Consider the following 144,179-nt stretch of genomic DNA (forward strand, 5'->3'; position numbering starts at 1 on the left):
TCCTGACCTCAACAACAACTTCGAAAAATAAATCGCCATTCCGTTCTTCAGGGGGGGCTCCTGACCTCAACAACAACTTCAAAAATAAATCGCCATTCCGTTCTTCTGGGGGGGCTCCTGACCTCAACAACAACTTTCGAAAATAAATCGTCATTCCTTTCTTCAGGCGGGCGAGACTTCAACAACAACTTTGAAAAATAAATCGCCATTCCGTTCTTTAAGGGGGGCTCCTGACCTCAACAACAACTTCGAAAAATAAATCGCCATTCCGTTCTTCAGGGGGGCTCCTGACCTCAATAACAGCTTCGAAAAATAAATCGCCAGTCCATTCTTCAGGCGAGGCTCCTGACCTCAACAACTTCAAAAAAATAAATCGACATTCCGTTCTTCAGGCGGGGCTCCTGACCTCAACAACAACTTCGAAAAATAAAATCGCCATTCCGTTTTTCAGGCGGGGCTCCTGACCTCAACAACAACTTCGAAAAATAAATCGCCATTCCGTTCTTCAGGCGGGGCTCCTGACCTCAACAACAACTTCGAAAATAAATCGCCATTGTTTCCCCTTACCTCCTGAACCATTTTTCCTCTAACTTGAATTATCTTTCTTCAAAAACACTTCCCCCAAAACTTGTACTGTCTTCTCTGCGGACTGCTGGGGATAACATTTTTTCAAAAATATGTTATCCTACTCCTTCAAAGACTACTTCCCTCAAGACTGATGTTTCATTCCTCTGCAAACCGTTTCCTTTTGCAAAATTAGTCCTCTTTTTCTCTTTTTTTTTTTCCGAAGACTACCTCCCTTAAAACTCATGTTATCTTCCTCCTGACATTGCTTTCCATAAAACTTGTTTTGCCTTCTCCCGAAGAAACTGTTGGGGATACCGCTTTTTACCAAATTTGTGTTAGACTTCTCAAAAATTTTCGAAATGAACAAAAATTTTCTGCCCCAGTTTAACAATCTTTCTTGTGGCGCATCTTTCTGTCATCAGTAACATTCCCGGTCCCTACTTTAAATCAAAGAAAATTTGGTCAGTTTAAAACGTGGTGGCTGGTTGTGATACTCCTGCTGGGGATGTTATCAATCATTTTCCCATCTGTGCGTTGTCTGACCATCTTGAAGCTTGGTTGATACCTTCTGACCTTCTTGACGATTCCTTATTCACAAACCTCTTAACCATTTTCCCAGTCTCCTTATCTGACCTCATGTATTTTCATGACAGCTGATTTTACTTGAAGATCTTGCATGTTCATTGATTAACCACTCCCTCCATCATCTGTGTTACTGAGATACCCTTTCCCGGTGCAGACCCAATATCTTCTTTTGCGGTACTGTCCGTGAACTTGGCATTTCCCCAACCTTTGAGTCTCCTGTGAATTTCCCAATTATGTCCATTACTTTCCGTGTTGTTCTTTCTTGATTTTCCGCTGGCCTTGGCCTTATAACCCTCGATTTCTGCTAGGGATATCTTTCTTGACGCTGGTCCATCCTTTTGTCAATCTCATCATCGAATATACCCTCGGTTCAATTCCCTTGGCCCTCTTTTTGTTGCACTGTCCCTAAATTAATATGGACAAATCTTGGGTATTTTGCGCGATCCTCAAAGCACGTTGACTATTACCATCTCATTGCGCTTGTTCTTTCCTGACTTATACCACTTTGATGTACTAGTCAGATCCCGTCTTGCATAATTGGAAAGCTGACGGCAAATTTTGAAACCATTTCTTGCTTGTTCTGACCAAAGAGACTAAAAAAGAGGAAATGACAAAGGTAAAAGGAACAGAGTAAAAGGCAAAAGAAAGAGATGACTCCTAACAAGAAAACTACGAAGTAAAACCTATCAGATGTGGATACCAACTCTATTAGCCATGACATGCACACGTGGCCTATCCTCTATCGTTAATCGCCTTTCACAATCTTCGTCCGGTGCTTTCCTGTATGATTCTCAATCTTTATTCGACTTGTAGTGCCCGAAGGGTTTTCATTATCAAGCCTCTCTCATTTTGATTTTTTCTCTCAACTTACAGCCGCCTCAAGGTGCCTGTGAAGGTTTCCACCGATAAGACTCTCTCTTTTTATTACTTTTCTGTCGGGGATCATAGCGTTATTCTCGACTTCCATTTGCATGATTTGGCATCTTTCGAAGACTGGTCAAAAGGTCTTTCTTTGGACCGTAACATGGGGTTTTGGATAGGGCTAGAAAGAAAGGGTATTAGCGGCTCAAAACGAATCAATTTGGGTTCAAAATTTACAACCTTCGAAACCAGATTTCTTTACATCAAACACAACTTCTGCCCCAGTTTCTTGCTTGGGGATTTTTTTTGTTACACTATGACCGAGCCGTGAAGCGCCTACGTATCCTCTTTGAGGAATCAGTTCAAACGTAGTTCCCAATTCCTCTTTTTGTTTTCCTTTTCACTTATTTATTATTTTCTTTTCTTTTCTTTCTCTTTCTCATTTCTCCTTTCTCCTTTATCTTTTGTTGTTTTGTTGTTTCTGTTGTTTTCTTTTCTTTTTCTTTTTCTTTTTCTTTATCTTTCATGCTTGTGTTTTCTAATCTTTGCTACTAATTCCAAGCGAGGGGTATGAAAGAAAACCAATAAGGCTCAAAGGGTTAACGAAGGATAAAGTGTTTAGATAGAAGAATAAAATGCTTTCGTCATTCCAATCTTCAAAACATGTCAAGCACAAACAACACAATTAAACATTCGCCACATCTTCTGATTGTGCCGGACTTGATAACCATATCCACACACTCGCCTTTTCATTTGTCATTTTTAAAGCACCATTGGGCAATACTCTTACTTTCGTTACCATGAACGACCCCCTTGTCAATATGGCTAACTTGCTTTTATGGTTTTTATTTTTGTTTTACTTGCCCCAGTTTCATGTGGCTCGGGCTTCAAAGGATCTCAAGTTGTTCCTATTTCCCTTAAGTGTCCCGATCATCCCCCAATGGCTTTATAATTAACTCTTAAGATTAGGACCAAACTGTGCGCGCATGTCGTGTCACTAGAATCGGCATTGAACAAGGACAAAATAAAAGGAGAAAAAGAACTAAACAAAGAAGATGACTGGATGTAACAAAAAGACCGGAATTTGCATTAGATAAGCGGTGAAACAGTTCGTATAACGAAACAAGCAAAACAGCTGGGGTACAACCTTGGAACAAACCTAAAACAATCCCAGACAACACTAAACAAACTACTAGGACAAAATGGAAGGATAAGAGGGTTTGACACAAGACAATGTCTGGATTACAACCCTGCAAATAACCCGGACAACAGAAATGATAACAAAATGAACCACCAAAACTCCTCCCTGACCAACCAAAAAGGAGCGTCTTTCCAATTGCCAAGCTCTGCATCTTAGCCACTGAATTCGGCATCAACATTTCTGGGACCTCCACCAACTTCAATCTCATTGTTCTTAACAAATTGCTTTTGGGTTCCCTTTGCGGGCTCGTTCTTAAGAGCAACCCCTGATAGCACCGAAAACTCTGCAATGCGCAGACCTCCGAGGATCTCAGAAGACTTCTCATATTCCTTTTCAAAACAAGTCATATTCGACATATGCATCTCATTACGAATAGGCGACGGACTTGGGCTAGCGTCTGTTGCATCTGGATTTTGCATGACAATGTCACCTGCATCAATAAGCTTCTGAATAGCTTTCTTCAGCTTCCAACACTTCTCTGTGTCATGCCTCGGGGCATCTGAGCAATATGTGCACCTTCGAGAAAAATCAAACTTCTTTGACAGAGGGTTTGGCATTTTTATATGAATCGGTTTCAGCATGTCCAATTGCTTCAACTTTTGGAACAAACTGGCATATGATCCTCCAACAGGGGTGAAAGCCTTTTCTTTCTTCAGCAACCTCTCATTCGTAAATGCTTGATTGGGCCGGAAACCTGATCCAGAGTGCTTTCGGTAGGCTTGTGAGGGTGGATAGGCATTTTGTGGAGCTGGGTACTGGGTTAGTGAAGCATGTTTTTGGGAGTCCCGTAGAGAGAAGTAGCGTTGGGGAGGGGAATAGCGTTGGAAGGATATAGTTGGATGACGAGTGATGGAGCTACTCGGGTGGCTGGGAAAGCTGTTATAAGTGGGTAGATATGGAGAGTATGGGGGATCATCCGTTATTGTGTTAGGTGCTTGGGTAAGGACAGAGTTTAAGAAGCTAGGCGGTGGCGGGGGTGGTGCTTTCCCAGTAATCCATGCCTAATACATGTCTGCCACATGTTGTCTCAACATTTTTACCTCTTCTACCAACCCGTAGTCCTGTTCAACCAACCGCTTTCGGGCATCGGTACCAACCCACTCAGTTATGTTGTTCTCTGCCATTGTCTTTTGCCTTTTGTGTTGCAGGGAAGCGTTACTTTCAGGACCATAACCAACCACCTTTCTAAAGATTGAAAAGGAACAAAAATGAGAGCAACCGGTTAGCGTTAGGGTTTTTAACAGATAGGAAAAACACACATTGAGGATGCAATGCAACTAGGCAGTTAACCCTTTCTATCATGCATTTGCTTCAGTCACGTGCGTCATTCCGGCTTCTTATAATTGTGCTCCTTTTGAACGCCTTACTTTTTTTTTCTTTGTTTTTCTCTTTTCTATATATTTTTCTTTTTTGATGGTGGTTGAATCTTATGTGAATTGCCTACATATCATGTCCCCGCATGAATCAGACCAGACGTAGTTCTGCCACATAAATGCGAAAGCAAATTTTGGGAATTTTCCATTTTCTTTATTGAAATATTATAATACAAACTAGACATTTTTTTTGGAAAGGAGAACAAACCCGAAGTAAAACCAATAATGGACTAAAAAACTACTGACACATTTTGATGCAAAAGAGAATATACAGACAGACAACAGACTCTAAAAACAAAACACTAACTCGAACTATGAATACATTAAAGCTCCAAAGGTTGGTGCCCGCGAGGCATCGTTCGGCCTTGCCGCGGGCTTTGGTGCAAGGCCCTTTTGCAGATCCTTCAAATCTTCCATGATCTGGTGGACATAAATCTTTATTGAAAACAAAAAGGTTCCTTTTGCATTGTGCTCATCCTGCACATTTATTATGGTGACTAAGCAAAAATAAAATTTATTTGACTCAACCAATTAGCTATTTTTTAAAAATATTTCCACAGATTAAAATAAAGATCCGGTTCCGAACACGGCCTTTTAGCACTTCGGGAATGAAGATTTTAAGGCTGTGAGGGTCAACCGACCAAAACTCTAAAGGATGATCAAAAGTGGCCGTTTATGCAAAGTCAGCCTTCCGGCGTCCCTTTCGGGAACATTCGGCTATTCTTGCAAAAAACGGCATCACCCGACTTATTTATGTTGACAATTAAAATTTGACATTTTTTGGCTATTTTTGCAAAAGGGGAGGTTGGACCCGATGAGGGCTGCCTACGTATCTCACATCCTGTGAGAATCAAACCGGCGTAGGTCGGGCCGATAAAATAAACTTCTTTTGAAAACAAAACTCCTTTTTATTGGCAAATAAAACTATTTTTCTCTTTTTGTCTTTTCTTTTCTCAAAAATTCGGCAGAGTTTCGACACTTATTTGGACATTTTTTTTCAAAACAGGCGATTAACTCTCTTTAACCCTCGTACCTCTATCTCTCTTTCCTCAAAATATTCAAAAGCCGGTCAACATGCAAGCCCGAAGCAAACAAATGCACAAGTAGCAAATAAGATGATCAGGATGGTCTTTTGTCATTTTTGGTACACCTGCCCTAGACAGACCCAACCCCTGTGTTGAGCCTCCAAAGTCAAATGCACGTGATGTAAACAAACGTTTCTACTAGAGATCCGGCATGAAGCTGAGTTATTCTAGGTTTATAACTGGGGTATTTGTTCTAGACTATGTACCCGAGCGGACAACTCGAATCGAGGAGGGGGCTACGTACCGGGAACCAAAAGGCCATCCGGCTTAGTAACTTGTCCGGCCTCTTTCTTATTTCAGGTATCGACACTAACAAAATAGGGAGCCTCGACCAGCAAGCTCATCCCCGGAGGTAAGAAGAGAAGGGTTGCGGCATAGTTTATATACAGTTCAGATAATATCAAAACGGTAGAAGCATCATTTAGCACATTAGGCCCAAACATGTAACAAGATCATATAAAGCCAAATATAACAATTTATCTAAGCTCGAATTTAGAATCCTGAACCAGAGATTCTGGGTTCGTTATCCCCAGCAGAGTCGCCAGAGCTGTCACACCTCATTTTTCCGCTACATCCCCGCTAAGGGACGTAAAGGGAGTTTTTCCAATTAAAGGACAATCGAAACGGGATTTTATTTAAAGATTCAGAGTCGCCACTTGGGAGATTTGTGGTGTCCCAAGTCACCGGTTGAATCCCGAATCGAGGAAAAGAATGACTCTGTTTAACAGTCTGCGCACCAGAAATCCGGATAAGGAATTCTGTTAACCCGGGAGAAGGTGTTAGGCATTCCCGAGTTCCGTGGTTCTAGCACGGTCGCTCAACTGTCATATTCGGCTTATTTATCTGATTTTTAATACATGTTGAATCTATGTGAAAATTTTAACTGTGTACCGCTTTTATTATTATTACTTTTACCGAGAATTGCAACATCGTGAAAATACATTTCGAACCACGTCACATCAATGCACCTGTGGTTATTGACACATTTCAACTCTGTTGAGATTTGGATTAGGTAAATGCGCACCCGAGTGTAAGAAGATAATATTATTAAATACGTGCCTAAAGCGACTAGCGTATCATTATTTTGGGTAGGGCCGTAAAATTTTGCTAAACGGTCCATCCCGAAGTCTAAGTAATTTTACTAACATGTATAGAGGGCCCCGCAGCTTGTGTACTTTTGTTTGTCGAGGCTCGTCTCATTCATTATTTTTAAAAGGAATTTGCAACATCGTGGAAATGCATTTCGAACCACGTCACAATTAATGTACCCGTGATTAGCGACACATTTCGACTTCGTTGAGATTTGGATTTGGGTCACATAAATGTGCACCCGAGTTTAATAGAGTAAATTATTTAAAGTATGCCGGAAGTGATTTGCGCGTTGTTATCTTTTGGGGAAGGCCGTGAAATTGGCTAAACGGCCCGTCCCTAAGTCTAAGAATTTTTAAAACAAATATTTATTGAGGGTCCCGCAATTTTGTATTTTTATTCGGCGAAGCTCATCTCATTTTTTTATTCAAGGATATCCTAAAGCGTATGATTTCCTATTTATTGGTCTCTAAGAATAAAGAAAAATCCTAATCAATTAGCATTAAAAGTTCGAGCTTCAAATTCAAATCCGGGTCCAAACAAAAAGAAACACCTTTTAGTTTGAACCCGCTACCTAACTTAAGATCCGCCATCTACCGTTGTAAATATTAACAAACCAGCTACCATTTCGATCCAGTTCAAATTCAGCTTTATTATATGAATTGGATTATTGGAGTTAATCTATGTGGAATACAAAGCCATTTTTTTGCTCTTTTTATGATTTGTTGAAAAATGCATCAATGCTTAAAACTGACATCAAGTTAACATTAATCACTAACATTCGAGAACTAACATTAGTTACTAACATTATTTACATTGCTATTTAAAATGATGTTATTTACTCAAGTGAACTCGTGATTTCAGAATTAGACCTATTAAACCAACATGTTGATTTCCATAAACTATTTGAATCTGTTTTGTGACATAAACTTTTTGAAACTGTTTCACAACTACTGAACAAAAGAACTAAATACAGTATATTCCATAACTAGTAATCACCAACTAAGATTAATTACAATTGATATTCACATGTTTGTAGAAATAGATTCAACAGTCCAGTTTATGCATTCCAAAGTCATTCTAATACATGCTATGCGATATCAAGTGAACTACTGCTTATACACTAAATTAAACACAAAGAAACAGGAGAAATTCAGAAATCCATTCCAACAACTCTTTGCTTCCTTTCCATTAAATTTGAGAGCTTTAGAACATGTACCTGGATAATGGAAATACAAGAAGATGAAGGGGCAGTCAGCAACAGTAGTAACACAGCAAAACAACAACAACCCAACAGCAGCAGTTCAAACCAAATTCGAGGCTCAGAAAAATTTGAAGAAAACCAAACAAGCTCGATAGAACAGCCCCAAAAGTTTGTAAAAGACTAAACAACAACAACCAATGAAAACAGTAGCCAATAACCAACAGCAAACTCAGGAAGAACCAATTGAAACCGCAACAGTACTAGTTCCTCAAATTACTGAACTTTTAAATGTTAAAAATCCAGCCTAGACTCTCTGAAAAGAACTGAAAGAGAACTCGTTTTTCTTTCTCCAAAAAAACCAGCCCCAAAAACTGAAAGAGAACCGATCTTTTTCTCTCCAAAAAGCCAGTCCCTTTTCTGTCTTGAAATGAATTTATTTATAACCCAAAACAGGTATGGACAACATATTTTAATCAATCCTTTTTTAATCTTTTCATACCATTATGTTTTGTTCCCCACTCTTGCATGCCTTGTTCCTCACTATATTAAACAAATGTATTAGTTCCCACTACCATATGTCTTGTCCCCCACTATATTAAACAATGCATTATTGCCCACTACCACATGTCTTGTCCCCCACCATGTGTTAAACAGTGTATTAATTCCCACCATCATATGTCTTGTTCCCCACTAGGTATTATTTTAATATTATTAATGCTTAGTGGACGGAGCACTCAAATTAATCATTTTTTAAGACTCAAAATCCCGAAAATGCCCCTGAAATTACTGAAATTACCATTCTACCCCATCAACTATATCCAATCCTCCTAAGTCAATTAACCAAACTTTAGCAGCTATAACCAATTCATCTAATCAATTTCCAACTAATAATCAAACTCTGCATAACAAACTCTCCAAACAAACTCTTAATCGACAACGTTCATGAATTAACAACAGAGTCAGATTCATATCCGAACAAACTTAACGGAACAAACGAGTAGATTTCAGTCACTAACTTGAGCATCAATCGAACTCAAAACAGTAGGAAAGTCGTCCAAAACGCACACACACACAATTTTAATGAATATGCAGTAGGAATATCATGCGACAAATGTTCAAAAATGAAACGACATATTAAAACGAAACCAAAGAAAAAGCAAAAAAAATTCGTGAACGAACTATGGCTGACCTTTATGCTAACGATCCGACGTCGAACAATGTTGAACTTCCGATGAAACACAACTTCGTTCGCAACACTGTTTCGATGCTTGACTAACAGACACGGACTCGAACGGAATCCTTGAATGGACGGTGAAGACCTCAAACCAACCTCAGCTTAAAACTGTTTTGCGTGTGTGCCAGTGGTTTCTGGTGGACTGGTTGGTGTTGCGACTGACTGGAGATGGAGTTGGGGTGAGCAGTTGTGGCTTGGAGATGGAGGGGTCGTTTAGGATGATGGGTGAGGCAGCAGAGGTGAAGCAGCAGCAACCATGACGTTCGTCGCTTGGTTGTTTTGACGAAGATGAAGGAAACAGCGGCAGGCGGACTGGCTGTACAGGTCATGACTGGAGGTGAACGACGACGAGGCTGGGCTTTTTTGAGGCAGAAGCAAGCAGTAGCTGATGCGTTTTTGTCGCATGACGTAGCTGTATTTTCGCTGCTTCTTTGAACTATTTTAGGAGCTAAACTCTAGCTATTTCATGGTTGATTTTGCCCTGTTTAGAGCTGAAGCTTGTTCGTTGGGGTTGCTGGATTTTTGGCGGTTTGGTGGTGAACAACGACGAGGCTGGTTGCTGCTGGACGTGAGGGACGATGGGGACGAAGAAGATGCAGAAGGGCAGCCATGGGAGCTGGAGATGGAAGGGTCGTTTAGGACGAGGGGTGAAGCAGCAGATGATCGTTTGGGACGATGGGGACAGGGCTCAGGCGTGGGCTTTCGCTGGTGAAGATGAAGGAGGAAAGGGCAGCCATGGGGGGGTCGTTGGAGCTGGAGGGGTAGGCAGCCATGGGAGGGTTTGTTTGGAGAAGGAGAAGAAGGGGGGTGGGTGTTTAGGGTTTTTTTAGGTTGGGGTTTAGAAAAAATGAAAAATGGAAGAAAAGGGGGGGGGGTTGTTTGGGGTTACGGGGAGGACCGGGTCGGGTCGATTATTGGGTTAGATAAGGGGTTATTTGGTTTGGGCATGGTTGGTTTAATTTAAAAGGTGGCCCAGTCCGATTTTCTTCTTATTTCCATTGCTTCTTTTCTTCTTTTATTTTTCTTTAATTAAAACTAAATTCTAAAAATCCTAAATTAGCCTATAAAACTAAATTAATTTATAAAAATGCTAATTAACTCTTAACAACAATTAACACACAATTAAATAAAAATTACGATAAAATCACACAATTTGGACATTAAATGCTAAAAATGCAACGTACATTATTTTTATGATTTTTTGTTCTTGTAAAACAAACTTAATTGATCCTAATTGTAGAATTAAATCCTAAAAATGCAAATGCGACATATTTTGTATTTTTTATTAATTTAATAAATAAACATGCACAGACAAATACCAATAATTATCCAAAAATGCCACGAAAATTCTCAAAATTGCACACAAAAGAAAATTATTTTATTTTGAATTTTTGGGAGTAATTCTCGTATAGGGAAAAAATCACGTGCTCACAGTCATCCCCGTAGATTATGGCTGATCGGCACAAAGTCATCCTCGTTTTCCATTTCTTCCATTTTCTTCAGAACAGCTACGAGGGCGTCGTTACATGCATCGACAACGGTGTGAGTGTTACCTGTTGGGGGAGGGGAGTGTTGCTCGTTGACAACTATTGGAGTGTCCACTCTTGCGGTGTTCCTACTCGCCCCTTGAGCGGGTTTGTCGAGTACGCTACTCAGAGTACTTGTCAGCCACGCCTCCAGTAACTTTTTTCACTGCGGGCGGGGCTTCTTATGTCATGGATGTGGAGGCTCCCTTCTCATGCGAAGCGGTTACACTACCATGAGGATGGGGTGAGTCACTTTGTCTTGGTGAGGCGCTCGGCGTCACATCTTCCTCGTCCTCTCTGCTCACCTCATTGATGGTGTCGAGGAGGTTAGTAGTCACACCCATCACTGCTTTCAGTCTTTCCTTTCCTTTTCCTGCCATGGTTAGCTTGTACAAACAAGGAAGGCAAAGTTTTTGTTGTTGCTTTTTCAAATCTAAAAGAAACTAAACTATTTAACTAGAACACTCCTAACAGACGACGGCTAATTGTTTGACCAAAAAGTGTTAAGCCCTTTTGTCACGACCCCAACCCCGGTCATGATGGCGCCCAACACACTGCTAGGCAAGCCCGACCATTCAACAACATTATCCCAAATTCTTATTCAGATTATAGATAAATATCACAGAGAATTTACTAAGTCATTTCATTCAAGTGTATAATTAATAATAAAATCTGCGGAAGTTCAATTAAAATACCACACCATAGCCCAACAGAATCCGGTGTCACGAATATGAGCCTCTAATACAGAATATCCACCTATTACAAGTCTGTCTAGGAAAAATACGGAATAAAAGATAGAGATAGATGGGAGAGATCAAGGCTGCGAACGCCATGCAGCTACCTCGATACTCCCGGATACTGCTGCTCAGCTAAACAAATCCTCACTCAGCCTGTAATGTACCTGGATCTGCACACAAGGTGCAGGTAGTAATGTGAGTACTCCGACCCAGTGAGTAATAAACATAAATAAAGGCTGAGAATAAGAAATCATGGAAAAATACAAAGTAAACTATAACTGGAAGTTTAGAACAACAAATAGTGAAGCAACAAGTCAATTAAGTCAGAGTACCAAATACTGAGACTGGTATAACAGATAAAAACAAATGCATGAGTGCAATGCAATGCATATGATGGTACACTCTAGTACCCACTACGACGTGCAGCTCGAGCCATCCATTTATTTATCGTCGACGGCGCTCACTAGGGGTGTGTGCAGACTCCGGAGGGGATCCTACAGCCCAAGCGCAATATCAAGCCATCTTGTGGCATCAAATCTAGGCCCCGGCCTCATATTAATCTCAGTATAATCACCCAGGCTCTTGGCCTCAATATCAATGTAATCAACCAGGCTCTCGGCCTCAATATCAATGTAATCAACCAGGCTCTCGGCCTCAATATCAATATAACACTGCTGCGGCGCGCAGCCCGATCCATGCTCAGTCCAGAAATCATCATAAGCCCCTTGGGCATTTGTAAAACAGTAGTTCTCAGCCCGAAATATCATTTAGAAATATCATTTAAGTTTTCAAATCTTAGAAAGATGGCTGAGTTTGCAAAACAGTATTTAAAACCTTGGACTGAGGTCAAATGATATGCAAAATATGCGAAAGCAGTGATATCAATCCCTGAAGGATTCAAATAATTGGCAAGAAGCCCAAATGTAACAATTAAATCCAAGTAAGGATGATTCTCAATTTAGTTCAAGTAGAAAACACGGTAAAAACATCTCTCGGGACGGACCAAGTCACAATCCCTAATGGTGCTCTACCCCACGCCCGTTATCCGGCGTGCAAGTCACCTCAATATAGCGTTACGATGTGAAATTACGGTGTTTCAAACCCTCAGGACATCATTTACATCAATTACTCACCTCGAACCGGCTACTTCTTTAGCTCGCGATGCCTTTGCCCCTCGAATTGGCCTCCACGTGCGTCGAATCTATCCACAATAATTCGATTCAATCAATAAAAATTATAGGAATTAATTCCATATGGAATTCTACACTTTCCATTAAAAAACCGAAATTGCACTCAAAATTCGCCCGTGGGGCCCGCATCTCGGAATCCGGCAAAACTTATAAAATCCGACAACCCATTCCGATATGAGTTCAACCATACCAAAATTATCAAATTCCGACAACAACTCGACCTCCAAATCTTAATTTTTCATTTTTGGAAGATTTTGCAAAAATCTTGATTTCTTCCATTTAAATCCGAATTAAACGATGAAAATAACCATGGATTTATGTAATATAAACACTTTTGAGTATAGGACACTTACTTGAGTTGAAATCGTGAAGAACACCTCAAAATCGCCCAAGAACCGAGATCCAAAAATCCCAAAACGAAAATGAAGAAATCAACATTTTTGGTCCTTAAGTTTCTGTCCGCCCGTCACTAAAAGTCCAGTTTCGTCACTAAAAGTCCACCAGAGAGCTTTACCAGCCATATTCAATCGATCATAACTTTCTGTACAAATGTCTGAATGACAAATGGTTTATATTTCTGGAAACTAGAATACAAGGGCTACAACTTTCATGTTTTATACATTTTCCGATTTCATATATATTACGAGATATAAGCTTCCAAATTATGCTCCTCGCATCAAAATTTTCGAACCTTGCTGTCAAAAATCCAGCAAGTTAAATTGGCCTAAAAAACCATTCTGAAACTCACCCGAGCCCCTCGGGACTCTAACCAAATATGACAACATGTCTTAAAACATCATTCAAACTTGCTCCAATCATCAAAACACCTCAACTAACACTAAAATCATCGAATTACATCGAATTCAAGCCTAAGTTCTTTTAAAACTTCCAAAACACGCATTAGATCAAAAACCTAACCAAACCACGTCCGAATGACCTGAAATTTTGCACACACATCAAAAATGACACAACAAAGCTACAACAACTCTCGGAATTCCATTCCGACCCTCAGATCAAAATCTCACCTATCAACCGGAATTTGCCAAAATACTAACTTCGCCAATTCAAGCCTAATTCTACACCGGACCTCCAAAATTACTTCCGATCACACTCCTAAGTCACAAATCATCCCCCTAAGCTAACCGAATCATAATGATTCAAATTCGAGCCCTCTAACACATAAGTCAATGTTCGGTTGATTTTTCCAAAACAAACCTTCCTTAAAGAGACTAAGTGTCTCATTTCCTACTAAAACCAATCCAAATCAACTCGTTCACACCCAACACTGATAATGAAGCATAAAGAAATAGGAAATGGGGAAAATGGGGCGGTAACTCACGATACGACGGGTCGGGTCGTCACATCCTCCCCAACTTAAAAAAATCTTGTCCTCGAGCGTACCCAGAGTTGTCCTAGAAGCCAACCAATAGCTGAACGACTTTACCAAGAATATACACGTGGGTGATCCCACACTACCCTATCTCGCATAGGTCTGATAACATAATATAGCTGAAATTTCACAATCCATCTAGTTCATAAACCATAGAACCACACTGCACCTTCCGAAATCATACACAAGATTAGAACTTCACATCCATACTCAGAATAAGCCCGAACCAGCTGTAATAACCCATACCTGCAACATCAGGTACAATTATCTGATATACCACATAACTCAGACACTCAGAACGATAATTTCTATTCACAGTAGCTGCACATAATAATCGAATATCAATAGGAAACCTCTTAACAACTAAAGCCTCATTCCAACACTTTCACATACTGCCAATGATAAAGGAAACACGCAATAAATCATAACCATTTCCTATGTCAACCATTCATGAAGTCATTTCTCTCCTGGTAATTACCATAGCAAATTTTGAACTGAACCTTAATATTTACCCATCACACATACTAAAATCGAATCCGTTTGCATTTATTAATGATTTCAACGATCTCTTCTGACCAAACACACTACTCAGGTGACATGACACATCAAAACATGCCTAAGCCACAACTTGCATAATACGTGCACCGATAAGAAATGGTCCGAACATACTCAATTCATGAAAATGACTCAATTGAGAGAGCTGTACCTCAAACTCACCAGTACTGCCACAACACAAGGCTGAGACCCTATCTCACATCATAGAAATAGGACACACAAATTTGACCCGCTATGTCATGTTTCCACACAGCTTTGCTCCAACGCACGTTCCTATCCAAATACTACTCCACAGGAAACACCTCAAGTCACTATGCTTGAAATCGACAACCATGCTCAATTGATGTCTGGAGCCAAAGCAAATCACTACACCCATGGTGAAACAAACAACACACACCACGCAAACCTGATAGAACATAACTGGTATGTTATTCACCGAGCAACACCCAATTACTCATCCCGCTCGACTTCCACTACTACAACTCCTATCGAAGCCAGATGATCTGGTGCTCGGCACCAAATTAATACCGAAATCAACAACCTCGCCCAGCGACATGCCTAGCCATATGAAACTCATTTGAAAAGTCCCCCAACACCGGAACTGAATTAATGATAGCAACCTTTGCACTGACATCCATCACGAATGCCCAATTAAGAAAGCAATCCTTCCCAACCATCCGCTGGTCCTTTGAAATATAAACCACTCTGTTAGAACATAATACAATGCACTTCATCAATCAACACGTGGCATTTTTGTATTGCCCGTAGCGCAATAGTTTAGAATCACTCAACACTAAGACAACCAGTCTGAATTCCGACATCACATCCAAAATCTGACATACCAGTAAACAAAGATCTACTCGAGCCTCTGAATCCCGATTGGCGCTAACCGGTGCCGAATACACACGATCCACCACCACAACCTAGCATGTACATGAGAACTCTCAGTCTCTAACTCCATATGGCACACAAATCATCATACCTGATTCCAGTTTCCATCGTGCGAATACATGCACACCTTTGATACCCAATCATTCCACGATAAATACTCTAAAATTTCCATGTGCCATACAAGCAACTCGAATATCAACAGTCGATCCAGCCTTAAAGTGTCGCAATACTATTGAAGTGCCATCAATTTAATCACATTGGCCTTTTTTTCTGAAACATATACCCTCTACAAATCACTATGATTAGAAATACAATTTCCTTAATCATATGAAGATCATTCACCCTAATCATCTGAAGCTCATCCATCTAATCACTTAAAGTTGCTCGTACTGCCTAAGAATGTTATGAATTTCCATTCAGAACTGAACCATAACCTTACACACGCAAATCTCAATCCTTCACAACATATCGCATATACCATATCATCCTAAGGTAACATGAGGACTTCACCTCCCTTCCGAACCATGAACGTTTACGTACTCAACTAGTCAAGAACTTCCATTGATCCCATCTAGAAGAAAAATCATTACACATCCCATGCTCTGCATGACATACATAGGTCTTGTTCAAATTCTTACAATACTGACACGACGGATGAGATCTGTATAAATTCATAACACCGCCGAATCAACAATTCATTGGGTCTATACTTCTGGCAAGAACTATCACCTCATTATGAACCAAACAATGGTCTTAGCCCCTTAATTTACTTCATATACTCAGATTGCACTGATCTCGAATTCAATGATCTCGTCTCACCCATTACGAACTGCTCAGGCAATAAGCCACCCCAGACATAATCAAAAGCCACATATGATGCCCTAATATGCCAATAGGCTACCAATTCGAACGCGATACAAAAAAGAAAATGAACTCTGGAAGGAATTACCAATCCCACGCACTAATACGGACTTTCCTTAGAAAACAGGAAACAAGGCATACAAAATAGCATATAGAAAACTATACTCAACATCACACTGTTGCAGCGTGCAACCCGATCCAGATAACATACCTATGGTGGCGTGCCACCCGATCCACACATAGATCTCACATAAGGAGATGTACATCGAGCCAAATTTTCTCATTACAACAAAATACCGAGTATCGGTTGTAAGCATGCTAAGTGCATAATAATATCTCTGAGGGACATATAGCGTTATAAGCTACAAAACTCAAGCACAACTGAGGTGCAATGTACAGTCTGAATTTCAAGAGCCAAGATGCTCATATAACGTCATTCCTACGCGGATTCTCAACACATAGCAATTTCTTTCTCAAGTCGTCTCACAACTCACACGGCGCAATGCATTACTACGCGAAATATCTGACAATGAAACATCAACCTAACTACTCCTCCATGAGGATCGCGTTACTAAAATGCACACATCTGGCCTGATATAGAGCCATTATTCACATTAAATCTATCCACCGACTGCAAGCTGATTCTGATCACACTGAACTAGTCTGATAACCTTTTAAAGGTCCATAATAACTCCCATTTTCTCATAACACACAAGAACAACCATCAAAATCGGAGTAATCCTCCCCAATTCATAACCCAATAAGCCAAGTGCCCTCCAGGCATGAATCTTCAATTTAACGACACCATCACAAACTTCATACTTGATTTACATATTTAATCAATCAAGTGATCACATGCCACACTTATATAATCTTCTCGTGGGACACACTCCCACAACCTACCACAATAATATCTGGAGCGTACCTCCAAACCACCGGTCGCACAAATGCTAAAGAGCGATCAAGAATTATTAACCGGACGCAAAACCCTTTTTACAAAACACCGATCTTAGGTGGCGCTGAAGACAATACCAACTTACCGTAAACATCAAAACTTATCTCCTGCTCATCCGAGCTTATGACATCTTGTCAAAAAAATTCCTTCACTCGTGCCATTCTCGGCCCAATTTCCACAACCAGAACTAATTCACCAGCATGCATTAAATCAGAACTAACATAGTACATAACCGCACAATCTGCTAACCAATAGCAAGCTCCCCAACTTGGCTCGAAGCCATAGATCACAACAGACTATACTCATAACGCATATAATCCATTGTTGCCTCAATACCTTAGTGAGGTTAAACTCAAATCCTCTGTAAGCTTGTGTAAACACATTTCATCTAGTACTTCAACTCTTTGGAAATCTCGCAACAGTTAAACTCACTCTCTTAAGTGAACCAAAAATTTCAAACTTCAACACTTACAATTCATTTGCACATGAGATCTTCTGTCATTCACATGAGGATCACACCGCCTTAGCATACTTCATGGGAGATAACCCAGCTGTTTCGCCTCAATATAACATTTTCGTATACCTTCCACCGCCATAAACATTACGCAGTCACTTGATCTTCCTGAGTCTGTACTCATACCACAACATGAAATTTACTTCACTCCCAACTAGGAGACATGAAAAGATTTTTCACACGCCCATAACTCAGGCTATAACTTGAATCACGATGGACTTCAAGAATCTATTAATTCTTCCATCATTCAGCAGACCCTTCTCGTCGCTTCCAAATCATATAGATATGCCTCGCAGTACTAACATACTCATCACATAGCCACAACCATCATTTCCTCTAACAGGGACACTACCGAACATATAAGTTCAAAAATACTTGTTCACACAATCAGCACCTCGGCGCCCCCGCCATAGGCAAAGATCCAACCTCAAGTCCTCCAGACTGGCCCACCATAAACTCACAGAGATAACACCTCGCCCCTCGATCGGGGAATCACAAGCCATCGAGGCACATCTGATACTGAGCGCCCATGCGCGCATACGAACGCGTGGAAGAAATTTCAAAAGTTTCTTTTCAAGATGAATCAAGGACGTACGATAAGAATTCAAGAATGTGAAGTTTTCCTAAAGGTTCTGCAGCCTCTCAAGGATAAATACAGACGTCTCCATACCGATCCGCGAGACTCTACTAAACCGGCTCATGACTCGCGAGACCAAGTAACCTAGGCTCTAATACCAACTTGTCACGACCCCAACCCCGGTCATGATGGCGCCCAACACACTGCTAGGCAAGCCCGACTATTCAACAATATTATCCCAAATTCTTATTCAGATTATAGATAAATATCACATAGAATTTACTAAGTCATTTCATTCAAGTGTATAATTAATAATAAAATCTACGGATGTTCAATTAAAATACTACACCATAGCCCAACAGAATCCGGTGTCACGAATATGAGCCTCTAATACAGAATATCCACCTATTACAAGTCTGTCTAGGAAAAATACGGAATAAAAGATAGAGATAGATGGGAGAGATCAAGGCTGCAAACGCCATGCAGCTACCTCGATACTCCCGGATACTGCTGCTCTGCTAAACAAATCCTCACTCAGCCTGTAGTGTACCTGGATCTGCACACAAGGTGCAGGTAGTAATGTGAGTACTCCGACCCAGTGAGTAATAAACATAAATAAAGGCTGAGAATAAGAAATCATGGAAAAATACAAAGTAAACTATAACTGGAAGTTTAGAACAACAAATAGTGAATCAACAAGTCAATTAAGTCAGAGTACCAAATACTGAGACAAGTATAACAGATAAAAACAAATACATGAGTGCAATGCAATGCATATGATGGTACACTCTAGTACCCACTGCGGCGTGCAGCCCGAGCTATCCATTTATTTATCGTCGACGGCGCTCACTGGGGGTGTGTGCAGACTCCGGGGGGCTCCTACAGCCCAAGCGCAATATCAAGCCATCTTTTGGCATCAAATCTAGGCCCCCGGCCTCATATCAATCTCAGTATAATCACTCAGGCTCTCGACCTCAATATCAATGTAATCAACCAGGCTCTCGGCCTCAATATCAATGTAATCAACCAGGCTCTCGGCCTCAATATCAATATAAGACTGTTGCGGCGCGCAGCCCGATCCATGCTCAGTACAGAAATCATCATAAGCCCCTTGGGCATTTGTAAAACAGTAGTTCTCAGCCCGAAATATCATTTAGAAATATCATTTAAGTTTTCAAATCTTAGAAAGATGGCTGAGTTTGCAAAACAGTATTTAAAACCTTGGACTGAGGTCAAATGATATGCAAAATATGCGAAAGCAGTGATATCAATCCCTGAAGGATTCAAATAATTGGCAAGAAGCCTACAATTGGAAACATGACTGAGGATATAAATTCTTTAACAAAATAAGTGAGGAAAACCAGTCAAAAATCCCCTAAGGGTTCTACAGGTCGGCACAAGGCCCCAAGCATGGCAACAAGCCCAATTCACAATAATAAAGTATACGTCTCAACCAAAAATTCTGGGGTTTCAAACCCTCATGACATCATTTACATCAATTACTCACCTCGAACCGGCTACTTCTTTAGCTCGCGACGCTTTTGCCCCTCGAATTGGCCTCCACGTGCGTCGAATCTATCCACAATAATTCGATTCAATCAATAAAAATTATAGGAATTAATTCCATATGGAATTCTACACTTTCCATTAAAAACCCGAAATTGCACTCAAAATTTGCCCGTGGGGCCCGCATCTCGGAATCTGGCGAAACTTATAAAATCCGACAACCCATTCCGATACGAGTTCAACCATACCAAAATTATCAAATTCCGACAACAACTCGACCTCCAAATCTTAATTTTTCATTTTTGGAAGATTTTGCAAAAATCTTGATTTCTTCCATTTAAATCCGAATTAAACGATGAAAATAACCATGGATTTATGTAATATAAACACTTTCGAGTATAAGACACTTACTTGAGTTGAAATCGTGAAGAACACCTCAAAATCGCCCAAGAACCGAGCTCCAAAAATCCCAAAACGAAAATGAAGAAATCAGCATTTTTGGTCCTTAAGTTTCTGTCCGCTCGTCACTAAAAGTCCTGTTTCGTCACTAAAAGTCCACCAGAGACAGCTTTACCAGCCATATTCAATCGATCATAACTTTCTGTACAAATGTCCGAATGACAAATGGTTTATATTTCTGGAAACTGGAATACAAGGGCTACAACTTTCATGTTTTATACATTTTTCGATTTCATATATATTACGAGATATAAGCTTCCAAATTATGCTCCTCGCATCAAAATTTTCGAACCTTGCTGTCAAAAATCCAGCAAGTTAAATTGGCCTAAAAATGGCCCGAAACCATTCCGAAACTCACCCGAGCCCCTCGGGACTCTAACCAAATATGTCAACATGTCTTAAAACATCATCCAAACTTGCTCCAATCATCAAAACACCTCAACTAACACTAAAATCATCGAATTACATCGAATTCAAGCCTAAGTTCTTTTAAAACTTCCAAAACACGCATTCGATCAAAAACCCAACTAAACCACGTCCGAATGACCTAAAATTTTGCACACACATTACAAATGACATAAGGAAGCTACAATAACTATCGGAATTCAATTCCGACCCTCAGATCAAAATCTCACCTATCAACCGAAATTCGCCAAAATACTAACTTCGCCAATTCAAGCCTAATTCTACACCGGACCTCCAAAATTACTTCCGATCACACTCCTAAGTCACAAATCATCCCCTGAAGCTAATCGAATCATCGTGATTCAAATTCGAGCCCTCTAACACATAAGTCAACATCCGGTTGACTTTTTTAAAACAAACCTTCTTTAAAGAGACTAAGTGTCTCATTTCCTACTAAAACCAATCCAAATCAACTCGTTCACACCCAACACTGATAATGAAGCATAAAGAAATAGGAAATGGGGAAAACTGGGCGGTAACTCACGAGACGACGGGTCGGGTCGTCACACCTTTTTAGTTAAATCAATTTAATGAATGGATAAGGGGTGAATCCAAGTTAAAAGTAATAAATCCTAGATCCGAAATCTAACAACTTAGATAATATGAATCGTGTTCTGATCAACAAATGTCGAGTTAATGGCCAATGAATAGATATAAATATGAGAATGAATGCATGCAATAAATGTGATAAATGGTATTTAATGTAATAAGAAGCAATAAGTCACTCAAATATTAGATGAGGTTGATGATTCCTTCTTCAGAGGCAACGTGTGACATCATGAAATAATAGTGAACAATGTGCCCTCGGATCTTGTGAACTAAATAAGAATGTTATATGATGGAATCAAACAAAAGAGAGAAGACAAGCTTTTTGTCTATTCTTGATAGTCAACTCTTTTACAAGATGTTCTTTTATAGAAGTTTCAAATCCCTTTTTGTTTCCTTTCTCTTCCTATTTATAAGGGATATCCTTAGAAAACTCTAAAAAAGTACAAAATGAGGGAATAGAATATTCGTGCTCGCAACCCTAGGAGCATCCTAACTGCTGTGTTCGTTTGCTCTCTACTAGACCTCGGCACTGGTCTCTCCCTATGGGCGACTCCTCGACACTGAACCATATTCGATTTCGACCTCGGCCTCATCCCGTCCGTCTGCATTCGCTAAACTAGATCTAATTTTGACCCATACAGTAATAAACAATAATAAATGATATTTAAGTAAATAAAAGGAATGATTCACCCAAGAAAAGATGGAATAAATGGATGTTCCTTCTGACAATGAAGAATGATAGGCTATCCACTTGAATATTTTAGTTATTCTTGGATCTTGTGGAAAAGTATAGACAAAAATTTTAGTGAAAATGTGATGTTTGTATCTTAGCAAGTGAGATTTGATTCTCTTTCTCAAGTCAAGTGTGTATTTTTGCAAATGAATGTCACATGTCCCCCTATCATTGTCTCTTTTTCTATTTATATGGGACATGCTACTAAGAAATCCTAATAGTATAAGTGAAGAGAATATTCTCTTTAGTATTCTATCTTGAAAACTAGCCATTACGGTTCTGTCAATGGAGCTTGACCTCGGCCTCAACTCTTGTTGACACCTCGACTACGACCCCGTTGACTCTTCGACCACTGACTTCGTTGTTCCTTTGGCCATTTCGACTAACGACGATTTGGCAACTCCTCTTCTAATACTATTTTGACCAAAATATTCTGAAGACATATTTTGACCTATACAGAAACACATCTAAATTTTTTTTATTTTCAATATTTGACCCACCATTGTGTTTTCAACTAATAAAGTCAAATCACTGATTGCTTTCTAGAAATGAGTTGACTTTCTTTGTCTTTCCTGGTTGAAAGTCCTTGTAGTTTTTTAATTTATGTCTCATAGTGAAAATGACTGGACCAAGCGTGTGGACCAACTTAGCCTAATAATAACTTATGTCATTATCTAAAACCCATTGTTTTAGTGCGAAAAATATGTAGTTTGGCCATGTCATAAATTAGTAGAAAATTAGAGCACCTCATATTACATGTTCACTTAAAGACTTTGCTAAGGAACTGTTTAATTTTCAGCTGAGAGTAATGGAAACTTCTGTTGGGCAGCAAATTTTTTCCGGGAAAAAGATGACAAAACAGTTAACAGGAAAAAGAGGAGACACTGAATTTCATTCAGTAGTGAGAGGTGGGAATCTTGAATTGGCTTTGGAGATAATCAATGGCTGTGTAGAAGGAGAATTGGTAGAATTATTGTCAAAGCAGAATCAGTCTGCTGAAACTGCTCTTTATGTTGCTGCTGAATATGGTCATTTGGATTTAGTGAAAGAGATGATTAAGTATTATGATATTGGAACAGCTAGTATCAAGGCAAGAAATGGTTATGATGCATTTCACGTTGCTGCTAAACAGGGTGATTTTGGTAATTTTTTATTTTAAGTGGTTTTTCATTATCTTGTTTATCTATGAACTTATAGAATTTCACATAATAAGCACAAATTGGCCTAACGGTCAATAGGTGAAAAGTGTGAGAAATTAGGTTCAAATCCAATAGAAATAAAAAATAAACTAGGCGTTTTCTTTCTATTTGCCTAAACTTTGGTGGCCAGAGTCAAATATCAGATTTTAGAGGTACATAACATTTATTGAACACGCTTTATCAGGAATTTTTTTTAACTTTTTTCAAGTTTGAGCCTTGGCGTAACTAGTAAAGTTGCTGCCATGTGATTAGGAGGTCACAGGTTCGAGCCGTGGAAATAGCCTCTTGCAGAAATGCAGTCTAATACTGCGTACGATAGACCCTTATGGTCCGGCCCTTCCCCGGACCCCATGCATAGCGGGAGCTTAGTGCACCGGGCTGCCCTTTTTTTCAAGTTTGAACCCTCTCTTGGAAATATCTGGCTTCGCCACTGCCGATACCTATATTGATGGAGCTAGAAGGTAGCAGTGGAATAATCGAGGTGCATGCAAGTTGGCCGAACACCATCTTTAATTTTAAAAAAGTAATCTTTTAATGAATGAAAAAACAAATGATGGAAGTTCCCTCAATGTTAAGTCTTATAAATTTGATTTTCCTCTTATCCGTAGTAGTAATTACAACTAGTAATGAAGTTTTGATCATAGATACTAAAAGATTGGATTTTGTTGCAGAAACGGTGAAGGTACTATTTGAGGTTTTTCCACAGCTATCAGTTACATTTGATCAGTCAAATTCCACTGCACTTCACACTGCAGCATCACAAGGCCATATTAATGTAGTCAATTTCCTCTTGGACACTAATAGCAGTTTAGCTACAATACCAAAGAACAATGGGAAAACAGCACTTCATTCTTCAGCAAGAAATGGACATGTTGCAGTTGTGAAAGCACTTTTAAGCAAAGAAGAAGGGATCTTAAATTGGAGAGATAAAAAGGGCCAAACTGCTCTTCATATGGCAGTTAAAGGACAAAGTGTTGATGTTGTTAATGAGCTTATTCAATCAGATCCTTCTTTGGCTACAATTATTGATGGAAAGGGTAATACTGCTTTGCATATTGCAACACGAAAAGGCCGCGTAGAGGTAATTTTTCATATGTATGTTATACCTGTATTTCATTTTATTTGGCAGTGTTGGACTGAACACGGATTTTAAAACAAAAGGCAGCTGGTGCACTAAGCTCCCGCTATGCGCGGGGTTCGGGGAAGGGTCGGACCACAGGGGTCTATTGTACGCAGCCTTACCCTGTATTTCTGCAAGAGGTTATTTTCACGGCTCGAACTTGTGACCTCCTGGTCACAACAACTTTACCAGTTAAGCCAAGGCTCCCCTTCGGACTGAACACAGATTTAAGAAAGAAAAAGAGTTCTTGACACAAAATCTGGACACTTTGTTCTGTTACTGAAAGTGTGACAATCCTATCCGATTGCAGATTATAGTTGAAATATTTACCACATGTATGTTATGTAGTTCCATATGTTATATAATTGCGCCAGAGTCAAATATTTTACATGTTCTTTTATGTTCATATGAATACACAGAAAAATCTTCTTTTCAAAAGCTCAACATAAATGTTATAAGCTGCACGGCCGTCTTAGTCCGTGTTATAATATTTGGACTCTTACCATATATTGGTAAGGGAAAGTGTTTCAAATTGTCGATTAACTATCATATCTCATGCAGATTGTTCAAGCGTTAGTAAAGGACAAACGGATGAAGTGGGACGCCATCAATAAATCTGGTGAGACTGCTCTTGACATTGCTGAGAAAGTAAGGCAGTCAGAGATAGAAACAATTCTAAAGGAACATGGTATCCTGAGTGCAAAGAACATGAAGCTAGTATTACCAACGCGTTCAGCCAAAGAACTGAAACAAACCGTTAGTGACATAAAACATGATGTTCACAATCAGCTTGAGCACACTTTTCAAACACAAAAGAGAGTGAAAAACATAGCGAAACGTCTGAACAAAATGCACTCGGAAGGGCTCAACAATGCAATAAATTCCACCACAGTCGTTGCAGTTCTTATTGCCACTGTTGCTTTTGCTGCTATATTTAATCTACCAGGCCAATATGTTGATAACCGTAAGCATATTCCTCCTGGATACTCATTAGGAGAAGGAAATATTGCTCCTCAACTCCCTTTTGCAATTTTCTTCATATTTGACTCTCTTGCACTCTTCATATCATTAGCTGTTGTGGTGGTTCAAACATCAATCGTGGTTGTTGAAAGAAGAGCCAAGAAGCAAATGATGTCGATTATCAACAAGCTAATGTGGTTGGCTTGTGCATTTGTGTCTGTAGCCTTTCTTGCACTGTCTTATGTTGTTGTAGGTAAAGAAGAGAGATGGATGGCAACTGCAGTAACTTTTATGGGAACTTTTATCATGGTCACGACTCTAGGGACACTGTGTTATTGGGTAGTTATGCACCGGATTGAGTCTTCAAATTTGAGAAGTTTGCGCAAGTCAGCTCGGAGTAGCAAGTCCTTGTCACGGTCCATATCGATCATGTCAGAATCAGAGATCCCGGATGATGAGTATAAGAAACTATATGCTATTTAGTTCTTCTACACCTTGTATTTAGCTATTAGCCTGTATATTCTTGTGTAATAATATTTGATGCTTACACTTCAAGCATCAATATAGTAAAAAAGGGCAGCCAGGTCAGGAAGCATCCTGCGTTCATGTAGGGTTCGGGGCAGGGCCGCATCCCAAGAAGGTGTGATTTAGGCAGACTACCCTGACGCAAGCATCAGTAGTTGCTTCTAGGGCTCGAATTCATGACATATAGGTCATAAGAAGACAATTTTACCGTCCTCCAAGACTCCTCTTCAAGCTTCAATGTAGTACCTTCAAGCTTCAATGTAGTAGCCGCTAGTTTTTCTGTAGTATATGAGCAACATAATTGAAAGTGCAGGATCTTATGCCATTCTTAGAATTATGAACATTTTACTACTGGTAGCTGCTAGCTTTGCCCAAGTGAAAAACAACTAGTATATGAGCAAGATAAGTGAAGTGTAGAATTTTATGCCCTTGTTGCAAGATGCCTCATGAGCTGTTATTTGATTATGCTGATGTAGCAGCTGAGTTGGCGATGACGTAGCTGCTGATATGTTTTTTTAAATTGCAGAAGATACTTAGATATTTTCTGTTCCCGGGCTTAAGATTTTTAGTTGTGAATTTCCTAGTCTTTAGGCATGTAGCTATTGGTTGATTATTAGGAAGTTTCTGTTTCAGTTTTTACTGCAATTCTGTTGGGGATCTCTTTGTATTTAAACAGCTCTTCATTCAGCTTAATAAAACATCTCTCATTTTCTTCTTTATGTCATTTGTGCTTTCTCTGATAAACACCAACAGCCCTTCTAGATAGAATTTTGAGCATCTTACTTCTGTGCACAGATCATTGGTTTCCAACTTTGTATCTCTGTTATATGCTTCAGTTCTTCTTGTTCATTCATTCACTTGACATATAGTAGGCCATTTAAGAAAGCCAAACTGTATCTAAACTATCTACTAATAGTTATTGATTCACCAAGATTTAAAGTGGGACATATAGTTTGATCTCATGAATGCTACATAGTTAAAGGGGATTCTTGCTGTCAACATGAAACTTTAAATCCTCTTTCTAATTTAACAGTCATTGGTTTGTGTCACTTGACAATTGTAGACACAGTGTGTTAAAAGTGCAATCTTTTAGAATCTTTGGCATCAATAATCATTGCCATAATTTGGCATGAGAATTAGAGTTTTGACAGCAAATGACTCAACCTTTAGTGTTCATGGAAACATTATCTCTACTTCAGTGTGCAAATGTTTTCATCTTTTTAGGTGTAGGCCTAAAGCAATACATCCCTTGTACACCCATGTCCTTACCCTTCTGACTTGTATATTACAACTTTTATATTTAGGCATAGTTTGAATAGCAAAGGGTAATCCAGAAGAAGATCAGGACTTAGAGCAAATGGCCAGAGTTCTCCTAAGATCTATCTTTGGTTAAAGTGTGCAAAAGGACAGCCTGGTGCACAAAGTATCTCGTATTCATGCAGGGTCCAGGAAATGCCCGCTCCTAAAAAGTGTGATGTAGACAGCCTAACCTAATGCAAGCATTAGTAGTTGCTTCCGCGGCTTGAACCTGTGACTTACCTCAAGCGAAGAAGAGCATGAAAGATAGATAATAATTGAATTGTTCTAAACTCAAGTCATGTACTAGTTGAATTGTTGAACAACTGAACCCTTGGGAGCTACATATCTCGTGACATGCTTCGCGTGTCGTTTGCTGTATAAAGTCTGTATAACTTTAAAAGAATCATAATACATATGGTACAATCGCGGACCACCTATTAATGACATACTAAAACTGTTATAGCTTCATAGTATTGCTACCATTTGTTTGAAAAAAGGAAAACAAATGTTCTGCACTCCTACTATATTCTAATTTGATTCGAGTTTGTTCAGGGAACATGAATTTCTTGATGCTAAGATTCAGACCTTCCTTAAATGCACTCAACCACATTTTCTTTATCTTTATTTTAGTGAAAATTTGATTTTTGGTGGGCAGAGGAAATTGAAATGATGATGAACTGAAAGAGCCAAAAGCTCCCAAACAAATTCCAAAAGCTATTGCCACATGGTTTGCAATCAATCACAACCAATCTCTATATATTGTCCCATATACTAACTTTTTTGCCCTTGTCTCAAGTTTTGGTTTCCATTGCTTGAGCTAAGTAGCATGAGATAGAATATTGACATGATATAAAATTTGTGATTGGCATTTTTCCACATCAAACTTCTTATAGTTTCCAAGATTGGTAACTATTTGACTTGAGTACATAACCTAATTATATCATCCTTGAGTTGCAATAGTAACATGTTGTTTGGTTTGAAGACAAGTTATGTTGGGATTAGTTATACTGGTATTATACTTTATTGACTGTTTGGTATGTTGTATTAATTATGAGATTGTTAATTTTACTGCTTTATCCTGAGATTACTATTCAACCCTCTGGCAGGTATAAATTATCCTAGTACTACTTTTAGTCTTACAATAACTTATACCTGGATTAGTAATCAAACAAGGGATAAAGACAGAAATTGTTATCTCATAATTATTTTTGCTTATTCATCATGCCAAACGACTCCTAATAGATTAAATTGCATGATTCAATATATGGCTTTTAGATAATGTTAGTGCAGATATATTATCCTCAAAAAACATTTCTTGCTTTTTATCTCCCAAAATCTAGACATTACACCACATACTACACTATTGAACTGGTCCTATTAAAGCTGCTGATATCCCTTCTAAGTTTAGATACATGCACATATATTTTATCTTCTTTTTTTTCTACAAGAAATGTCACTGTCCAGGATCATAATTCAACTGTTCTTCCAGCACTAAAGGAGTTCAAAACTTTTGAAAGAGAATGAACATTAACAATAAACCACAGAACAAAGGGTCCAACTTATTCTCAATTAATGTTCACTATTTCTTCTTTGAGAATTAATGACCAACAGAATATGATTGTTTTGTTGGGATAAAACGGCCTAAAAATACTCTTAATATAGTGTAATATTGTCCGTTTTGGGTCACACATGCACGCTTTTACCCAAAAGGCCTCACACCATTAAGCGTATCAAACTCCCTATAAATAGATATTTTTCTTTTCTACTTTCCACGTGGGATTTTGTTCACACACCCAACAATTATTTTATACTTTACGGTATCAGATTTTAAGAACAATAGCCATGTAGTTAATACAAGCCTACCAAGTAGTAAATTAATGCGATGATGCTGTTTTCCAATCTATTAAAACTCCAAGAATGGATAAAAATTGGAATGACTCTTTGTTAAAAGGAAGTTGTCTAAAAACCCAGAATCTCTTAAAATTCATGCAGATTATATATATACGGGTGATGCAAATTAATTGAGATTACTTTAGGTTCAATTTTCACTAAGAGTCTTTTAGTTTTATCATATACTTAATTATATACCACTAGAAAACATAAAAAACTTCCAGAGTTAGAGAAACTTAAATTTTACAATATTAGATGAAGCAAGTTTAAATGAAACCACATGAAAAATGATGATTCAAATAACCAGTCCTAATTTGCTTGGAATTGAGAACCTAACCAGTTATATAACTATATTTTCTAATACAAAAATCACAAGACTTTTCACGTACTCACACAAAAGTTACAATTGCTGGAAAACTCAACTTACCGATGCAATACGTTTTTACTCCATATTTTCTATTTTTAAGTTTTAGCTTAATAAACCCCGGCCCGATCTGCAGGTCCACTAACGTAAAGCGATAAGTTGAGCCTGAACTGACGAACCGAAGTTACTTTCGAAATCATACTTCCTACAGCTAATATGTGTCCAATCCAGCGGGAACGCGTTATATGTTCCGTCTTGTAATTTCTTGTTTGTAAGCTCCGATCCCAAAGGAGTTTATTCGACCCATTCCCCAGACTCCCGCGTTGCTCAAGTAAGTGTGCGATTAATCTGACCGGACCCGACCCAAAACCCATATGCATAATTAAAATATACTAAAATAACACAAGTGAGCCCTTATCCCCAAAATATTTGATATCTATCACCTTATCCATATTTTTTAGAGAAATTTTCATAAAGCACTATCTTTTAATAGTAATTAGTCATCTATAGATACCATTTACTATATTACGGTTTATAGATACCTTTTATGTGGTTATAAGATGTATTCGATGTATTTAAGCTAATGTATTCATGAATACAGTAGCAAAAATAGGCGTGAATCAAGGAAGTCCAGCTAATCAGTTGTTGTACTCGAGTGTATTCGACTGTATTCATGGAGTGAAACATGAGATTACAGCTGGACAGATTATTGTATTCGATCGTATTCGACTGTATTCACGGCATGAAATAGGGGATTACACTATTTTGAAAACGGAAAGTGAATCAATTAACATAATAGACTCCTAATATAACTCAACAAACTCAATTACAACACACAAATTTTGTATTTTCAGTTATAAAACGATTCCCAACCAAAAAATACCCCCAAAACATAGCAATCTTTAGAGAAATTATATAATACATCTGAATACATAAATTATATTAATTAAAAAATATATATGAATACATTCATGGCATATAGCGAGACAGTGAATACAATGAAATACATAGAATACATCGGGATACATTGAAATACAATGAAAAAAAGACAGTGGATACAATGAAATACGTGGAATACAACGAGATACATTGAATTACAGTGAAAAAAAAGACAATGAATACAATGAAATACAACGTTATACATTGAAATATATTAACAGAAAATTCAAGTTGCTCAGCTCAAACTCCGTTGTCTTTGTTAAAAAACAAACCCTAATTTCTGACGAATCTGCCGCCGTTCAAAAATAGAGATAATATTCTAAGATTCAGGTCCTTCTCTTTACTAATATTAAGATAAAAGAAAGAAAAAAAGAAAGTAGCTAGGGACCAACAGAGATGGACAAAAGCTGGGAACGAAGACAAATATTTCAGTTCAAAATGTTGATTTGACTTGCGTGATAATAAACAAATGCAAACTGGTATATGGAAGACAAACAATGCTTTTCGGCCCGATTCATGCGTCTCCGCCGGCGGGAGCAATTTTCTGTTTGGTTCCGAGAAGAAAAGAAAATAGTGTGAGTGAGAGGAATTTTGAGATTGAGCAATGTGTTTTCAAGGAATGAGGGAAGAGAATGAGATGTATCAATGTAGAGAGAGAAAGAAAATAGTGTAACTGAATAGCGTATTTAGTGGTTTAGGACTAGGATGTAACCAAAATTAGATATTTTGCTATAAACCTTAAAAGGTATCTATAGAATATAATTTATTTAAATGGTATTTATTTAAAATAAATAAGGTGTTAACCTTTGCTATAGGAGGTAAAAATTCTTATTTTTTATTTTCCCTTTCAAACTTTTCATGCTGCAGAGTAAGCAAACACACACACACACACACACACACATATATATATATATATATATATATATATATATATATATATATATTGAACCAGAGTGTTCTAGAGATAATAATCACTATTAATTTGGATGAAAATTTTGAAAGGAAAATAAAAAGTATGGATAAGGAGATAGATATGTATATTTTGGGGAAAGGATTCGCTTATATTTATTTAATATATTTCAATTTATGCAAATGAAATTTGGGTGGGTTGGGTCGGTCCTCTTTTAACTGGAAAAATATTTATTAGCTTGAAATAAAAGATATGGATTAAAATAATATTTCATCGGTAAGTTAAATTTTCCAGCAATTGTGACTTTTGCGTGCGTAAGTTAAAGTTTTGTGATTTTTGTATTAGAAAACATAGTTATATGACTTCAACGAAAAAAAGTCATAGTTATATGATCATTTATGAAATTTATCCTCATTTGATCAGGGGCGAACTCAGGATTCTTAGAGGATGTGTTCACCACTAATTTGATAGTATAAAAAGATAGAATAGATGAGCTCAACAAGGATCAATCCCTGATCCCTAGGGAACAAGTACAACTACTTAACCAGTGAACCAACACAACAAATCTAACCATGGGTTCACAAAGGTAGTATTTAAATAAATTATATAAATTATACATATAATATACACCATTTTTGTTAAAGACCACGGGTTCACGTGAACCATTTGGTAACTGTAAATCCGCCTTTGTGTTTGATTAGGAGTCACAAGTTCAAACCGTGAAAATAACTTCTTGCAGAAAAATGAGATAAAAATGCAATTAAGACACAATATAATCACTTTTTTTCGGTCTCACTCATAGTAAGAATTTAGTGCACCGACTTGTTTTTTTCTCTAGTACTAATTCTCATTTGAATGGAACTAGCTTAAGCTAGTGTTTGTTGGGGATGCTCACATATGAAATGATGATGCCCAAAGGTAATTGTCTAGGACATATAATAAAGAGGGTAGTGAAAAAGGCTGTGTAATGATGGTCATCTTAAAATGTGCATATCTCAAGTATGTTTTGTGCCTATCAAATAGCCTTGCTAGATAATCAACCTTAATTTGAAGTGTCACAGATAGTCAAGTCAGTGGAGACTTAAGCATGAAATAATGAAGATCTTTAGGATTATCTTTGTCATTATCAAGTGGTCCCTGCATGTTTGTTGACGTACTACATTTTTTTTTATTTTTTTTATTTATAAGACGGTATTTAATTTTTAAAGAAGAAAAAAAGGACTTCTGATACATAACAAAAATATTTTTAGAACTTATAATTTTAAATATGTTATGATATTATTATTATTTTTAATATAAAATTCTTTACTTGTGTTAGGTGTTTGCCATAATTTTCTTATCATATTTGATTTTCCTATTTGTTGAAGGAAAAAGCAACATGTTTACCTTAATTGAGTTTTCCTTCTTGTAGAAGGAAATTATAAATCTCTCATATTTGGCTAGTCTTTTTTCTGGTAGGAAAAGGTTTGGACTTCTATAAACTGAGGATCCTTCCTTCTCATTCAATAACATCCACAATGTAGCCATAGAGGCTTGAGAGTAGTGTTTAGGGGGAGAACTTTACGGGACAAGTATTAGTGTGTCACTTGTGATTGCCTCTTTGTGAGGTTGTTCTCTCGATATTTTGTACTCTCTTTTTATATAGTGGATTGCTCATCTCCGTTGTGGACGTAGGTCAATTGACCGAACCACGTTAAATGTTTGTGTCTCTTTTGGTATATTTCTCTTTTGTTGTTTGACTTATCGTCGTTCAAGGTTTGCTTTGCTAGCTTCCGCATGACACCTGATTTTTTCGGTCCTAACAAGTGGTATCAGAGCAAGGTTCAAGATAGGTTCATCTTCGCGGGTTCAGTTCTAGCCGCAACATATTTGACGATAATCGTGATTTTTGTCTGAGAAATTTGACCAGTGTGCTACGCACGTTGAGACAATCTTTGTGGTGGAGATTTGGAGATGCGACCTGTTGAAGGCTATGTGAAGAAAGTGAATCAAGTTTATTTTGCCAGAAAATTCAGGCCAAGAGGGAGAATTGTTAGGTGTTTGCCGTAATTTTCTTACCATATTTGATTTTCCTATTTGTTGAAGGAAAGGGCAACATGTTTACCTTAATTGGGTTTTCCTTCTTGTAGAAGGAAATTATAAATCTCTCATATTTGGCTAGTTCTTTTTCTGGTAGGAAAATGTTTGGACTTCTATGAATTGAGGATCCTTCCTTCTCATTCAGTAGCATCCACAATGTAGCCATAGGGGCTTGAGAGTAGTGTTTAGGGGGAAAACTTTACGGGACAAGTGTTAGTGTGTCACTTGTGTTTGCCTCTTCGTGAGGTTGTTCTCTCGATATTTTGTACTCTCTTTTTAGATAATGGATTGCTCATCTCCGCCATGGACATAGGTCAGTTGACCGAACCACATTAAATGTTTGTGTCTCTTTTGGTATATTTCTCTTTTATTGTATGACTTATCATCGTTCAAGGTTTGCTTTGCTATCTTCCGCATGACACCTGATTTTTTCGGTCCTAACAACTTGGAATAAACTAAAAGGGAAAGAATGCATATAAAATAAAAAATAAGGAGTATGTTGTATTTAACATATCATAGCATCATCTCGATAAACACTTCCTCCACAAGCATTACTTGCAGCAAATTATATTAATTTATTATAATGTTTTAAAAGGCGGGGCGTGAGACGAGGCATTTTACTTCTGACGAGGCGAAGCGTAAGCCCCGAGACATGAGACGTAAGTTCTGCGGATCTTTAAATTTTATTAATTTCAAGAATTTTAAGATAGTATAAAATAAAAAAATAATTATAAAAATTACATTAAAATCACAAAATTATAACAAATAATCTATTTAAAATATTTATAAATTATAATTCAACTATGAATAATACGAAAAGTATGACATATATCATAATATGCAAATTAGCTGCAACGTCGTTACAACTCAAACATCAAAAGTAATGTATTCGATATGAAATCTTATATGTATCTCTTAAGGAGTAACGAATCTTGAAAGAATTTCGATATTATAATTTGATATTTTTTAACTCCTTTTATTTAATATGCTTTCTATTTGAAAGAGAATTTATATAAAAAAATAATTTACAATTTAAATATGATTCTCTAACATCATTTATTTTTAAGTTTCAACAAGTTAATAAAGTGACTCATAATTCACCATACAATACCATGATAACTAATACTGAGTTATTAAAATAATAAGTAGTGTATCTCGTAAACGTGAAAAAAATATAGATTTAGGAAAATAATTATAAAACAATTATGGACTATTATATAATAAAGACATAACAAAAGTTAATAAATATTTATAAGTTAATAAATAAATACTTTTTAAATGAAAGATTTATTTAAAATTTACTATATAGCAGTCTTAGTAGATATCATGCAATAATTTTTATTTTAATTATGACATAAAATGTTCTTAACTTAATGATTTATGATTAAGAAAAAAGTAATTTTGAATAGTCAATGATTTATTAAGAAAATTTAAGGATTACTAGGTTAGTTACAGGGCATTTGCATCTATACCCGCTTTTTGTGTCACGTTTTAACTTGTGCCCGCTTTGTAAAAAAATTTACAAGCGTACCCGTTTTTTCGCATAACTTCAGCATACGGGGCTGAAGTAGCAAAGGCAACCACGCAAAACTTTAGCATTCTAGTAGCCGGGCCTGAAGTTCAGCTCTAGAGCTGAAGTTTTTATTTTGTAACTAGCGAACTTCAGCTTTAGAGCTAAAGTTTTTATTTTTGTAACTGGTGAAGTTCAGCTCTAGAACTGAAGTTTTTGTTTTGTAACTAGCGAACTTCAGCTTTAGAGCTGAAGTTTTTGTTTTTGTAACTGGCGAACTTCAGCTCTAGAGCTGAAGTTTTTGTCTTTGTAACTGTGGAACTTCAGCTCTAAAGCTGAAGTTTTTGTTCTATATTTGATTAACTTCAGCATGTTTTATGCTCTCATGTTTTATGCATGGTAAATTGCACAAATATTGCTTCTCTGTGCTAATTTGCTTTCTTAAATTCGACAGTTTGACTCTAGGTGGGTTGTTCCCTCCTGCAGCATTTGGACCTATCAGTCCGACATCTCAGAGTTCAATGATTCGAGCATCTGTTATCGTGTATACATTGACTGTATTTTCTGCTTTGTTGATGTTTGATGTGAATGTGTATTTTGTTTAACAGCCTCTTTAGGAAGTCAGTTCTTTGCCTTTTTGATTCCCTTGTATTTTGCAGGAAAATTGAACCATTTCAGTAGTCAGTTTAGGTGATTTTTAATGTTATAATAATCCAAGTGGAAGTCCTCAATATATTTGCTTTAGCTTCATGAATCAAAGAGAGCAATGTTGAAGTCATCGTTGTAGAAGAAGAAAGAAGAAACCGAAGGAGGAGAAAGGGGGTTGAAGTTGTTTAAAAAGTGAGTACAAGTTAAAAGTTTAAAAAAAAATTGGTATAAGTTAAATGGGAGCGACCAAATAGGGCGCCCCGTGCAATTTTTACGTTAGTTACACACAATTGCATAAAATTCTATTAGGCGAGCCCAGTACGCTGGGTGTTGGGCTTGTCCGGGGCGTAAGCTCCGACGGCCGAAGCGTAAGTCTCACGGAATTGAGCCCCAACATAAGCCCGGGGGCGTTTTACGAGTGCTCCGCCCAAGGGCGAGTCCCAATTCTGCCTTTTAAAATAGAGATTTATTACTGTTAAGTAATAATTATACTGCAGATATATTAACTAATATGACATAGTGATAACATCAATCTATGCAAAATATACGCAATATATTTATTTGATTGGTATAAACTTCAGATGTGAGTAAAATATTTTAAGAAAATACAATGCTAGCTGATCTAAATTCAACTCTAAATAATGAAAGAGAATAAATGTACAGTATGTTGCCAATTTCCAAAGCATAACCAACAAGATTAATTTCACATTAGCCCATGAAATGAACCTAATGCACTATTTGAAGTTAAGCTGGAAAATTATTTTCATAACCCTTTTAGTTATTTTTTTGGGACCTATTTTAATATACATAGAGAGACAGGAAGAGAGAATGGAAGAGGGAATTACAATCATTAATACTTGCATTGCAATACTTTTTTGGATTCTGTGTGAATACGAGATATCTTGTGCACTGAAGTGTATTTTTTTTTAGTAGAAGACCACACAACACTGTCTCTCTTAGCTTTTTTCCTTTGCACGTTGGGGGTGGGGGGTCATAATCCTTTAATACTTTTTTTCACTCAGTCTTTTATAAATTTTTATGTAAAGGACTTGAATACTTTTTGCTAATACTCTGAACAAAGCTTTTATATTGTAAAAAGAAAAATAACAGCTTTCACTTTACCTTTAGTAAAAGTTGAGAGATTCCTCACTTCTATATATTGTACAATAATAGTACAATATAAATTGGCAGAGTCCATAGCACTTGAATGATTAATAAACCGTGAGAAAAAGTGGAGCAGAATCCAGTTGAGGAAAAAGTCTGTTTGTAAAAAGCCCACTGTCTACTAAAAAGATGTAGTTTCTATAGTACCCTTTTCTACTATAAAGTTTATCACTTCCTGTAAAAAGTTTTTTTTTTCTTTTTAAAATTTTTCACATGATATTCGGTATCCGCATAATAGTCCGATTAAATTTAAATTTACGAAGTCCCATATTAGGGGTAAAACATTTACAAAAATAACTTCAAAACAGGGCTCAAATCCAAAATTTCTAGTTAAGAATGAAAGAACACTTACTACTCAGCCAGAACACCTCAGTTGTCTTTATTAAAGGGTTGCCATCATCTAAATTAGTGCAAAGGTTCATTTCCTCCTTTTCTTCTTGTCTAAAATTCTCATTCATCCTTAAAGTATGAATGTATATGAACAACTAACAACAAAATTGAATGTAACTATCTAAAACTTGTTAAAAACATAATTGAAAAACAGCAGCATCGTGCATAAAGTATCTCGCGTTCATGCAGAGTTCAGGAAAAGTTCGCCCCTAAGGGGATGATGTAGGCAACTTACTCGGATACAAGCATCAGTTAGAGGATTCCACGATTCGAACCTGTAACCTAAAGGTCACACGAAGACAACTTTACGATTGCTTCAAAGCTTCCTTTTGTTGAAAATATAATTAAGGCAAAAAAAGTGTGTTTTCTCTCTTAATTAAGACGATTATACAAATTAATATAATATCAGCGAAGGGCATGTTAAAGATATAATTAATAAAGTAAATAAAAATATTTACTTAAACCGTTTAATCTTTTAGATGATGCAGTCACACAATTCAATAAAATTCAGGATTAGGGAGACCAAAAAAAAGGAAAAATTACATTAACTCATGGAATTATATACAATAAAAAACAATGAATTAATTACATATAATCTGCAAACTCAAGCAAGAAACCAGTTTTACAGATGGAAAACTTTCCTTTTTCTTTTTGAGGAATTTTATAGTATCCTTTAAAAGTAACAAAAAAGAAAAAGAAGAAAAGAAAAAAGAAAAGAAAACTTATTCAAATTCTGCAAAGATCTGGTCTTTCTTGAATCTCACTTGCTGCAATCTTGGAAATTGACATTGAATTAATTCCAGCTTCAATCAATCTCCTCTTTGGATTACAAAGCTCTTGAGATTTCTTACAATGAGCAATTGCAGCCTCAATTGAACCCTCAATCTCAGTATTTGCACTACAACTTCTCTTAAGTAAATTCAACTCATAAAAACCATTAGAATTCAATGAAAAAGATGATGAAGATGAAGAAGAAGAACCATTAGATGAAGAAGAAGACAAACATTTAGTTGGAGAATGTCTTTTAATTACTGCTGAAAATGATTTTCTATGACTATTTACATTATCTTCAACCCCTTCCTTTTCAATATTTCTTATCATATTAGCTAATGTTGGTTGTGTACATTTTCCAATATGACCAAATGGGGTTTTCTTAGATACTTTAATATACTTATTTTCACAATCTTTTGTACTAAAAACTTGTTGATCAGTCTCATCTGAACAAGCTGACTTGTTAAACAAAGATTTAAGATTAAGATATGCTTTTGAAGCCTTAATCTTTTGACTAATTAAAGATTGTTTAACTAACTTAAGTTTCTTGGACCAAGTTTTCTTTGGATGTTCATTAATAAAAGTACCGAATTCAGTTGACCATTCAAAAAAATACTCATCTGGATTGAGTTCACAACTTACTCTACAAGATTCTGAGGGGGAAATATTGCATGACTCAAATGGGGTACTAGTATTAGTACAAGGTGCAGTAGAACTAGTAGTCCGGTCCACTAAGCTCCTGCTATACGTGAGATCCAGAGAAAGGTCGGACTCACAACTCACTCTACAAGATTCTGAGGGAGAAATACTGTATGACTCAAATGGGGTACTAGTATTAGTACAAGGTGCATTAGAACTAGTAGTTCGATGCACTAAACTTCTGCTATTCGTGGGGTTCGAGGAAAGGTCGGACCAGGAAGGTATATTATACGCATTAATCGAATTCTTTGAATTAATGCTAAATCTTTCTTCTTCTTGAAAAGTTTCTAAATTTGAGGTATGAAGAAGTTTTTGGACCATTTCTAACCTTGGAGGGAGATGAAGAGGGAGGAGTTTGCCTCTATAGAAAAGTTCATCAGCTGGTGAAGTAGTGGTAATTTCTTTGTCAATGGAAATAGAAGACATTTGAAACTCAAAATCTCTACTTTGTGGAGAAGAACTTGTACAAGAACTAACTTCCATATCAATGTAGTCTTCTTCATCTACATTCTTGATTTTAGATGATGAAAATTGAGGAGGATTTGTGGCCATTTAATGTAACCAAAAGACAGGAGTCTCAGTCTCTTATTTTTTTCCACTGTTTTCTGAGTGTGTGTGTGAAGATGCTTATGGGGAGCTGAGCAAAATGTTAGAGGGAAGAGCAGAGGTTCTTTAAAGTGGAGATGATGCCAAGACATAAAAGCTTATAAAAATATAGAAAATGTCAGAAACTTTTCTATCTATTTTTTTTCTATTAACAGCAATGTTCAAGCCATGTAATAAGCCACGGTCAAGTTGTCCCCGTGTGACTTATAGGTAGATTCGAGCCGTGGAATTGGCCCTTGATGCTTGCATCAGGTCTTACATCACACCTCCTTAGGGTACGATCCTTCTCCGAATCCTGCATGAACACCGAATACTTTGTGCACCGGACTGTCCTTTTTTTCTTTCCTAACAATGTTCAAATCAGCTTGTGTAGCTCGACTATTTTATGGATATCTGTTGCTCTCTCCGTTTCAATTTAGATGAGGTAGTTTGACTCAAACGGAGTTTAAGATTTTTTTTTTGAATCTTGTGGTCTTAAAAGCTCAGGGATAAAAGCTTTGTGGGACTATGATATTTATGTGGTTATAAAAGCTTCTCATTAAGGGTAAAATAAAAAGTTTAGAATTGAATTATTTTCAAATTTAAAAATGTGTCATTTATTTTAGAACAGTCTAAAAAGGAAAGTATCTCGTCTAATTTGAAACAAATGGAGTATAACATAGGTATAGAATAATTCTGCTCACCAAAGCTTAGGCCAAAATATCTGAATTGTTATTTTCCTTGAAATTAGAGGGGAAAAAAGACTTTTGAATGCCTCTGAATCTGATAATAAATCCAAGTAAAACAATGCCCCACTCCCTTTCCCAAAGAAAAAGGTAAAAAAGTTTATTTGAGTTCTTTTATTTATTTGGTTAATTTTTCTATATATGTTCCATACTATTACTGTTGGTTCACTTCATCGGTCAAATTGCTACTTATTCACAAGTGACAAGTACTACTAGTATTTTTTTGCTTTTCACTATCAGTGACCAAAGGTTAAAATACACGCTACTACTTAAGTTTCTGTTTGGTCATAAAATATGGGAGCTTTTTTTCAAATGCATTTTCAAATATTTATTGTTTATAGATTTTAGCTATTTTTGGCAGATTTTGAAAACAAAATCTTCAAATTCCAAAAAATAGGTCTAGAGTAATGTTTGAAATTTTCTACTCACAAAACTTCAAATTCTTTTCAAGTAAAATGCATGTTTTCATGTCATCTTCAAAAACTTTATTTTTTCAAATTTCAACAAAATCTCTGTCCAAACGCTAGCTAAATTTGATGCATTAAATATGAAATGTATGTTAAAGAGTCTTTAAAGGCCTCAAAAGTAGTCAAACTAAAAATGCTAGGCAAGAATACATATATGGAAAATACTTACACCAAAAAGGAAAAATAAAATATAAGTCAAATAAAAAGCAAAAATTTGCCCAATGCATGAAATTAGTGAGCCCTTAAATCGTTTTAATAGTGCTAACACTAGTCTAATTGTGAGTATTTGCAAATACTGAATTTCAGTATTTGAACTTGAAATGAAATACAGAAAAATTGGTTTGAAGGTGTATTTCAAATTAAATACTCCAACAAATCTTTAACTTTTACATATTTAAATATGAATGAAGCTCATGTTTAAAATAACTTCAACAATTTTATTTTTTGAACGTTTCAATTATTCCTTTTTCCTAATTCTAACTCGAATGGTATAAACCATACACATGGTTACTAAGCATACATTCTGGGATTAACCAATAATTTAAAAAATGAATAATCAATTAACAATCCAGCCGTCTTAGCTCAGCTGGTAGAGCGCATGGCTTTTAACCATGTGGTCGTGGGTTCGATTCCCACAGACGGCGTTTTTAACTAACTTTGTTGTTTTTAAGCCCTGCAGTTCCTCCTTTATTTGTGCAGGAGAAAAATATGTATTAGGAAAATAAAAAGGTAATACAACGGAAAACAGAAAAAATAGATGATAATATCATATGTTTTATTGTTATTTAGCACAATGTAAATTCTAATTCCACAAGCTAGAACTTTAGCTAGATCAAATTAGTACATTTACTTTAGGTCAAATATATCCAAGGAGTTCTTTAATCTTGTTGGAACTTTATTAGTAGTAGAAAATATAGAAAATTTTAGTGCTAGAAAAACTAATTTTTATAAATTAGATAAATAGCCTGTTTGGCCAAGATTCTAAAATAAGCTCATTTTGAAAAATATTTTTCTCAGAGGTGTTTGTGAGAAACAATTTTTGTTTGGTTAATTAATTTGAAAAACATTTTTGAGTAGCAATTAATGTTTGGTCAAGCTTTTAAAAAGTACTTTTAAACGTATTTTTTTCTCAAAAATACATTTGAAAAAACGGCTTTTGCTTCTAAAAGTTTGGCCAAACACTTTGAATTTGAAAAAAAAAATCACTTTTAGCCCCAAAAAAATTACTGTTGGCCAAAAGAAGATTGGCCAAATAAACTACTATAAGATAGACTTAGTGGAAGTTTGGACATAAGAATTGTAAAATTTCAAAAAAAATGATTTTTTTTTTCAAGTGAAAATGGTATTTGAAAATTTAAGTTGTGTTTGGACATGAATATAATTTTGGGTTGTTTCTTAAATTTTGTGAGTGATCAGAGCGAAAATTTTGGAAAATAGCTTTTTGAAAATTTTCAAACTTTCAAAAAATTTCAAAATTCATCTTCAAGTGAAAATTGAAAATGTTATGACCAAACTCTGATTTCGGAAAAAAGTAAAAATAACTCGAAAAAAAGTGAAAAAATTCTTATGTCCAAACGGGTTCTTAAATTGAATGATATAGACAGTGAAAATTCATATAGCTAATTCAACTTGCTTAGAATTGAAGAGTAATATTTATTATTCTATTCTCAATTTCAAAATGGGACAATTTATCCAAAAGTTATAGACTGAGCTGCATGAACAAAGGGTCTTATATTGGATTTGTGGTTTACACTTGTGTCCAAAAAAACATAGCTTTAATAATCAGAGAGCAAACAATTAAATAATAATGGCCTGTGTCTGCAAAACCCACAACCCCAATGCAGCAAACTTTGATTAAACAAACAATTATATTGTAGTGGATATAAAAGAAACAGCCCATTCCTCAACACTTGGTTTTTAGCACCTTCAAAAAATTTAACAAATTCTGTTATGGATCTCTTCTTTTCTGCTCCTATTTTTCATTGTCTCATTGACTTGGTCAAAGCAGTGATGGGGGTATCTTTTTTTTTTTTTTTTTTTTTTTTTTTACTGTTTTTGAGATGTCAACTTTTGACACTACTAACCCCTACTCATAACTACCATAGCCTATAGAGTACAATGTCTTGCCTTTCCAATTTTTGGAAATGTTGAATTCAAACATATAAAAATAGTATAGCTTCCAATGCTCGAGGTCTTTGTTTTTACTCCCTTTTAACTCCTCTCTCTTATCATTTTGTGTGTGTGGTAGGTTGATATGTGAGACTAAATTTTTTTTAGGTAATACTGTTAAAAAGTGATAAGACAATAGCCAAGAGGTCATGAATTTGAACGAGCACAAGTTTAACGGTTTAGGTTTCTTTATTGACAACAACAACAATAATTCCAGTATAGTCTCATAAGTGGGGTTTGGGAGGGTAGTGTGTATATAGACCTTATCGCTATCTAGAAAATAGAGAGGTTATTTCCGATAGACTGAGTTTCTTTATTAACAGTTGTATAATATAGTTGAAACATTTAGTACTCGGTTTGTTTGGAGAGATAGAAAGAAGAAATAGATAAGAGAAGGGAATCACATCTTTTTCATTAAGTAGAGATGATTCTAGCCCATGGATTTAAGTCGAACAGTAAGAGTACGACAAATGATGTGTACATTAGACGCATGCTACGGGTTTGAACCGTGATACAAATAAAAATCTGATATTTAAATGAAGAAGAATAGAGTGATGAGCCCATTATCCATAGAGTTTTGAAACATATCCTACTAACCTTTTGAAATTTTTCAGTTATCAAAAAGAAAATAGAGTTTTACTCATTATTTATATCTTATTCATTTCCTTTCATTCTAACATTCCTAACCTTAAAATTACTTGTTCTTTCAATGGTTAAGATCTTGGATATTGTATTCGAAAGTTCACAAGTTGTGCCATTTCAAGCGTTTAAACTATTGCCTTAAAAAGGGTAGCCCAATGCACAAAGTATCATGCATTCACGTAGGGTTCGAGGAATGACCGCACCTACCAAACATCGACAAAACTACACTTCGATAACGCCCTATTGGTATGACTGAAAATGAAATGAAACAAATAGGAAACTGCCCATATAGAGAGGATAATAGGGAGAACAAAACATGGAGTGAGCATACATTTAGTTTGTTGATTGATATAGACAGAACGAAATACTTGACAGAGCCAAGAGATTTGCAAATAATTTGGATTGATTTCATTATAGACTTATTGTTGCACAGGTAGAAACCACCCATGCCCCTGCTTCTGCTCTGGACTTTGTCTGTTACTGCTGCTGCTACTAGAGACAGAGTTAGGATTCTAAGTTTATGGATTCTGAATTTGTCATTTAATTCTTAGCTCGTTTCAGTTACTAGGTTCGAAATAAATATTTATATCCTCGAAAAATACAGAATCTAAGGAAAACTTACTGGGTTTATCCGAACCGTAGCTAATATTGTAGCTCTGCCCCTGGCTGCTACTACTCCACATCAGATTCCTCACATGACTTTATCTGACAAAGTTCAAAACTAGACACGCTCCGAACTGACAAACTTCCTCAACTGGCCCAACTACCAGTCTCCATTTCCCTCTTCCTATTAACGCTACTTCAGCTTTTGCATTCCAAAAGAATCTGTATAGCTTCTTATTAGCAGACACCAAAAGTAAAATTTCTTTCACTTGAAGAACATTTTCTAATTTTTTCTAAACACATACAGTATCCAAAACTGAAATAATCTAGATTCACACCTAGCGGACCTACTAGGAAGTAAAGTTTCCCCTACCAGGAATTTCTCTATCTTTAAAGCCCGAATATGCTTCTGGTTAAAGTGGAGCGATCCCAATTATCTCACCACACGCTTCGGTGTTTCTCACATGAAGAACTACTCCTTCCAAATCCACAGCTTCAACATTTTAAGTCCAGTCTAATAAATTTATAGAAAGGACAGTATATGGAAAGAATCCATGTTAAACTTAAATTTCAGGCTGGACACCTTAAAATCAACTCATTTTATGTACAAAAGATTCATCTAACACCATAAAAACTAAGTGTAACAATATAAAATGAATCAGAGTTATCCCCAAGGTCCAGTGTTGAGAGAAAAAGGAGCTACAATAATATATTTTGTATCGAATTGCCACATTTTTGCTCAAGAAATTAGCCAAAGAGTACACATTTAAAGCCGTGGACAGTTGTTGGAAAGTTCATTTAAAATGTTGTCGTTCTTTATCAATCACATCAGATTCCCAGTCATCAATCTCCTCAGCAGGGTGTATTCTACTATCATTCTCAAGTTCTAACTCGAGCTTCAACTTAGACAGTTCAGCAGCCGGATCCAAGGACTTCCCTTTCCGAAGTTTTGGTGACTTGAAACTGGACTCCAGTGTCCCTGTTGTCTGATTGATAGCTAATGAAAGACTTCTTCCGACGTTCTCTCTCATCCATCGCCTTGGTGTTAGTACCACAGTTTCTGAAGTGGACGTAGAGTCAGCCCTTGGCGTCTGGATTCGTGGGAGAGCATCCAAAAAGCATGCAGAGTCATCGCTTATTGGCAGCTTAGGAGATGAAGAAGGAGTACTTTCAAGTGTCCCTTTTGATTTTGCCTCAGTCTTCCTTGCTAGGGTCTCAAGTTCCAGCGTTGGTCTATTAATGGATTCAAATTCTTCTTCGAGCTTTTGAAGAGTATCAAATAACTCTTTCAGTTTCTGATCACCTTTCCTGGTTAAAAGCCGTGTTATTAATCTTGGGGTCATTACAGAATGCAACCAACATTAGTTCATATATAAAACAAGTAAACAATAACACTTCATCACCTAGAAATCACGCCTTCTTGCCCATGAAATTGTCTTTTTATGCCGTCCACTACACTGAACACCGTAACTAACTGCAAATTAATTTTAGGAAAAAGACAAAATAGAACATCAACTAACGATAAATAGAGAGGGAAAGAGAGAGAGAATGAAGAATGAATTGAACAGAAAAAACACATAACAAGTTAGAGATAAAATATATATTCTTCCGGTGGAGAATGATCATGCTCTTGAGACTAGTGAACAGATCAGAGTACGTCAGAGAAATAAATATCCATGTACCTTAGCCTCTGCATTCAGGTATTCTTCCTCTAGCCTTCTATTTACTTCAACTGTTTCCATCTTCTCATTGTTCGTATTCTCTGACCTGGCAATCCAAATTTAGAAACACGATTCCCCTTAGAAGGATACTTAAATAATGTGAATTATGATACCGTTTCAAGTTTTCTGCAAGCTCCCTAATGTTTGAAATAGAAGGGCCCAGCTCATCCTGTTAAGTGCAAAGGAAAAAGGTTCTCATAACACTCAGTTTCACTATTATATCACAATCGAAAGCATTAATCTTAGACACCCCACATGGAAATAGCCATACCTTGTACATGGATAAGACAAGGATTGACAAGTTCACCAAATAATCTTCACATTTGTCCAACTCATCACTTGACATTTGAAAAGCACATCATTAAGTAAACATTCTCCATAAATCCTACTATTCAAGGATACATTAAATGCATGTCGAAATAATGGTTCAACTATTTTACTTTCACTCTTATTGCTACTCAGAAATTTAGCAAGCCAGAACAGTCAAACTAACACGATAACACCTTTTTTCCATATAAAAAAGAAAAAAAGAACCCAAAGACACATTCAGAAAAGCTCCATACTTGACCTGCTTCTGCTTTTGTTGGATGTGAGAGGACTCAAAAGTCCAGGAGTCTTCTAAAAAACTAATAAATGCATCACAAACATCTGCTTCTGCCCGATATAAGGTCATTGATCTAGATAGCTCATCTTCCTGAATTTAGGATTGAAGATATTAGATCTTATTATAAGATGGTCATCCTGCAGACTACAAAATTATGCATTAACTTCATTATAACATAAATTCCTTAACCATAATGCTTCATCGTCGACCTACCTTCACCTTGAAGTGTTGAAGAATTTGATTATTAGCTTCATCAAACTGCTCTCTTTCTTCCCTAGCATTGTGAAGACGAGCATTTGCAGAAACCAATGCAACTTTGACCTACACAAGTATTCATTGACACAATATGATCAGTGATAAGAGTGATGATCAGATGCTAACAAAGGCGTCTCAATAAAAGTTGTGGCCTAAAGCCAAATTTTAATAAGGGGCCTTATTATTTTTTTTGCCTATAGTATAGTTATCTTGCAAAATATAGTATTAATATTATATTGGTTTCTTTCTTTCTTTTTGTCTATAGAGGAATTATCTTATAAAATATAATATTACTATTCACATTGGTAAGGAAATTCAAGTTAATAAGATGTAGCCACGTATTTACAATTTGATACCTTGGATCTTATTATAATAAACGTTATTTATCAATATGAAGACGTGGGTATCTTAATTCAAAGTTCTAAAATATTTTTATTATTAAAAATAATCTTCCTTTCCTTTTTTATACGTATTTTGTGTTTGTTTTTTATTTTTCTATAAACTTCAATATTGTCTAAGCGAAAATAAGATAGTAAATCCACAACTAAAAATATTTTTGGGCCCCCAAAATTTAGGAGGTCTAAAGCAAAGACCTTACTAGCCTCCCCCTCGAGTCACCCCTGGATGCTAATAGTATAGCATTGTGTAGTTCATAGTCAACCTTCCACAAAAAATTCAGATTCTCAATGACCTAGGTCACAAGAGTAATTTCTGGAACACTCGTGCTTGAATGTTGAATATCATAGACTATTTTCTTCCTGCTCCTCAATTCAGGTGACCATTTTTTAGGAATACTTTCAATAAACTATTTGTAGCTCAGGCAACTCGAACTTCATTGAAGCTGAGTCATTTTATTTCCTTTTCATATTTTATTTCAGATGTCCCTTTTCTTGGAGTGAAAAGACTTGTTTCCATAATAAAATCTGATCATCCAATTTAAAACCTTTGGGCAATGGATTGAGTGATCCAGAACATTATAAACCCCTTTTGGGAACTCTTACGTAACCGATGAGGGGCAAATGTAGCATTTTTGAACACCCTCTCACATAGGGCTGGCAAGTGGGCCAGTCCAGGACCGGGACCGGCCCAGGACCGCGGACCATATGGGTCATGGGCCTTAAACGGCCCAGACCGTTTAAGACCGAGATCGGGGGAGGTGGGCTGGGAATTGGGCCGGTCTTGTGCTTGAGGCCCGCGAGACCAGGATTGGTTGGGACGAGGACCGGTTCAAGCGGTCCTAAACGAACCCAACGGCTCTAATTTAAAAAAAAAATCTGCTCGTTAGGGCATTTAAAAAGTAGCCATTTGGGCTGCCAAAATAGTCGTTGGCTCTTTACAAAATAGCCATTTAAGCCCCAACTTTGTTTTAACCCCAAACTTTTTATAATTACACTATTTTCAACTATAAATACCCCCTTATTCTTTCACTTTTCTCACAAAATCATCAATCTCTCTCTAATTTTCTTCTATAATTGCTATTGTTACAATTTGTGAAAAATTGTGAAGTTGGTGAATTGAAATCTTCAAGTCTTCAACGATAATCAATTTTCAACAAGTTGTTTGTCATTTCAGTAAACTCGTTCCAATTCATAATTTTTAATATTATAGTTTTGTTTATTTTATTTATTTTCTATTATTTGATTAATTATGATGGCTTCCTTAAAAAACTTTTTGGTAAAAATAAGAGAAAATCCAAGAGTGGCGAATCTAGTGGCCAATCCATTCCTCCTTCACTTCCCTCGGCTCCCTGACCCAAACCCTATACCCGTCCTACACCTCATGCTATTTTTGATAGTGATAATACTTTATTACAATTTACTGAGAGTCAATTTTTGCATAATGTTGGCGCTGGTGAACAATTAAACCATGAATATATGAATGCTCTTTATGGTAATCCAACTATTGATGAAAATGATGATGAAGAAATAGATTTTGATGAAACGGAACCGGATGACGATACACCCACTAGTCCTGCTCCTGAAGTTAACTCAACTAATGATAATCCAAATGATCCCTCGTCTGATCCTCATGTTACTACCCCTACTTTTTCTAGTCAACGTCCCAAACGGTCAGAAACATCTATTGTTTGGCCTTTTTTACTCAACTAATTTCACAAAATAAGGCTAAAGTGTAAAACTTGTGGCAAAGAGTTAGCTTTTAAATATTTTGACGGTCGGAGGGGAACGGGAACTTTGAAAAGAGACATATTGATACACCCTCAAGATAAAGCCAAATATCTTCGTATGAAAGCCTTGGCCGAGGGGTCAAGTTTACCTACTCCTAGTCAGGTTGACCCTAGTACCGGGTCTAATCAATTTCAACCGGGAGTTAACACTGTTACCGGTGGTATTTTATATTATGATCCAAAAAGAGATCGGGAAGAATTGGCAAAAATGATTACTGTTATGTGCTTACCCTATAATTTTCCTTCTAACCGAGCGTCAATGATGAGCTTTCCATCTCTCACCAACGTCATGATCTTCTCCTTTAAGACGAAACATCTTGCTGTACGGTGACTGACGATGCGGTGATATTTGCAATACTTGGGATCATCCACCTCACTTTGTGCATTGTATTAGAAAAATTTAGAATCCTACTTATAAAGGTTTTCCTCACAGAACCGTAAAGAGCGATATTTATAAATATAAAAATGAATATGAACAATATTTGCGCTATTTATTTATTCATATAAATTGTCGTGTTGCTATTACAACTGATATTGATAGAAGTAGCAATGACTGTGATTGCCTTAATGTTACCAGTCATTGGATTAATGAGGAGTGGATAATGCAAAAGCGCATTATTTCTTATAGAATAATAATTTCACGTCACACAGGGCAATTTATTGCTGACATAGTTACAGATATTTGTAGATATTTTTGCATTATTGATAAAATCATGTCAGTTTCAATAGATAATGCTACTAGTAACACAAATGTTGTAGCCTTGCTTACCACTACACTAAGTCCTGCATTTAGTAACATTTTTCATGTTAGATGTATTTGTCATATTTACCATTTAATTGTGGGTGATGGTATGAAAATTTTAAATATTAAAATTGAAAAGGTTAAAATGGCTCTTAATTGTCTTTTTTATTCAAACATAGAAGTAGACTTAGAGAATATTTTAAAAGATGCGATGAATTTGGCCTAAAAGAAAGAAAGGTTCCTAAAACTTGTCCAACTAGATGAAATTACATGTATGAAAGTTTAGTTGTTGCATATGAATACAGAAACCCCATAAACTCAACGTTTAATGCTCATGTAAGTGATGATGATGAGCACTTTACAAATGCGGATTGGGCTAATATTAAAATGCTTGTAGATTTTTTAGAAAAATTTCATATTGCTACAAATGAATTTTCTGGGCAATATTATCCTACTATTTCTAATTGATTAGTTTATATTGCAGAACTTGCAAATTTGTTTGCTCATTTTTTAGAGGGTGGGAAAATTTATGAACAAGCTATTGATTCTATGAGAAAAAAGTTTAAAAAATATTTTTTCCTTATTCCCCCTATTTATGGTGTGTTGCCTTGTTAAATCCTACTATGAAATTAGGAGGTCCTCAATTTTGGTATGAAACTGTTTATAATGGTTTAGCACTTGAAGAATAGGAGTTGTCTAAACTTCCGGAAGCAATAGCCTCAATTAAAATAAATGCTCAAACTATTTATAATGCTTATCAAGTTGCATTAAATCAGGCTAGACCAAATGTTCCAACTTCTTCTTCTGATTCTCAATCATCTAAAAAAAACAGCGGGAGTAAGACCACTTAGTGTTTGGGCCGGGTTTAGGAGTTCTCAAGGTTCTAGTACTAGTGATTTTTTACAACTAAATGAGCTTGAAGTTTATTTGTCACAGGGAATTGAGGAAGTGAATCCCGACAGCTCCTTTAATATTTTGGAATGGTGGAAGGACAAAGAAAAACACTTTCCGATTCTTTCAAGGATGGCCTGAGACATTTTAACTATTCAAGCTTCAACAGTGGCATCGGAGAGCGCTTTCAGTCAAGCAAGACTTCAACTCGGTGATTATAGAGCGTCTATGAGGGAGATCTTGGAAAAATCAATACTTTCTAGAGATTGGATCCGTTCGGAAAGAAGAAATTTTGGACTTGCTGAATCACAACCAGAGGTAGACGAAGCTTACGAAGAAATGCTAGCTGAACTTACAGAGGATTCTGCTTCGCCCGGAAGCGGTGATGACCAAGCTTCTTTTCCGCCACCACCAATGAAAATTCCTCCGGACCTTAATGGATTTATGAAGTTTGTAAGAGATGCCATGTAAATTAATATGTAACTTGTATTTTGGCACATCTTGATTAGTTTCTTTTTCTTCTCAATGGTGGTATTAACACCTTGTTGTGCTAATTCCATAAAGGGAGGAAGACTAAGAAAGATATTATCATGTTTTGTTAATGCTATAAAAAAATTATAATGCATTGCCTTAGATATTTTTATTACCATCTTTTTGTTCTAACTTCTACAAGAAAAATTAAAAAAATAGAAAGTTTATCCGTTTGGCCCGGGACGGGCCCACTTAGCCCGGGACTATTAGTTCGTGGTCCCGGGATGGTCCTACAAAAAGCCCGTGAAGACCGGGACCACTTAGGACCGGCCCACTTAGGCCCGTTTAGGACTGGGCCGGGCCCACTTGCCAGCGCTACTCTCACATGTGTAACCCGGTTCTAGGGTTTACACATGGATTTGATTTTTTTTTCCTTTTTTCCTTCTTTTTGATTCACTTTCCCTGGAGTAAAGAAAGAAGGCTCAACAGGAGCGGGCCTAGAGTTGAGAAATAGAGATTAGGCTCAACAGGCTATAAGTAGACTTGGAGGAGTGTTAGTTGACTCGATGGGCTGAATTTTGAGAAAGAGAAGCCAAGAGCAGCTCCAAGGCGCAGTTGAGAGAGAGAAAGAGAGAGAAGCCCAGAGCGATAGAACATTAGGAGGGAACGAGATTGTGAAAACGAGCTCACCTAAGTTAGACTATGATACCATGTGAAAGAAAACTTCGGCACAAGTCAACCTCAAAATCTAGCTTATGAGATGTGGATTGTCCAAACCATACAATGAGACAAAAACTCATTCTTTCAACCAATGCATGACACTTAACCCCTCCGCTCCATCCCCCACAGGTCCATAAATGGACATCTAGTGCATCGACAATATAACATGGGGCCCAACATTGGTAAATAAAGAATAAGGATGCGCCTGGCTCTTATACCATGTGAAAGAATCTGAGCATCCCACCTCAACCCTAAGGCAATGAGTGGAGTAGCCTAGGATATTATAAACCCTTTTGAAAACCCTTACGTAACCAATGAAGGGTAAGGCCCATTTTCTTTCATAGTTTCGGAAAAGTATCTCCAAAATGGACACACAAGTCCTGATTGGTTTGGCTAGTGAAGTTCAAGAGAAAGCTTATAGAATACTAACAGGGGTCTCGCAAGTGTCCATCTAGAGAAGTCTCTCATGGGTACTTAGCTACGTTTATCAGGCAATTGCTTGCTCCTGCTAAAGAAGTGTATACAAGTGATGCCATTCAGAAAATCTATAAGTAGGAAGGACTTCATTTAAGAAAAACTGAGCATAGTTATTACACACTGCACAATTTTACTAATATTAAGGATTAGTAGGCAAGGATCCTTCCACTATGAATGTCATTGCTGAATCTGAGGTATACAAGACACTAAGGAGGCTCTGCTCCCCATTTTCAAGCGACTAGTACCTCTGGATCTTTCAATGAGAAGGTCGGACCACACTCCTCAGGAGATTACTGTGCCTATTACAGTAAGCCCAAATTCCCACAGTTTCTCTGCAGTAAGTGAAGGGCGTCTAGATTTTCTAACTTTTGAACTGCTCTTTATCATTCTAGAAACAAAAATACAGTTCAATGATGGTGTCTCCTTGCAGAGGAAAAATATATCTCGAGTCATTAACATAATGCAGTATACTTCTCCATCTACTCGATTTAGACTCAAGAGTACTCCACTATCCCATCGCTATGTATATGAAGTGAGACCCAAACTTTTTTTTATAAACGTGGTGTCCGGGCCAGCTTGCACGTGCCTAGACTAATTCTACGGGGTACCTTCTACCTTCCACCAGCACATGTACCAGGTAACTATGTCCACCAAGGCTTGGAATGAGAAGAAATCACCTACAACTGGGGACCTAAACTTGCATAATTGACGAGCTACAATCAAGTGGTAGATGCAGATGAAGTGGCTCTACAGCCCAAGTAATGCAATAAAATCAAAATACAAGATTAATAAAATGTATTTCACTACGACATACACACTTTTGGTAAATAAAAGAATGCATTAGCTACCTTTTTGAGCTCTGCTTCAAGTTCATCTCTCTGATTCTCGAGTGCCTTAATTTCATCCTCAAGTTCCTAGAAAAGAAAATCAACTTCAACTGGTGAGTACAATCTCATCATCAAGAAAATTAGCAACAAAGTGAATTTTTTTTAATCCCATCCCAAGAATTAGAGGACACTGAGACACGAAAACATGTGGGAAATAGTTAGCATCGGTTGGCTCTTTCCAGTAATTGTGAGTCTAACTCACAAGGAAATAAAAAATGAAAGAACAGATGAACTAATGAACAGAATCATCTGAGCACCCATTCTTTTTGTTACATGAAGATTCAGAAACAGTAAGAAGTAAGGAAATAAATGTTAGTGTGCCAGGAAATTAAGATTCAGACAAGGAGATATATGCTATGTTATGGAGCTTATAGTTAAAGGATCATATATACTCGGGCTCCCTTTGGATTTATTGGTTAATCCATGCATCAGTATAAATTAACTCTGTTTTGCCTTATTTAAATGTATAAAGTAATCATGTTAACGCCTTCACTGACATATTAAAGATTTAAAATCTTTTCTCTAACAAACTTGCAATTTGACCCAGTAGTAGGAAAGATCAACCTGTGATGATAGTAGAAAGAAATTAGGAGAACACCAGTCGAAGCAGAGAATTTGAAATACATCAAAGGTGGACAATACTAGCTTAGGAAAAGAGACTTTGCAAGAATCCATATCCAGCTACGCCATCAAACCATTTCCCAGACATGAACATTAATTGGCTACAAGCAGTTAATAGAGTGTCCAATAGGAGCACGTCCAGGAAACCTTACCATTTCAAGCTGGGAGATCTCGCCAGTTTTTACTATACGGAACTTAAGAGCTCCTTCCTTTTGGATTCTGCAGGGAAGAAATGGATGAAATCTGAGAATGTTTTGAAACAAGTACTGAATAATCCCACTAAAAGAAAAAAAAGATGGCTCCTTCCATAGGAAATCCAAAATTTTCCATTAGGAATAGTGTCTTTAATAAAAAGGTATGAGCATATTTCTATGAAATGCTTGTAAGTTTACAGTGTTACAAGTATCTGAGCCATTACAGGAAAACTTAAATATAAGGCTACCCTTGGACTAGAAACTTCAGTAAACAGTAAGTTCCTTTTTGAGAAACATAAGTATGATTGAACAAAATTTGCACTGGTCGCCCATGATGTTTGCAATCACTCTAATGTACTAGTTAGCCTTTGCAAGATTGCTCTGAAATAGAGATCTGATTTGAATTACCAGGTATATGACATTTGACACATAAGAAGCATATGTTAAGTTTCCTTGCACTTTCGCTTTTCAGTAAACCTCCACCTAAGATGTCTTAGTTAATAGTTATAGATCAGAACTGAAGCATTTGCAAAATTAAAAAAAAAAATCAGTAAATTTTTTTCCATTGAGAGAGAGAAGGTAAAGATCACAGTGATTGCAAGTAAATATCATTTAGAAGTTCATTTTCAAAGAGAGAGAGAGAGAGAGTGGAAATGACAAAAGAGAGAAGCTCGAACCTGTTCTCTGAAATGCGCTCTTCAGTTTTTGAAGCAGAGCTTGAAAGAGACTCCGATAAAACCTTCAGCTTAAACACCTATTTATATAGCAAAGAGAAGACAGTTCAAACACGCAAAACAGATCCAAATATACCTTATGTAGAAGAGAACCTCCATAGGATTAATTGCCTTTTCCGGACTTCTTACTTGTTTTTTATTAGGAGAAGTCAACAATCATCATCCTCATTTTCTTCTACGCTAGGATTGCTCCACATTCACTCCTCTATCTTTAGTACTCTAGCACGTGCATAATTGGTTTTGATGTTTAGCTGATGATTATTTGTAATAGATTTTTTACTATAAAAGGAAATGAGTTTTGGATGTATCAACGTTATTTATTTTTCAAATTTACTTCTTTGATCACTATGATTAGTGGTTGTGATACAGAAGGAGATAAGAAACTTGTCAAATGGATACAGATTTGTGTTTTTTGATTCTGATAGATTATATATTTATATATTAAAACAAGGTGATGAGACCTAAGATAGTGAAAGAAATAACAATTGACACTTCAGCAGATCAGGTATAATTACCCCCTCTATCAAATATTATTGTTCTTGTGGAGATTGAACCAGGTCATTTTTTGTGGTGCAAAGGTAGTAATTCATAGAATACTACTAGTGAGGGATCCCGTATTGAAAGATAAGCTAAGTGGATGTTATGTGGTTGTAGAGACGCCTCAATAAAAGCAAATGGCTCTTACAAGAAAGCAAGCTCCATAAGAAGTATCATCTCCGGTAAAAGGTGATTTGTGTGGATTTTTTAGGCAGGTCTCGTGTCCAGGGTATAGGGCTGTGAGCAGAACCTCAGCCAATCTTATTTTTATGCATATATGGCACTTAAGATCAGGAGAATTCAACATCATCATTTAGAAAGCATACCCTTTTGGACTGACTTTCAGGAATATCCCTGTTGAGCAAAGCCTTCTTCTGTAATAAAAGTGCTTCCAACTTGGACAAGAATTGTAGCTGAGAGAGTGCTTCTTTCAATGCCTGCCACAGAAAACGCATCCAGTCTCAACAAAATTTGAAAAAGTTCCCATCAATTAAAATGAATCTAAGCTTATCCTGGAGACATTATGTTTCACTTTGAAGAGGTAACTTTTGTTTTCTTTTATATGCCTAAAGGATATGCCATAGTGGAAAACTGTAGATCAACATATGCTGCCAGGACTATTATAGCTGATCCATCCAAGGGCTGAATATTTTGTTTTGGAAAAACAATAGCATAGATTTATTTCGGTGCACAGAGTGTTCAGAAAATTTTGACAATAACAACAACTACATACAAAGATGCAGCGTCTTTAAAAAACATTAGCAACTACTTAAGGACTTTAAATTGAAGTGTCTTACAAGTGTTTCGCTACATAATATGTACCAACATAGAATGACTTCCAACTATCTGGAAAACCCTCCAGTTATATAACTTTATCTCAACGATTGCCTGTTCTTTATTTTGAGGAGTACGTACAGTTTAAAATTATGATCTATTTACAGCTACCCAAAGCCAACACTAAATTTAGTTATAGACGACATCTAGGAAATGGGATTGCTACACTATTTAACATTCTTCTTGAATAAGTTTTCTGGGTTTTCCGCGTCTCACATAGAAGTGATGATGGTCTAAAATCAGAAAATTATTGAAAAAGATAGATTACTGTTAGCAAAGGAAGTAAAATCAGATTCTGGACTGAAGTATGGGTGGGGGATGAGAGCTTAAGTAATAGATTTCCAAATCTATATAATTGCTCTCGTAGCAAAGATGGACATCTTGCTGAGTTCTGCTCTACAAATGGCTGGCAATTGAACTCCAGAAGTGGTTTTAATGACTGGGAGGTGGAAGAAATGGGACAAATACTCCAATTGTTGAGCACAACAGTGATAGAGGAAGACAAGGAGGATCGTTTGGTTTGGCCAGCAAGTAATGATGTGCAATACTCTGTCAAAAGCTGTTATAACCTTCTCCAGAAACAATCTGATTGTTCTGATTCTAATTGGCCTTGGAAAATGTTATGGAGAATCAAAGCACCTACCTAAGTGGTGTGTTTTCCGTGGGCAGCCAACTTTCATCAGAGAAGCTTGCCTAATGCAACTGGTTTTGATAGGGAATTTGTAACTGGAGTTTTGCTGTTGTAGGTGCTTGGCTGCTTTTAATGCAGCCTTTTGTACCATCTTGGTATCTTTATTAATAAAATGTTTACCTTATAAAAAAATATGGATTCTAATGAATAATTTAACTGTACACCCAGTTTGGGTCTCATAAGATAAAGACAAAACAAGCACAGAATCACCCTCTATTCAAGAGACAACAACAACTACAACGCCTCAGTCTCAAACAAGTTGGATCGACTATATGAATCCCCACTTCTTACTTTAAGCTCAACTCATATTCAAGAGACCATTAAATAAAAAACAAAGAAAAATATAAAATCATTTGACTCGAACTTATCACACCCAAGTAATTCATCTACCTTCCAAGCAAAAGTACAAGAATGAGAAGAGGATCGTGCCTGCTATTTTATCATTGAATTATGTTGCTAGAAAATTGTCTTTTAACTGTTAGACAGGAAATTTTCATTTATTTAATGATGTCCTTCCCATAAATACGGCAGTTGCACCATATAAATTATAAGTGCCTTATAAGACTACTCTAATGCGGTCACAGCAATACATTTGTAAGTTCATCATTTAGGAATCTCTTTTTGCTTAACCCTTTACTCTTTACTACTACCACAGACCAATTTATCTGTAAAGTCTGCATATATATGGAAAGGAATCATGTTGTCAAGTTTCGGATACCTGATCTTTTATTTGATGCATCAAAGATACAGCTCTATGTTTTTTCGAATATTATTCAGCTATCCCTCACTCCATTTTAATTGCTTTTTCTGACCTATCCCATTAACGGCACCATATTAATGGAAAGTTAAACAACATTTTCTTCATAAACAACCTTTTGTCCATTGAGTATGGAGTATTTATTCTTCAAAACACTACTCGCCCATCCCTCTTTATATCACAAGTATTTATGGGAAGTTGAGAATCTCTTCTGCCATGATGTGTTAATATTTTCTTAGCAATTTAATTTCTAAATGCATGATACATTACTTCCCATAAGATCTCTTGAACATACAAATTTTACGATGAAAAATCAAATGAACCAATTCCAAGTCAACAAAGATCTTAAGCTCATTAAGTATAATAATCAGAAAAGAGATAGCTATTTATTAGACAAGAGGAGACAAGTCAAAGTTCAGAAAGAAAACTCATATTTTATGGCTAAGATAATAAGTCTCGAGACTTTTGTTCCTCCACCAAGAAAATTTTCTGGTTTCTCAACTATGTTCTCTTGAAAATACATTATCAGATAGAATAATTTGGTAAGAATAAAAAGTGGGAAATGGGATCCAACTTGCCTCTGATGTTGCATTAGTTGAAACACTAGACGAGTCCTTATCATCTTTGCTTGAAGGCAGTTGTAATATCATCTTGTCTAGTTTTTGATGTATGTTTGAGACTTCAGAATCTATTCTGGTCGCAGATCACATAAGAAGAGAAATTATATATTGCAGTTTGTGCAGGCAAATAGCAAAAGAAATGCATGACTATCAACAACAACATAACACTATGCTACACAATAGCTTAACTATTTAGCTGTGAGTCATAAGAGAATAATGTAAATGTTACTACTATTGCTTCAGTACTAAATATTGTGGAAGCATGAGTTATTGCAGAAGGTCTCGTTACTGTAAGAAGCTTCTTTTCTTAACTTATATCACCTGGTCTCTCTGTAGAGAGCAGATAGGTTATGTTTTAAAGATGATAAGGTAATCTTCTTCACTACTCTCTAGGGAAAGCAAGCACTTGTTATAGCTAGCTATTCATGGGTCAAGACCAGTGACGGAGCCAGAATTTTCGTTAATGGGTGTCAAAATATATAAAAATAAACATACCAAGAAATTAAGGGGAGTCAATACATAGTATGTATATATATATATAATTTAATATTTTACCTACCTATACAATGTATTTTTCCCACGAAGGGGTGTCATTTGACACCCCTTCCTATAAGGTGGCTCCGCCACTGGTCAAGACCCTAACAAGACCAGAATTTAGGTCTTTGAGATCAGTCTTCTTATCAATGCAATCAGGAAATACTGCAAAATCTGGATTTACTTCCAACGTTCCAAACATAGATTGACTTTACACCATCATTAAAATATGGGTTGAAAAAGCGAACTGCTTAGTATTTGTTGGGGGAACATGAGGGACTTAGAATTAGCTTGTCAATTTTTGGAAAATATCTTTTTTTTTTTTTTTAAATTGGAGAACAGAAAAAAGAATTATAAGAATTTTACTGAGATTGGTAAAAGTGGATCCGGTGTCACTTTTGGTTCACTATAACATGTTTGGGGAAAAAACCTCTTTCCTGGAATGTGGACAATCTGCATCTGAATGACAAGAAAAGTGGACTTCTATTGGGATGCAGGGAGTCATATCTAAACATCCTGACAGGTCGTGGAGCTCGTAACACTTAAGGTTTCCAGTCCAAGTTCGGGAAAGGCTTCTCTAGTACAGCAACTCTCCTACACAATGGCAGACAAGTTCTTCACCCGTAACGACATGCACCCAGCAAATTTTCATACGAAGCTTTAACTAAGATATATAGAAATAGTGAAAGCGAAATTCCTACATTTATCAGGAGTCAGAAAATTAGCACGAACTCTTGCCTCATAAAGCTGGTCTTAGTACTAAAAACGATTTCTATGAAATATTAAGTTTATTGATCACACCATTATAAATATTTATAGAAAGTCCTTATCAAAAAAAAAATATATTTATAGAAAGTCACAAATCTACATCTACTGGCATAGGTTAAAAGAAGTGAACCAAAAAAAGAGAATAAGCTATGGCAGTAATCCCAATAGCTTACAAGAATTAGCCTATGGTGATAACACTTGAGGTGGAAGGTTCAGACTGACATAGATATACAACAGAAGTGGTGTGTATACACAATTATCAATGAACCAAAAACTGGTATTGGACATGTGAAAAGAAAAGGAGTATAAACTTTTTGCGTCAAAAGAATGAACTTGCATATAAACATGGAGAAAAATTCCGTCATGATAGAAGGATAAAAAATCTTCACACCTCACTATATCTGCATTTATTTTCAGCCCAGCAATTGCACCTTGTGCATGGAGAAGCAGCTCTTCCTTCTTTGCCTGGGATGAAATATGTGAAGATGGATGGACTTACACTTTTGTTTTGTTGATAACATACCAACCATAACTCTTTAGATCCTAAGAGCAACATCACTACTGGACATGCATAAGGAGTTTGTTCCCTTACCAGCACTTCTTCTTTATAGCTTGAGAAAGTTTTTGCCAAAATTTTTATGCTGCTCATGGTTGCCTCACGGACTTCTTTCCCGCCCATAAGACATAGCCTAAAGAGAGTATAAAATAGATCAGAAACCAAAAAAAAAAAAAAAAAAAAACTGGTATTACTTCTGTTTATCATTTTCCCTTGAGTTCAGCACACATTTCTGAAGTGACTCAACCATTCAGATAACTGATTGGTCCGAGTCCATCCAAGTAGGAGCCCAAAAGAAACTTGAAGGATCAATATTGGAAAAATCACCCGAATATCTCCATAAGTAAAGATATTTCTTCTGTGTCAGGTGCTTCAAGAATCTGTGTAAAATAGAAAAGTTAAGACCAGTTTATCCCTATCAGCAGAAAGCATTGCTACTGAAAGATGAAGCAAAACAGTCAAGATGATATAGCAGTCTCTATAGTTGACATTATGCTTCTATCACGAAAGTGGAACTACACATGCAAGAGTGAAAACGCCATAAGCTCCCCAGTGAGGGACACCTTTTGCATTTCTTCTTCGATGAAAAGCCATAGTCAAAAAAAGGAAACAGTAAACACTCAACAGCGGACAACAGTAACATTTTACTAACTTCCCATTATCCAATCACGTTAACAAGATTTGTGTTAAAAATCAAATAAAGTGATATATATATAAGATGCAATTTCAGTGAATTGTCATTTACTGATCTCATCTTCTACGGAATCGATCCTCTTTGACTGTACAAGAATATGTGGAGCTCAACATGTCTGGAAGCACAGGAGAATGTTCGTTTGCTGATATTATTATCAGAATTCGATACTGGGTCATTCATAACATTACTATACATATCGCCTGCGTACACTTCTGTTTCTTGTTTACTCGTACCTTGTGCAGGTAGAGAGGCTATTTTCCATAGACCTCCGGCTCAGTCCAACACAGTCACAACATTGAAGCGACAGATATATAGTAATGAAAAGAGTCATAGAAAAGCAACAACAACAAAAAAATAGTAATAAAAACCAAAGCAGAAGCAACATATGATATTGATAGACATCCAGGAATACAACAAAATAAGTGGATTACTAAAACTACTAATAAGGACCGGAAGAAAGCTCTACTACCTACTAACCTAATTCTCGACCTCCACAATTTCCTATCAAGGGTCTTGTCCTCAGTAAGCTGAAGAAGTGTCATGTCCTGCCTAATCACCTTTTCTCATTGGGGCGTCAGTGCATCTCCTCATCACATGCCCGAACAATCTCAGCCTCACTTCTCGCATCTTATCTTCCACAGCGGCCACCCCCATCTTTTCACGAATATCTATGTTCCGGACCCTATCTCTCCTAGTATGCTTACACATCCACCCTCCACTAATACGGTGTGACATCCTCGTTAATCTCTCTGTTACTTTGGATTACTGAGCCCAGGTACTTGAAACTACCCCTTGGGGATGACTTGTCTATCAAACCTCACTTCCACCTCAGCTTCCCAAGTTACATAAGTGAACTTGCACTCCATGTATTTGGATTTAGTCCTGCTCAACTTTAAGCCTTTGGACTCCACGGTATGTCGCTAAACCTCCAACCTTGTGTTGACTCCGCCTCGCGTCTCGTCAATCAGCACTATGTCATTTGCAAATAACATGCACCATGGCACCTTCCCTTGAATGTGACACGTCAATACATCCATCGTCAAGGCACATAAGAATGGGCTAAGAGCTGATCTCTAGTGCAACCCCATCACGATTGGGAAATGTCCCGAATCTCATCTCATTGTCCTAACCCAAGTCTTAGCACTATCATACACATGGTTGGACCCACCTTATAGGAAGGGGGTTCAATTGAACCCGTTTTTTGAAAAAATTAATTATTTTCACCGGTGAATTTCATCGGAAAAACATGAAATGCTTAAATGTGATGGTACCTGAACCTGCTTAACACAAGCTGGCCTGCAAAGCAGCGGTCAAGGGGGTTCAAAATGCAGCTGAGGTCACAAGTTCAAATCTCTACTAAAGCAGCAAAGTCATGTTACACGTGTTCTCTCTTTTAGCAATTCCTTGTTTACTATTTTGTCTTTTTCTCCTACTTCTCTTGATGATTTCTTTTCTTTGCTTATATCCAACAAAAGCCATTCTTATTAAACTCTATTTTAATTCAATAAAATTAAACCTTGGTTCTCTTTCATAATTTTCGCTAAAACACGAGAGTGCTTTGTTGAAATTACTTGTAATTTGCCAATGTTTTAGTTTAGTTGATGTTGAAATTATTAATTGGTGCTATATTAAAAATTAGTTTGGTGTATAATCTCTTTTACTTTAAACATTTGTATTAATTAATTTTAGTCTATAACTCTTTTTTAGTGTCTTTTGTTTGTAAATACTTTACTATGTTAAATTTCTTGGAGTTATCACATTTTTAAGTTGGTTAAATATCCTTTTAGTAAAATTAATAAATTTTTTGAATTTGTTGAAGAGAATTTAGTTAATTTATATAGATAAGAAACGTAAAAATAGAAGTAAATTTCTTTTACAAGAAATTCCCTACTTTGTTGAAAAAAAGAGTGTAAATGGCTTCATTTTGAGGTCACATGATGAACAAAAAAGAGTAGTGAGCAAATTCTATTTATCGGTGCCGCTCATACGATTGGCTACCATAGTCTTTGATTGAACCCGCTTGTATAAAATCTTGGGTCTGCAACTGATCATGCATATCCTTAATCGCCCTAGTGTACGCCACAAGAACACCTCTAGCCTCAAAGCACCTCCATAGATTTTCACTAGGGACTTTGTCGTACGCTTTTTCAAAATTAATGAATACCATATGCAAGTCCCTCTTCCTCTCCCTGTAATACTCCACCAATCTCCTTATAAGATGAATGGCTTGAGTAGTCGATCGCCCCGGCATAAAGCCGAACTGGTTCTCGAAGATAGACATACTACTCCTCACCCTCATCTCCACCACCCTCTTTCAAATTTTCATAGCATGGCTTAACATCTTGATAATTTGGGAGATGATAGTGGAGATGAGGGTAAGGAGGAGTGTGTCTATCTCTGAGAACCGCACAAAGGCTCATTTAAGGCACACTTAAGCCCTGAAGCTCAGAAAAGCTCAAGTACGGCGCTTTGCCTCGCTTAAGTTGCTTCAGTGTAATGCAAGGCACTAAGGCCCGCGTCTCATTTCCCACGAGTTCTCTGTTAAATCAAGCGGTACTAAACAACAAATATAATCGAAAATAAGTGTATCGGCTGCTAAGCGAAACACTATGAATGAACTTGTTACTTTTCTCTTGAATTGCATATATATTTTTATTCTTTTCCTTCATTGCGCCTTTTTTACTGAAGCCCACACTTTAAGTGTGCTTTGCGCCTAAAGCCCCAATAGACCTAGAGCGCTTTTTAGAGCCTTTCGCCTTTGACAACACTAATGCCGGGGCAATTGATTATTGAAGCCATCCATCTTATAAGGAGATTGGTGGAGTAATATAGCGAGAGGAACTTGCATATGGTGTTCATTTATCTAGGAAAAGCGTACAACGAAGTCCCAAGGAAGTTCTATAGAGGTACTTGGAGGCTAGAGGTGTTCCTGTGGCATGCACTAGTGCCATTAAGGATATGGATGATGATGCTAAGACTCGGGTTAAGACAGTGGAGGAGATTCGGAACATTTCCCAGTCATGATAGGGTTGCACCAGAGATCAGCTCTTAGCCCGTTCTTATTCGCCTTGGCGATGGATGTATTGATGCGTCACATTCAGGGTGAGGTGCCATGGTGCATATTATTTGCAGATGACATAGTGCTGATTGACGAGACGCGAGGCAAAGTCAACGCAAGGTTGGAGGTTTGGAGACAGACCTTGGAGTCCAGTAATATATATATCTCATCTACATTACAACAATTTACAAGTGCAAGAGTTTCTCTAAAATAGATATCGATTGATCAGAGCACTTCTATTGAGTCTAATTTTAGGAGATATAGAAGTGTAAGGATATGATTAATAACATGATTACTAGTTATAGGAGATGTAATGCTTATGGTGAGTTTAGAACTTTATTCTGTCAGTATGATATAACTTAAAAAAGAAAAAAATAAGAAGACTTGATTAAAATTATAGCAAAGATGAAACTCCTCTTTCCAATAGAGCATTTCACAGTTAAGATTGGAACAAAGAACCTACAGTTGCAGAATTGACATAGATCAATAACTCAGAGGATCCATACAAACAGGAAATGCTCAAGAAAGGACCATAGGAACATCTTTTACTAACTTCCCAATATCCAATCAAGTTAACAAGACCCCTTGATAAGAAAATTAATATGACGTGAAATTACCTACTTCACAATAATCCGCAAATGGAAGATCAAGTTTTTTTAAGATAGATGTCTAGTGATGAGAGCATCTGTGTCGAGTCTAATTTAGGAGATGAAAGACTAAATAATTGGGAGGAACCACACAACAAACTCATGAAGGGTTGCTTCAGGTTAGTCAAAACCCTAGCTCAAAAGAAGGAACAACGACGTCAGCTTTGAGGTTAAACTATACCATGTAGAGGAGCAATTTCAAGTCATCAAAAAGGTATGGAACACCAGTTAGCTGAGCTGTTTTTTAGCTTACCATTGAAAGTATCATGCCTTCAAGAGCTTGACTGCTAAGAAACACATCTCTAAAATTCAATGGTTCTCCACCGAGATCAGGATCATAATATAAAACCTGTCAATGGTAATTTAAGCAAATAAATGAGCAACCTAAACTACATGATGCAAGAATGCTAAACTCAAATACAAATCAAAATCATCAAGAAGTTGATATATGATCACAAATATAGTTTATAAGAAGAATCCATTTGGAATTGGAAAATAGAAAATATATATCTCGCCATTGAGGATACTCAAAGGCCCAACTGCTACAGTTTTACGTCTAAGAAATGATGTGCGGGAGAGAATTACAATGCTCTCATGATACAATAAGGTACGGAGAGATAGTAATGACAAGTATATGGCTAGGTGGCTTGCCATATCCTGGGTTGAAGAGAATCAGATAACTAAGAGCTAAATTTTGGAATTGTTACTATGTATATTTTACATGAATTCAACCTAATTTTCCAAGCTTTTCGCTATCAAAGGTAAAGTACGAATTCCCAAAGCTAATACAATGGAGGCATCTGAAGTAGAGCTGAAATCAGGTAAATATTGGCCTCATTATGTTGTAGGTATCCTGAAGATGAGTCATAAATGGAATATTAATATCCCCCATAAAGCTGGACAAGACCATACAAAATGGACAGCTTTATGACTTACTCACCAAAGTCGGCTCGCGAGGAGAATTCTTGCTATCATCGGTGGTATAAATAGAATCAATGCTCTTTGGGGAAGAAACAGGTTCACTAACAGGCAGTGCTAGTCTCTCAATCTCTTTCAGAGCAACTAACCATCTTCGTAGTAGCTGAACTCTCTCCACACCTCTACATGAAACAGAAAGTTCTTCTAATCTTTTTGCTGCTTGCTTAAAATTCTGATAACTCCGAGACACCTAAACCACAAGAAAGTACCAAGCACTTAGTTAAAGAAGGTAATAGGAAATCCTTGCTAATTCAATCAATCAACTATGAGTCAATCCCGATTCATTTTTTATATGAATCATCTGCATCCATTCCGCTTTCAGTCAGGACATCCTTGATAATTAGTTGGGGAAATTTAATTCTTTTTCTGAAGAAAAGCTATTAGAACAGAGAAGTGAACATGAAGAACATAACTGTGGCACTTGAAAGTTGACCAAATCAGACATATCGTGTGGCAAGAGTTGCAGACAGTATCTCCTCTCTTAGGGATTTCCAACAATTTCAAAAGCTTCGTATTCACTCGTATGTAATTGCATATACTTAAATTAATCAGAATCCAATAGTCTCCATAAATTGCTGTCAATATTCAATAAGAACTGTTGAAGGTAGACATTGTATGCCGCTTTCCACATCAATTTTAGAATAAAAGGTGGTAATTTCTAGCATTAGTAAAATCCAACAAAAAGCAAACTTTTACTAGTAGCTAGCTCATGAGGTGCAAATATGATTACTGTTATCCAAAGCGGTATGCTGCATATTAAGACAACAAAGAAATGTGATAGCTACAACAGTATCCGGTTTCATCCAAAAAAGACGAATACTACTCAAAAGCAAATCCAGAATCTAAAGTCCTAATAAACCAATTAATTTATATACAAATATACAGTCCAAATTCCAAGACTTATATGTAGGATCATACACAGATTTTTCCTAAACATTTCTTTAAGTTTTTCAATGTACACATATTCATAATAGACACACACACACATACCATATGTGTAATATCTATATTTATATCTATATTAATTATAAAAGCACGAATGTTAGGAAGCTAAATGTTAAGAGACGAAAATATTCCCGAAAAATTGATCGGCCTTTTGCCCGTTAAAGTTAATATTTCCTTTATGTAGCAATTTAATAATGGGTATAAATATAATTTTGGGTTAGGACTAAGTAACCTTTTTCTGTTGGGACTCAATACATTCTAAAATATACAATTTTCCTTCAAAGAAACAACTTCATAATTGATTAAAATTATAATATTTAGAATTATAATAATTACTATGAGAAAAGTTGGCAAAGAAAAATTCTACAAGCACATAAAAGACTTGTCATATTATATATACAAGCACTGCCCTAATTACACAGAAGTTTACATGTAGAATTGTAGAAGTTTTAGAACTTTATTTCTTGTCCCAATAGTTATGCTTCTTATTTGATAAGATTATAAATTCAACTAAACATTATTTACCAAAAACTAAAACTAATAGACGAACTTCTTTAAAGTTAAGTTAGTCAAGGACTCCTTCATACTCATTTTAATTGGACAATTTGATTTGGCTTAATCATCTATACAATGCCGTATTTATTTTTCTTTATAAAATTTGACATGATAATATTTCACTTCAATAAAACTTAATTATAAAAATTAAGATCAAAACACCACAGGAATATAACTACGTTTAATTTAATCTTTTGGCGGTATTGTTCATTTATTACGGTTAGTCTTTCCTTCAATCTTCTTATTTTGTAGCAATCATGATGGATATATGTGCTTCCAAGCATGTGTTTATCCCCAAAATTCAACTTTCACCACAAAATGAAGGATATCCTCTTAAATTCGTCCAGAAATAATTGCACGTATGCTTGTGTATTGCAAGGACGATAAATAAAAAACCTAGCCAAATAAGTTCAAATGTTGGACTATATATGTGCAAGATATTTTATTACATTGACTATTATATATTGCATTTTCAAGAGGGATATTAATGTCGACAACAAGAGTTCTAATAACAAAGCATCTAAAATATCATAAGGGAACAAACACCAAAAACATCATATATAAAGAAGTATTAGGTAAGATACGGTTACATTTTTTATTTTTATATTATAAGTATATATATCATTCACATGTTCAGACGATGATGTCAAATCATTTTAAATTCAAGTATTATGTAAGTGTAATCACATTTGAAGATTGTTACAGTTACTTCCACATCAACTATTGCGGTCATACAGATAATATTCTAAGTAAATTTAATATTTGGTTCCTTACTTTATATAAAAATTGATTGAGAATCTACATGAAATGTATGAATATCAAAAAATTTAGTGATCGAACATCAACGTGCAATTATTATCGTGCAACGCACATTCGTAGAAACTAGTAGACGTGTGTGTGTGTTGAATTAGCCTCTTATGAAATTTCATAAAATATTCAATATACATGTATCTAAGCCCTAGACCATACGCTGGATTGTACATTTGCTTAAATTTTCAATATACACAAACATATATGATTTGGACATACATATATACATACATACATGTAGATATGTGTGCGCACGCGCCTGTGTAGTCCGATTCTAAGGATTATATGTTGAATTAGCCTCTGCTCGAAATTTCTTAAAATTTTCTGTATACGTATATTCAGTCTGGGTCTAGACATATATGCTGGATCACATATACATATTTTTTAAAAAATTTAAATGGTAAAAATACATACTAGCTAGTACTTATTAGTTTGAGACTTATATGCTAAATTCTCAGATATGAATTATGTGTATGTATAGAAAGGAAAAATGGGGCATACAGAGCGATCGAGGAATAACTTGGCGCCGCCGGAAACGGCATTAGAGGCTTGTTGGACGACGGAATCGGCGTAGTAACGAAGGTTGCGAGAGAGGTTTCGGTTGCCAGCGCCGCCAACTTCTACTGCTTTGTTCACCGCCGATCTCAGCCATGACATTGCCGATCAATTTGCGTTTCTGGTTCGAATTCGTTGAAGAAGAAGAAGAACAGAAGGAATGAGACATTGGGAATTTTGGAATTGGTTTTGTGTGTAACGAAAATGCGGAAGAGGTACTGAATGTTCGGTAGTTCGGGTCTCTTGCCTCTCCTTTCGCGCCTTCTCTTTCCTTCCTTTTTGTGGTTTTTTTTTTCTTTCTTTTTTTCGTGTATGGATATTGCTAAATCTATATTCTATTTCTATCCATATCTATATTATTATAAAAACATGAATAAAATATTGGATTACAAAAATAACCTTTTAATATTAAGCATAATAATTCATAATAAAAGGATATAATCGGAATTCTAGACATTAGCCTTGTAATCCAACCGAGAGGTTGTGAGTTCGAGTCTCCCCAAGAGCAAGGTGGGAAGTTCTTGGAGGGAAGGATGTCAGGGGTCTATTTGGAAACAGTCTCTCTACCCTAGGGTAGGGGTAAGGTCTGCGTACACACTACCCTCCCCAGACCCCACTAAGTGGGATTATACTGGATTGTTGTTGTTATTGTTGTTGTAGCCTTGTAATCCTATTACTTTTAGGATATACTTCTTAAAAATTTCCTATTACTAATTTAATTTTTAAAAATATATATTATATTGTCCAAATCTATTTAAAAACAGAAGAGCTCATATATGATTATAAAAGCACAAATATAATATTGATAAATCAAAATATCAAAAATATTAAACAGAGAACTCATAAGGAAATGACATAGTTGTAATAACTTATTTTTTGGACTACAATAACTTCTCTGTTAATTTTTTTAATATATAAAATTTTAAAATTAATACAATCTTGTCTATTGAACTCTTATTAAAAATATGTAGGAAGGATTAATAAAATTAATTTCATAAGAATTCTCCATATTGGTAATACATTACCACTCGATAATATTCAATACCAAAAAAAATTAATGCTAAACGGACTGCATAAAGTATTGAAATTGAGAAAATATTCCCGCGATAATATATTATTATATTATATCTGAACTGCTTTCCTACTCAAATAATATTTTTTTATTATTAATTTTTGTTTAGTATAGAAAAATATACCCAATTATTAAAGAACAACTAAATTTTTTTTTGAGAATATAAATGTGTGAGAAAAAAAAGAAAAACGTTGGTAAGAGCCAATACCATTAATAATTTTGCAAACATAAATATCGAAAAGTGGAATGTTATCGATCTTTTTACTCTTTAAAAATAAAATTTATGGTAGATAAAATTATAATCACGGTTAAATATTCAGAAAATGAGATGAACTAATATTAAGAATCTAAATCAACAGAAAATAAATTATATTTTATGTTAAAACCAAATAATCAAATATTTCCATTAATTATTTAGCAAGAGAATCCAATTAAATTATTTTTTAAATTCATCATATGAGTAAAATTATTTTTCAATTAAAAAAGATCTTAGGGTACATAAATTTATTCCATAAATAGAGTGTTAGAGATTTTAAAAAAATAGATCGCAAAGTAAAAAAGATTAGTATAATATTAAGAAGGTCGTACAAGTGTTTGAAAAAGAACAATCAAAGCAAAATCCTGAACAAGAATAAGCTTTCAAGACTATATTATAAAAAAATCGACTCTGGTATAGCGGGATTATCCTTTGTATATGCCTCCGGCGGAATCAAAAAATATTTCTATGTCATGCATTACTTGCAAATATCCGATCAAGGGACATGATATTGTTAGCAATAAGAACAAGTGGTGTACCAACAGTGATTTTATTATGAGGTCGTACAACCCATTTTAAATTTGATATACTTCTTCAAATAACTGAAATAACCATCATAAATATATCAAATCAGAACAATAGTGCTAAATTTATAAGGAAAGCAAAAGTGATATTATGGGATGAATCGCTTTTGGCTAAGCATCAAACGATCGAAACAATCACCTAGAGTTTTAGAGATATGTTGGATATCGATGAACCGTTTGGTGGAAAAGTAATAGTTTGGGAGGTGATTTCTGTCAAGTACGATTAGTAGTTCCAAAATTGACCAAAGCAGAAACTGTAAAATCTAGCTTGCCAAAATTATACTTATGACCTCAAATGAAAAATATTCAAATGACAAGAAATACTATAAAAGTAAGAACAGATCCAACTTCAGTGACTTCTTGCTTCGTGTCGGAAACGAATAAGAGCATCGAGTAAAAGATGATTTGGTTCTTCTAGAATACTTGGTTATCAACCCTAATGGGTAATAGTAGTGCATTTAATAAGGAAAATATATGTCACGACCCGGATTTCCCACCTTCAGGAGTCGTGATGGTGCCTACTAATGAGAGTTAGACAAGCCAACTCTTAACTACTTTTATCTTTTATAAATTATTTCTTTGATCAAATATTAGTAATAGCATAAAAGATGACTGAATTAAATAAATATGCGGAAGACTTAATATAAAGTGACTGAATGTTAATGCGGAATCCAACATAAATCTCTACCCAAGAACTGATGTCACATTACTCACGAGTGTCACACCTCCTTTTTCCGCACCCGCGAGGGTGCAAGGGAGTTTTTCCAATTAAAGGAAAATCGAGACGGGATTGGTTTATTTATTTCAGAGTCGCCACTTGGGAGATTTAGGGTGTCCCAAGTCACCAATTTTAATCCCGAATCGAGGAAAAGAATGACTCCATATTACAGTCTGCGTACCAGAAATCCGGATAAGGAATTCTGTTAACCCGGGAGAAGGTGTTAGGCATTCCCGAGTTCCGTGGTTCTAGCACGGTCGCTCAACTGTTATATTCGGCTTGATTATCTGATTTTATACAAATATGAACTTATGTGCAAATTTTATCTTTTAACCGCTTTATTATTATTGTTTTTAAAAGAAATGTGAACATCGCTTAAAACACGTCTTTGGACTGCGTCACATGAAATGCACCCACAATCCGGAACACGTTTTATTTGATGTTTTGGGATTTGGATTCGGGTCGCATGAAATGCACACCCAGGCTTAAGAAAGTAAAATATTAAACACGCGCCTAAAGAGATTATCGCGTTATTATTTTGGGGAAGACCGTGAAATTCGCTAAACGGTCCTTCCGAATTCTAATTAAACCATACATTTTGTGAGGGCCCCGCAATCTATACGTTTTATTTGGCGAGGCTCGTCTCATTTTTATTTTTAAAGGATAAACCTACAATGACTATATTTTCTATTAAGTTCGTCTCTAAAATAAAAGAAAATCTCTTAATTATTTACATGCTGAAAAACGTAACTTATTAGTTATTAGTTTACGGCTAATGCGAATGGAAAATTGCGATCGAGTTTGTACAAAAAAAACTGCTTTCATTTTATATTCTGTTATTCAATAATACTAGAACATGAGATTGACCATAATATCAAAACAGATTAATTATTCTCCGATTAATTTAAACTAACATTATTAGATGAAGAAAGTATACATATGCAACCTCATTATTCATTAATCATTCAACTACATCTTTATACGAAGAAAGAAAAATTATATTCAACCACAAATCTAAACAGGAGGAATTCAACAGGAACAAAGCCTGATTAATATTTCATTTTTTGCTTCAAGCCGAGATTGTACAAATGTGTACCTGGAAACAGCAGTACAAGAACAAAAGAAGGAGAAGTCAACAGCAGTAATAACACAGCAACAGCAGATTCAGCAACACCGCAAACCAGTACAGTAGGAATAGCAGAAAACCCAGGAGACTATAAACGACTCCAAGTATAGAGAAGAAGTAAAAGGCAGGAAGGTTCTGACTATTTCAGATCTTAAGCGAGGCAATGAAGCAGTAACTATTCTTTTTCAACTTCAAAACTCTCCAAAATGAATTCTGCCCCTGTATATTCAGTGTATCCAGAATGTATATCGGGTGTATACTTCTCATTCCGCCCCCTCTTTTTTTCTTCTCTCTATCTAGTTTTTCCTCTTTTTTTTTCCACCCCTTCTTCCTAAATTTTCTCTTCTATTTATAGCAAAATTTTCGAAATTTTCAGATTTGTTTTTTTATTATTTTATTATTTTTTAATTAAAAGAAATCCCACTTACAAATTGCTTTTATTTTTTTAGAAAAAGAAATCCCACCTTTATTTACTTTTATTTTTAAAATTCCAACTTTAATTACTTTATCTTATTTAAAATCCCACTTTTTATTTTTTTTAAAAGAGAATCTCACTTTATTTAACTTTTCTTTAAAAAACAAACCACTATCTTTTCTTTTTCTTTTAAAAATGCTACTTTCAATTACTTTAAATTTTTTAAATTTTCAGATACCTTTATATTTATTTTTTAATTCCAACCTTATTTTACTTTTAAATTTTTTAAAACTTTTTACTTTTTTTAAATTTTCTACATTCTTTTACTTTTTTTTATTTTTTTATTTTTTATTTTTTTAAAATCATTTCCGAAATTACTATATATATATATTTTTTAAAATAAAAATAATAAATAAAATTATTTTCGGATTTTTTTTATATATAAAAAAACAAAAAATAAAACTATTAATAGTGATAATTCACTTTTTATTTTTTATTTTTTTGGTTTTGTTTTGTGTTGGACAAAAATGAAGAAGGGGTGTTGGGTTAATGGAGCGGACCGGATCGACCCGGTTTGAAACGGACCGGGTCATGGGGAAAGTTGGGCAATTATTTGGGCCTGTGGTTTGAAATTGAAGAAGTGGCCCAATCCGATTTTTCTTTGTATTTTTGTTCTCTTTTCTTCTTTTATTTTTCTAAAACTAAATTATAAAAGTACTTAAATTATTATTAAGAACTAAATTAAGTTATAAAAGCGCAAATTAACTTCCAATAACAATTAACGCACAATTAAGTAATAATTAAGCATAAAATTGTTCATTTGGACATTAAATGCTAAAAATGCAAAAGATGCCTATTTTTGTATTTTTTATTAATTTAACAAATAAACATGCATAGACAAACATACAAATAGTTACACAAAATATCACAAAAATTGCACACCAAGAAAAATTATTTTATTTTTTTGAATTTTTTGGGAGTAATTCTCATATAGGGCAAAAATCACGTGCTTACAGCTGCCCTCTTTGCCCGAAGACACGAAGGGTTTTCGTGCAAAGATAAAGCGAGCGATTTTTGCGCATCCGAGTACTCCGTGTGAAGCATTTTTTTGAAAAAGATTTAACCGAACCTTTGCTTCAAAGGTTTCCTACATATCCCTGGCTAAAGGGAATCAGGTTAATGTAGTTCGGGAAGTTTTGGTAGTTGGGACTACCGTGGGACTGCGATGTTACTGCTGTTGCATGATGTTATCACTGCTTACCAATCTCCTTGTTACACCGTGTTTAAAAGAAAACAAGAAGCTAGGCTAGACTGAAATTTGTTCTTGTTGCCTTGCTTTCTTGTTGGCTTGTGCTTCCTCCGATGCTTTTCTTCCTTGAACTTGGGAATGATACTGACCCTTTGCTTTTCTGAATACCAGTTTTCATCATTTTGCTTGGTCCGCTAGGGACATGGCTTTCTTCATCAAGCTTTTCGGTGGTTCCTCTGGTGGGTACGGCTCTCTTCATCAGACTTGTAATGCTGGGCATGATTTAATGTTCACCAGCTGCTTCTTTCAAGACGCGTCCTTTCTTCCTTTTGACTCATGCGCCTGAATTTGTGCTGGGACCTCTTGTTGCAACCTTCTGCTTCCCGGTGCTGGGGATTTTATTGTTTACTGCTGGGGATTCCTGTTGTAACCTTCCGCCTTCTGGTGGGGTTACTGATTCCAAAATCTGTAGTACAAGACTAAAAAGTTGCTTAAATGCAAAATTATGAAATGTATGCCCGCATTATACTGGTGGGCGACCTAGAGCTGAAAGTATTCCCGCATTTTACTGGTGGGCGACCTAGAACATGAATGTATTCCCGCATTTTACTGGTGGGCGACCTAGAACTGAAATGTATTCCCGCATTTTACTGGTGGGTGACCTAGAACATGAATGTATTCCCGCATTTTACTGGTGGGCGACCTAGAACTGAAAGTATTCCCGCATTTTACTGGTGGGCGACCTAGAACTGAAATGTATTCCCGCATTTTACTGGTGGGCGACCTAGAACTGAATGTATTCCCGCATTTTACTGGTGGGCGACCTAGAACTGAAAGTATTCCCGCATTTTACTGGTGGACGACCTAGAACATAATGTGAAAGGACAGAAATGTATGCCTCTGTTATATGGGCGGGCTCCCAACTTCAATACTAACCTAGGAGGAAATGTCTCTCCTATGGGAAAAACTAAACTTAGGAGAAAATGCATCTCTTATGGGTAAAACAAACTTAGGAGGAAATGCATCTCCTATGGGTGAAACTAAAACAAACTTAGGAGGAAATGCATCTCCTATGGGAAAAATAAACTTTAGGAAAGTATTCCACTCGTTATTCAGGTGGGCGCCTGGTTTCAAAAACAACTTTTAAAATAAACGCCATTCCTCTCTTCAGGCGGGCTCCTGATTTCAACAACTTTGAAAATAAAATGCCATTCCTTTCTTTAGGTTGGCGAGGTTTAAACAACTTTAAAAATAAACGCCACTCCTCTCTTCAGGCGGGCTCCTGATTTCAACAACTTTTAACAGTAAACGCCATTCCTCTCTTCAGGCGGACTCCTGATTTTAACAACAACTTTTTAAAGTAAACGCATTCCTTTCTTCAGGCGGGCTCCTGATTTTAACAACAACTTTAAAAATAAACGTCATTCCTCTCTTCAGGCGGGCTCCTGATTTTAACTACAACTTTAAAAATAAACGCCATTCCTCTCTTCAGGCGGGCTCCTGATTTTAACAACAACTTAGGATGAAATGCCTCTCCTATGGGTAAAACTAAAACAAACTTAGGAGGAAATGCATCTCCTATGGGTAGAACTCTAAAATTAACTTAGGAGGAAATGCATCTCCTATGGGTAAAAACTAACTTAGGAGGAAATGTGTCTCCTATGGATAAAACTAAACTTAGGAGGAAATGCGTCTCCTATGGGTGAAACTAAACTTTTAGGAGGAAATGCATCTCCTATGGGTAAAACTTAGGAAGTGCGTCTCCTATTGGTAAAACTTGACCTAGGAAGTGCGTCTCCTATTGGTAAAGGCATGGAATGTATCCCCTTGTTATACAGGTGGGCACCTAAAATATGCAATGGACAGACAAGAAAAGTATTCCTCTCGTTATTCAGGTGGGTGCCTGGTTTCAACAACAACTTTGAAAATAAAATCCTATTCGAGGGCGGATGAACCCAAAATATCCTATTCGAGGGCGGATGAACCCAAAATATCCTATTCGAGGGCGGACGAACCCAAAATATCCTATTCGAGGGCGGACGAACCCAAAAGATCCTATTCGAGGGCGGACGAACCCAAAAGATCCTATTCGAGGGCGGACGAACCCAAAAGATCCTATTCGAGGGCGGATGAACCCAAAAGATCCTATTCGAGGGCGGATGAACCCAAAATATCCTATTCGAGGGCGGATGAACCCAAAATATCCTATTCGAGGGCGGATGAACCCAAAAGATCCTATTCGAGGGCGGATGAACCCAAAAGATCCTATTCGAGGGCGGATGAACCATCCTATTCGAGGGCGGATGAACCCAAAATATCCTATTCGAGGGCGGATGAACCCAAAATATCCTATTCGAGGGCGGATGAACCCAAAATATCCTATTCGAGGGCGGAGGAACCCAAAATATCCTATTCGAGGGCGGACGAACCCAAAATATCCTATTCGAGGGCGGACGAACCCAAAATATCCTATTCGAGGGCGGACGAACCCAAAATATCCTATTCGAGGGCGGACGAACCCAAAATATCCTATTCGAGGGCGGACGAACCCAAAATATCCTATTCGAGGGCGGACGAACCCAAAATATCCTATTCGAGGGCGGACGAACCCAAAATATCCTATTCGAGGGCGGACGAACCCAAAATATCCTATTCGAGGGCGGACGAACCCAAAATATCCTATTCGAGGGCGGACGAACCCAAAATATCCTATTCGAGGGCGGACGAACCCAAAAGATCCTATTCGAGGGCGGACGAACCCAAAAGATCCTATTCGAGGGCGGACGAACCCAAAAGATCCTATTCGAGGGCGGACGAACCCAAAAGATCCTATTCGAGGGCGGACGAACCCAAAAGATCCTATTCGAGGGCGGACGAACCCAAAAGATCCTATTCGAGGGCGGACGAACCCAAAAGATCCTATTCGAGGGCGGACGAACCCAAAAGATCCTATTCGAGGGCGGACGAACCCAAAATATCCTATTCGAGGGCGGACGAACCCAAAATATCCTATTCGAGGGCGGACGAACCCAAAATATCCTATTCGAGGGCGGACGAACCCAAAATATCCTATTCGAGGGCGGACGAACCCAAAATATCCTATTCGAGGGCGGACGAACCCAAAATATCCTATTCGAGGGCGGACGAACCCAAAATATCCTATTCGAGGGCGGACGAACCCAAAATATCCTATTCGAGGGCGGACGAACCCAAAATATCCTATTCGAGGGCGGACGAACCCAAAAGATCCTATTCGAGGGCGGATGAACCCAAAATATCCTATTCGAGGGCGGATGAACCCAAAATATCCTTAAGACTTGAAAATATCTTATCTCGAATACTTGCTGGGGATTATTTTGCTTGGGATGAATTTTCCCTTTCTACCTTCCCCAATTTTTTTTTTTAATTTTTTTTTATTATTAGCTTCTTTCTTTGAAGACTAACTCCCTTGAGACTCGTTTTGCCTTTCCCCGAAAGGAACCGCTGAGGATACCGATTTTCACCAAACTCGTGTTGGACTCCTCGAAACTGCTAGGGATAACACTGTTGGGGAATTATTTACTTACCTGTTGGGGGTAAAATATTATCAGCTGGGGATAACGCTGTCGTGGATAACACTGCTGGGGGATTCTGATTCCTTTGCTGGGGAACAACTTCCTCCATTGAAACTTATTATGTTGGGGCAACACTGGTTCTAAGACCACTTCCCTTGAGACTGGTGTTATATTTATTTTTCCCCGCATGGGTACCTGACTTACAGAAAATTTTCTAAATGGAAGGAAAATTTTCTGCCCCAGTTTGGCAATATACCTTGTGGCATGCATTTCTGGCGTCAATGCCCATTCCTTTACCTGTTTCAAATCAAACAAAATTTGTTAGTTTAAAACATGGTGGTTGGTTGTGATACTCCTACTGGGATGGTTTTCCCTTTCTCCTTCCTTGCTTTGCGCTCCACAACTTGTTGGGGATGATATTATTTGTTGGGGATAATTCCTTTCTGGGGATATCCCTCTTCTTTTGTGGCATAGCTCGGAAACTGACATTTCCCCGACCTTTTAGTCTAGTATGAATTTCCCAAATCATGCTCATTGCTCTCCTTGATTTGCCCACGGGCTTTGGCCTTGAGGTTTATAACCTTTGATAAAGGCAATGGTATCCCTCTTGACACTTGTCAGTCCTTCTGTCAATTCCCTTCTGTTGGGGATATCTTTTGACACTGGCCTCGCGTTTGTTCCCTGCTGACTATACCACTTGGATGTACTAGTCAGATCTCATTTTGGAAAGCTGATGGCCTATTTTGAAGTCAGTTCACACTTGTTCTGACCAAACAGACTCTATTGGGGATTTTTCTATGAAAGGAAAAAGATAAAAGGGAACAGAATAAAGACAAAAGAAAAGATGACTCTTTAACAAAAGAAACTATAAATGAAAATCTATCAAATGGAGATACCAGCTCTAATGGTCATGACATGCACATGTGGCCTATCCTCTACCGTCAATCATCTTTCAAGATCTTCAATTGGCGATTCCCCATCTGATTCTCAATCTTATTCGACTTGTAGTGCCCGAAGGGTTTTCACTATCAAGTCTCTCTCATTTTTGGTTTTCTCTCAGCTTTCATCGCCTTATGGTGCCTGTGAAGGTTTTCACCGATAAGACTCTCTCATTTGTATCACTTTCCAGCTGGGGATTTGGAGTGTCGCCGGTATGACTCTTTCTGCTGGGGATTAGAGTCCTTTCTGCTGTGGAACAGAATGTTATGCTCACCGGGGAGACTCTCATTTGTCTGACTTGGCATCTTTTGAAGACTGATCAGAAGGTCTTTCTTTGGACCGTAATGTGGGTTTTGGATAGGGCTAGAAAAAAAGGTATTAAAGGCTCAAAAAATGCATTAATTTTGGGTTATTAGTTACAACCTTCGGAATTAGATTTATTTACAACAAACGCAACCTTTGCCCCAGTTTCTTGCTTGGGGATATTTTAATTGATTTTTCTTTATATTTTTTTTTCAAAACTATGACCGAGCCGTGAAGCGCCTACGTATCCTCTTTTGAGGAATCAGGTCAAACGTAGTTCCCAATTCCTCTTTTTCATTTGACTTTCTTTTGTTTTTTTTTGTTTTTTTGTTATCATTTTTCTTTTTTCTTTTTTTTTCTTTTCCCCCCCTTTTTTTTGTTGTGTTGTTTTCTTTTCTTTCTCCTTTTTTTTCTTTTGTTTACCTGCCGCGCTTGCGTTTTCTATTCATTGCTACTAATTCCGAACGAGGGGTATGAAGGAAAATAAATAAGGCTCAAAAGGGGTAACGAAGGGTAAAGTGTTTAGGTAGCAGAACAAAATGCCTTCGTCATTCCAGTCTTCAAAACATGCCAAGTGCAAACAACACAATAAAGATTTATAGTCTCTTCCGATGATGCTGGACTTGACAATTATATTCACACGTTTGCTTTTTCATTTGCCATTTCTAAAGCACCGTTGGGCGACACTCTCACTTCTCATTATCATGAAGACCCTTATGTCAATTTGGCGAATCTTGCCTTTAACGGTTTTCTTTATGTTTTACTTGCCCCAGTTCCACATGACTCGAGCTCCGAATAATCTCAAATCGTTCTTATTTCCTTTAAATGTTCTGATCACCTTTTCAGGGTTTTATGATTAACTTTAAAGATTAGGCCCAAACTGTGTGCGCATGTCATATCACTAGAATCGGCGCTGAACAAAATGATAAAAAGACTAAACAAAAAGATGAATGGAAATAATAAAAGACTGGATTTTGTGCTAGACTACCGGTGAAATGGTTTGAATAACAAAACAAACGAAATAAAATCCTAAACAACCTGGACAAAACTTAAACAAACCGCTATGACAAAACGGAAAGATAAGCGGAAAGATATTGACACAAAACAAAATCCGAATTACAATCCTAATAATCCGAACAAACAGAAATGACAACAAAATAAGCCACCAACTGCTTCTTTCTTGTTAACCAAGGAACGGAGCGTCCTCCCACTTAGCGAAACTGGCATCTTAGCCATTTTGCTTTGCATCAGTATTGCCAGACCGTTGCCAACTTCAATATCATCACCCGTCAACAAGTTCCCAATAGGATTCTTCGCGATGTTCTGGGTGTCATTGTCCGGCTTACCACAAACCAACCACCTTAACTTTGTGATTCAAAACAAAACAGGTTAGAATGGACTCAGTCGGTCCTCATTATTGACAACATCTTTTTTTCTTCAAATTTTTTCATTTTTCATTTTTTTCTATTTTTCATTTTTCATTTTTTCATTTTTTTTTTCGTTTTTTTTTCATTCTCTTTTTTCAGTCTTTTTTTTTCATTTTTTTTTGTTGTGGTCAAATCTTATGGAGATTGCCTACATATCATGACCCCGCATGAATCAGACCTTGCGTAGTTCGGACAAAATGAAAGGTAAAAGCAATGAAACATTTTTTCTTTATCAATTTTCATAATAAAACAAATTGGGTTTCGAAGGTTTAAAGATGACCTACAAACTTGAAAATCAAACAACCCGCATATTCTAATCAAAAGATTTACAAAAACAACGGCCAGCTTCCTTTCCCCGTTTGTCAAATGCAACCAAACGGTTATTTTTGCAAATGTGGCCCCTGTCAAACTTCACATGAATTTTGAGGTCGGGGAGGATTATTTTGACACTTTACCAACTTGTCCATTCTTTTACGAAAACAACCTTTCGACAACTGAAAGATACTCTAAGGCTATTTCGGCAAGAACGGTTTAAGACGCGGCCGAAGCTGGCTCGACTTATTATGACAAAATTCAAACGGTATTCACCTGACCGCCGACTCTTTGTTTTTTTTTCAAATTATAATAAAAACCTGATGTTGCAAACACGACCCTTCAGCACCTCGGGGACGAAGATTTTTAAGGCTGTGTGGGTCCATATCTCAAAATGACCCAAAGGTGGCTGTTTATGCCAGGTCAGCCTTCCGGCGTCCCTTTCGGGAACATTCGGCTATTTATGACAAAACAACATCACCTAACTTATTTATAACTCTTTTTATCGTTTTTCAAATTAGAAAAGTCAATATTGCAAACACGGCCTTTCAACGTCTCGGGGACGAAGATTTTTAGGCTGTGGGGGTCAACTGGACCAAGTCTTAAAAAATGACCCAAAGGTGGCTGTTTATGCAAAGTCAGCCTTCCGGCGTCCCATTCGGGAACATTCGGCTATTTATGACAAAACAACATCACCAAAATTAAAATTTTGCATATATTTTTTGTTATTTTATTTATTTTTGGCTTTTTTAGCAAAAGGTGGGGTTGGACCCGATGAGGGTTGCCTACGTATCTCACATCCGGTGAGAATCAAACCCGCGTAGTTCGGGCAATCAAGAATAAGTAGATGAACTAACTTCCTTTTTTGAATTTGTGAAAGAACTACTTTAAAAGGAGAAAGGAAATATTTTTGATTGATTTTCTTTTTAAAAGAAAGACTTCTAAGATATATAATTTTTTTTTAATTTCCATTTTTTTTTCTTATTCTAAAGGAAGAAGAAAATATTTTTCGGAATTTTACCTTTAATAAAAGAAATGCTTCTAAAAATTTTGTTTTTTTGGATTTTGATTTTTCTTTTCAATTTTGAAAAATGAAAAATATTTTCGGATTTTTTTCTATCTTATTATACATTTTTTTTAAAAAAAAATAGTTAAAAGACTTTCTAAAGAAGTTAATAATGGAAAATATTTTTGGATTTTTTTTTTGTTTTTGAAAATTGGGGGTCTAAAAACCTTTCTAGACTTTTTGGCAAGACAAATATTTTTGCAACAAATAAAGACATATATATATTTTTTGGAAATAAAAACTTTTGGATATATATATATATATATATATATACATGTATATATTTGTGACAAATAATGAAAGACTCTTTTTTTTATTATTATTATTATTATTTTTTGAATTTTCATAAAAAACCCATTTTAAAAAAGTAAGACTCTTTTTAATTTTTATTTTTATGACAAGACAAACTATATATTTCTATATATTTTTTTTTGAAAAACAAAACAGAACAACGATTTTTTTTTCTATTTTTCCTTTGCTTTTAATAAAACAAACTAATAAGACGTTTTTTTTCTTTCCAAAATTTCGGCAGAGTTTTGACAGTATTTGGGTATTGGGTTTTTTCAAAAATAAACAATCAATTCCCTAACCGCTATTTCCTTTTTTTCAATTTCACAATATTCATAATATTCAAACACCGGTCAGCATGCGGGCACGAGACAAATAAATGCACGGAAAACAAATAGGATGCATCAGGATGGCCTTTTCATATCAGGTTGCTAGTCCTAGACGGACCCAACCCCTGTGTTGAGTCCCCTAAGTCAAATGCAACGTGATGCAAATAAGCGTTCCTACTAGGGATCCGGCATGAAGTCACGTTATTCTATGTTCAAAACCTGGGTCGGTGTTCTAGACAGTGTACCCGAGCGGACCACTCGAGTTGAGGAAGGAGCTCCTGTCCGGGAACCAAAAGGCCAGCCGGCTTAGAAACTTTCCGAGCCTCTTTTATTTAGGGTATGACACTAACAGAATAGGGAGTCTTAACCAGTAAGCACATCCCCGGAGGTAAGAAGAGTAGGTTTCGGCACAGTTTATATACAGTTCAGATAATATCAAAGCGGTAAAGGCAACATTTAGCACATTAGGCTCAAAACATGTAAAAATCAGATAAAGCCAAACATAACAATTTATCTAAGCTCGAATTTCTAACCCTGAACCAGTGGTTCTGGGTCAATGAGAGTCTCCCCAGCGGAGTCGCCAGAGCTGTCACACCTCCTTTTTCCGCACCCGCGAGGGTGCAAGGGAGTTTTTCCAATTAAAGGACAATCGAGACGGGATTGGTTTATTTATTTCAGAGTCGCCACTTGGGAGATTTAGGGTGTCCCAAGTCACCAATTTTAATCCCGAATCGAGGAAAAGAATGACTCCATATTACAGTCTGCGTACCAGAAATCCGGATAAGGAATTCTGTTAACCCGGGAGAAGGTGTTAGGCATTCCCGAGTTCCGTGGTTCTAGCACGGTCGCTCAACTGTTATATTCGGCTTGATTATCTGATTTTATACAAATATGAACTTATGTGCAAATTTTATCTTTTAACCGCTTTATTATTATTGTTTTTAAAAGAAATGTGAACATCGCTTAAAACACGTCTTTGGACTGCGTCACATGAAATGCACCCACAATCCGGAACACGTTTTATTTGATGTTTTGGGATTTGGATTCGGGTCGCATGAAATGCACACCCAGGCTTAAGAAAGTAAAATATTAAACACGCGCCTAAAGAGATTATCGCGTTATTATTTTGGGGAAGACCGTAAAATTCGCTAAACGGTCCTTCCGAATTCTAATTAAACCATACATTTTGTGAGGGCCCCGCAATCTATACGTTTTATTTGGCGAGACTCGTCTCATTTTTATTTTTAAAGGATAAACCTACAATGACTATATTTTCTATTAAGTTCGTCTCTAAAATAAAAGAAAATCTCTTAATTATTTACATGCTGAAAAACGTAACTTATTAGTTATTAGTTTACGGCTAATGCGAATGGAAAATTGCGATCGAGTTTGTACAAAAAAACTGCTTTCATTTTATATTCTGTTATTCAATAATACTAGAACATGAGATTGACCATAATATCAAAACAGATTAATTATTCTCCGATTAATTTAAACTAACATTATTAGATGAAGAAAGTATACATATGCAACCTCATTATTCATTAATCATTCAACTACATCTTTATACGAAGAAAGAAAAATTATATTCAACCACAAATCTAAACAGGAGGAATTCAACAGGAACAAAGCCTGATTAATATTTCATTTTTTGCTTCAAGCCGAGATTGTACAAATGTGTACCTGGAAACAGCAGTACAAGAACAAAAGAAGGAGAAGTCAGCAGCAGTAATAACACAGCAACAGCAGATTCAGCAACATCGCAAACCAGTACAGTAGGAATAGCAGAAAACCCAGGAGACTATAAACGACTCCAAGTATAGTGAAGAAGTAAAAGGTAGGAAGGTTCTGACTATTTCAGATCTTAAGCGAGGCAATGAAGCAGTAACTATTCTTTTTCAACTTCAAAACTCTCCAAAATGAATTCTGCCCCTGTATATTCAGTGTATCCAGAATGTATATCGGGTGTATACTTCTCACTCCGCCCCCTCTTTTTTTCTTCTCTCTATCTAGTTTTTCCTCTCTTTTTTTCCACCCTTCTTCCTAAATTTTCTCTTCTATTTATAGCAAAATTTTCGAAATTTTCAGATTTGTTTTTTATATTATTTTTTTATTTTTTAATTAAAAGAAATCCCACTTACAAATTGCTTTTATTTTTTTAGAAAAAGAAATCCCACCTTTATTTACTTTTATTTTTAAAATTCCAACTTTAATTACTTTATCTTATTTAAAATCCCACTTTTTATTTTTTTTAAAAGAGAATCTCACTTTATTTAACTTTTCTTTAAAAAACAAACCACTATCTTTTCTTTTTCTTTTAAAAATGCTACTTTCAATTACTTTAAATTTTTTAAATTTTCAGATACCTTTATATTTATTTTTTAATTCCAACCTTATTTTACTTTTAAATTTTTTAAAACTTTTTACTTTTTTTAAATTTTCTACATTCTTTTACTTTTTTTTATTTTTTTATTTTTTATTTTTTTAAAATCATTTCCGAAATTACTATATATATATATTTTTTAAAATAAAAATAATAAATAAAATAAAATATTTTCGGATTTTTTTTATATATAAAAAAACAAAAAATAAAACTATTAATAGTGATAATTCACTTTTTATTTTTTATTTTTTTGGTTTTGTTTTGTGTTGGACAAAAATGAAGAAGGGGTGTTGGGTTAATGGAGCGGACCGGATCGACCCGGTTTGAAACGGACCGGGTCATGGGGAAAGTTGGGCAATTATTTGGGCCTGTGGTTTGAAATTGAAGAAGTGGCCCAATCCGATTTTTCTTTGTATTTTTGTTCTCTTTTCTTCTTTTATTTTTCTAAAACTAAATTATAAAAGTACTTAAATTATTATTAAGAACTAAATTAAGTTATAAAAGCGCAAATTAACTTCCAATAACAATTAACGCACAATTAAGTAATAATTAAGCATAAAATTGTTCATTTGGACATTAAATGCTAAAAATGCAAAAGATGCCTATTTTTGTATTTTTTATTAATTTAACAAATAAACATGCATAGACAAACATACAAATAGTTACACAAAATATCACAAAAATTGCACACCAAGAAAAATTATTTTATTTTTTTGAATTTTTTGGGAGTAATTCTCATATAGGGCAAAATACACGTGCTTACAACGAGCTTCTAAGAATACTGAATACAATATTCTGAAAGAAAATAATAAACTGTTTGTCTCGAATACAATGAGATAACAGACTAAAATAATAGATAGAGGAGACGTCGGGCCTGCGGACGCCTGCAAGGCTACCTCGGTGTCTTACTAGTCTGACTGCTCACACCCACGCTACTGCTGCTGCTGTCCAAAACCTATATCTATGCAAAAGAGCACAGAGTGTAGTATCAGCACAACCGACCCCATGTGCTGGTAAGTGCCTAGCCTAACCCCGGCGAAGTAGTGACGAGGCTAGGACCAGACAATCAAATAAACCTGTGCAGTTCAAGTATATATATAGACAACAAAGGAAGTACTGGACACAACCAATCAATGTGGGAGGGGAAACATGTTGTGGAGAGGTAACAGTTTCAAATAGAAATATTCAATAAAAGAAGGAGACAACAAAGTCATAATATGTGACGACCCGGCCAGTCGTCTCATGGGTTACCGCTATGTTTTTTTCCAATTTTCAGCTTCTTTATGCTTCATTGTCCGTATCTTGTGTAATATAGTTGAGTTGGAGTGGTTTTGATAAGAAATGAGACACTTAGTCTCTTTTAAGAAGGCTTAAGTTGGAAAAGTCAACCAGACGTTGACTTATGAGTTAGAGGGCTCGAATGTGAATTCCGATAGTTCGGTTAGCTCCGAGAGATGATTTGAGACTTAGGAGCATGATCGGAATTTATTTTGGAGGCCCGGTGTAGAATTAGGCTTGAATTGGCGAAGTTAGTAGTTTGACGATTTCCGATTGATAGGTGAGATTTTGATCCGAGAGTCGGAATGGAATTCCGAGAGTTGCTGTAGCTTCATTATGTGATTTAGGATATGCGTGCAAAAATTCAGGTTATTCGGACGTGGTTTAGTTGGTCTTTTGATCAAAAGCGTGTTTCAGAAGTTTTAGAAGAACTTAGGCTTGAATTTGAGGTAATTCAATGGTTTTGGTGTTGTTGAGGTGTTTTGATGATTGGAACAAGGTTGAATAATATTTTAGTATGCGTTGGCGTTTTTGGTTGAGGTCCCGGGGGCCTCGAGTATGTTTCGGGTGAGTTTTGAGCGAGTACGGACATCCCGAAACTTAGAAAATGGATGGGGAAGTCATTTGTGCGGGGGGCGCGGTGGCCTAGCGTGGGGCACGGTCAAGTGACGCGGCCCGCGGTCATGAAGACATGCAGGTCGTCGGTCCAACTTCGGAAGCTCATATCTTATGATCTACAAGGAATTTTGAGGTGATTCAAAAATGAAAGTTGTTGCCCTTCGTGTCTAGTTTCCGGAAAGGTAAATATCGCAATTTGGACATCTGTAGCAAAAGTTATGGCCAAAATACTAAAGCCTGTCACTACAGAGGAAGGCTTGTGCGGCCGCGGTTGTGCTTGCACGGACTGCACTGGCTTGCGCGGACCGTGGTCGTTTTGGTGCGGCCCGCGGTAGCTGAAACCTGAGGGGTACCTATAAATACGAGGTTTTGGGTTTTATTTAATATTTTGACCTAGAGAGCTTGGATTTTGGCGATTTTTTGAAGGTTTTTCAAGAAATTCATCGGGGTAAGTGATTTTAACTCAGATTTGGCTAGAACACATGAATCTATCACTGAACTCATCATTTAATTCGTGATTTGGGATGGAATTTGGGGAAAAAGTTGTGAAACCTTTCAAAAATGTAAAATGATGATTTGAAGGACCAAATAGTATCGGAATTGGATAATTTTGGTATGGTTAGACTCGTGAGGGTATGAGGATTCTGAAAATGTAAATTTTACCCGATTTCGAGACGTGAGCCCGGGGCTCGGGTTTTGCTAATTTCGAGATTTTTGATATTTTTCGAATGTTTTCGCTTGAGCTATGTTCCCTTAGCATATTGTGACCTATTCGTTCTGATTTTGGATAGATTCGACGTGCGTGGAGGCCAATTTGAGGGGCAAAGGTGTCGCGAGCTAGAGAATTAGCCAGTTCGAGGTGAGTAATGGTTGTAAATGATGTCTTGAGGGTTCGAAACCCCGGATTGCACATCGTAGTGCTATATTGAGGCAAGATACGCGCTGGATGATGAACGTGAGGTCTTTCACTACTGGGGATTGTGACTTGGTCCATCCCGATTGATGATTTTACCGAATATTTGACTGTAATTCATTTGTTATCATCATGATTTGGGCTGATTGCCATATTTGGGCTGATTGCCAACTATTTGAACCTTTCGGGGATTTTTATCACTGTTTCCTCACTACTTGACTTATTATTTGAACTTAGTCCTGTTGATATCTACTGTTTTACAAACTCAGCCACTTTTACTCAGATTTGAAACTTAAATGATATTTCTACATTATGTTTTGGGCTGAGAACTACTGTTTACTAATGCCCAAGTGGCTTATGATGATTTTCGGACTGAGTGAGGCCGATGGCCATATGTGAGGATATGCTGAGTGATATGAGGCCGAGGGCCTGAGTTACTATTTATGCCACGCGGTGGCTTGAGTGATGTGAGGCCGAGTGATATGAGGTCGATGGCCTGAGATACTTTATATGCCACGTGGTGGCTTGAGTGATGTGAGGATATGCTGAGTGATGATGCCACGCGGTGGCTTGATATAGCGTTTGGGCCGTAAGGGGCCCCTCCGAAGTTTGCACACCCACAGTGAGCGTGGGTACCCATTGTTCTAAGTGATTGATGCTATGCCCGAGGGGCTGATATGAGTGTGAGGTAGCCCGAGGGGCTGATACTATTCTGAGAGTGAGCCCGAGGGGCTGATACTGTTCTGAGTGATTGATACAGAGCCCGAGGGGCTGATACTGTACTGAGAGTGAGCCCGAGGGCTGATACTATGCTGAGCGATTGATATTGTGCCCGAGGGGCGGATTTCTACTTGTTATTTACCTGTTAAATTACCGGTTTTACTTGTTTTAAAAGGAATATCATTTGATTTCTTCACTGATTTATTACTTTAAGTGATTTTTACTGCTTGATATTGGATTGCTTTGTGCCTTTACGTGTTTTCATACTTTCAGCCATTATTTATAGTTATTACTCACCGAGTCGGAGTACTCACATTACTCCCTGCACCGTGTGTGCAGATTCAGGCATAGCAGAGTCCGCACCCGAGCGCTGATTCTGTCCAAGCTAGGCGGTGATTTGGAGTTCTGAGGTAGCTGTTGACGTCTGCAGCCCCTTGACTCCCTCATCCTCTATCATTTATGTTTTATTCAGACTGTTGTATCGGATTCCGTACTTTGTAGACCTATAGCAGATTCTATAGTAGCTCATGACTTGTAACACCCCGGTTTGGGCTGTGTCGGGATGGTTCCTACTGTTGTTAACATTAAAATTTTGCAATTTATGAGTATTATATTATATGTTATTACCGTTTATGATGAATAACTGTTTAAAAGAGGTGTTCCGTTTTGGTCTGGCTGGCCTTGTCTTCACGAGAGGCGCCATCACGATCGGGTTCAGGTATTGGGTCGTGACAAGTTGGTATCAGAGCCTAGGTTACATAAGTCTCACGAGTCATGATCAGGTTTAGTAGAGTCTCGTGGATCGGTACGGAGACGTCTGTATTTATCCTCGAGAGGCTGCATAACCTTTAAGAAAACTTCATATTCTTGAAACTCCTATCGTGCGAACTTGTTGATCCGAATGCTAAACTTCTGATATTCGATTCTCTCGCAGATGGCGAGGACTCGCGCTACCGGACGAGGTGGACGACCACCAGTGCCACCCATTGAGGCCACCAGAGGCCGTGGACGTGGTCGTGGACCTGGCAGAGGTAGAGCAGCGAGGGTAGCACCTGTTGATGCACCAGCTGCCCCGGCTCTAGATCAGGCTCCAGCTATGGATGCTCCAGCAACACCAGTTCAGGCACCAGCTGTGCCTATCGTGGTTCCAGGTCTTCAGAAGGCCTTGGCACAGATCTTATCAGTTTGCACTAGCCTGGATCAGGCAGTTTCAGCCACTACAGTAGCAGCTACTTCACAGGTCGGGGGAGGCAATCAGACCCCCGCTGCTCGCACACCTGAGCAGGTAGTGCAGGGACTACAGATACCGGGGGCACCTCCAGCTCAGCCGGTTGCACCAGCTCAGGAGTTTGTTGTGCCAGTTATGCCGGATGATGAGCAGCGTTGTCTTGAGAGGTTTGGTAGACTCCAGCCTCCGACATTCAGTGGTGTCGAGGGTGAGGATGCCCAGGGTTTTCTTGATAAGTGTCAGCGGATGCTCTATACAGTAGGGATTCTTGAGACTAGTGGTGTGGCATTCACCACCTTTTAGTTTACTGGGGCTGCCTTCACATGGTGGGAGGCGTATGAGAGGCGTAAGCCGGTTGGAGCAGCACCCCTTACTTGGCAGCAGTTCTCCACTCTCTTCTTGGAGAAGTATGTGCCGCAGTCCCGCAGAGAGGAGCTGCGTAGACAGTTCGAGTGGTTGCGACAGGGGGATATGACTGTGTCACAGTATGAGCCAAGGTTTTCTGAGTTGGCTCGTCATGCCATTTGGATAGTTCCGACAGATCGCGAGAGGATCAGGAGATTTGTTGATGGCCTTAACTATCACCTCCGTATTATTATGACCCGAGAGAGGGTGTTGGGTGCTACGTTCGAGGAGGTGGTCGATATTGCTCGTGAGATTGAGACGGTTCGCCGTCAGGATCGAGAGGAGAGGGAGGCCAAGAGGCCTCGAGGATCTGGCAGTTATAGTGGTGCTTCTTCAAGAGGCCAGTCTCAGCATGGTAGGGGTCGTTCTTTCAGGCATGCTCAGTCAGCCCGCCCAGAGTATCGCGGGGCATCTTCGGGTCATGGTCATCATGGATCTCAGTGGGGCCAATCATCACTCAGTGCCCTTCCAGCCCAGAGTTCATCTCGTGCCCCGTCAGCTCAGGGTTCTTCTATGCCGAGTGCATCAGCTGGTCACTCCGGTGCGAGGGGTTCCCTTCAGTCCCCTTCTCCAGCACCTGAGAGTTGTTTTGAGTGTGGAGAGTTTGGACATGTGTGGAGGCAGTGTCCTCGTTGTGTTTCTAGTTCATCCCAGCAGAGGGGCCAGCCCTCGACTTCTGCTCCAATTACTTCACCACCCACCCATCTAGCTAGGGGTGGAGCTCATACGGCTAGGGGTCTCCCCAGAGGGAGAGGTCGATCAGGGGGCGGTTAGGCCCATTTCTATGCACTTCCTAGCAGGCCAGATGTTATTGCTTCAAATGCTGTCATTACATGTATTGTTTCAGTCTGCCACAGAGATGTCTCTGTATTATTTGATCCCGGTTCCACCTTTTCTTATGTGTCATCATACTTTGCTCGTTATTTGGGTACGCCCCGTGAGTTTCTTGCTTTACCTGTTCATGTATCTGCCCTAGTGGGTGACACTATTGTTATAGACCGTGTGTACCGGTCATGTGTGGTGACTATTGGGGGTCTGGAGACCCGAGTGGATCTATTACTATTGAGCATGGTGGATTTTGATGTCATTTTGGGCATGGATTGGCTATCTCTATGTCATGCTATTCTAGACTGTCATGCTAAGACTGTCATTTTGGCCATGCCGGGTGTACCGCGAATCGAGTGGCGTGGTGTGACTGATTATGTTCCTAGTAGATTGATATCCTTCTTGAAGGCCCAACATATGGTTGGGAAGAGTTGCCTTTCATATCTTGCATTTGTGAGGGATGTTGGAGCCGAGACTCCTAGTATTGATTCTGTTACAGTTGTGAGAGATTTTCTCGATATTTTTCCTACAGACCTGTCGGGCATGCCACCGGACAGGGATATTGATTTTGGTATTGACCTGTTGCCGGGCACTCAGCCCATTTCTATTCCGCCGTATCGTATGGCACCAATAGAGTTGAAGGAATTGAAAGAACAGCTTCAGGAACTCCTAGATAAGGGGTTCATTCGGCCTAGTGTGTCACCTTGGGGTGCGTCCATTCTGTTGAAGGATGGCACAATGAGAATGTGCATCGATTATTAGCAATTGAACAAAGTAACAATTAAGAACAAGTATCCTTTGCCTCGTATTGATGATTTATTTGATCAGCTTTAGGGAGCGAGAGTGTTCTCCAAGATTGATCTCCTCGGGCTATCACCAGTTGAAGATCAGGGATTCATATATTCTTAAGACTGCTTTCAGGACCAGATATGGTCATTATGAGTTTCTTGTTATGTCTTTCGGGCTAACCAATGCCCCAACAACATTCATGCATTTGATGAACAGCGTGTTCCGGCCTTATCTTGATTCGTTTGTTATAGTATTCATTGATGATATCCTGGTGTACTCGCGTAGTCAGGAGGAGCACTCGGAGCATTTGAGAGTTGTGCTGTAGAGATTGAGGGAGGAGAAGATTTATGCAAAGTTCTCCAAGTGTGAGTTTTGGCTCAGTACAGTGGCTTTCTTGGGACACGTGGTGTCCAGCGAGGGTATTCAGGTTGACCCAAAGAAGATAGAGGCAGTTCATAGTTGGCCTAGACCGTCCTCAACCACAGATATTCGTAGCTTTCTTGGGTTAGCAGGCTATTATCGACGTCTTATTCAGGGATTTTCATCCATTGCGTCGCCCTTGACCAAGTTGACTCAGAAGGGTGCTCCATTTGTATGGTCGGACGAGTGTGAGGAGAGCTTTCAGAAGCTCAAAACAGCCTTGACCACAACTCCAATGTTGGTTTTGCCATCAGCTTCAGGTTCATATACTGTGTATTGTGATGCTTCGAGAGTTGGGATCGGTTGTGTGTTGATGTAGGAGGGTAGAGTTATTTCTTATGCTTCTTATCAGTTGAATCCCCATGAGAAGAACTACCCCATTCATGATTTGGAGTTGGCTGCCATAGTTCATGCATTGAAGATTTGGAGGCATTACTTGTATGGTGTATCTTGTGAGGTGTTCACTGATCATCGCAGTCTTCAGCATTTGTTCAAGCAAAAAGATCTTAATTTGAGGCAGTGGAGATGGTTGGAGTTGGTTAAAGATTATGATATCACTATTCTGTACCATCCGGGAAAGGCCAACGTGGTGGCCGATGCATTGAGCCGAAATGCAGTGAGTATGGGGAGTTTGGCATGTATTCCAGTTGGGGAGAGACCCCTTGCAGTTGATGTTCAGGCCTTGGCCAATCGGTTCGTGGGATTGGATATTTCGGAGCCCAGTCGGGTGTTGGCATGTGTGGTTTCTCGGTCTTCCTTATATGATCGTATCAGAGAGCGCCAGTATGATGATCCGCATTTGCTTGTCCTTAAGGATAGAGTTCAGCATAGTGATGCCAGAGATGTGACCATCAGTGATGATGGTGTGTTAAGGATGCAGGGCCGGATTTGTGTGCCCAATGTGGATGGGCTTAGAGAGTTGATTCTGGAGGAGGCCCATAGCTCGCAGTATTCTATCCATTCGAGTGTCGCGAAGATGTATCAGGATTTGAGGCAACACTATTGGTGGAGAAGAATGAAGAAAGATATTGTGGGATTTGTAGCTCGGTGTCTCAATTGTCAGCAGGTGAAATATGAGCATCATAGACCGGGTGACTTGCTTTAACAGATGGTTATTCCCGAGTGGAAGTGGGAAAGGATCACTATGGACTTTGTGGTTGGACTTCCTTGGACTTTGAAGAAGTTTGATGCTATTTGGGTGATTGTGGATCGGCTGACCAAGTTCGCGCACTTCATCCCTGTGTGTACTACCTATTCTTCAGAGCGGTTGGCAGGGATTTATATCCGGGGAGATTGTTCGGTTGCATGGTGTTCCGGTCTCCATCATCTCAGATAGAGGTACTCAGTTTACTTCGCAGTTTTGGAGAGCCGTGCATAGAGAGTTTGGTACTCAGGTAGAGTTGGGCACATCGTTTCATCCTCAGACGGATGGACAGTCCGAGCGTACTATTCAGATATTGGAGGACATGTTGCGTGCTTGTGTTATTGACTTCGGAGGTTCTTGGGATAAGTTTCTACCACTTGCAGAGTTTGCTTACAACAACAACTACCAGTCGAGCATTTAGATGGATCCATATGAGTCTTTGTACAGGAGGCAGTGTAGATCTCCAGTTGGTTGGTTCAAGCCCGGCGAGGCTAGACTATTGGGGATAGATTTGGTTGAGGATGCCTTAGAGAAGGTGAAGGTGATTCAGGAGAGACTTCGTACAACGCAGTCGCCTCAGAAGAGTTATGCAGACCGTAAGGTTCGAGATGTGTCCTACATGGTCGGTGGGAAGGTCTTGCTGAAGGTTTCGCCCATGAAGGGTGTTATGAGGTTTGGGAAGAAAGGCAAGTTGAGTCCTCGGTTCATTGGACCTTTTGAGGTGCTTCGGAGGATTGGGGAGGTGGCTTATGAGCTTGCTTTTCCACCCAGCCTGTCGAGTGTGCATCCAGTATTTCATGTTTCTATGCTCCGGAAGTATATTGGGGATCCATCTCATGTTTTGGACTTCAGCACGGTTCAGTTGGATGATGATTTGACCTTTGATGTGGAGCCAGTAGCTATTTTGGGTCGCCAGGTTCAGAAGTTGAGGTCAAAGGATATGGCTTCAGTAAAAGTGCAGTGGAGAGGTCGGCCCGTGGAGGAGGCTACCTGGGAGACCGAGCGGGAGATACGGATCAGATATCCTCATCTGTTTGAGGCTTCAGGTAAGTTTCCTGACTCGTTCGAGGACGAACGTTTGTTTAAGTTAGGGACGATGTGACGACCCGACCAGTCGTCTCATGGGTTACCGCTCCATTTTTCCTATTTTCAGCTTCTTTATGCTTCATTGTCCGTATCTTGTGTAATAAAGTTGAGTTGGAGTGGTTTTGATAAGAAATGAGACACTTAGTCTCTTTTAAGAAGGCTTAAGTTGGAAAAGTCAACTGGACGTTGACTTATGAGTTAGAGGGCTTGGATGTGAATTCCGATAGTTCGGTTAGCTCCGGGAGATGATTTGAGACTTAGGAGCGTGATCAGAATTTATTTTGGAGGCCTGGTGTAGAATTAGGCTTGAATTGACGAAGTTAGTAGTTTGACGATTTCCGGTTGATAGATGAGATTTTGATCCGGTAGTTGGAATGGAATTCCGAGAGTTGCTGTAGCTTCATTATGTGATTTAGGATATGCGTGCAAAATTTCAGGTTATTCGGACGTGGTTTAGTTGGGTTTTTGATCAAAAGCGTGTTTCGGAAGTTTTAGAAGAACTTAGGCTTGAATTTGAGGTAATTCGATGGTTTTGGTGTTGTTGAGGTGTTTTGATGATTGGAACGAGGTTGAATAATGTTTTAGGATGCGTTGGTGTTTTTGGTTGAGGTCCCAGGGGGCCTTGGGTGTGTTTCGGGTGAGTTTTGAGCGAGTACGGACATCCTGGAACTTAGAAACTGGATGGGGCAGTCATTTGTGCGTGGGGCGCGGTCCTTTTTGCGCTGGGCGCGGCGGCCTAGCGCGGGGTGCGGTCAAGTGACGCAGCCCGCGGTCATGAAGACCTGCAGGTCGTCGGTCCAACTTCGGAAGCTCATATCTTTTGATCTACAAGGAATTTTGAGGTGATTCAAAAACGAAAGTTGTAGCCCTTCGTGTCTAGTTTCCAGAAAGGTAAGATATCGCAATTTGGACATCTGTAGCAAACGTTATGGCCAAAATACTAAAGCCTGTCACTGTAGAGGAAGGCCTGTACGGCCACGGTTGTGCTTGCGCGGACCGCACTGGCTTGCGCGAACCGCGATAGCTGAAACCTGAGGGGTACCTATAAATATGAGGTTTTGGGTTTTATTTAATATTTTGACCTAGAGAGCTCGGATTTTGGCGATTTTTCGAAGGTTTTTCAAGAAATTCATCGGGGTAAGTGATTTTAACTCAGATTTGGCTAGAACACATGAATCTATCAATGAATTCATCATTTAATTCGTGATTTGGGATGGAATTTGGGAAGAAAATTGTGAAACCTTTCAAAAATGTAAAATTATGATTTGAAGGACCAAATGGTATCAGAATTAGATAATTTTGGTATGGTTAGACTCGTGAGGGTATGAGGATTCTGAAAATGTAATTTTACCCGATTCTGAGACGTGAGCCCGAGGCTCGGGTTTTGCTAATTTCGAGATTTTTAATATTTTTCGAATGTTTTCGCTTGGGCTATGTTCCCTTAGCCTATTGTGACCTATTCGTTCCGATTTTGGATAGATTCGACGCGCGTGGAGGCCAATTTGAGGGGCAAAGGTGTCGCGAGCTAGAGAATTAGCCAGTTCGAGGTGAGTAATGGTTGTAAATGATGTCCTGAGGGTTCGAAACCCCGGATTGCACATCGTAGTGCTATATTGAGGCAAGATACGCGCTGGATGATGAACGTGAGGTCTTTCACTACTTGGGATTGTGACTTGGTCCATCCCGATTGATGATTTTACCAAATATTTGACTGAAATTCATTTGTTATCTTCATGATTTGGGCTGATTGCCAACTATTTGAACCCTTCGGGGATTTTTATCACTGTTTCCTCACTACTTGACTTATTATTTGAACTCAGTCCTATTGATATCTACTGTTTTACAAACTCAGCCACTTTTACTCAGATTTGAAATTTAAATGATATTTCTACATTATGTTTTGGGCTGAGAACTACTGTTTACTAATGGCCAAGGGGCTTATGATGATTTTCGGACTGAGTGAGGCCGAGGGCCATATGTGAGGATATGCTGAGTGATATGAGGCCGAGGACCTGAGTTACTATTTATGCCACGCGGTGGCTTGAGTGATGTGAGGCCGAGGGCCTGAGATACTTTATATGCCACGCGGTGGCTTGAGTGATGTGAGGATATGCTGAGTGATGATGCCACAAGGTGGCTTGATATAGCTCTTGGGCCGTAAGGGGCCCCTCCGGAGTCTGCACACCCACAGTGAGCGCGGGTACCCATTGTTCTGAGTGATTGATGCTATGCCTGAGAGGGTGATATGAGTGATTGTGAGGTATCTTGAGGGGCTGATACTATTCTGAGAGTGAGCCCGAGGGGCTGATACTGTTCTGAGTGATTGATACTGAGCCCGAGGTGCTGATACTGTACTGAGAGTGAGCCCGGGGGGCTGATACTATGCTGAGCGATTTATACTGTGCCCGAGGGGCGGATTTCTACTTGTTATTTACCTGTTAAATTACCGGTTTTACTTATTTTAAAAGGAATATCATTTGATTTCTTCACTGATTTACTGCTTTAAGTGATTTTTACTGCTTGATATTGGATTGCTTTGTGCCTTTACGTGTTTTCATACTTTCAGCCATTATTTATAGTTATTATTCATTGAGTCGGAGTACTCACATTACTCCCTGCACCGTGTGTGCAGATTCAGGCATAGAAGAGTCCGCACCCAAACGCTGATTCTGTCCAGGCTAGGCGGTGATTTGGAGTTCCGAGGTAGCTGTTGACGTCCGCAACCCCTTGTCTCCCTCATCCTCTATCATTTATGTTTTATTCAGACTGTTGTATCGGATTCCGTACTTTGTAGATCTATCGCAGATTCTATAGTAGCTCAAGACTTGTGACACCCCGGTTTGGGTTGTGTCGGGATGGTTCCTGCTGTTGTTAACGTTAAAATTTCGCAATTTATGAGTATTATATTATATGTTATTACCGTTTATGATGATTAACTGTTTAAAAGAGGTATTCCGTTTTGGTCTGGCTGGCCTTGTCTTCACGAGAGGCGCCATCACGACCAGGTTCGGAGATTGGGTCGTGACATAATATCAACATGTATCAAAAGGAATCAACAATTTGCACGGCATCACCCTTTGTGCTTTTACTCTCTTCCTCACCCAAGCAATATATAAAATAAAACTGTACACGACATCACCCTTCGTGCTTTTACTCTCTTTCCTCACAATATAATCAATAGATATCAGTACGGAATGGCACATAGTAAGACACGACATCACCCTTCGTGCTTTACACTCTTTCCTCACCATATGAAACAATACACGGCATCACCCTTCATGCTTTATCACTCTTCCTCACCCAAACAACAATCACAAATAAGGGGCAAGGAAGTAAACTGGATAATAATCGAGATTCTAATAAGGGCACAACAATTAACAATAAAATTCCCGGCAAGGAATATATCAACAATTCCACAATTATCTCGGCAAGGGAATAATTCAATAATTCTTTCTCTTTCTTTCATTTCTTACTTAGTAATTCATTTTATAACTTGAGCCAACGCTCCTCAAATATTAAATATCACCATTTCTTTCACATGCACTTCACAACATATAGAAGTCATCATTTAGTCATGGAAGATATAACCAAATTCGAACATTCGCGATATAATGACTTACGGTCATGCTAGACACCAACGTATAGATACTCGTCACCATGCCTATACGTCGTACTCGACAAATAGCAAGTACCAATTAAGACTCAGCTCCTATTCTCTCAAGCTAAGGTTAGACCAAACACTTACCTCGCTTTGCAACCAATTCAAAATTCCAACAAGCCTTTGCCTCGCGAATTCGTGCCCAAAATTCTCAAATCTAGTCATAAACAATTCGATTAAGTCAATAAAAATTATATGAATTAATTCCATATGAAATTCTACATTTTCCATTTAAAATCCGAAATTGCACTAAAAATTACATCTCGGAACCCGACAAAAATTACGGAATATGGAACCTCATCCAACCACGAGTTCAACCATACCGATTTTACCAAAATCCGACATCAACTCGACCCTCAAATCTTCAAATTAAATCAAGAGAGTTTTCAAGATTTTCCCAACTAAAATCACTAATTAAATGTCAAAACTAGTAATAGATTCGGGTAATCTAACCAAAATTAAGTTAAGAACACTTACCCTATTGTTTTCTCTGAAAATATCCCGAAAATCGCTTCTCCCCGAGCTCCAATTTGCTAAAAATGGAAAATGGGATGAAGTCCCATTTTCAGAAGTTACATTCTGCCCAGAATGTTTTCGGGGTTACTGTTCACGTATTTTTACTGGTCACGGGTACTATTCATGGCTATTGTTCGCTAGGGTACTATTCATGGGTATTGTTCACAGGTACTATTTCTGCAATTTTCTGCAATTTTCCTAAGTCCGAAATCACTCCGAGACACCTTCGGAACACTCCCGAGCCCTTGGGGCTCCTAACCAAACACATACACTAACTCAACAACATCCTACGAACTTAACCGTGCGATCAAATCGCCAAAATAACGTCATACACCACGAATTAAGCTTTAAAATCCAAGAATTCTTTCAAATTTCATAAAACATCAAATTTTCCATTTTGAGTCCAAAATACGTCAAACAACTTCTGTTTTCAAACAAACTTTACAGAAAGTGCTTAAACCATATATAAGACCTGTACTGGGCGCCAGAACAAAAATACGGGCCCGATACTATCACTTTCTAATCAAATTTCATTTCCATTTTCCTTAATTATTTTCAGAAAATAATTTTACTCAAAAATTCATTTCTCGGGCCTGGGACCTCGGAATTCGATTCCGGGCATACGCCCAAGTCCCATATTTTCCTACAAACCTCCCGGAACCGTCAAATCACGGGTTCGGGTCCGTTTACCCAAAATGTTGACCGAAGTCAAATTTATTCATTTTAATATCAAAACTTAGCAAATTTTCATAGAATTTCATATTTGAACTTCTGGCTACGCGTCCGGACTGCACACACAAATCGAGGTGACTGTAAATGAGGTTTTCAAGGCCTCGGAAGCTCGGAATGGATAAGAAATAGATGATGACCCTTTGGGTCGTCACATTCTCCACCTCTAAAACAACAGTTCATGCTCGAACGGACAGAAGAAGGAAGTACCTGAGTCGGGGAATAGATGAGGATAACGACTCCGCATGTCGGACTCGGACTCCCAGGTCGAAGCCTCAGGAGGCTGACCTCTCCACTGAACATGAACAGAGGGGAAACTCTTGGATCTTAACTAACGGACCTGCCGGTCTAAATGAGGTACCTGACGGATAGAAGAAGGAAGTACTTGAGTCAGGGAATAGATGAGGATAACGACTCCGCTTGTCGGACTCGGACTTCCAGGTCGAAGCCTCAGGAGGTTGACCTCTCCACTGAACACGAACAGAGGGGAAACTCTTGGATCTTAACTGACAGACCTGTCGGTCTAGAATACCACCGGCTCCTCCTCATAAGATAAGTCCTTGTCCAACTGGACAGTGCTGAAATCTAACTCGTGGGATGGATTGCCGTGATACTTCCGAAGCATGGACACATGAAACATTGGGTGCACGGATGATAAACTCGGCGGCAATGCAAGTCTATAAGCCACCTCTTCCACTCGATCATGAATCTCAAATGGACCAATAAACCTAGGGCTAAGCTTGCCCTTCTTCCTAAATCTCATCACGCCCTTCATAGGCGACACTCGGAGCAATACCCGCTCACCAACCATGAAAACCACATCTCGAACCTTACGATATGCATAGCTCTTTTGCCTGGACTGAGCTGTACGAAGCCTCTCCTGAATGATCCTCACCTTGTCTAAGGCCTTCTGAACCAAATCTGTACCCAACAACCGAGCCTCTCCCGGCTCAAACCATCCAACCGGAGGTCGACACCGCCTACCATATAAAGCCTCATAAGGAGCCATCTGGATACTCGACTGGTAGCTGTTATTGTAGGCAAACTCTGCTAAAGGTAAGAAATGATCCCATGAACCTCCAAAGTCAATAACACAAGCTCGGAGCATGTCCTCCAATATCTGAATAGTCCGCTCAGACTGTCCGTCCATTTGAGGATGAAATGCTGTGCTCAACTGCACCTGGGTGCCTAACTCTCGCTGAACTGCTCTCCAAAAACTTGAGGTAAACTACGTGCCTCAATCCAACATGATAGATACCGGCACACCATGAAGGCGAACAATCTCCCGGATGTAAATCTCAGCTAACCTCTCCGATGAATAGGAGACTGCCACAGGAATGAAATGCGTTGACTTGGTCAGCCTATCAACAATGAGACAAACTGCATCAAGCTTCTTCCGAGTCAACGGAAGTCCAGTAATGAAGTTCATAGTGATTTGCTCCCACTTCCACTCGGGAAGCTCAATCCTCTGAAACAAACCACCAGGTCTCTGATGCTCATACTTAACCTGCTGACAATTCAAACGTCGAGACACGTATGCAACAATATCCTTCTTCATTCTACGCCACCAATAATGCTGCCGCAAATCCTGATACATCTTCGTGGCGCCCGGGTGAATAGAGTACTGGGAGCTATGGGCCTCCTCTAAAATCAACTCCCGAAGCCCATACACATTAGGCACACAAACTCGCCCCTGCAATCTCAAAACTCCATCATCATCTAAGGTCACCTGCTTGGCACCTCCATGCTGCACCGTGTCTCTAAGGACACACAAATAGGGATCAACAAGCTGCCGATCATAGATACGCCCCAATAATGAAGAACGAGCGACCGTGCAAGCTAATACCCGACTAGGCTCAGAAATATCCAACCTCACGAATCGATTGGCCAAGGCCTGAACATCCAAAGCAAGCGGCCTCTGACCGACCAGAATATAAGCAAGACTGCCCATACTGACCGACTTTCTGCTCAAAGCATCGGCCACCACATTGGCCTTTCCCGGATGATATAAGATAGTGATATTATAATCTTTTAACATCTCCAACCACCTCATCTGTCTCAAATTCAACTCCTTTTGCTTGAACAAATACTGAAGACTCTTGTTATCCGTGAACACCTCACATGCCACACCGTACAGGTAATGCCTCCAAATTTTCAATGCGTGAACAATGGCTGCCAACTCTAAATCATGAACCAGATAGTTCTTCTCATGAATCTTCAACTATCACAAGGTATAAGCAATGACCTTGCCACCCTGCATCAATACTGCACCAAGCCCAATACGAGAAACATCACAATAAACTGTATAAGGCCCTGAACCTGTGGGTAAAACCAATACCGGTGCCGTAGTCAGAGCTGTCTTGAGCTTCTGAAAGCTCGCCTCACACGCGTCCGACTATCTGAACTGGGCACCCTTCTGGGTCAACCTGGTCATCGGGGATGCAATGGATGGAAACCCCTCCACGAACCGACGATAGTAGCCTGCCAATCCCAAGAAACTCCGAATCTCTGTAGCTGATACTGGTCTAGGCCAGTTCTTGACTGCCTCAATCTTCTTCGGATCAAGCTAAATACCCTTTTCTAATACAACATAACCTTGGAATGTAACTGAGCTCAGCCAGAACTCACACTTCGAGAACTTAGCATATAGCTGACTATCCCTCAGAGTCTGAAGAACCACTCTGAGGTACTGCTCATGCTCCTCTTGGCTGCAGGAATATATCAGAATATCATCAATAAAGACTATTATGAACAAGTCCAAATAAGGCCTAAACACTCGGTTCATCAGATCCATGAAAGTTGCTGGGGTATTTGTCAGCCCAAATGACATAATCAAGAACTCATAATGTCCGTACCGAGTGCGGAAAGCTGTCTTAGGGACATCGGATGCCCTAATCCTCAATTGATGGTAGCCAGATCTCAAGTCTATCTTGGAAAACACCTTGGCACCCTGAAGCTGATCGAACAAATCATCAATCCTCGGCAGAGGATACTTATTCTTGATTGTAACCTTGTTCAATTGCCGGTAATCAATGCACATTCTCATCGAACCATCCTTTTTCTTTACAAACAACACCGGCGCACCCCACGGCGAAACACTAGGTCTAATGAAACCCTTCTCAAGTAGGTCTTGCAACTGCTCCTTCAACTCTTTCAACTCTGGCGGGGCCATGCGATATGGCAGAATGGAAATGGGCTGAGTGCCCGGAGCCAAATCAATGCAGAAATCAATATCCCTATCGGGTGGCATACCCGGCAGGTCTGAAGGGAATACCTCAGGAAACTCGCGAACCACGGGCACAGAATCAATGGAGGGGACTTCAGTATTAGAATCACGAACATAAGCCAAATAAGCCAAACACCCCTTTTCGACCATACGCCGAACCTTCACATACGAAATAACACTGCGGATAGAATGACCAAGAGTCCATCTCCACTCTAAACGAGGCAGTTCCAGTAAGGCTAAGGTCATAGTCTTGGCATGACAGTCCAAGATAGCGTGGTAAGGTGATAACCAGTCCATCCCCAATATAACATCGAAGTCGACCATATCTAAAAGCAACAAATCAACACGGGTCACAAGACCCCCAATCACCATAATACAAGAACGATGAACTCGATCGACCACAATAGAATCACCCACCGGTGTAGACACATAAATAGGAATACTCAGTAGATCACTAGGTAGAACCAAGTACGATGCAAAATAAGAGGACACATATGAATACGTAGACCCTGGATCAAATAGTACTGAAGCCTCTCTATCACAAACCAGAATAGTACTTATAATGACTGCATCTGAAAACTCAGACTCTGGCCTGGCTGGAAGAGCATAACATCGGGGTTGGGCCCCACCACCCTAAACCATATCTCTAGGACGGCCTACTGCTGGTTGGCCTCCATCTTTGGCGGTCTGAGATCCACCTCTATGACCTCTACTTCCACCTCTAGCACCTCTACCCCCACCTCTAGCTGGCTGGGCGGGCTGTGGAACACCTAGTGCCGGTACCATGGCATGAGAACTCTGATGCTGAGAACTACCTAGTGCTTGAGAGAAAGATTTGGCAATGTGACCTGGTTCACCACAAGTGTAACAAGCTCTCGGCTGCTGACCCTGTCGACCTGAATGACCACCTCGAAAACTCTAAAGCGGTGGTGCACCGATAGGAGCTGGTGGTGCACTGTAAGGCTGCTGATTAGAATAGTGCGTGTGAGAACCACGACCACCTGAAGTACCATGGGAAACCTGGAGAGCTGACTGGAAGGGCCTGGGAAGATGGTCTCTGCCATACGAATCTCTACCTCCAAACGAGGTACCACTAAATCTGCCTGAATAACGGGGCCTCTTATCCGACTCATGACCACCTCCCTGTGATAGAACCATCTCGACTCGGTGGGCCATATTGGTCGCCTCCTGAAATGTGATCTCACTCCTGGCCTCCTTGGCCTTCTAAAGACGAATCGGCTGAATAAGACCATCAATAAACCTCCACACCCTCTCTCTCGGTGGGGAGTATGACAAGAGCATGGCGAGCTAGATCAATGAACCTGGTCTCATACTGAGTGACCGTCATGGAACCCTGCTGGAGGCGCTCAAACTGCCTCCGATAGGCCTCTCTCTGAGAAACGAAGAGAAACTTCTCCAAAAACAATGCTGAAAACTGCTCCCATGACAAAGATGGTGACCCGGCTGGCCTGGCTAAGCAATAATCCCTCCACCAAGTCTTGGCGGATCCAGATAGGCGAAATCCAGCAAAATCGACCCCATTGGTCTCAACAATGCCTATGTTCCTAAGAACCTCATGACAGTTGTCTAGATAATCCTGGGGATCCTCAGAAGATGCACCGCTAAAAGTGGTAGTGAAGAGCTTGGTAAACCTGTCCAATCTCCACAAGGCATCGGCGGACATAGCCGCTCCATCGCCGGGCTGAGCCACTACACCCGGCTGAACCGCCATAGCTGGCTAAACCATTGGAACCTGAACCTGGGGAGCTACTGGCTCTAGAGTGCATGTAGCAGGAGTCTGGGCCCCTCCTCCAGCCTGAGAAGTGGCTAGTGCTACTGGAAGCAAACCCACTCGGGTGACACTCTCCATGAGGCCCACCAATCAGACCAGAGCGTCCTGAAGAACTGGGGTGGCAATGAACCCCTCTGGGACCTGAGCTGGGCTCACTGGAATTGCCTGGGCTGGAACCTCATCATCAAAGTCAACCCGAGGCTCCACCGCTGGTGCTACTACTCTAGGCTGAGCTCTGCCCCTACCTCGACCTCTAGTACGGCCTCGGCCTCGCCCTCTGCCCCTCGTGGGAGCTGCTGCTAAGGGCTTTGGCTGCTGAGCGGTAGATGATGAAGCACGTGTTCTCGCCATCTGCGAAAGAACAAAGTAGAAATTCAATTAGCATTGAGAAACAAAACCGCATGACAAGAAAGAACAATGTGAAGTTTTTCCTAACTTTGTAGCCCCTGGGGATAAATACAGACGTCTCCGTACCGATCCCTCAGACTCTACTAATCTTGTCCATGAGTTGTTAGACCTATGTAACCTAGGGCTCTGATACCAACTTGTCACGACCCGGATTTTCCACCCTTGGGAGTCGTGATGACGCCTACTAATGAGAGCTACGCAAGCCAACTCTTAACTACTTTTACCTTTTATAAAGTATTTCTTTTATCAAGTATTAGTAATAGCATAAAAAAATGACTGAATTAAATAAATATGCGGAAGACTTAATTTAAAGTGACTGAATATAAATGAGGAATCCAACATAAATCTCTACCCAAGAACTGGTGTCACATTACTCACGAACTTCTAAGAATACTGAATACAATCGTCTGAAAGAAAATAATAAACTGTTTGTCTCGAATACAATGAGATAACAGACTAAAATAATAGATAGAGGAGACATCGGGCCTACGGACGCCTGCAAGGCTACCTCGGTGTCTCACTAGTCTGACTGCTCACACCCGCGCTACTGCTACTGTTGTCCGTAACCTATATCTGTGCAAAAGAGCACAGAGTGTAGTATCAACACAACCGACCCCATGTGCTGGTAAGTGCCTAGCCTAACCCCGACGAAGTAGTGATGAGACTAGGACCAGACAATCAAATAAACCTGTGCAGTTCAATTATATATATATATATATATATATATATATAGACAACAAAGGAAGTACTCGAAGCAACCAATCAATGTGGGAGGGGAAACATGCTGTGGGGAGGTAACAGTTTCAAATAGAAATATTCAATAAAAGAAAGAGACAACAAAGTCATAATATAAACAAATATCAAAAGGAATCAACAATTTGCACGGCATCACCCTTCGTGCTTTTACTCTCTTCCTCACCCAAGCAATATATAAAATAAAACTGTGCACAACATCACCCTACGTGCTTTTACTCTCTTTCCTCACAATATAATCAATAGATATCAGTACAGAATGTCACATCGTACGACACAACATCACCCTTCGTGCTTTACACTCTTTCCTCACCATATCAAATAATACACGACATCACCCTTCGTGCTTTATCACTCTTCCTCACCTAAACAACAATCACAGATAAGGGGCAAGGAAGTAAACTGGATAATAATCGGGATTCCAATAAGGGCACAACAATTAACAATAAAATTCTCTGAAAGGAATATATCAACAATTCCACAATTATCTCGGCAAGGGAATAATTCAATAATTCTTTCTCTTTCTTACTTAGTAATTCATTTTATAACTTGAGCCAACGCTCCTCAAATATTAAATATCACCATTTCTTTCACATGCACTTCACAACATATAGAAGTCATCATTTAATCATGGAAGATATAACCAAATTCGAACATTCGCGATATAAGGACTTATGGTCATGCTAGACACCAATGTATAGATACTCGTCACCATGCCTATACGTCGTACTCGACAAATAGCAAGTAGTAATTAAGACTCAACTCATATTCCCTCAAGCTAAGGTTAGACCAAACACTTACCTCGCTTTGCAACCAATTCAAAATTCCAACAAGCCTTTGCCTCGCGAATTCGTGCCCGAAATTCTCAAATTTAGTCATAAACAATTCGATTAAGTCAATAAAAATTATAGGAATTAATTCCATATGAAATTCTACATTTTCCATTTAAAATCCGAAATTGCACTAAAAATTTGCCCGTGGGGCCCACGTCTCGGAACCCGACAAAATTTACGGAATATGAAACTTCATCCAACCACGAGTCTAACCATACCAATTTTACCAAAATCTGCCATCAACTCGACCCTCAAATCTTCTAATTAAACCAAGAGAGTTTTCAAGATTTTCCCAACTAAAATCACCAATTAAATGTCAAAACTAGTAATAGATTCGGGTAATCTAACCAAAATTAAGTTAAGAACATATACCCCATTGTTTTCTCTAAAAATATCCTGAAATTTTGAACACATACCCCATTCATGGGTACTGTTCACGGGTACTATTTCTGCAATTTTCTGCAATTTTCCTAAGTCCGAAATCACTCCGAGACACCTCCGGAACACTCCCAAGCCCTTGGGGCTCCTAACCAAACACACACACTAACTCAACAACATCCTACAAACTTAACCGTGCGATCAAATCGCCAAAATAACGTCATATACCACGAATTAAGCTTTAAAATCCAAGAATTCTTTCAAATTTCATAAAACATCAAATTTTCCATTTTGAGTCCGAAACACGTCAAACGACGTCTGTTTTCAAACAAACTTTACAGAAAGTGCTTAAACCATATATAAGACCTGTACTGGGCGCCAGAACCAAAATACGGGCCCGATACCATCACTTTCTAATCAAATTTCATTTCCATTTTCCTTAAATATTTTCAGAAAATAATTTTACTCAAAAATTCATATCTCGGGCCTGGGACCTCGGAATTCGATTCCGGGCATACACCCAAGTCCCATATTTTCCTACAGACCTCAGGGGACCGTTAAATCACGGGTCGGGGTCCATTTACCCAAAATGTTGACCAAAGTCAAATTTATTCATTTTAATTTCAAAACCTAGCAAATTTTCACAGAATTTCATATTTGAGCTTCCGGCTACGCGCTCGGACTGTGCACGTAAATCGAGGTGACTGTAAATGAGGTTTTCAAGGCCTCGAAAGCTCGGAATGGATAAGAAAATTGGTGATGACCCAAACCTTTGGGTCATCACAATATATATTTTCATCATTAGATTAAAACATAATTTATGCAAATTACATGGTAGAAATTAAAGAGCTATCTTAGCTAGCAAAAATTGAATATATTAATCAACAAAATAAAACTGATTGCTAAGTTTTATGGTAAAAATAAAATATTTTTCAGTTTTGACTCAACTGAAGATGATACCAACAATAACTATTAAGAAGAATACTTAAATAATTTCATACCAAATGACCTTCTACCGTACAAGTTTGTTGTCAAGTTCATTATTTTTTACCTATGTTAGTGTCGCTATATATATATATATATATAATAGACTAAGTTAAAATTGATCTTCTATTGTATATAGGTTAATTTTGAAGAAAAATATGTATGTCATGCTACTGAAAACTTAGATCCGCTGAATAGCTTATGTAATAGTACACATATAATATATAGAAGTTTTGACAATAACGTCATACATGCAGAACTTATGATACTGTTCAATATGCTTCTAAGTATGTGTTTATCCCCGAATTCAACTTTTTTCTTCCAAAACTAAAGAATATCCTTTTAAGTTTGTGTGAAAATAATTTTAAATATGTTTATATTTTGTAATTATAATAAATAAAGCACAAGGATAAATATCCTAAATATTGAATTGTATTTACCATAATATATTTTCTTACGAATAACTATATGTTGCACTTTCAAGAGAGATATCAATATCGACAACAATAGTTCTGGTATAGCATAGTAACCAAAGCATTAGAAGGAAACATATACAAAAAAACATTGTCTATATAGAAGTATTTTATAAGATACCATCACATTAGATACCTTTAAACTACAATACATAATTATCTATGCAATATGACTAAAATTGATTATTTATGTAAGTTATTATGGTATCCTTTAATTTTGAATTCACGTATTATGCTAATGTAATAATATTTTTCAGCACTTAGATGATTGTTGTAATATTATATATAAAATTTCTCTCATTAATTAAATTTATTATTCTTTAATGTAAATAAATTTTTAAACCATCATATGGCATTATTAACATGCAACGCACGTTTATAGATACTAGTATTATATTAAAAGGAGAGTAGTTTGCAATGTGGTTAAGCCAAGTGACAAGCTAAAATGAAGTCACTTGGCAATTTTAAGACAACAAAAAATAATTTGGATTATGAATGGAAAATTATTTAACGAAAGTAGTAGTCCAAGATTTTCTATAAATTGAATTTCATTCTTTAATAAATTAAAGCCAATTATTTGAACATTTAAACTAAAAATGTTCTCTTTTTGAGAATATGTTGGACGTACACAAAGAGGGATGCAACTTTCATTAAGCAAACAAATATATTATAGCTATAAGTATCTTTACTTAAATTTGTGTATAATTCAGTTATGGTAGGTATCCTTTTTTGAGAAAGAATCAACTAAAATTTCGTTTTTTATCTTAAAAATAATTTTAAATTGAAATAATAATTCTATAATTTAGTACAAGCTTTGTATCTGACCTTATTTGCGAGATAGGTATCGTATACATTACTATAAGTATTTTTAATTAAATTTTGTGTATAATTTATTCTTTTTTACACTAAAAATGTTCTCTTTTTGAGAATATGTTGGACGTACACAAAGAGGGATGCAATTTTCATTAAGCAAACAAATATATAATAGCTATAGGTATCTTTACTTAAATTTGTGTATAATTCAGTTATGGTAGGTATCTTTTTTTGAGAAAGAATCAATTAAAATTTCGTTTTGTATCTTACACATTAATTTTAAGTTGAAATAATAATTTTATATTTAGTACAAGCTTTGTATCTGACCTTATTTGCGAACAATATACATTAATATAGGTATCATATACATTACTATAAATATTTTTAATTAAATTTTGTGTATAATTTATTTTTTTAAACTAAAAATGTTCTCTTTTTGAGAATATGTTAGACGTACACAAAGAGGTACTTGTGGGATTATACTGGGTCGTTGTTGTTGTTGTTGTTGTTGTTGTTGTTAGACGTACATAAAGAGGGATGAAATTTTCATTAAGCAAACAAATATATTATAGCTATAGGTATCTTTACTTAAATTTGTGTATAATTCAGTTATGGTAGGTATCTTTTTTTTAGAAAGAATCAATTAAAATTTCGTTTTGTATCTTACACATTAATTTTAAGTTGAAATAATAATTCTATATTTAGTACAAGCTTTGTATCTGACCTTATTTGCGAACAATATACATTAATATAGGTATCATATACATTACTATAAGTATTTTTAATTAAATTTTGTGTATAATTTATTCTTTTTTAAACTAATAATGTTCTCTTTTTGAGAATATGTTGGACGTACACAAAGAGAGATGCAATTTTCATTAAGCAAACAAATATATTATAGCTATAGGTATTTTTACTTAAATTTGTGTATAATTCAGTTATGGTAGGTATCTTTTTTTGAGAAAGAATCAATTAAAATTTTGTTTTGTATCTTACACATTAATTTTAAGTTGAAATAATAATTCTATATTTAGTACAAGCTTTGTATCTAACCTTATTTGCGAACAATATACATTAATATATGTATCATATACATTAGTATAAGTATTTTTAATTTTTGTGTATAATTTATTCTTTTTTAAACTAAAAATGTTCTCTTTTTGAGAATAGGTTCATTGGCCTGTTTGAGATTCTTGATCGAGTGGGAGAGGTAGCTTATAGACTTGCATTACCGCCGAGCTTATCAACCGTGTATCCAGTGTTTCATGTGTCCATGCTTCGAAAATATCACGGCGATCCATCCCATGTGTTAGATTTCAGCACTGTCCAGTTGGACAAGGACTTGTCTTATGAGGAGGAGCCGGTAGCGATTCTGGACCGGCAGGTTCGTCAGTTGAGATCGAAGAGTTTTCCTTCTGTTCGTGTTCAGTGGAGAGGTCAGCATGCTGAGGCATCGACCTGGGAGTCTGAGTCCGATATGCGGAGCCATTATCCCCATCTTTTTCCCGACTCAGGTACTTCCTTCTTCTGTTCGTTCGAGGACGAACAGTTGTTTTAGAGGTGGAGAATGTGTATTTTTAAAATGAATTCTATGTACCGAGGCCTTAAAAACCTCTTTTAGTATCACCTCGATTTGTGTGCACAGTCCGAGCGCGTAGCCGGAAAGCTATTATGTGAAAATCTATGAAAATATTGAAAATTTTGACTTAAAATGCATTTGAATTGACTTCAGTCAACATTTTGGGTAAACGGATCCGGACCCGTGATTTGACAGTCCCGGAGGGTCCGTAGGAAAATATGGGACTTGGGCGTATGCCTGGAATCGAATTCCGAGGTCCCAAGCCCGAGAAATGAATTTTTAAAGGAAATTGTTTTCTGAAATTATTTATGAGATTTGGAAATGAATTGTGATTAGAACTCAATGGTATCGGGCCCGTATTTTGGTTCTGGTGCCCGGTACAGATCTTATATATAATTTAAGATAAGTCTGTGAAATTTGGTAGGAAACGGACTTGAAACGACGTGAGTCGGTTCGTTTTTGAGAAAATTGGAAATTTGAAGTTCTTAAGAAAATTTCATGATTTTGATGCTAAATTCATAGTTATTGATATTATTTTAGTGATTTGAATGCACGAACGAGTCCGTATGATATTTTTAGGTTGGTGTGCATGTTTGGTTTGGAGCCCTGTGGGCTCAGGTGAGTTTTGGATAGGCCACAGAGTGGATTTTTAGACTTGGTGAATTGCAGATTTCTAGCTGTTCCATTGCAGGCCTGTAGGCTTCACATTTGCGAAGCCTGGCTCGCAAATGTGAGAGTCTTGCTGCAAATGCGAAAGAAGCCCAGGCCAGCCCATCCTCGCAATTGCGAGGATTCCATCACAAATGCGATGCCTCCCTTCCTAGCCAGTAGTCGCAAATGCGACTCTATCTTCGCATTTCCCAGCTCGCAAATGCGAGACCCTCCTTCAAAATTCCCAACATAGCAGAGGCCGGGGTTCGCAATTGCGAACAGAGTAAAAGCACGAAGGTAAGTGTTTGGTCTAACCTTAGCTTGAGGTATTAGGAGTTGTGTCCTATTTTTTACTTGTTTCTTGTTGAGTACGACGTATAGGTATGGTGACGAATATCTATACGTTGGTGTCGAGCATGACCATGAGTCTTAAATTGTGATTTATTGTGTTCTTGAATAATACTACTGATGCTTAAATTGATGATTCTCTGTATTGAGCAAGGATTATGATTGTTCTCGTGGAATTACTTATGATTGAGTATTGGTGTTAGCTGAGGTAGTTAGATGTTGGAACAAGTTTGGTTATAGCTGTTTCTCCCTTGTCGGGACGTATTTACTGATACTGTCAATTGCGTTGCCGGGATAGTGTAGTTCTTTATTGATCCCTTGCCGGGACTCTTGTTATGATTGTTATTGATTATATATGTGGATCGGTTTGCACGCCGCAATAATATTATATGTGGATCAGGTTGCAGGTCGCAACAATATTATATGTGGATCGGGTTGCACGCCGTAATAATATTATATGTGGATCGGGTTGCACGCCGCAACAATGATATATGTGGGTCGGGTTGCACGCCGCAACAATGATATATGTGGATCGGATTGCATGCTGCAACAATGATATATGTGGGTCGGGTTGCACGCCGCAACAGTGATAAATGATATGGATTGGGTTGCACGCCGCAACAGTGTTGTTATATATTGGGATCGGGTTGCGCGCCACAACAATTGTTGATACAAAGTGTTTATAGATAGTATATAAGTTTCTTATTGTTTTGCCGTGAATTCTAATCTGTCCTTATGCCGTTACTCTCGATTTAATATTGATATTGATACCCCCCCCACAGCAAGTACCCCCTCCCATCTTCACTTGTTTATTTTTGTTTTATTTTCTGTTGTACATTATATAACTGCACAGGTTCATTTGGTAGTCTGGTCCTAGCCTCGTCACTACTTCGGCGAGGTTAGGCTAGGCACTTACCAGCACATGGGGTCGCAAGCCCTGGCGTCTCCTCTATCCTTCATTTCCTGTTTCATTTCTTTGATTCGGAAACAATGTATCTTTATTTTCAGACTTTGTATTTAGCACTCTTAGATTGTCTGTGGTACTGTGACACCAGTTCTGGGTGATTAAGGCTTAAACAGTTGTATTAGATTCACATTTCAAATATTTTACTTCATTTCTTCCGCTTAATGAAATTTTCGTTGTTTTTCACATTATTGCCTTATAAATGCTGAAAAGGTATAAAAATGGATAAAGGTAATCTGTTGAACAATTGGCTTTCCTAGCTCACATTAGTACGCGCCATCACGACTCCCGGGGGTGGGAAATCCGGGTTGTGACAAGTTGGTATCAGAGCTCTAGGTTACATGGGTCTCACAGTTCACAGACAAGCTTAGTAGAGTCTGAGGGATCAGTACGGAGAAGTCTGTATTTATCCCCAGAGGCTATAGAGTTAGGAAAAACTTCACATTTATTTTCTCCTATCGTGGGGTTTGGTTTCTCAATGCTAATTGAATTTTTACTTTGTTCTTTTGCAGATGGCGAGAACACGCGCTTCCTCATCCACTGACCAGCAGCCCGAGCCCCCAGCAGTAGCTCCTACGAGGGGCAAAGGGCGAGCCGTGCTAGAGGCTGAGGCAGGGACAAAGCTCAGCCCAGAGCACCAGCACCAGCAATGGAGCCTCAAGTTGATTTTGATGATAAGGTTCTGGCCCCAGCAGTTCCGGTGGGCCTAACTCAGGTCCTAGAGGGGTTTATTGCTACCACGGTACTCCAGGATGCTCTGGTCCATCTGGTGGGCCTTATGGAGAGTGTCACCCGGGTAGGCTTGCTTCCTGTAGCACCAGCCATCTCTCAGGCTGGAGCAGGGGCCCAGACTCCTGCTACTCTCACTCTGGAGCAGGTAGCTCCCCAGTTTCAGACTCCAGCAGTTCAACCGGGTGTGGTGGCTCAGACCGATGATGGAGCAGCTATGTCTGTCGATGCTTTGTGGAGATTGGACATGTTCACCAAGCTCTTCACTACTACTTTTAGCAGTGCATCTTCCGAGGATCCCTAGGATTATCTAGACAGCTGTCATGAGGTTCTCAGGAACATGGGGATAGTTGAGACCAATGGGGTCGATTTTGCTGCTTTTCGCTTGTCTGGATCCACCAAGACTTGGTGGAGAGACTATTGCTTGGCTAGACCAGCCGGATCACCAGTCTTGACTTGGGAGCAGTTTACTCAACTATTTCTAGAAAAGTTTCTCCCCATCACTCAGAGAGAGGCCTATCGGAGACCGTTTGAGCGTCTCTAACAGAGTTCTATGACTGTTACCTAGTATGAAACCAGATTCATCGACATGGCTCGTCATGCTCTTATCATACTTCCTACCGAGAGAGAGAGAGTGAAGAGGTTCATTGATGGACTTATTCAGCCGATTCGTCTTCAGATGGCTAGGGAGACTAGGAGTGGGATATCTTTCCAGAAGGCGGCCAATGTGGCCCGGAGAGTTGAGATGGCTCTATCGCAGGGAGGTGGTCATGGGCCGGACAAGAGGCCTCGTCATTCAGGCAGATTCAGTGGTACCTCGTTAGGAGGTAGAGATTCGATAGTAGGGGTGTCACGACACAAAATCTCACCCGTCGTGATGGCGCCTATCGTGGTACAAGGCATGCCTCAACTCAACATCTCAACACAGTAGAACTTTTATATAAAAGCGGAAGCAGTTAATATTATATAAAACCTTTTAGAACAGAATATAACTCCAAAAGTACTAAACAATCCATCCCCAAAATCCGGTGTCATTGAGTGCATAAGCATCTAAATGATAACAACATCCGACTGATAAAACACTGTCTGGAAATATAGAACAATACAACATGAAAGGAAATGAGAGTCAAGGCCAGCGAAAGCCATGCAACTACCTCAATATTCTCCTTAGTTTGACTCCTCAATCAGCAACCGCCGTGACCAGAAGTGTCAAGATCTTTACACGAGGTGCAGGGGGTATGTGAGTACACCAACTCAGTAAGTAACAGAAATAAATAAAGAATTGAGAAGTAGTGACGAGCTATGCAAATACAGTTATCTCAATAACTTTCAAATAAGAGTAGTCATACTTTCAATTTAACAGTTTAAGTCACATCAGTACGTACTCAATAAACCAGATATCAAATTTGATTGAGCAGTAAGTAATATCTTTCAATAATTTTCAAAGCACTGATATGACATCTGCGATGCAACAGTAATGAGGTAAATGTATTTTCTCAGAATAACAGTCACTTTGTCCTCCCATTCACTCCAATCTCACAATCACTCATTCCTCACATTCAGTCATTCCTCCCAGTCGCTCAACACTCGACACTCGCACTTAGCACTCGCATTCAGTAGGTACCTGCGCTCCTTGAGGGTGTGTACAGACTCCAGAGGGGCTTCTTCAGCCCAAACGCTATAACAAGCCACCTCGTGGCATAAATCACTCAGGCCCTCAGCCTCACTCAATCATAAATCAGTAACAACATGCTATGGCGTACAACCCGATCCCATAAATATCCTCACAGATCAGGCCCTCGGCCTCACTCAGTCATAAATCAGTAACAACATGCAGCGGGGTGCAGCCCGATCCCATAAATATCCTCACAGATCAGGCCCTCGGCCTCACTCAGTCATCAATCTCTCCAATCTCTCGAGCTCTCAAAAATCATATAAACAGCCCAAACAGAGGTAATGTCATGTATCAACAATGAACAGCAAGAGACAGAGGCATAATAAGCAAGAAAAGCTATGACTGAGTAAAAAACAGCAATTAGCAGCTAATTAAGCAAGTACACGACCTCGCAGGTCTCAACAGTGAACACATAAGGCCTAAACATGATTTCTAACATGAAGTGCAGTCAATTTCTATGAAAACAGAGGGAACATGTATTAAACAGTAGGCCAATTAATTCCACAGTCTCGCGGGACAGACCAAGTCATAATCCCTATGGTGCACACCCACACGACCGTCACCTAGCATGTGCGTCACCTCCAAAATAGTCATACGACACAATGTCCAGGGTTTCATACCCTCAGGACCAGATTTATAACCGTTACTTACCTCAATCCGAGCAAAATCTTACTCTGCAATGCCTTTTCTGCTCAAATCGACCTCCAAACGTCTAGTCACAATTAACTCGATTCATTCAATACATATTGTAGGAATTAATTCCATATGAAAAATACTAATTTTTCAACAAAATCCGAAATTAACGCAAAAATTGCCAGTGGGGCCCGCATCTCGGAATACGACAAAAGTTATAAAATATGACAACCCATTCAATTACGATTGCAACCATACTAATTTTACTTAAATCCGACTCAAATCGATGTTCAAATCTTGAAAATTCATTTTTATGGAATTTTAGAAAATTTCTCCATTTCTCTTCAAATATCAATAATCTAAAGCCAAAAATGAAGATTTATTCATGGAATATAATCAAAAGAGAGTCAAGAACACTTAACCCAAGAATTTTTGTAACTTCTCGCTCAAAATTGCCCAAAATCGGAGCTTGGAAGTCCAAAAAAATGAGGAAAACCGGACTGCTCATCCTTTATACAGTCCAAAATTTTTGGGTTACTGTTCACGCATGTTATTGTTCATGGATACTGTACAGGAATACTGTTCACGTAGGTGCTGTCACTGTTCACACGTGCAAAAAATGAAGAAACTGCCCAGAAAATTTCAGCAGATAAATACAAGTCCGAATTAATCTGTTAACCTTCCGAAATCCACCCGAGACCCTCGGGATCTCAAAAAAATACACCAACAAATCCTAAAACATCATACGAACTTAGTCAAAACCTCAAATCACATCATAAAATGCTAAAACCGTGCATCACACCCCAATTCAAGCCTAATGGATCTAAGAACGTCCAACTTCTATATTCGATGCAAAAACATATCAAATCAAGTCCGAATGACTTCAAATTTTGCATACAAGTCATAAATGACATAACAAAGCTATGAAAATTTTCAGAACTAGATTCCGACCCCGATATCAAAAAGTCAACCCTCGGTCAAACTTTCCAAAAATCTTCTATTTTCCAACTTTCGCCAAAATGCGCCGAATTATCCTACAGACTTCCAAATCCAAATCCGAACATGTGCCTAAGTCCAAAATTACCATACGAAACTATTGGAATTATCAAAATTCCATTCCGGGGTCTTTTTCTCAAAAGTCAAATCTCCAGTCAAACTTAAGAAATCTTAAGCCTTAGATTTCTAGATTCCATTAAATGACGATAATTTGAACTGGGGACCTCCGAATTCGATTTCGGGCATATAACCAAGTGCTAAATCACAATACGGAACTACCGGAATGGTCAAAACTTTATCCGATTTGTTTGCTCAAAATGTTGACCAAAGTCAACTCAATTGAGTTTTAAAGCTCTAGTTCACAATTTAATCCATTTTTCACATAAAAACCTTCTGGAAAATTATACGGACTGCACACGCAAGTCAAGAAATTATTGATATCGCTTTTGTCACGATTCGGGCAGTCGTCTCATGAGTTACCGCTACGTTTCCCCCATTTCTGCTTCTTTATGCTTCGCTATCCGTATTTTGTGGTATCGAGTTAGTCGGATCGAATTCGGAAAGGAATTGGCAAGGTTTGAGACACTTAGTCTCTTTAGAGTGAGTTTAAGTTACAAAAGTCAACCAGATGTTGGATTATGTGTTAGAGGGCTCGGATGTGAGTTTTGATGGTTCGGTTAGCTTCGGGAGATGATTTATGGCTTAGGAACATGATTGGAATGAGTTTTGGAGGTTCAGAGTAGATTTAGGCTTGAATTGGCGAAGTTGATAATTTGGCGATTTCCGGTTGGTAGGCGAGATTTTGATATAGGGGTCGGAATGGAATTCCGAGAGTTGAAGTAGTTCCGTTGTGTCATTTGGGATGTGTGTGCAAAATTTCAGGTCATTTGGAAGTGATTTGGTTGGGTTTTTGATCAAAAGCAGAATTTAGAAGATTTTAGGAAATTTGGCTTGAATCCGATGTGTGATTTGTTGTTATTTGAGGTGTTTTGATGATTGGAACAAGTTTGAATATGGTATTAGGATGTGTTCGTGCTATTGGTTGAGGTCCCGGCGGCCTCGGGTGAGTTTCAAGGGGTCGAGCGGATCATTTTGGAGTTAAGGATTATTGTAGAAATTCTGTTTAGCTGTTGCAGGGATTTTACCCTTCGCGTTCGTGAGTGGACCCTCGCATTCGCGAAGAGTCAGTTGGGGAAGGCAAAGATTAAGCCTTCGCATTCGCGATGGGAGCTCCGCGTTCGCGAAGGGCTAAGGATTGGAGCATCGCGTTCGCGATATGGCATTCGCATTCGCGTAGAGTCTTTTGGTAAGCTGGGTTTGAGGTCAAGTTGTTCATCGCGTTCACTGGAGATGGAGTGCATTCGCAAAGTGTATGTATGAGGAACCATCGTGTTTGCGATGGTCATGTCACATTTGCGAAAGAGGAAAGTTGGTCAAATTAAATTTGTGCTTCGCGAACACGAGGGTTTGATCGCGTTCGCGAAGAAGGAATAAATGCCTGGGCAGAATGTTTTTAAGCTCATCTTGTCCGCGATTTTGGGGCTTATTTCCTCCATAATTGATCGTTTTTGGAGATTTATGAATGAGATTGAAGAGGGATTCAAGGGGAAACGTTTGGAGATAAGGATTTTGGACTAAAAACTCGATTATTATGTGAATTCCACCTAGAAAAATCATGGAATCTAAGCCTAAAATTGAAGAGCTAGGGCTTGAAATTTGAGACCAAACATTTGGGATTTGAAGGGTCATTTGTAGATGGATTTTTGATGTTTTTGATATGTATGAACTCGTGGGGAGATAAGGAATCCGTTGATGTGAAAATTATTGAATTCCGAGACATGGGCCCAGGGGTCGGGTTTTGGTAATTTCAAGATTTGTGCCATTTATTGATTGTTTTCGCTTGGGCTTCGTCCCCTTAGCATATTTTGATATCGTCATTCTGATTTTGGATAGATTCGATGTGCGTGGAGGCCGATTCGAGGGGCAAAGGCGTCGCGAGCTAGAGATTTAGCTGGTTCGAGGTGAGTAATGATTGTAAATGATGTTCTGAGGGTTTGAAACCCCGGATTACACATCGTAGTGCTATATAGAGGTAAGACACACACTTGATAATGAGCGTGAGGTCGTGCACTATTGAGGATTGTGACTTGCTCCGTACAGACTGATGATTTTACAGCGTATATGATTGAAATCTATTTGTCATCATCATTATTTGGGCTGAATGCCATATTTGGGCCTTGTGCCAACTATTTGAACCCTTTGGGGATTTTTACTGGTATTTCCTCATTGTTTTGACTTTATACTTGAACTCAATCATGTTATATTTCACTATTTTTCGTACTCAGCCATGTCTACTCTGTTTTTAACAATTACATGATCTTTTAAACAATATTTTTAGGCTGAGAAACATGTTTTACTACTGCCGAAGTAGCTTGTGATGATTTTTGACTGAGTAAGGCCGATGACCTATGTTGTGAGGAAACATTTGATATTGATTATGAGGTCGAGGGCCTGAGATATGTACGCCACAAGGTGACTTGATTGATTTGAGGCCGAGGGCCTAGTGATGATGCCACAAGGTGGCTTGATATTGTGCTTGGGCCGTAAGGGGCCCCTCCAGGAGTCTGTACACCCCCAGTGAGTGTGGGTACGCATTGTGATGTGAGATTGAGCTCGAGGGGCTGGTATTGTGATATGATATTTTAGCCCGAGGGGCGGATTCGTTGATACTGTGCCCGAGGGGTAAACCTTTACCTGTTTATTTTTCCTTAATTGCCTGTCCACTATCTGCTTACTTGTTGAAAAAGGATTTTTCTTATCTTTTAACTGATTTGCTGTTTTCAAATGGTTTTACTGTTTCATTATAGAATGCTTTGTGCCTTACGTGTTTTCTTGCTTTCAGTCTTTATTTACATTTGTTACTCATTGAGTTGGAGTACTCACTTTACTCCCTGCACCCTGTAGCAGATTCAGGCGTAGGTGGTTCTGCTCCCGAGTGCTGATTCCTCCAGCTTCAGGCGGACATTTGGAGTTCACGGGGTAGCTGCTTGACGTCTGTAGTCCCGTGTTTCTCCATCTTTATCATCTCTATCTCCTTTCAGACAGTTGTACTAATTTATAGACTTAGCGGATTTGTATTATGACTTATAGATGCTCATGACTAGTGACACTCCGGTATCGGGTTGTGTTGGGTTGTTCTTCCTCGTATTTATGACATTATCTGCTACTTTGGATTATTTTATCATGTATCGACTGATTCTTAATGCTTAACTGTGAATAATTGGAAAAAGGGGAAGTGTCGGCTGGCCTTGTCTTCACGAGTGGCGCCATCACGAGTGGCGCCATCACGACCGGGTCCAAGTTTAGGGTCGTGACAAGTTAGTATCAGAGCCTAGGTTACATAGGTCTCACGAGTCATGAGCAGGTTTAGTAGAGTCTCACGGATCAGTATGGAGGCGACTGTATTTATCCTCGAGAGGCTGTAGAACCTTTAGGAAAAACTTCATATTCTTGAAATTCTTGTTGTGCGATCTTGTTGATCCGAGTACTAAACTTTTTTTTGTTCTACTCTCTCATAGATGGTGAGGACATGCGCTATTGGTCGGGGTGGACGAGCCCCAGTACCACCAGCTGTGGCCACCAGAGGACGAGGACGCGACCATGGTCGTGGTAGGGGCAGAGCAACTAGAGCAGCTAGAGCAGCACCTGCAGATCCACCAGCTGCCCCAGTTCAGGATCAGGTCCCAGTTATGTACGCTCCAGCAGCACCAGCTCAGGCACCAGTTGTGCCCATTGTGATTTCGGGTCTTCAGGAGGCCTTGGCTCAGATCTTATCAGTTTGCACTGGTCTAGCTCAGGCAGTTTTAGCCACTACAGCCGCAACTACTTCTCAGGCCGGGGGAGGCAATCAGAATCCCGCCGCTCGCACACCTGAGCAGGTTGTAGCTGCTTAGGACTATGTAGTTCCTGTCATGCCGGAGGATGAGCAGCGTAGGTTGGAGAGATTTGGTAGACTTCAGCCTCTGACCTTCAGCGGTGTAGAGGGCGAGGATGCCTAGGGATTTTTGGACAAGTGTTAGAGGATGCTTCGTACAGCGGGTATTCTAGAGACCAACAAGGTCGCTTTTACCACCTATCAGTTTTCATGAGTTGCTTTCACTTGGTGGGAGGATTTTGAGAGGCGTATGCCTGTTGGTGCATCACCCTTTTCTTGGAAGCAGTTCTCCGTTCTCTTTCTGGAGAAGTATGTACCGTAGTCTCGCAGAGAGGAGCTGCGTAGGTAGTTTGAGTGGTTGCGTCAAGGGGAGATTACTGTGTCACAGTATGAGTTGAGGTTCTCTGAGTTGGCTCGTCATGCTATCTGGTTGGTCCCAATGAATAGAGAGAGGACTAGGAGGTTTGTTGATGGTCTTACTTATTAGCTCCGTATTCTGATGACCAGGGAGAGGGTGACTGGTGCTACCTTCTAGGAAGTTATGGATATCGCCCGTGAGATTGAGTTTGTTCCTCGCCAGGAGCGAGATAAGAGAGAGGCCTTCTGGTAGTTACAGTGGTGCTCCTTCGAGGAGTCAGTTTTAGTATGGCAGCGACCGTTCATTCAGGTCTGCTCAGCCAGCTCGCCCAGGTTATCGTGGGGCATCTTCGGGTCATAGTTATCACAGTTCTCAGTAGGGCCAGTCATCACTTAGTGCCCTTCCAGCTCAGAGTTCATCCTGTGCTCCATCAGTCTAGGGCTCTTCTATGCCGAGTGCATTTGCTAGTCACTCCGGCGTGAGGGGTTCCCTTCAGTCCCCTTCCCCAGTACCTAGGAGTTGTTATGAGTGTGGTAAGATGGGTCATATGTGGAGGCAGTGCCCTCGTCGTTTTGCGAGTTCATCTCAGCAGAGGGGTCAGTCATCGGCTTCAGCGCCAATTACTTCACCACCACCCGCCCCACCAGCTAGGGGTGGAGGTCAATTAGCTAGGGGTCGCCCCAGAGGGGGAGGTCGATCAGGTGGTGGTCAGGCCCGTTTCTATGCACTCCCAGGAAGACCCGATGCTAATGCTTCAGACGCTGTTATTACAGGTATTGTTTCAGTCTGCCACAGAGATGCCTCTGTATTATTTGATCTCGGTTCCACCTTTTCGTATGTGTCATCATACTTTGCTTGTTATTTGGGTACACCCCATGAGTTTCTTACTTCACTTGTTCATGTATCTACCACAGTGGACGATACTGTTTTTGTAGATCGTGTGTACCGGTCATGTGTGGTGACTATTGGGGGTCTGGAGACTCGTGTGGATCTTTTATCATTGTGTATGATAGAGTTCGATGTCATTTTGGGCATGGATTGGTTATCTCCGTGTCGTGCTATTCTAAACTGTCATGCTAAGACAGTCACATTGGCTATACCGAGTGTGCCACAAATTGAGTGGCGAGGTGTGACTGATTATGTTCCTAGTAGAGTGATCTCATTCTTGAAAGCCCAGCGTATGGTTGAGAAAGGTTGTCTTTCGTATCTAGACTTTGTGAGGGATGTCGGAGCTGAGACTCCTAGTATTGAATCTGTTCTAGTTGTGAGGGATTTTTCTGATGTGTTTCCTACAGACCTGTCGGGCATGCCACCGAACAGGGATATTGATTTTGGTATTGACTTGGTGCCGGGCACTCAGCCCATTTCTACTCCGCCGTATCGTATAGAACCAACGGGGTTGAAGGAATTAAAAGAACATATTTAGGAACTCCTTGATAAAGGGTTAATTCGGCCTCGTGTGTCACCTTGGGTTGCGCCGGTTCTATTTGTAAAGAAGAAGGATGGAACTATGAGAATGTGCATTGATTATAGGCAATTGAACAAAGTAACAATTAAGAACAAGTATCTTTTGCCTCGCATTGATGATTTATTCGACCAGCTTCAGGGAGCGAGAATGTTCTCCAAGATTGATCTCTGTTCAGGTTTTCACAAGTTGAAGATTAGGGACTCGAATATTCTTAAGACAGCCTTCAGGACCAGATATGGTCATTATGAGTTCTTGGTGATGTCTTTTGGGCTGACCAATGCCCTAACAACGTTCATGCATTTGATGAACAGTGTGTTTCAGCCTTATCTTGAGTCGTTTGTCATAGTCTTCATTGATGATATTCTGGTGTATTCGCATAATCAGGAGGAGCACGCAAAGCATTTGATAGTTGTGTTGCAGAGATTGAGGGAGGAGAAGCTTTATGCAAAAATCTCATAGTGTGAGTTTTGGCTCAGTTCAATGGCTTTCTTGGGGCACGTGGTGTCCAGCGAGGGTATTCAGGTTGATTCGAAGAAGATAAAGGCGGTCAAGAGTTGGCCCAGACCATCCTCAGCCACAGAGATTCGCAGCTTTCTTGGTTTGGCAGGCTATTATCGCTGGTTTGTTCAGGGATTCTCATATATCGCAAAGGATGCTTCATTTGTATGGTCGGACGAGTGTGAGGAGAGATTTCATAAGCTCAAGACAGCTTTGACCACAACTCCAGTGTTAGTATTGCCATCAGCTTCAGGTTCATATACCATGTATTGTGATGCTTTGAGAGTTGGTATTGGTTGTGTATTGATGCAGGAGGGTAGAGTTATTGCTTATGCTTCTCGTCAGTTGAAGCCCCATGAGAAGAACTACCCCGTTCATGATTTGGAGTTGGCTGCCATAGTTCACTCGTTAAAGATTTGGAGGCATTACTTGTATGGTGTGTCATGTGAGGTGCTTACTGATCATCGCAGTCTCCAGCACTTGTTCAAGCAGAAGGATCTTAATTTGAGGCAGCGAAGATGGTTGGAGTTGCTTAAGGATTATGATATCACTATATTGTACCATCCCGAAAAGGCCAATGTGGTGGCCGATGCCTTGAGCCGAAAGGCGGTGAGTATGGGGAGTTTGGCATATATTCCAGTTGGGGAGAAACATCTTGTAGTGGATGTTCTGGCTTTGGCCAATCGGTTCGTGAGATTAGATGTTTCGGAGCCTAGTCGAGTATTGGCTTGTGTGGTTTCTCGGTCTTCTTTATATGATCGCATCAGAGAGCGCCGGTATGATGATCCGCATTTGCTTGTCCTTAAGGACAAAGTTCAGCATGATGATACCAAAGATGTGACCATCGGTGATGATGGGGTGTTGATGATGTAGGGCCGGATTTGTGTGCCCAATGTGGATGGGCTTAGGGAGTTGATTCTGGAGGAGGCCCATAGCTCGCGGTATTCCATTCATCCGGGTGCTGTGCAGATGTATCAGGATTTGAGACAGCACTATTGGTGGAGAAGAATGAAGAAAGACATTGTGGAATTTGTAGCTCGGTGTCTTAATTGTCAGCAGGTGAAATATGAGCATCAGAGACCGGGTGACTTGTTACAACAAATGGATATTCCCAAGTGGAAGTGGGAGAGGATCACTATGAACTTTGTTGTTGGACTTCCACAAACTTTGAGGAAGTTTGATGCTATTTGGGTGATTGTGGATCGGCTGACCAAGTCCGCGCACTTCATTCCTATGTGTACTACCTATTCTTCAGAGCGGTTGACAGAGATCTATATCCGGGAGATTGTTCGTTTGCATGGTGTCCAAGTTTCCATCATTTCAGATAGAGGCACTTAGTTTACCTCGCAGTTTTGGAGGTCTGTGCAGCGAGAGTTGGGTACTCAGGTTGAGTTGCACACAACTTTTCATCCTCAGACGGACGGACAGTCCGAGCATACTATTCAGATATTGGAGGACATGTTGCATGCTTGTGTCATTTGATTCGGAGGGTCATGGGATCAGTTTCTACCGCTTGTAGAGTTTGCTTATAACAACAGCTACCAGTCGAGTATTCCGATGGCTCCATATGAGGATTTGTATGGGAGACGGTGTAGATCTCCAGTTGGTTGGTTCAAGCCCGGTGAGGCTAGTCTATTGGGGACTGATTTGGTACAGGATGCCTTGGAGAATGTGAAGGTGATTTAGGAGAGGCTTCGTACAGTTAGTTGGTTCGAGATGTGTCCTACATGGTTGGTGAGAAGGTTCTGTTGAAGGTTTCGCCCATGAAGGGTGTTATGAGATTTGGAAAGAAAGGGAAATTGAGTCCGCGGTTCATTGGGCCTTTTAAGGTACTTCGGAGGATTGGGGAGGTGGCTTATAAGCTTTCTTTGCCACCCAGCTTGTCGAATGTGCATCCGGCATTTCATGTTTCTATGCTCCAGAAGTATATTGGGGACCCGTCTCATGTTCTGGATTTCAGCACGGTTCAGTTGGATGATGATTTGACCTATGATGTGGAGCCAGTATCTATTTTGGGTCGTCTGGTTCGAAAATTGAGGTCAAAGGATATATCTTCAGTGAAAGTGTCGTGGAGAGGTTAGCCCGTAAAGGAGGCTACCTGGGAGACCGAGCGGGAGATGCGGAGCAGATATCCTCACCTATTTGAGGCTTCAGGTATGCTTCTTGATTCGTTCGCGGACGAACATTTGTTTAAGATGGGGAGGATGTGATGACCCGGCCAGTCGTCTCATGAGTTACCGCTATGTTTCCCCCATTTCTGCTTCTTTATGCTTCATTATACATGTTTTGTGGTATCGGGTTGGTCGAATCGAATTCGGAAAGGATTTGGCAAGGTTTGAGATACTTAGTCTCTTTAGAGTGAGTTTAAGTTAGAAAAATCAATCAGATGTTGACTTATGTGTTAGAGGGATCGGATGTGATTTTTGATGGTTCGGTTAGCTTCGGGAGGTGATTTATGACTTAGGATCGTGACTGGAATGAGTTTTGGAGGTTCAGAGTAGATTTAGGCTTGAATTGGCGAAGTTGAAAATTTGGCGATTCCGGTTGGTAGGTGAGATTTTGATATAGGGGTTAGAATGGAATTCCGGGAGTTGCAGTAGTTCTGTTGTGTCATTTGGGATGCGTGTGCAAAATTTTAGGTCATTCGGACGTGGTTTGGTTGGATTTTTGATCAAAAGCGGAATTCGGAAGATTTTTAGGAAATTTGGCTTGAATCCGATGTGTTTTAGGTGATTTGATGTTATTTGAGGTGTTTTGATGATTGGAACAAGTTTGAATAAGGTATTTAGGATGTGTTCGTGCCATTGGTTGAGGTCCCGGGGGCCTCGGGTGAGTTTCGAGGGGTCGAACGGATCATTTTGGAGTTAAGGATTATTGCAGAAATTCTGTTCAGCTATTGCAGGGATTTTACCTTTCGCGTTCGCGAGTGGACCCTCGCGTTCGCGAATAGTCAGTTGGGGAAGGCAAAGATTAAGCCTTCGCGTTCATGATGGGAGCTCCGCGTTCGCGAAGGGCTAAGGATTGGAGCATCGCGTTCGCGATATGGCAGTCGCATTCGCGTAGAGTCTTTTGGTCAGCTGGGTTTGAGGTCAAGTTGTTCATCGCGTTCGCGGGAGATGGAGTGCGTTCGCAAAGTGTATGTATTAGGAACCATCGCGTTCGCGATGGTCATGTCACATTTGCGAAAGAGGAAAGTTGGTCAAAGTAAATTTGTGCTTTGGGAACACGAGGGTTTGACCGCGTTTGCAAAGATGGAATAAATGCCTGGGCAGAATGTTTTTAAGCTCGTCTTGTCCGCGATTTTGGGGCTTATTTCCTCCATAGTTGATCGTTTTTTGAGATTTTTGAAAGAGATTAAAGAGGGATTCAAGGGGAAACGTTTGTAGGTAAGGATTTTGGACTAAAAACTCGATTAATATGTGAATTCCACTTAGAAAAATCATGGAATCTAAGCCTAAAATTGAAGATTTGGGGCTTGAAATTTGAGACCAAACATTTGGGATTTGAAGGGTCATTTGTGGATGGAATTTTGATGTTTTTGATATGTATGAACTCGTGGGGAGATAAGGAATCCGTTGATGTGAAAATTATTGAATTCCGAGACGTGGGTCCGGGGGTCAAGTTTTGGTAATTTCGGGATTTGTGCCGTTTATTGATTGTTTTTGCTTGGGCTTCATCCCCTTAGCATATTTTGACGTCCTCGTTCTAATTTTGGATAGATTCGACGAGCGTGGAGGCCGATTCGAGGGTCAAAGGCATCGCGAGCTAGAGATTTAGCCGGTTCGAGGTGAGTAATGATTGTAAATGATGTTCTCAGGGTTTGAAACCCCGAATTGCACATCATAGTGCTATATTGAGGTGAGGCACATGCTTGATGATGAGTGTGGGGTCGTGCACTATTGGGGATTGTGACTTGGTCCGTCCCGATTGATTATTTTACCGCGTATTTGACTGAAATCTATTTGTCATCATCATTATTTGGGATGAATGCCATATTTGCACCTTGTGCCAACTATTTGAACCCTTCGGGGATTTTTACTGGTATTTCCTCACTGTTTTGACTTTATACTTGAACTCAGTCATATTATATTTCACTGTTTTTCATACTTAGCCATGTCTACTCTGTTTTTAACACTTACATGATCTTTTAAACGTTATTTTTGGTCTGAGAAACATGTTTTAGTACTGCCCGAGTGGCTTGTGAGGATTTTTGACTGAGTAAGGCCGAGGGCCTATATTGTGAGGAAACATTTGATACTGATTATGAGGCCAAGGGCCTGAGATATGTACGCCACGAGGTGGCTTGATTGATATGAGGCCGAGGGCCTAGTGATGATGCCACGAAGTGGCTTGATATTGCACTTGGCCCGTAAGGGGCCCCTCCAAGAGTCTATACACCCCTAGTGAGCACGGGTACCCATTATGATGTGAGATTCTGAGGGGATGGTATTGTGATCTGAGATTTGAGCCCGAAGGGCTGGTAATGTTCTGAGATGTTGCCCGAGGAGTGGATTCGTTGATACTGCGCCCGAGGGTCGAACCTTTACCTGTTTATTTTTCCTTATTGCCTGTCCACTGTCTGCTTACTTGTTGAAAAAGGATTTTTCTTATCTTTTAACTAATTTGCTGTTTTCAAATGGTTTTACTGCTTCATTATAGAATGCTTTGTGCCTTACGTGTTTTCTTGCTTTCAGTCTTTATTTATATTTGTTACTTACTGAGTTGGAGTACTCACTTTACTCCCTGCACCCTGTGTGCAAAATCAGGTGTAGCTGGTTCCACTCCCGAGTGCTAATCCTTCCAGCTTCAGGCGGACATTCGGAGTTCACGAGGTAGCTGCTTGAGTCCGCAGTCCCGTGTTTCTCCATCTTTATCATCTCTATCTCCTTTAAGATAGTTGTACTAATTTATAGACTTAGCGGATTTGTATTATGACTTATAGATGCTCATGACTAGTGACACTCCGGTATCGGGCTGCTTTGGGTTGTTCTTCCGCTTATTTATGACATTATCTGTTACTTTGGATTATTTTATCATGCCTCGACTGATTCTTAATGCTTAACTGTGAATAATTAGAAAAAGGAGAAGTGTCGGCTGGCCTTGTATTCATGAGAGGCGCCATCACGATCGGGTCCAGATTTAGGGTCGTGACAGCTTTTCAAGGTCTTAAAATACCGAGATGATTATTTAATTTAAAGGTGACATTTTGGGTCATCACATTCTCCACCTCAAAAATAAACGTTCGTCCTCGAACGTACTAAGAATTATTCTCAGGTTACCAAATTGATGATTTTACTTTTACACAAATATTCGCGATTGATCCCACATTACCGCATTCGACATAAGTCTGATAACACCATTTCAATTGAGATTATTTCCTTTAACTATATTTGTAAACTTTAAGACCAAATTTCTTACACTCCAATCATTTCCAAAAAGGTTCGATTTTTACGTCAACACGCGATATTAGTCTTGACTACCTATAGCAACTCGTGCCTACACACCCATCAAATACAGGGTATTACATTCTCCTCCACTTAGGGTCATTCGTCCTCAAATGAGAAGTAGAGCATGTCCGTAAATACATAATGTAACTTATCTCTTTTTTTGCACATCTCAATATCCCAAATTTTTCTAACTCCCAAAATTTTCAAAAATTTTGGCAGAGTCTCCCTTGTAATTGGGCCTATCCATCTACTAGAGTAACACCAAAAGAACTCTTAACAACATCTCCACAACCCAACAAAGGACCACAAAGTATATATTAATAACACTAGTCTCTGCATTACAAGCACGACATTATCACAATGATATCTTGACATGAAACACATCATATGTATGATCATAACCTCATCTCTGGTCTTAATAATTGTTCATAAAAGATTACAACATCACCGATTAACTCATGTTAACAAAATCTCATTTCAAACCTCCAGTTTACTAACAACGAGACATGAAGATCTCATAATTTCTTACCCGAATTAACGAGTAACAATTTGCATCCCCTGGGCACTCACCTCGTAGTCTAAACTCAATAATTACAATACAAATCTGGCAAATTATGCACAAAGATATTCATACAAGAATTTTTTTTTCCAAATAAGTCTAATAGGCATGACTCCCTATAAGTATTATAGTAAAAAATTTTAATTTCACAAAGGGGGCATTTAAACATATATTTTTTTCTCTTTCACCACAAGGACCTCGTCCTTATATAACATCTACCGTAGCTTGTAGCCCGGTTTAAATATTTCACGTTATATAAAACACAAGGATCTCATCCTCATCTCTGTACCACAAGTAATATGCACATCGTGCCAAATTGGAACATTCCATTTTCTTCTTTTGAATAATTTTCCGTTTAACAAAATCACAACATATAATGATAGACATCGATATCTCCATCGAATCTCCCAACAGGAGTATTCACATAAGTAGATTTTAGAATTACGAAATTCACTCATAAGTGGAGCACAATAGGAGGACTTGCCTCGATACTCAGAACCGAATCAAGTTAAGAAGATTGTTGCTTTATAATAATTCAAGACCGTATGTGTAATGACACCATCTGGTGTTGCGACCTCAGCCATACCATAGAAAATATATCAACGGGTTGGGTCTCCACCTCTAGGAGTCTCACCTCCACCTCTAACATCCTGACCCTTACCTCTGGCTGGTCATTTAAGTGGAGTAGTAACTGCAATGGAGCACGTAGCCTCAGTGCTTTTAAAAATTATGTTTCTCCCAAGTCTAAGACAATTTTCCCATGATGTGCGTAGTACTACCACATTCATAACAATCCCTTTGAGGGCTCAGCTACTCATACTGAGTCTATGCTAGATAACTGGAATAACCATTATATGAACCTCGTGACGGTAGTGCATTAAAAGAACTTACTGGAGCACCCCGAGTAATTAGATATATTGACTGGGCTGGCCAGCTGCCCGAGCCCCTGTCATAATGATTTGTAGTTGTACATTAGAATCCACTGAATCCTTTAAAATCTCGAGACCTCTTGGTCTTCTTAGCTTCCTCTTTTCCTCATCCAGAACACATTCTAACATTTTGGCAATTTCTACAACTAGCCGAAATGAAGCATCAACTTGTAGCTTCCCGAGTTGTACAAAATTTCAAAATCATAATTGAATCCTTTAATGAGTCTGTGAACTCGCTCTCTGGCTGTAAGAACTGAGGTAGGAGTATGACGGCTAACTTATTGAACCTGATGACTTATTATGACACCGTCATGGTGACATGGCAGAACCGTTCAGACCCCATATACCACATATTACAGAGAATCCGGGAGACAAACTCCTTTAAAAAAACATTTCTGAGAACTAAGCCATGTAGGTGGTGTTGTATTGGCTAGTCTGCCCTCTTCATAGGCTTGCCACAAACACCGGCGGCTAATTTCTTCTTTTGCTATGTTGACTCAACACGTTGAGCTAACCTTTTTATTCATATACTCTTCGATTCTTCTTTGGGGTAACTCTTTCCCCTAATTATACACAATAATCACAAAAGTATAGATCCATCAAGATAAATCTTGGCACGGACTACATAGTCCAGAAGATCGTCAACCACTGTACTTTCTCTGAAGCACCCCAAAATCTGAAACCTTGACTTCCACACTGAGCAAACCTTATGTAAATGTAAAGTTATTTTTTTTCTAACTTCTTTGAAACTTATGAATAGATTATTAAGGAGGCAGACATACCGCAAGTCCTAACCTTATCCCCTGTATGTCTTAATCCTTAAATATGTGTAAATTATTGGGAAGACTTTCAGTACCATATATATATATATATATACATTTCAGGTCAAGACTGATATAACATATGACCATTCGATCCATTCATTGATAGTAGACATCCCCATTTGGTGCGAAGTCATGGGTCACAATGTCCAATAATCCATAATGTTGACCTTTGTAACTAATATAAATCAACCAGATGCCAAGGTCCATTGCACCCCTATATGATTCAATGGGTGATCTTCTCAATGCGTCCGCATCTTCAGACAGAACCATAACGGGTCTATTAAATATATAATCTTTCCACCACCTCTTGGCGAAACCCGTCATCTGAAACATAGTAAATCAACCCCCATTTCTTTCAACTATTCCCATGTTCTATGATACTTCATAGCAGGGGTTGAGAAAATCATGTGGGTCCTCAAAAGGTGTACCACTAAGATGGACTAGAAATAGCTAGGTAAACTTATCCAATCTCAGCAAAGCCTCAAAAGACAAGGCATGTCTGTCATCGACCTGTGCCGCAATAACTAGTTGAGCTGCCCCAACTGGATGAGATTAAGCTAAATCCTTCATAAGCTCATGCAACACAACCCATCTAATTCCTCAAACCATTTGCAAATCTCGCGTTCACCCTCGTAACAGTCAAGCCCATTCTTATAAGCGATCCAAACTCAAATTGCAACACGTATATTTTACTGGTAAAAGAGGACTGCCAACCAACAATAGAAGGATCACACAAACTTCAGAACATCCCGCAGGAGATAATCCACTTGATTAGCCTCAAACTGGTATCTCTATATACTCTTCCATAATCATAACTATTATACAATCACTTAACCCCCTCTGAGTCTGAACTCATAACACAACATGAAGATTTACTCTGCTCCACTACTAAACAAGACGAGAGGTCCTTCAACACACCCATAGCTCGAGGCCATATGCCAACTCAAGACAAAAGTCAAATAATCCTTGCTACATACTCAACAAACTCTTTCCATCACATTTGAACAATTTGAACACACCTCGTAATCAAATCATACTCACCCCTTAGTCATCCAGTCACAAATCCCACCAGTAAGGACACAAACAGACATATAAGTCCCAAATGCACGTGCTCACACAATTGAAATCTCAGTACTCAAGCCACAGACAAAACCTGGCCTCAAGTCCTCTAGACTGGACCAACATCACACATAGAAATCAAATCTCGCACCTCATCCAGGGAATCGCAAAGCTGTCGATGCACAACAGATACCGAGCGCTTATGTGCTCACACGAATGCGTGGAAGGAATTCAAGGAATTATGCTTTAAGTTTAATCAATGTCACACGATAAGAATTCAAGAATGTGGAATTTCCAAAAGGGTTCTGCAGCCTCTCGAAGATAAGTACAAACGTCTCCGTACCGATCCGCAAGACTCTACTAAACCTGCTCATGACTCGTGAGACCTATGTAACCTAGTACTCTGATACCAACTTGTCACAACCCAAAATCTCACCCATCGTGATGGCGCATATTGTGGTACAAGGCAAGCCTCAACCCAACATCTCAACACAATAGAACTTTTAAATAAAGGCAGAAGCAGTTAATATTAAATAAAACCGTTTAGAACAGAATATAACTCCAAACTAAACAATCCATCCCCAAAACCCGGTGTCACTGAGTGCATGAGCATCTAAATGATAACAACATCCGACTGATAAAACATTGTCTGCAAATATAGAACAGTACAACATGAAAGGATAAGAGAGTCAAGGTCAGCGAATGCCATGCAACTACCTCAATAGTCTCCTGAGTCTGACTCCTCAATCAGCAATCGCCCTAACCAGAAGTGTCTAGATCTGTGCACGAGGTACAGGGGGTAATGTGAGTACACAAACTCAGTAAGTAACAGAAATAAATAAGGAATTGAGAAGTAGTAACGAGCTATGCAAATACAGTTATCTCAATAACTTTCAAATAAGAGTAGTCATACTTTCAATTTAACAGTTTAAGTCACATCAGTACGTACTCAATAAACCAGATATCAAATTTGACTGAGCAGTAAGTAATATCTTTCAATAATTTTCAAAATAGTGATATGACATCTGCGATGCAACAGTAATGAGGTAAATGTATTTTCTCAGAATAACAATCACTCTGTCCTCCCATTCACTCCAACCTCATAATCACTCATTCCTCACATTCACTCATTCCTCCCAGTCGCTCATCACTCGGCACTCGCACTCAGTAGGTACCTGCGCTCACTGGCGGTGTGTACAGACTCCGGAGGGGCTCCTTCAGCCCAAGCGCTATAACAAGCCACCTCATGCATAAATCACTCAGGCCCTCGACCTCACTCAATCATAAATCAGTAATAACATGTTGCGGCATGCATCCCGATCCCATAAATATCCTTACAGATCAGGCCCTCGGCCTCACTCAGTCATCAATTTCTCCGGTGTCTCGGGCTCTGAAAAATCATATAAACAGCCCAAACAGAGGTAATGTCATGTATCAACAATGAACAACAAGAGACGTAGGTATAATAAGCAATTAAAGCTATGACTGAGTACAAAACAGCAATTAACAGCTAATTCAGCAAGTACACGACCTCACAGGTCTCAACAGTGATCACATAAGGCCTAAACATGATTTCTAACATGAAGTACAGTCAATTTATATGAAAACAGAGGGAACATGTATTAAACAGTAGGCCAATTAATTCCACAGTCTCGCGGGACGGACCAAGTCACAATCCCTATGGTGCACGCCCACACGCCCGTCACCTAGCATGTGCGTCACCTCCAAAATAGTCATACGACACAATGTCCAGGGTTTCATACCCTCAGAACCAGATTTATAACCGTTACTTACCTCAAACCGAGCAAAATCTTACTCCGTAATGCCTTTTTCGCTCAAATCGGCCTCCAAACGTCCCGAATCTAGTCACAATTAACTCGATTCATTCAATACATATTCTAGGAATTAATTCCATATGAAAAATATTAATTTTTCAACAAAATCCGAAATTAACCCACAAAATTGCCCGTGGGTCCCGCGTATCGAAATACGACAAACGTCATAAAATATGATAACTCATTCAATTACGAGTCCAACCATACTAATTTTACTCAAATCTGACTCCAAATCGATGTTCAAATCTTGAAAATTCATTTTTATGGAATTTTAGAAAATTCCTCAATTTTTCTTCAAATATCAATAATCTAAAGCCAACAATGAAGATTTATTCATGGAGTATAATCACAAAAGAGTCAAGAACACTTACCCCAAGAATTTTTGTAACTTCTCGCTCAAAATTGCCCAAAATCCGAGCTTGGAAGTTCAAAAAAATGAGGAAAACCCGACTGCTCATCCTTTACCCTGTCCAGAATTTTCAGGTTACTATTCACGCGTGTTACTGTTCACACATGTTACTATTCACGGATACTGTACACACTACTGTATATAGCTATTGTACACGGATACTGTTCACACAGGTGCGGTCATTGTTCACACGTGCAAAAAATGCAAAAACTGCACAGAAAATTTCAGCAGATAAATACAAGTCCGAATTGATCCGTTAACCTTCCGAAATCCACCCGAGGCCCTTGAGACCTCAACAAAGTACACCAACAAATCCTAAAACATCATACAAACTTAGTCGAAACCTCAAATCACATCATAAAAATGCTAAAACCGTGCATCACACCCCAATTCAAGCCTAATGAATCTAAGAACGTCAAACTTCTATATTCGATGCAAAAACCTATCAAATCAAGTCCGAATGACTTCAAATTTTGCATACAAGTCATAAATGACATAAAGAAGTTATGAAAAATTTTCAAAACTGGATTCCGACCCCGATATCAAAAAGTCAACCCTCGGTCAATCTTTTCAAAAATCTTCTATTTTCCAACTTTCGCCAAAATGCGCCGAATTATCCTACAGACTTCCAAATCCAAATCCGAACATGTACCTAAGTCCAAAATCACCATACAAAACTATTGGAATCGTCAAAATTCCATTACATTGTTTTTTTCTTAAAAGTCAAATCTCCGGTCAAACTTAAGAAATCTTTAGCCTTAGATTTCCAGATTCCATTAAATGGCGATAATTTGATCTAGGGACCTCCGAATTAGATTTCGGGCATATGATCAAGTCCCAAATCATGATACAGAGCTACCGGAATGGTCAAAACCTTTATCCAGGTTCGTTCGCTCAAAATGTTGACCGAAGTCAACTCAGTTGAGTTTTAAAGCTCTAGTTCACAATTTAATCCATTTTTTACATAAAAACCTTCCGAAAAATTATACGGACTACACACACAAGTTGAGGAATTATTGATACCGCTTTTCAAGGTCTTAAAATACCGAGATGATTATTTAATTTAAAGGTGACATTTTGGGTCATCACAAGGGGCCATCCTCCTAGGCCTTTCCAGTAGCACTTCAGGTTTCTTACGGTGCTTTAGGTGGTTGTGGACCTTAGATACAATATCTGATCAGCAACCCTACAATGTACCACTAGCTCCTATCAGCACATCGCTGCTCTAGAGTTTTCGGGGTGGTCATTCAAGTTGCCAAGGTCAGTCTTAGTTTCCTCAGCCGCAACATTCAGGTGGATGTTTTAAGTGTGGTGAGTATGGTCATATCAGGAGGGCTTGTCTGAGATTTGTGGGTACTCAATCGTAGTAGCAGGGTTCCCGTGCTATAGTTCATGCACCAAGTGTTCCACAGCCCGCCCAACCAGCTAAAGGTGGGGGTAGAGGTGCTAGAGGTGGAGGTAGAGGTGTTAGAGGTGGAGCTCAAACCGCTAGAGGTGGAGGCCAGTCAGCTGCAGTCCGTCCCAGTGATGTAGTCCAAGGTGATGGGGCCCAACCCCGATGTTATGCTCTTCTAGTCAAGCCTGAGGCTGAGGCTTCTGATGCAGTTATCACATGTACTGTTCTGGTTTGTGGCAGAGATGCTTCAGTTTTATTTGATCTAGGGTCTACATACTCCAATGTGTCATCTTATTTTGCACCGTATATGGTCATGCCTAGTAATTCCTTGAGTGCCCCTGTATATATATCTACACCGGTGGGTGATTCTATTATGGTAGATCAAGTCTATCACTCTTGTATAGTCGTGATTGGGGGTCTTGAGACTCATCTAGATTTGTTGCTTCTGGACATGGTTGATTTCGATGTCATATTGGGGATAAATTGGTTATCACCTTACCACGCTATCTTGGATTGTCATGCCAAGATTGTGACCTTAGCCTTGCCGGGTTTACCTCGGTTAGAGTGGAGAGGGACTCCTGGATATTCTACCAGTAGTGTTATCTCTTATGTGAAGGCTCGGGGTATGGTCGAGAAAGGGTGTTTGGCCTATTTGGCCTATGTTCGTGATTCTAGTGCTGAGATTCCTTCTATTGATTTGTGCTCGTAGTTCGTGAGTTCCCTGAGGTATTTCCTTCAGACTTGCCGGGCATGCCACCCGATAGGGATGTTGACTTTTGCATTGATTTGGCTCCGGGCACCCAGCCCATTTCTATCCCGCCGTATGGTATGGCCCTGCCTGAGTTGAAAGAATTGAAGGAACAGTTGCAAGACTTTCTTGAAAAGGGTTTAATTAGACCTAGTGTTTCACCTTAGGGTGCGCCGGTGTTATTTGTTAAGAAGAAGGACAGGTCGATGAGAATATGTATTGATTACCGGCAGTTGAACAAGGTTACAATCAAGAATAAGTATCCATTCCCGAGGATTGATGGTTTGTTTGATCAGCTTCAAAGTGCCAAGGTATTTTTGAAGATTCACTTGAGATATGGCTACCATCAATTGAGAATTAGGGCATCCAATGTCCCTAAGACAGCTTTCCGCACTCGGTACTGGCATTATGAGTTCTTGGTGATGTCATTCGGGTTGACAAATGCCCAGCAACTTTTATGGATTTGATGAACCGAGTGTTCATGCCTTATTTGGATTCATTCGTGATAGTCTTCATTGATGATATTTTGATCTATTCCCACAGCCGGGAGGAGCACGAGCAGCATCTTAGAGTGGTTCTTCAAACCTTAAGGGATAGTCAGTTGTATGTTAAGTTTTCTAAGGGTGAGTTCTGGTTGAGTTCAGTTTCATTCCTGGGTCATGTTGTATCTGCATAGGGTATTCAGGTTGATCTTAAAAAAATCGAGGCAGTTAAGAACTAGCCTAGACCAACATCAGCTATAGAGATCCGGAGTTTCTTGGGATTGGCAGGATACTATCGTCGGTTTGTGGAGGGGTTTTCATCTATCGCAGCCCTGATGACCAGGTTGACCCAGAAGGGTGCCCAGTTTAGATGGTCGGACGAGTGTGAGGCGAGCTTTCAGAAGCTTAAGATAGCTCTGACTACGGCACCAGTGTTGGTTTTGCCCACAGGTTCAGGGCCTTATACAGTTTATTGTGATGCATCTCATATTGGACTTGGTGCAGTGTTGATGCAGGATGGCAAGGTCATTGCTTATGCTTTGCGGTAGTTGAAGATTCATGAGAAGAATTAGCCGATTGATGATTTGGAGTTAGCAGCCATTGTTCATGCGTTGAAGATTTGGAGGCATTATCTATATGGCGTGGCATGTGAGGTGTTCACGGATCACAAGAGTCTGCAGTATTTGTTCAAGAAAAAGGAGTTGAGTTTAAGGAAAAGAAGGTGGTTGGAGTTGTTGAAAGACTATGATATCACCATCTTATATCATCTTGGAAAGGTCAATGTGGTGGCCGATGCTTTGAGTAGGAAGTCAGCCAGTATGGGCAGTCTTGCTTATATTCCGGTCGGTGAGAAACCGTTTCCTTTAGATGTTCAGGCTTTGGCCAATCAGTTCGTGAGGTTGGATGTTTCTGAGCCCAGCCGTGTGCTAGCTTGAACAGTCGCTCGTTCTTCATTATTGGAGCGTATCCAAGATCGGCAGTATGATGATACTCATTTGTGTGTCCTCAGAGACATGGTGCAGCACGGAGGTGCCAAGCAGGTTACCTTAGGTGATGATGGAGTTTTGAGATTGCAGGGTCGAGTTTATGTGCCTAATGTGTATAGACTTCAAGAGTTGATTTTAGAGGAGGCCCATAGCTACCGGTACTCTATTCATCCGGGCACCATAAAGATGTATCAGGATTTGTGGCAGAATTATTGGTGGTGGAGAATGAAGAAGGATATCGCTGCATATGTGGCTCGGTGTTTGAATTGTCAACAGGTTAAGTATGAGCATCAGAGGCCTGGTGGTTTGTTCCAGAATATTGAGATTCCTGAGTGAAAGTGGGAGCGAATCACTATGGACTTCGTTGTTGGACTCCCACGAACTCAGAAGAAGTTCGATGCAGCGTGGGTTATTGTTGATAGGCTGACCAAGTCAACACATTTCATTCATGTGGCAGTCTCCTACTCTTCCGAGAGGTTAGCTGAGATCTATATTCGGGAGATTGTTCATCTTCATGGTGTGCCTGAGTCTATCATTTCGAATCGAGGTACACAGTTTACCTTCCATTTTTGGAGAGCAGTTCAGTGAGAATTTGGCACACGGGTTGAGTTGAGCACATCGTTTCATCCTCAGACGGATGGGCAGTCCGAGCGGGCTATTCAGATTTTGGAGGATATGCTCCAAGCTTGTATCATTGACTTTGGAGGCTCGTGGGATCAGTTTTTGCCTTTAACAGAGTTTGCCTAAACTACCAGTCGAGTATCCAGATGGCTCTGTATGAGGCTTTGTATGGTAGGCGGTATCGGTCGCTGGTTGGGTGGTTTGAGCCAGGAGAGGCTCGGTTGTTGGGTACGGATTTGGTTTAGGATGCCTTGGACAAGGTCAGGATTATTCAGGATAGGCTTCGTATAGTTTAGTCCAGGCAAAATAGTTATGCCAACAGCAAGGTTTGTCATTTGGCATTCATGGTCGATGAGTGTGTATTGCTTCGAGTGTCGCCTATGAAGGGCATGATGAGATTTGGGAAGAAGGGCAAGCTTAGCCTAGGTTCATTGGCCTGTTTGAGATTTTTGATCGAGTGGGAGAGGTGGCTTATAGACTTGCATTGCCATCAAGCTTATCAGCCGTGCATCCAATCTTTCATATGTCCATGCTTCGGAAATATCACGGTGATCCATCCCACGTGTTAGATTTCAGCGCTGTCCAGTTGGACAAGGACTTGTCTTATAAGGAGGAGCCGACAGCGATTCTGGACCGGCAGGTTCGTCAGTTGAGATCGGAAAGTTTTCCTTCTGTTCGTGTTCAGTGGAGAGGTTAGCCTACTAAGGCATCGACCTGGGAGTCCGAGTTCGATATGCAGATCCGTTATCCCCATCTTTTCCCCAACTCAGGTACTTCCTTCTTCTGTCCGTTCGAGGACGAACGATTGTTTTAGAGGTAGAGAATGTGATGGCCCAAAAGGTCATCACTTGTTTTTAAAGTGAATTCTGCATCTCGAGTCCTTAAATACCTCTTTTAGCATCACCTCGATTTGCATATACAGTTTGGGCGCGTAGCCGGAAAGCTATTATGTGAAAATCTGTGAAAATGTTGAAAATTTGGACTTAAAATGCATTTGAGTTGACTTCAATCAACATTTTGGGTAAACAAACCTGGATCCGTGATTAGACTGTCCCAGAGGGTCCATAGGAAAATATGGGACTTGGGCGTATGCCCGGAATCGAATTCCAAGGTCCCAAGCCCGAGAAATGAATTTTTAAAGGAAATTATTTATGAGATTTGGAAATGAATTGTGATTAGAACTCGATGGTACATGACCCATATTTTGGTTCCGGCACCCGGTACAGGTCTTATATGTGATTTAAGATAAGTTTGTGAAATTTGGTAAGAAATGGACTTGAAACGACATGAGTCGGATCGTTTTTGAGAAAATTGGAAATTTGAAGTTCTTAAGAAAATTTCATGATTTTGATGCAAAATTCATAGTTTTTGATGTTATTCTAGTGATTTTAATGCACGAGCGAGTCCGTATGATGTTTTTAGGTTGGTGTGCATGTTTGGTTTGGAGCCCCGTCGGCTCGGGTGAGTTTTGGATTGGCCACGAGGTGGATTTTAGACTTGGTGAATTGCAGATTTCTAGCTGTTGCATTGCAGGCTTGCAGGCTTCGCATGGCTCGCAAATGCGAGATCGCAATTGCGAGAGGCTTGTCACAAATGCGAAAGAAGCCCAAGCCAGCCCATCCTCGCAATTGCGAGGATTTCATCGCAAATGCGATGCCCCCCTTCCTAGCCAGTAGTCGCAAATGCGACCCTATCTTTGCATTTCCTAGCTTGCAAATGCGAGACCCTCCTTCGCAATTGCCGACATACCAGAGGTCGGGGTTTGCAATTGCGAACCCCTGTTCGCATTTCCCATACCTGTGATCTGCAACTTTTATACTTAGCCGAAAATCAACCATTTTTTCACATCTTTTCAAAACATAAACTACCTAAGGCGATTTTTCAAGAACAAATCTTCTTCTAAATTGATTGTAAGTCAATTTTAACTCGTTTCCTTCAATCACTAACATCTTTTAACATGATTTCAACTCAAAACCAATGATTTTCATGGGGGAAATTGGGTGTTTTGGGTAGAACCTAGGTTTTTCAAAAATTGGGGATTTGGACCTTGATTTGAGGTCCGATTTTCAAACAAACTACATATTTGGGTTCATGGTGGAATGGGTAATTGGGTTTTGGTTCGAACCTCGAGTTTCGACTATGTGGTCTCGGGGGTGATTTTTGACTTTTTGGGTAAAACTTTGGAAACCTTATTTTCATGCATTGGAATGATGCATTTAGCGTTTATTGATAAAAAAAGTAAATTGTGGCTAGATACGAGCAAATTGGTGGTGGAATCAAGGGGTAAAGTGATAACTGAGACGTGAATTGTGTTCGTGGCATCGAGGTAAGTGTTTGGTCTAACCTTAGCTTGAGGGATTAGGAGTTGTGTCCTATTTTCTACTTGTTTCTTGTTGAGTACGATGTATAGGCATGTTTACGAGTATCTATACGTTGGTGTCGAGCATGACCGTGAGTCTTAAATTGTGATTTATTGTGTTCTTGAATAATACTACGGATGCTTAAATTGATGATTCTCTGTATTGAGCAAGGATTATGATTGTTCTCGTGGAATTACTTATGATTGAGTATTGGTGTTAGATGATGTAGTTAGAAGTTGGAACAAGTTTGGTTATAGCTATTTCTCCCTTGTCGGGACGTATTTACTGATACTGTCAATCCCCTTGTCGAGATAGTGTAGTTCTTTATTGATCCCTTGTCGGGACTCTTGTTATGATTGTTGTTGATTATATATGTGGATAAAGGTAATCTGTTCAACAATATCAGCTAGGCAAATCAATTGTTGAACAGATTACCTTTATCCAGTTTTATACCTTTTCAGCATTTATAAGGCAATAATGTGAAAAACAGCGAAAATTTCATTAAGCAGAAGAAATGTAGTAAAATATCTGAAATGTGAATCTAATACAACTGTTTAAGACTTAATCACCCAGAACTGGTGTCACAGTACCACCGACGATCTAAGAGTTCTAAATACAAAGTCTGAAAATAAAGATACGCTGTTTCTGAATCAAAGAAATGAAATAGGAAATCATGGATAGAGGAGACTCCAGGGCCTGCGGACACATGCAGGTCTACCTTGGATATCCGCGTGGACTGATGATAGACACCCAAATGCTATGGTCCGAGATCTGCTCCAGGATCTGCACATAGTGCAGAGTGTAGTATCAGTAGAACCGACTCCATGTGCTAGTAAGTGCCTAGACTAACATCAGCGAAGTAGGACGAGGCTAGGACCAGACTACCAAATGAACCTGTGCAGTTATATAATATACAGTGGAAAATAAAATAGAAATAAATAAGTGAAGATGGGATGGGGTACATGTTGCGGGGGTGTATCAATATCAACAGTAAATCGAGAGTAACGACATAAGAACAACTTAGAATTCACGACAAAACAATAGGAAACTTATATCCAATCTATAAACACTTTGTATCAATAATTGTTGCGGCGCGCAACCCGATCCCAATATATTACAACATTGTTGCGGCGTGCAACCCAATCCCAATATATAACAACACTGTTGCGGCGTGCAACCCGATCCATATCATTCATCACTGTTGCGGTGCGCAACCCGACCCACATATATCATTGTTGCGGCGTGCAACCCGATCCACATATATCATTGTTGCGGCGTGCAACCCGACCCACATATATCATTGTTGCGGCATGCAACCCGATCCACATATAATATTGTTGCAGCGTGCAACCCGATCCACATATAATATTTTTACGGGCTGCAACCCGATCCACATATATAAGCAACACCAATTATAACAAGAGTCCAGGCAAGGGATCAATAAAGAACTACACTATCCCGGCAAGGGAATTGACAGTATCAGTAAATACGTCCCGATAAGGGAGAAACAACTATAACCTAACTTGTTCCAACATCTAACTACCTTAGCTAACACCAATACTCAATCATAAGTAATTCTACAAGAACAATCATAATCCTTGCTCAATACAGAGAACCATCAATTTAAGCATCCGTAGTATTATTCAAGAACACAATAAATCACAATTTAAGACTCGCGCTCATGCTCGACACCAACGTATAGATACTCGTCATCATGCCTATACATCGTATTCAACAAGAAACAAGTAGCAAATAGGAAACAACTCCTAATCCCTCAAGCTAAGGTTAGACCAAACACTTAACTCGATGCCACAAACACAATTCACGTCTCAATTATCGCTTTACCCCTTGATTCCACCACCAATTTGCTCGTATCTAGCCACACGTTACTTTTTTAGATCAATAAATGCTAAATGAATCAATTCCAATGCATGGACACTGTCACACCTCCTTTTTACCTACACCCCGATAAGGGTGTAAGAGAGTTTTTTCCAATTAAAGTGACAATCGAAACGGGATTTATTTCAATTAAAATTCAGAGTCGCCACTTGGGATAATTTTATGGTGTCCCAAGTTACCGGTTCAAATACTGAATCGAGGAAAAGATTGACTATGTATTATAGTCCGCGAACCAGAAATCCGGGTAAGGAATTCTGTTAACTCGGGAGAAGGTGTTAGGCATTCCCGAGTTCCGTGGTTCTAGCACGGTCACTCAACTGTTAAAATTGGCTCAATTATCTGATTTTAGAACACTTCTAAACCTATGTGCATTTTTAACTTTAAAACCGCTTTAATTAATTATAAGGAAGCTTGCAACGTCATTTAAAATACGTCTTGAACCACGTCACATAAATGCACCCGCAGTCCGCAACACATTTTATCTAACGTTGTTGTGATTTGGATTTGAGTCACATAAATGCGCACCCGAGTTTAGGAAGGTAAATTATTTAATAGCGCGCCTACATCAACTATGCATTTTCAACTTTGTAAGGGCTATGGAAATTCAACTAAATGGCACGCCTCGATTTCTAAATATTTGAACATTAATCGAATAAGGGCCATAGGTTCTGGGATTTTATTTGGCATGGCACGCCTCAATTTATTTCAAAAGAATGTATTCAACTAAAGCAAACCACATATGTTTATAAGTAATAAGTGACATGAACTCATAAATAAGCATATTAGCTACATGGTACTAATCTGGAATGAACTTGCATTAATAGCAACAACTGCCCACCACTTTGCAAACTCCATGGAGTGTGAACTAGCTTAGACCAGACTGTGCAAGCCACTTGAATAATATGAATGTTTTGGCACTATAACATCATTTAACATGTAGAAGACCTCACAACTATGTTTAAGAGATTATTTAACCTATATTGTGCTTATATAAAGTGACAATGTAAAAGAAATTTGACTTTATTATCGTCTGTATGCCCATGTCAATTGCAATTTGCCAAGTTATACCCAAAAATGGTCACTTGTACAGTTTTGTTCCTTGATATACAACAACGCACATATTCAATCAAATGTTGCTAATTCAAATCCTAGTCTCCAGAATAAAGCACAACAATCCACTAGAGAACTAAATTAGTACCTCAGTGCAAAGTATTGACAGAGAATCGATACTTCACTTCACGAATCAGAACAACAATGACAACAAAAGTTTCATTCAATGCAGAAATGCAGATCCAGTTTATATCAAATATACATGCCTTTTTTATTGCTATTTCAATATGATAACAATCGAATTAGAGGTCTACGGACATAACGGAAATAGATCAACACACAAAAGTGAACTTGAAGATTCAACAAACATGAAGAATTTTAATTGAAGATCAAAGGAATTAAGGTTTTTCACCTGATGAAGAAGCATAACAAGTTATTGACGGAACCTCGAACCGGCAAACTCGACTCAAATGAAACTCCGTCGGTTGCAAATTGAAAACTCGCCGATGACAAAATCTAGCTGAGTCAACCAAATGAACGTACGAGCAAGAAAATCTTAGAGGCAGTCAAAGCTACTGGATCTCGTCATTTCCGGCAATGTAACAGTGAAAAGAGAGAGAGAAAAGACGAGAAACGAGAATGGCGTGATAGCAATTCGCCGGATTTAATGGAGGGTCACCGGATTTAACCAAACACTCGACCAGATCTGAAACTCGTCGCACATGGAGGAGAGGAGAGGACGGAAGCCATGAAGCTTCGTTGGTCGTCGACAAGTTGACAGCGGCGATGGTTCCTGGCAGAAGAAGAAGAAGCCTAGCTTTTTCTAGGTTCTTTGGAGGAAGAAGAAGCTTCAGTGGTTTTATGAGGGTGAAGCTTCATTTATGGCTGTTGCGTGGTGAAAGGAGGTCCGGCGATGAAGTTTTGGTGGTGAGGGTGCGGCTAGTATGGAGATGGAGCTAGGTTCTAGGGTTTTCTGGAGTTAAATCTTCATGAAGAAGATGAAGGAGCTCCATTTTGGCTGATGATGTTTCCCAAAAACGGTCCTTCTTTTCTTTGTAAACTTTTTAGCTTTTCTTTTATTTTCCCAAGACAAAACGTCGCATTACCTATAATATAGGTCTAGGTTTTAGGTGTATTGTTTTGTGTATTTGCCAATTATCCCTAGGTCTTTTGTGTATTAGGTCCTTAAGGTCCTTTTTTGTTTATTTTTATTCCAAAGAGGAGTCTAGAAGGGTCCCTAGGCTTAATGGACTAATCCAAATTGGGCCAAGAACTAGGTTCTAAAACTCTTAAAATTATGATCCAACACCTTAATCGACTCCTTTTAAAATAAGATAAAAATACTACATAATGTAAAAGCTAACATGAAACTATTATATATTTTTGTATTTTCAAGATTATGTAAAGATAAAAATAAGGTACTATTTTTGTATATTTGTTTATTTAAATTTATGAAAGATACGTAAGCTAAAATATTTTTTGTAATTTTCCATTTTTATGACGAAAATAAAGGAAAGAAGTCAAAAATAGTTGAAATAGCTATATTAGGCCTATATTAAATATTTACATGCTAAAATATAAAAATCTTGGGGAGGGTCAAAAATCACATGTCTACAGCTGCCCCTCTTTGACTGGAAACGCGGAGCATTTTCGGACAAAGAACGACTAGACAGGTTTTTTGACTCGACCCTTATTTGGGAGAGACTAGAACTAAGAAAAAAAAGAAAAAGAAAGGGAATGTGACAGAGCCCTGGTATCTGAGCTGCCTACATATCCTTGGCTATAAAGGAATCAGGCCACGTATAGTTCTGAGGTGAGTGAGATGATGGAGTATACCGAGGTGGAGAGCCGGTCGAGGTGCCGTTCTGCCGAGGTTCCGGTCCGCGGTCTTGTTATTAAATCAAA

The 144,179-nt window shown here is 38.8% G+C and overlaps 3 protein-coding genes and 1 non-coding gene across 8 annotated transcripts; 2 read left to right on the top strand and 2 right to left on the bottom strand.

The window, feature by feature from the left end:
* Positions 1-22,821: 22,821 nt before the first annotated feature.
* On the top strand, positions 22,822-26,630 carry LOC104226573 (ankyrin repeat-containing protein At5g02620-like). Its single transcript, XM_009778599.2, has 3 exons — positions 22,822-23,249; positions 23,978-24,387; positions 24,988-26,630. The coding sequence occupies exons 1-3, from the start codon at positions 22,916-22,918 to the stop codon at positions 25,867-25,869; spliced, it is 1,626 nt and encodes a 541-aa protein (XP_009776901.1). The 5' UTR covers positions 22,822-22,915; the 3' UTR covers positions 25,870-26,630.
* Positions 26,631-37,771: 11,141 nt separating this feature from the next.
* LOC104226574 (probable membrane-associated kinase regulator 4) lies at positions 37,772-39,210 on the bottom strand. Its single transcript, XM_009778600.2, has one exon. The coding sequence runs from the start codon at positions 39,124-39,126 to the stop codon at positions 37,831-37,833; it is 1,296 nt and encodes a 431-aa protein (XP_009776902.1). The 5' UTR covers positions 39,127-39,210; the 3' UTR covers positions 37,772-37,830.
* Positions 39,211-40,943: 1,733 nt separating this feature from the next.
* Positions 40,944-41,016, top strand: TRNAK-UUU (transfer RNA lysine (anticodon UUU)). Its single transcript has one exon. It is a non-coding gene; the product is annotated as a tRNA-Lys (tRNA).
* Positions 41,017-44,330: 3,314 nt separating this feature from the next.
* LOC104226575 (MAR-binding filament-like protein 1) lies at positions 44,331-68,008 on the bottom strand. Of its 5 annotated transcripts, none has more exons than XM_009778601.2 (18): positions 67,774-68,004; positions 64,925-65,152; positions 64,238-64,333; positions 59,913-59,965; positions 59,622-59,718; positions 59,421-59,494; positions 57,686-57,800; positions 55,152-55,262; positions 54,232-54,308; positions 53,513-53,579; positions 52,701-52,766; positions 46,325-46,432; positions 46,071-46,201; positions 45,779-45,845; positions 45,621-45,676; positions 45,469-45,553; positions 45,190-45,260; positions 44,331-45,094 (listed from the first exon to the last, which is right to left on the bottom strand). In XM_009778601.2, exons 1-18 carry the CDS (start codon positions 67,927-67,929, stop codon positions 44,581-44,583), a joined length of 2,172 nt encoding a protein of 723 aa, XP_009776903.1. In that variant the 5' UTR covers positions 67,930-68,004; the 3' UTR covers positions 44,331-44,580. The 5 variants fall into 5 exon arrangements, 4 of the variants coding, with proteins under 4 accessions (XP_009776903.1, XP_070008825.1, XP_070008826.1 ...); XM_009778602.2 differs by having other exon boundaries at positions 45,001-45,089; positions 67,774-68,007; XM_070152724.1 differs by lacking the exon at positions 67,774-68,004 and having other exon boundaries at positions 64,921-64,988.
* Between the last annotated feature and the right edge of the window lie 76,171 nt (positions 68,009-144,179).

The sequence above is a fragment of the Nicotiana sylvestris genome, chromosome 7, assembly GCF_000393655.2.
Source record: "Nicotiana sylvestris chromosome 7, ASM39365v2, whole genome shotgun sequence".
Taxonomy (NCBI): Eukaryota; Viridiplantae; Streptophyta; class Magnoliopsida; order Solanales; family Solanaceae; genus Nicotiana; species Nicotiana sylvestris.

What these genes read in the sequence shown, in the direction of transcription:
- LOC104226573 (XM_009778599.2), top strand. Translation starts at nt 22,916, where the DNA reads ATGGAAACTTCTGTTGGGCAGCAAATTTTTTCCGGGAAAAAGATGACA. An exon ending in TGCTAAACAGGGTGATTTTG is followed by an intron (nt 23,250 to 23,977) that starts GTAATTTTTTAT and finishes ATTTTGTTGCAG; the next exon opens with AAACGGTGAAGGTACTATTT. An exon ending in CACGAAAAGGCCGCGTAGAG is followed by an intron (nt 24,388 to 24,987) that starts GTAATTTTTCAT and finishes TATCTCATGCAG; the next exon opens with ATTGTTCAAGCGTTAGTAAA.
- LOC104226574 (XM_009778600.2), bottom strand. Translation starts at nt 39,126, where the DNA reads ATGGCCACAAATCCTCCTCAATTTTCATCATCTAAAATCAAGAATGTA.
- LOC104226575 (XM_009778601.2), bottom strand. Translation starts at nt 67,929, where the DNA reads ATGTCATGGCTGAGATCGGCGGTGAACAAAGCAGTAGAAGTTGGCGGC. An exon ending in AGATCTCCCAGCTTGAAATG is followed by an intron (nt 52,767 to 53,512) that starts GTAAGGTTTCCT and finishes TTTCTTTTCTAG; the next exon opens with GAACTTGAGGATGAAATTAA. An exon ending in TTCAACACTTCAAGGTGAAG is followed by an intron (nt 46,202 to 46,324) that starts GTAGGTCGACGA and finishes TCCTAAATTCAG; the next exon opens with GAAGATGAGCTATCTAGATC.